The sequence below is a fragment of the Lichenostomus cassidix genome, chromosome 15 (assembly GCF_008360975.1).
Source record: "Lichenostomus cassidix isolate B80296 chromosome 15, HeHo_3.0, whole genome shotgun sequence".
Lineage (NCBI taxonomy): Eukaryota > Metazoa > Chordata > Aves > Passeriformes > Meliphagidae > Lichenostomus > Lichenostomus cassidix.
In genome coordinates, this window is record NC_139496.1 from 11,863,225 (window position 1) to 11,974,074 (window position 110,850).

General features: G+C 57.5%; 5 protein-coding genes across 11 annotated transcripts; 2 read left to right on the forward strand and 3 right to left on the reverse strand.

Annotated features, from left to right (window-relative positions):
* Positions 1–343: 343 nt before the first annotated feature.
* KSR2 (kinase suppressor of ras 2) lies at positions 344–77,248 on the reverse strand. Of its 4 annotated transcripts, XM_085076178.1 has the most exons (21): positions 77,044–77,247; positions 70,903–71,043; positions 70,219–70,369; positions 62,712–63,210; positions 48,523–48,704; positions 40,989–41,058; positions 40,308–40,391; positions 37,839–37,906; positions 37,561–37,659; positions 36,309–36,427; positions 34,077–34,245; positions 31,248–31,289; positions 30,896–30,962; positions 29,099–29,147; positions 27,955–28,322; positions 14,981–15,077; positions 11,342–11,475; positions 7,049–7,180; positions 4,497–4,626; positions 3,264–3,397; positions 344–2,015 (listed from the first exon to the last, which is right to left on the reverse strand). In XM_085076178.1, exons 1-21 carry the CDS (start codon positions 77,218–77,220, stop codon positions 2,009–2,011), a joined length of 2,919 nt encoding a protein of 972 aa, XP_084932304.1. In that variant the 5' UTR covers positions 77,221–77,247; the 3' UTR covers positions 344–2,008. The 4 variants fall into 4 exon arrangements, with proteins under 4 accessions (XP_084932304.1, XP_084932306.1, XP_084932305.1 ...); XM_085076180.1 differs by lacking the exon at positions 37,561–37,659; XM_085076179.1 differs by lacking the exon at positions 344–2,015 and having other exon boundaries at positions 3,260–3,397; positions 77,044–77,248.
* A 4,481-nt stretch (positions 77,249–81,729) lies between these two features.
* Positions 81,730–85,627, forward strand: RFC5 (replication factor C subunit 5). Of its 2 annotated transcripts, XM_085076189.1 has the most exons (11): positions 81,730–81,819; positions 83,017–83,081; positions 83,195–83,331; positions 83,720–83,799; positions 84,054–84,127; positions 84,264–84,423; positions 84,528–84,609; positions 84,692–84,821; positions 84,999–85,076; positions 85,161–85,215; positions 85,354–85,627. In XM_085076189.1, the coding sequence occupies exons 1-11, from the start codon at positions 81,788–81,790 to the stop codon at positions 85,448–85,450; spliced, it is 990 nt and encodes a 329-aa protein (XP_084932315.1). In that variant the 5' UTR covers positions 81,730–81,787; the 3' UTR covers positions 85,451–85,627. The 2 variants fall into 2 exon arrangements, with proteins under 2 accessions (XP_084932315.1, XP_084932314.1); XM_085076188.1 differs by having other exon boundaries at positions 84,999–85,215.
* A 399-nt stretch (positions 85,628–86,026) lies between these two features.
* On the reverse strand, positions 86,027–90,100 carry WSB2 (WD repeat and SOCS box containing 2). Its single transcript, XM_085076187.1, has 9 exons — positions 89,951–90,100; positions 89,685–89,856; positions 88,690–88,925; positions 88,385–88,516; positions 88,020–88,120; positions 87,669–87,841; positions 87,341–87,454; positions 86,867–86,974; positions 86,027–86,676 (listed from the first exon to the last, which is right to left on the reverse strand). Exons 1-9 carry the CDS (start codon positions 89,964–89,966, stop codon positions 86,514–86,516), a joined length of 1,215 nt encoding a protein of 404 aa, XP_084932313.1. The 5' UTR covers positions 89,967–90,100; the 3' UTR covers positions 86,027–86,513.
* A 1,427-nt stretch (positions 90,101–91,527) lies between these two features.
* On the forward strand, positions 91,528–99,952 carry RASAL1 (RAS protein activator like 1). Of its 3 annotated transcripts, none has more exons than XM_085076183.1 (21): positions 91,528–91,725; positions 92,771–92,827; positions 92,915–93,028; positions 93,116–93,177; positions 93,259–93,388; positions 94,111–94,192; positions 94,297–94,434; positions 94,649–94,737; positions 94,837–94,954; positions 95,036–95,189; positions 95,366–95,430; positions 95,510–95,622; positions 95,787–95,979; positions 96,116–96,253; positions 97,011–97,155; positions 97,291–97,472; positions 97,872–98,009; positions 98,535–98,670; positions 98,752–98,851; positions 99,222–99,286; positions 99,710–99,952. In XM_085076183.1, the coding sequence occupies exons 1-21, from the start codon at positions 91,661–91,663 to the stop codon at positions 99,931–99,933; spliced, it is 2,508 nt and encodes an 835-aa protein (XP_084932309.1). In that variant the 5' UTR covers positions 91,528–91,660; the 3' UTR covers positions 99,934–99,952. The 3 variants fall into 3 exon arrangements, with proteins under 3 accessions (XP_084932309.1, XP_084932310.1, XP_084932308.1); XM_085076184.1 differs by having other exon boundaries at positions 97,297–97,472; XM_085076182.1 differs by having other exon boundaries at positions 98,535–98,851.
* On the reverse strand, positions 99,909–110,469 carry DTX1 (deltex E3 ubiquitin ligase 1). The gene is made up of 10 exons (XM_085076185.1): positions 110,347–110,469; positions 108,296–109,058; positions 104,444–105,104; positions 102,399–102,460; positions 102,113–102,274; positions 101,836–101,897; positions 101,581–101,739; positions 101,086–101,247; positions 100,918–101,007; positions 99,909–100,467 (listed from the first exon to the last, which is right to left on the reverse strand). The coding sequence occupies exons 2-10, from the start codon at positions 108,552–108,554 to the stop codon at positions 100,243–100,245; spliced, it is 1,842 nt and encodes a 613-aa protein (XP_084932311.1). The 5' UTR covers positions 108,555–109,058; positions 110,347–110,469; the 3' UTR covers positions 99,909–100,242.
* Positions 110,470–110,850: the final 381 nt, after the last annotated feature.

Here is a 110,850-nt window from a genome sequence, read left to right on the forward strand (position 1 = left end):
GATCGGGGTTTGGGGATTGGCAAGACACCCCCGTGCCCCCAAAACCTCTGGAAAAGGGGTGCTCTGCCTCCCCCAGAGCCTGGGAGCAGCACGGGTGAAGGCATTGGTGAAAACCCAGAGAGACTCTGAGGTTTTAGTGCAACGTTTATGGCACGTGTGCGCAGCGGGGAGAGCTGGGGTGGGGAGCAGGGACAGCAGGGACAGCAGGGACAGCAGGGAGAGCAGGGAGAGCAGGGACAGCAGGGCTGCAGGGACAGCAGGGACAGCAGGGACAGCAGGGCTGCAGGGCTGCAGGGACAGCAGGGACAGCAGGGCTGGGCTGGGATTCAGGAGGGAAGAGGTGGGGTGAGAACAGCCATGGAGCATCCTCCCTCTGGAATGGGATGGGCAGATGAGCCCTGCCTCAGGGACCCCAAATTGTGCTGCTGGGGCAGGGGACAATTAACCCCAATTAACCCAAACGAGCCTGCTCATCCCACTCGGCCATCCTGCCTCACCCCAGCTCCACGCACAGCACCCCAGAGTGGGATGGGACTGCACACCCCAAAAACACCACCGGGAAACTCCTCCAGATCCTTTTGGGGCTGGATCCACCCCTCCCTGCTCCTGCCCGCCGTGGAATTCTCACACATGCACGCATGGGGATTTTAATTCCCCCACAATTAAAATACCATCTCGTCCCGGCTGCAATTAGGTTTCTAATCTTCATTTACTTCTGCTAAAGTGCTTCCAACAGCAGCAAGGAGGAGTTGGAGGAGCAGCCGAACGAGCCAGGGCTGGTTAAGTTTGCAAAGCCTCCTCACGGCTCCAAATCAAAGCCAACTGAGGCCACAATTGAATTATCCGGGATGGTTCCTGTCAGGCAATTATGCTCCCTAAGAGCCTGGGAATGCAATTTGCTCTCATCTGACAGCTCATCCGAGGGGCTGGAGGGCCCATCTGAGCTGGGTGGAGAGGGAAATGCCAGCACAAGGAATGGTAGGGTGGCAACAGCAGCTCCCAAAGAGAATTTTTTGGGAAGCTCTGGGATTTGGCTGATGGGAGATGAATATGTGGGAGGAAATGGTCCTGGGCATGGCTGAGGTGTCCCAGCGTGGGGCTGGGAGGTGCTCTGTACAACCAGAGCCTGCCTGCATTCCCAGCTCCGGGAAGGAGCCCGGGAAGGCCACGGGAGGGGGAAGGATCCCAATCCCTGTGCTCAGCGCCACAGCATCCCAGGGGCTCAGCATGTCAAATCCAGGGTTTTGGGAGCAAGGAGTGAAGGCAGGAGCAGGGCGGTGCGGGGAGGCTGAGAGGGCAGGGCTGGCTGATGAGCCACACGCCAGGAAAAGCGGATAAATTAACGGGAATGTGGAGATGAGCCCCGCTGGGAGGGACACCCGCGGGGGACACGTAAGTGGCCGCGGCTGGGAGGGAGAGAAGCCACTTGTGAAAGGTCAGCTGCCCACGAAGGGGCTGCGGGGGCTCGGGGGCAGCGGGACAGATGCATTTCCCCGCGGGGGGCAGCTAATGGCAGTGGCACTCCCTGGCCCCGCAGGATCCGGGGATAAACTCATGAATCAGCAACATTCCCCCTTTTTTCATGACAAAACCAGAAAGAAATAAATAAAGGGAATTAAATAAACCCGCGGAGAACCGAGAACGAGCCCTCCCCAGCCGAGCATCATCGTGAGCGCTGGATTGGGATCAGAGGAGCCCTGGGGGCAAATCGCAGTCATTGTCCTGTGGGTCACCCCTGCTCGGGGTGGGGGGACTGTCCCCAGAGCCACCCCCTGTGCACGGAGAGCCGCCCGCTGTCCCCATCCCACCGCAGCCGGGCGTTCCCGGGGCTGCTCCGGCCGCTCCCGCCGCCGCCGAGAGGATTCCCGGGATGAAGAAACGCTGCGGGGGAAGAGCCTCATTCCCGGCCCGCTGTCGGCCCCGCTGCTCCTCCGTAGCGCGGGGTGGGAAGCGGAGAGGAAGAGGAGACCCGCTGGGGGAGGAAGGCACCGTCCCTTAACTCCTCCCGTCACAGCCTGCAAGGGACAAGAGGAGCAGAGTCAGCACCGGGCGCTTCCTGCCGCGGGAACTTGGGGCTTTGCAGGGAAGATCTTCGGGAAAAGAACAAACTCCTGGAACAGCTTTGCCACGGAGCTGCTCCTGAAAGCAGCCGTGAATTCCTGCAGCTCCCTGCCTGGCTCCTGGAGCATCATCCCGAGGGGAAAGGGCTCCTTGGGTGTCACCCCATCCCACAGGGGTTTCGTGCCCCGGTCCCTTGGGATCCCTTGGGGCAGGGATGGCCCAGCCTGAGGTGCCACAACCGGCTCATCCCTGTGCACAGCCAGGATTCCCGGGCGAGCCGGGATCCCGCGGGGAAAGCAGGACCTAACGGGGAGCAACAGGCAGGACTGAATCCCTGTGGAAGGAGTCAGCTCCCGTGGAACTTCCTGATTAGCGAAGGATTGGGGAGGTAATTAACAGGGAGGTGCAGGGCAGCCCCAGCCCAGGGCGGGCAGAGCGTGGCTCAGTGATTGGAAAAACATTCCCGAGCCCAGCGGAGCAATTCCGCACTGCCTTGGGGTTCAGAATCCTTCAGCATTCCTTGCCGGCTGCCGGAGCCGCTCTGGAGCGTGGCTTGGGAATTCCCTTCCCTCCTGAGGAACGGCTCCCGTTCGGGGGATTTGGGGGCCACCTGACCGCGGGCTTTGCGCTGCTCCCGGCAGCCCCCCAGGGACAGGGATGGCACAGAGGACATTCCAGACATTCTTCCAGATAAGGAAGAGAGGGATTTTGTTAGCAGCTGCAGGAAGAATTGGCATCTCCAACCCTCAGTAAGGACCAAGAGGGGTTCCTGGAGCATCCAAAATGTCCTCACTTCTCTCCCTGAGCTCACATCTCCCTCCATTCCCATTTCCAGCCTCCAGGGACACACGCTGGGAGCAGGAAAACCCCCCCGTGAATGCCACCCCCGCACAGGCGAGGCTTTTGCTTCTGTTTGTCACAATATGACAAATTCCAGGGAGGAAAATGAGTTTCTAAGTGATTGCTCTGCGTTTTGCCTGCTGTTCCCAACAGGGCAGATCCCGAAATCCCAACTGGGGACCTGCTGACGCCGTTTCCTGGAGCAGAGGGATGTGACTAGCCATGGAACAGAGCAGGATTTGGCCACGGGAGAAGAAGGGATAAGGCTGGAAGCTGTGATGGCTGTTGGTCTGGGGAGGGACCTTGGGCAGGGCATTCCCACCTGGGTTAAATCCGGGAATAGGGCAGGGATTGGGACTTACTCTGCCGACTTCCAGAAGTGGCCCGGGTGGGAAAGGCGGCGGTTGCGCTTTGGCAGTTTCTCCAGCATGTCCATGAGCTTGGTGAAGGTTGGTCTCTCCTCCTGCTCGTAGGCCCAGCAGAACAGGAGGATGTCCTGGGGCCACAGGGAGAGAGTGTGAGGAAACCTGGATAGGCACTCTCCCACCAGGAATTCAGCCAGACTCTCTCCCACTGGGAATTCAGCCAGGCCTGCCTTTACTGGGAATTCAGCCAGGCCCTCTCCCACCATGGCCATGTCTACACCACAAGGACCCCATCTCCATCCCCACACCCTTGGGAAGGGCTGGGATGAAGGGATGTGTCCATCCCATGAGGACACCATTTCCATTCCAACATCCTTGGGAAGGGCTGGGATGAAGGGATCTATCCATCCCATGAGAACCCATTTCCATCATTGGATTCTTGGGAAGGTTGGGATGAAGGGATGTGTCCATCCCATGAGAACACCATTTCCATCCCTATATTATTGGAAAGGGCTGGGATGGAGTGGATGTGTCCATCCCATGAAGACCCATCTCCATCACTAAATTCTTGGGAAGGGCTGGGATGGGGGAGATGTATCCACTCCATGAGGATCTGTCTCCATCCCCACATCCTTGGGAAGAGCTGGGATGAAGGGATGTGTCCATCCCATGAGGACACCATTTGCATCACTTGATTTTTGGGAAGATTGGGATGAGGAGATGTGTCCATCCCATGAGGACCTGTCTCTGTTCCCTCATCTCTGGGAAGGGGTGGGATGAAGGGATGTGTCCATCCCATGAGGACACCATTTCCATTCCAACATCCTTGGGAAGGTTGGGATGAAGGGATGTGTCCATCCCATGAGGACACCATTTCCATTCCAACATCTCTGGGAAGGTTGGGATGAAGGGATGTGTCCATCCCACGAGGACACCATCTCCATCACTAAATTCTTGGGAAGGGTTGGGATGGGGAGATGTATCCACACCATGAGGATCCATCTCCATCACTGGATCCTCGTGAGGGGTTGGGATGGGATGATGCATCCATCCCACAGGGTCATCCCCATATCCTTGGGAAGGGCTGGAGCAGAGGGAATGTTCCAGCTGAGCACAGCAGCATCACCAAGCCTGGGGGGATGAGACAGGCAGCTCCAGAGGGTTTTCCCAAGGGTCCCACCAGCCATGTCCCAACCCATGCCCACCCCCACAGTGCCCCACAGCACCTACCGAGATCTCCTTGCCCATCCCGATCTGGCTGAGGTTGGGCTTCATCCCACTTCCCACCTGCCAGATGATCGCCTCGGCTGGCTGCGTCTTGAAGGGCCATTCCCGGGCGTGCAGCTCGTACCAGATGGTGCTGGTGGGAGACACTGGGAATTAGGGACGGAGCAGCCGGGAGGGATTTGGGATGGGGAGGTGTCTAACCACTGCACCCACATCTGACATCTCTCCCTGCTCCAGAACCACCTCGTCCAGGAGATGCTTCATCCCAGATGTCACCAGAGGTGCTCAGCACTTGTTCCAGAGGTGTCACCTCTCCCATTTTCCAGATGGAAACTTGACCCTGATTCCCACCAGAGGTAGTTCCTGTGGGAAGGAGGACTGAGGCTGTGCCATCCTGTGCCATCCACTGGGAATCTCCCACTGGGATGCTACAGTGCTCACCATGGAGCAGCTGAAGGGAGGATGGTGGGGATCCAGCTGCCTCAACTCCGGCAAAATTCCAGGAAAGGATGAGCCCAAGCATCCACTCTCACTCCGGCTTTTCCCTTTTTCTCCTCCAAAAAGCTCTCTAAGCTCCAAAAACCTGTCCAAGCCGTGCCATGCACCATCCCAGGTGTCCTCACCAGGTGATGGCCACGTGAGCCCCCAGCCATCTGCTCCTGCTCTCGTCATTGAGCCAAGCCCTCTTTTCCGTGAGGAATCCCAAATCCGAGGGAATGTCCCAAAACAAGGGCATCACCAACAGAGCTAGTGGGCACCCCTGTGGTTTTCCGCCCCCGCTACTGCCTGGAAGTTTTGCATCCTCATTTTCTGGCACTCGGAGCCTGGATGAGCCTGGATTCCCACAATTCCAGCCCCGTTGTCCAAGGCAAATTCCTTGGACTTGCTTTGCACTTCCAGGGATGCCGTCATGACCACTTTAAGTATCAAAAACCAGGGTTAAAAAAAAAAACAGGGATAGAAAAATCTGTCTGATAAATGAAATACTACCCTTAGACAGGGAGGCTCCCTGATTTAGGGAATTGGAATTCTTCTGATTTTGGAAAAATCTGCACAGTTTGGCTGGAAATCTCCAAAGGAATTGGATAATGGGACAATTGTGTGGGTGCAGAGGAATGGGGGTTTGGAGAGGAGCAGATCCTGTGGGAACAGGACAAAATCCTCAGGGAGGAGCACCCAAGCACCCTCAGATTGGATTCAAGGCATTAATTCCAGTTTCTAGTTGGGAGTTTTGGTTGTCTTTAGAAGATCTTTTCCACTTGCTGTCCCTGATCCCCAAATCCCTGGAGGGAAGTGACCCCTCCAGATCATCCCTGAGCCTTCCGGGCTGGATGGAGGGCAGCAGAAACAAGAAAGAGGGAAAACGTGGGGAAATCTTTTCATCTTTTCAGGAAACTCACGCTTTCCATGCAGGCAGAGCTCACACTTGAGGGGAAAAAAGGGAAAATTACGTCTCCCCACCCACTCACACTGAGCTGGATACGATCCTTTAATTACCTCTTTATTTTTGTGTTAAAGTTATACCTCAGAGAGGGCAGAAAAAAAGGATCCAGACCCTTCCAGCTGTAATTACTGTGGGTTTGATGGGAATATTGCCTTGGATAACTGGCCCACGCTCCCTAATCCCACAGCCTTCGAGGTATCCATGAGAAAATTAATCCTCTGGGTGAGATCTGCCTCTGCCTCGGGAAGGGTTTTATCGAGGTGCAATTGGGCTCCTGCCCTCGGGGAGGTTTGTGGGCAGATGAAGGGCAGGAATAACGAACTGGTTTGCTGAGGAAAACTCATGAATTCTCATTTTCTTGGCCTTTGGCATCTCCTCCTAGAGTAGGCACTGCTGTCAGTCCCTGCAGTGGCTGGAGTGGGGACTGGGGTGTCCAGGGGCTCCCAGACCTGAGTTCCCAACCTTTGCCATCCCCATCCATCATCCAAGCACCTTCTCATCTGTACCCGCCCCAGGAGGATGGGGGGAACAGATAATGCCAGGCTGGCTTTCCCAGGATACTCTGGATCCCATTGCCTGGATCCACAGCCAAAACTGGAGGATTTAGTGATTTAGGGACAAATGGGGTGTCGAGGGGCTCCCAGACCTGAGTTCCCAACCTTTGGCATTCCCATCCATCATCCAAGCACCTTCTCATCTGTACCCACCCCAGGAGGATGCAGGAGAGAGATGATGCCAGGCTGACTTTCCCAGGATATTCCAGATCCCATTGCCTGGACCCACCCTGGTCCAGGGCCAAAATAGGAGAATTTGGGGGAATCAGGGTGTCCAGGGGCTCCCAGACCTCTGTCCCCACCTCTGCATCCCCATCCAACATCCTCAGGATACTCTGGATCCCACTGCCTGCTCCAAAACAGGAGGATTTGGTGATTTAGGGAGGATTCCACTCAACATTCCTCAAAGCAGGAAGGCTCTCCCAGCCCAGCACTGGGAATTCCATCCATCAGCATCCCCTGGGATTTGGGGCCAACAGCGTCCTTGTCCCTCCCACCTGAGCCACCCACCCCAATTCCCTGCTGGCTGTCCCCATTCCCAGTGCCCCAGGACTCACCCCAGGGCAAAGACATCCGAGTGCTTGGAGAAGGGCAGCTTGTCCTCCTCGGTGTCGGGAGAGAGCTGCCGGATGATCTCGGGAGCCAAGTGGCACAGCCAGCCGTTCTGGATCCGCAGCTTGTTCTCCCTCCTGCAGGGACACGGAGCCACAGCCGTGGGGACAGCACCAGGACATCCCCAGGGAGCAGCCCCCAGCCTCCCACCCTCTTCCCAGGAATTTAATCCTGGTTTTCCTCACATCATCCTTGCTAAGTCAGGTTTTTACCCTGCTCTGAGGAATGTGCCAGTGGCAGCAGGAGAGAATTTGGGCACAGGATGGTGGTTCCTGCTGGGACATGGAGCTGGAGCTGTGGGTTCCATGGTGGGGACAGCAGCACCAGGACCCCAGAGAGCAGCCCCCAGCCTCCCACTCTCTTCCCAGGAATTTAATCCTGGTTTTCCTCACATCATCCGTGCTAAGTCAGGTTTTAACCCTGCTCTGAGAAATGGTGTCCCAGTGGCAGCAGAATTTGGGCAAAGAATGGTGGTTCCTGATGGAGCACAGATCTGGAGCTGTGGGCACAACACCAACACATCTCCAGAGAGCAGCCCCCAGCCTCCCAACCTTTTCCATGGATTCTAAACCTGGTTTTCCCCACATCATCCTTGCAAAATGAGGTTTTAACCCTGCTCTGAGGAATGTCCCAGTGGCAGCAGGACAGAATTTGGGCACAGGATGGTGGCTCCTGCTGGGACATGGAGCTGGAGCTGTGGGTTCCATGGTGGGGACAGCAGCACCAGGACCCCAGAGAGCAGCCCCCAGCCTCCCACTTTCTTCCCAGGGATTTAATCCTGGTTTTCCCCACATCATCCTTGCAAAATCAGGCTCTAACCCTGCTCTGAGTGATGTCACAGCTGTCCCTGCCAAAATTCGGGCACAGGATGGTGCTTAGGGGGAGCTTTGGCTCTGCCAGGCTGGGAATGGGGATTTAGGGTCCCCTGGGGCTCTTGCTGTGCCCATTGCACCAAACCCCTCAAAGGATCCAGCTGGATAAATTCCCCCACTGTGGCTGGAACAGGAGGTTGGACTGGGGATCACAAAGTGCCTCTTCCAAGCAAACCCATCCTAGAATAACAGCCTGGGAATTGGTGTTTTCCAGTGTTTGGCCCCAAAACAGCCCCTCCAAGTCCAAGCCTCCACTGCCATCTCCCATGGGAACAACCTGGTTTCATTAAAGTCCCTCATTTCTCTCCTCCAGCTCCCCAAGCTCCCCCTGCTCAGGATAAATATGTTGGAATCCTTTGGACAATGGCTGAGGATGGTGTTGGTGACTTCTCCATCCTTTCCATTCTCCAGCAGGCCCCTGGAATACACTGCTGGAAAATCCCTGGATCAGCAGCGGGGGTGACACCTGGAGCAGCTTCATGGATGTGTTGGAGCCCAAATTCAGCCACAGGAGAGAACAAAAACTGTCCCATATCATGGTGCCTTTTTCTGGAAAAGGAAGAGCCTGCTGGCTCCTGCCAGGAACTTCTCCCTGTTTGGGCTTGGAGCTTTCCCAAAGATGGGGATGAGCAGGGATAGGGGTGGCTGTGGGGTCATCTGTCCTCCTGAGTGCCAGCCTGGGGCCAAAATCCCGTGGGACAGCACCCAGGGATGGGCTGACCCAGGGATGGGCTCCACCTCAAAGCTTGGCCTGCCTTTCCCTCCACAACTCCGTGCCCACAATCCCAAAATGACACAATCCATATCCTCCTGCCTGCAAAGCCACCCTCATTCCCTGGCATTGACCAGAGGAGGAACTCCCTCCCTCGGGAAGGACACTGCCACTCCCAGGAGTCACTGCTGAAGCCTCCTTGTCCCCTCTAGGGTGTGGATGGCTCCTCTCAGCTCCGTGTGTTGGAATCTCCACCGCAATCAGCGGCTCCGGCGCGGTTCAGACCTTCTGGAGCGGCGGGAAGAGCACTTGGGCACAGAGGGGAGCCTTTCAGCTGCCCAGCCGCCTCCAGCTCTTAATTACAAACCCACATTAAGCACCTGGGCAATTAAAAACGCTTCGGCTCGCTCGTCCTTCCCTGTCTCTGCCTCTCCATCGCGGGAAGCAGCGGGAGGGATGCAGTGGGATCTGCACTTGGATCTGCTCCAGCGCCCTCGGCAAGGCTGGGTTTGCTCCTGGGGGGTTTGTTGCTGCTCCTTGCAGTGGCTCAGGGCTGGGACATTCCACAGGCAGCCTTGGGATGCTCCAGGGGCTGGACTGGGATGCACAGCTCATCCCCGGGCAATGAGCTCCCAGCTTTCATGGGATCCCAAAAGTGGCTCAATTGCAGCAGTTTTGGGGTTTTTGGCCAAAGTTTGCCTGACTTCACCACCACAACCAGCTGAGCATCTTCCACGCCACCCCCAGGGCAGCCACAGGAGCAGAAGAGCTCCTCAGGCTCCTCAAGACCCACCTCGTGCTCCTGCTAGTTCCAGAGCAGCCCCACCGAGCCCAAGAACTTCTAAATAAAGGAGGAATAAATCTGAATTTCCAGCCAAGTTCCCAAATCTCCGCAGGAAGTGTCTAAACCCCAGTGAAACCAGGCCAGCTTGGAGCTGTCCTTCACAACATCACCATCCTTCATTTGACCTCCAAACATTCCCACAGAGATGTCTTTCCAAGCCTCTAGGAACCCAAAATAGGGCTCTTTCTCCCTTCTTCATCTGGGAGACACCAAAATCAGCAAACCACCCACCCTGGAAAGGGGAGATCAGACCTGCAGAGATTTCCCATTCCAAAACTCATGGAGGCTGTGGATCCCTGGTCTTCCCTCAGCTCTCCTCCGGCAGAAAACATGTGCCACCAGCAGCCCAGGGCAGGAATTTCCCCATTTTCTCAATTTTTCCAGCAAAATGCTGCTCATTTCTGTCCAGCCTTGATTTCCTGGCCATCCTTCCTCTCCTGAGTCATCTCCTGGATTTTATCCCCAAAAGGGACATCCCAATCTTGGGCAGAGGTGGCCACTCATCAGCCACCCCATCAAAAACCCCATTCCCCCAGGATCTCATCTCCCATTCCATCTCTGGAGCATCCCTGACCTTCACAGCAAAGATTCCCAGCAAATCTTGGCTGTTTTTTCCCAAACCCTCATTCCCTGCTGGAATGAGCTGTCCTTTCCTCCTGGCAGGCCCTGAATCCCAAACCCCCTGCCCAGCTGCCGAACCAGAGGCAAATCCCACTTTGCCACAGCAGGAGATCCTGGATTTCCTGGACTTCCAAAGCTTTTGGCCAAGTTTGTGCTAAAACCCATTGATATTTATCCAGGCAGAGAGGAAAATCTGGGATTGCTCAGTGAGGGATGCAGAGAGGCAGCCGCTGCCTTTTCCTCTAATCCTTTGACCTCATCACGGGGAAATTGGGGAAAAATCCATCATTTCCAAGGGGTTTTTTATCTTCCAAGCATATTTGCCATGGAGCTGGAAGGACCAGGAGAAAAACTGCCCAAGCTTGGCCTGTGCTGCTTCCAACACAAAGGATTTGGTGGGAAAGGTGGGAAAAGCCAGCAAGGCTTATTTCCCACTTGAAAAAAGTGGAAAATACAATCTCTGTTCTTTCTTCCCCATTTCTGTTTCCTTTTCCCCCCTCCAGTTGTGCTTTTCCTCCTTTCCACAGCTGCTGGAACTCTTTGCCCTTCCATTCCTACAGCTGGAAAAACTCCCCCCCAAAAAAATTTTAATACGGAATTATTAACCAAAACAAAAAACCTTCCAATTTAAACCCTTTAAGACCCCAAAATGTCACAATGCTGCGAAAGTCCCAAGCTTGGCTCTCATTTTCCCTGTCTTGCTCCATGCCCAGCACAGACACCATGGCCAGATGTCTGTAATTCCCAAAATGTCACCAGAGTGGGGACAGTGCAGGGATGGCAGTGCAGGCAGGAGAGGAAGCAGATGCCAGGGAACTATAACAGTGGGAAGGGAAAAGCCAAGGAATGAACAAGCCCTGCTGCCTGAGGAGCATCTCCTGGGTGGCTGCAGCGTGGTTTGGCCATGGAAATGATCCATCCCATGGGAAGAGGTTGAGTCCAAGAGGCACAATCTGCCTCTCTGGACCAAAATTCCAGAGGCTCACACACAGCCTTGTGTTCCTTCCTGCAGATCAAAACTGACTCTCTTTAAACAGAGCAGCCCCAGGACGCTCCAAGGCCCCTTGAACTCCTGTTTGCCGAGGCTGGGGACACAAACAGGCACTTGGAGAGGGTTTTTTGGGATCTTTCCCCACATTCCCAGCTTTAGGCCTCAGGGAGGAACTCCAGTATATCCATGTCCTCCTACCTGCCAGCTTGGAGAACCCCCGAGATGCTGAAGAGCCCGAAGTCGGTGATCACCACCTTCCCGTTGTCATAGAAGACATTCTTGGACTTGAGGTCCTTGTGGAGGATGCCCTTGGCATGCAGGTATCCCATTCCCTAGGATGGAACAGGGAGAGGCAAACACCCCAAAATCACAAAAGCGGCACAAACAGATGGGATAACACCGGAGCAGCGCATTCCCATGGGATGCTGGGAGCATCCATGAGCCACCAAGGCACAGCCAAGCTGGATCACGTCCCCAAAGGTCCCTGCAGGAAGGGAAAGAGCATCCCTGGTTTGGGACGGGCTCATGGAGGGAGACGGGATTGCGGTTGTTTCAGCTGCCACGGCGCCCACTCATCTTCCTGATTAATTGAGTCTGCGGGAAAAATTAGCGGCAAACCCACCCGGCGGCCGCTTCCCGGGAATCCTCCGCTGGGAAATGGATGGTGATGATGTTTTCGCCTCCGTTTTTTCGGGGGCTGGGAGAGGAGGGTAATAAGTCACCGCTCCCCATCGCCCTGGTGGAGCCATCGGCGCTTCCGACGGCCCCATCCGCCTGGAAACGGGCGCCTCGCAGGAGTCCTGCCTTAATTCCTTTCCCCCAGGAAAAACTGCTCGGCAGTTAATTAAAATTAGTGCTAATGAGGCACAAAAAGGCCATGGGTGGGAAATCCAAACTCTCCTGTTTAGCGTCGGCAAATCAAGCAGACTGCCGGCAGCTCCGTGTGGCGGATGTTCAGCTCCGCGGGATAATTCTGGGAGTGGGGAGGGGGATAAAGCACATTTATCCCGACTTCAGCAGGGATTTTGATGCTGTCCCACTTTTCACTCTCCTAAGCAGACTCAGGGAAAACTTGATGGACAGGATGCTGCTGAAGGATCAGTGCCCAACAGGCTGGCAAACTGTTGCTTCCGAGGGAATATTGGTTGTCTGTCACTGGAAAAGGGGGATTTATTAACTGGAATTCCGTGGGGATCCATCCATCCTAAGCCTCATCTTTTCATCTATCATCATTAACCACGCAGGCTCTGCGAGAAGAATTTATTTTTAAGCTGGCGGCTGATGTGGAGCCAGAAGTCACAATCCAAATTCCGCCATCTGGAAAAAGTGGGGAAGCAAATGGAAAAACACCCAAACCCAGCAAGGTGTGGGGATTTCACTGCACCCCGTGGGGAGCAAATCCTAAAGAGCCTCTGCCAAGGGATGCAGGGGGAAGGAAAGGATTTGGGGCTGGATGCCAGGAGCATTCCAGGCTCCTGGATTAATTAGGGTTCTCCAATTTCCAGCACATGAAATAATGATGAGGTTTAAAAATCGCCTTTCAAATGTCACGGTCACCTCCAAAAAGTGCCAGGGCTGAGCAGGGAACAGCATTCCAATGTTTCTCAGGGCAGGTGGAATGCAGGGCCCTGATGGGATAGGATGAGTCCCAGTGCCATGGGAATGCTCTGGGGGTGATGGGATCCCAGAGCAGCAGGAGGACCTCGCAGCTCACCTCCATGGAATCACCAAACACATCCCTGCCTTTGCCGAAGGAATTTCTCCAGGCAAACCCAAATCCCTCATCTCGCTCCGCGCAGATCCCACTGCAAATTCCAGCCCTGCCACCTCGGCCCCCGGGATGATCCATGAGGAAACACTCCAGGCCCTGTAATGCCTTAATTTGCTCAGCTGTGTGAAAAGCCAGCTCCCTCTGCCGGCATCGCTCCCTGGATAAACCGACCCTCGCCTCCGGAGGATCTCAGGATAACCTTGCAGCTGCTAATCCAATAATCCCAGCAGCTCTCCCGTCACATTCCAGGACCCAAAGGATGGAATCAAACAACTGCTGGGAGCAGGCAGCAAATCCAAAGCCTCTGGACAATGCCGACCCAAGCCCACCCAAACTGAGGGTTTGGGACTTTCCTTTGCTTCTCCACATCTCCAAGTCCACCAAATCATCTGCTGGAGGTTGGTATGGAGAGGTGGAAGGCTGGGAAGCTGCTCCTCACAGGAATGTGGTTGGGTCATGGAATTGTGACAGGGCTGGACTTCGCTGGGAATTCCCTTCAGTGCACACAGACAGCCTTTGGAGCTCTGCTAATTCCTCCAGGGATCTGGGGTTGGTTCCAAAGTCTCTCTGCCTCTCAGCCCCACAGAGCTGGAGGTTTCCAACCTGTTCCTATGAGGCAGAAAACAAGGATCTCTCAGCCTGATCCTCAAAACCCACACGGAGCAATGAACCCACGCAGGGAAAGGGGCTGAACTGAGCTGCTCTTCCTGCTGGGAACATCTGGAAGGCAAAATCCCTGAGCACAAAAAGGGGGAAAAATACAAGACAGTTCACTGTGATGCTTCAAGTGTTTGCTCAGCGGGAAAAATCCATATTTGAGAAGTGGAAAATGTGGATCAAAAGCAGGAATTAAGAAGGGAGATGCTCTGGGCTGGCTCAGGCACCCCCAGTTCAAGGTACCCCTCACAAAGAGTTTGGCTGGGATCACCTGTCAGCTCCTGCCCAGAGACTCCAGGAGAACTGAAGGAATTTGAATCTAAAAGTTAAAACTGGGTCTAAATGAATGGAAAATGGGCAATTTTCTAAGAGACAGCCTAAGCACTGTGCAGGAAAAAGCACCACCCAGGAAATATTGCCAAACATATTCTGCTTTATAACCTGGATTTGAATATTTAAGGGGGGCTAAGATCTGCTGGAAAACCTGCCTTTCTGTTGTTTTTCCACAGGTTTGGGCTCTGGGGTGGCAGTGCTGGCTGAGCTCGAGCAGGGCACAGGGGCACTGTCACAGCTCCCATGGCAGGACACGTGCCAGATCCTCCTGGTGATAAACATGTTTGGAATCACAGCAAAATCCCACCCTGGCAGACAGCTCAACACCTCAGTGCCGCTGCTGACATCCCATGGGAAGCTGTGAGGGTTCAGGACCCAAATTCCCAGCCACTCCGCCCAGAGGGTGAGGATCCTCCCCAGAACTGTTTCTAGGGACACGTCAGAAGTGTGGAAGATGCACTTGGAGTCATCCCTGGGAGAGGAGAAGCTTTTTTAGCCCTGGAAAATGTATGTGAGCTTGGCCTCGTGGCACCAGGGCTCCTCTGGGAGCCTTGGCCTGGGAATGCTTTATGGGAATACTGGGAATGCTGGAAGTGTCCAAGGCCAGGTTGGATAAACTTGGAGCAACCTGGGCTAGTGGGAAGTGTCCCTGGCAATGGCATGGGGTGGGATGGGAGGAGTTTGGAGCTCCCTTCCCACCCAAACCATTCTTGGATTTTAGGATTATTACATCTTTTTTCCAAGAGGAGAGGAATATCCAACTAGGAACTGCCTCACAGCAGCAATGCTGGATTTAAACACCTGAAATTCCAGCAGGGAAGAGGTGCAGGATGAACCCCGAGAATGGGGAGGCTATGGAAGCCTTGGTGCCACCCCAATTCAGCCACATGAGAGCAGCCAGAGAGACCTGGATTTTAAAGCCAAGTAGTTCTATGCCGCTCAGAATCCTTGGATTTTAAAATGAAGGAGTTCTATCCTGCCCAGAATCCTTGGCTGCTCCTCTCCCACTCTCTGGAATGACAGGGTTGGGTTCTTGCCTGGGTTTTTTGCCAGATCCAGACCCCACCGAACAGTACCTTCACAATTTCTTGTGCTATCTGCCTCGTCTTGTTGACATCCAGGACGATTTTGGCGTCCCTCACCACGGAGTAGAGAGTCCGTCCTTTACACAGGCTGGAAAGAACAGGAAGAGGGAAAGAGAAGTTACAAACCCTCCAGGAGAAACACCCCCAAACAATAAAGCAGGGAGCTGTAAATAATCTCAGGATTTTGGTCAGATTTTGGGCTCTTGTCTCGAGGCAGATTGAAGATTCCACGGGGAAACTGGGGACTCTCCCAGTCTGGCACTGGGAAGGAGCTCTTGCTGCTCCTGGCATGTCCTGGTGGCACCACCGTGGTGCCACAGGGACAACCTGGGCTGGCTCCTGGCTTTTCCCTGTGTCCCAGCTTGGAGAAAACCACCTGGTGCTCCCCATTCTGAGTTTTTCACAGAGCTGGCCGTGGCTCCCTCCTCCTCCCTCGGGACACAAAGCTCCCAGATGTAAAATCAGTCAAAAGAGGAAAGACAGGGAGGGGAAAAAACATCCCCCAACCCAACCCAACCCCACACACTGTACAATGTCCTCCAATTTTCCTTCTCATACCAATTACAGTAAAATCTATTTACAGAGCCTTAATTACCAAAGGCAGCTGGATGGGGGGGGGGATGGATGGATGGATATAAGCCAATTAAAAATATATTGACATTTGAATATCATAATGGAGGACGTGGGCGGCTGCTGCCTCGACTCCCGCCCACAAAAAAAGGGCTTTTTTTTTTCTCTTTTTGCTTTTCTCTATCCGCCCACACTCATTCCAGGCAACTTTGGAGAGATGAGACTGGATACCTGTGCCTGGGAAATAAAACACCCAACACACAGCTCGTTAAAGAGGTTTGGTGACCGCAGATGTCGATTTGATTAACAAATTAAATGTTCCAGAGTTTCATTTCACTGCTCTGCCCCAACTCGGTCCCACTGCTTTCCCCTTGCCCAGTTCCTCCTGCCCTGGGAATTCCAGCAGGCACTGGTTTGGATTCATCCCCAGGGAGAGGTTTTGGGGGAAATAATCACAAAATCATAAAACAATCATAGAATGGGTTGGGTTTGAAGGGACTTTAAGGACCATATGATTCCAGCCCTCTGCCGTGGGCAGGGACACCTTGGATGGGGCTTGGAGCACCCTGGGATAACACAAGGTGTTCCTGCCCTTGGCAGGGGTGGAACTGGATTAGCCTGAAGGTCCCTTCCTGCTCAAACCATTCCATGAGTCCACAAAACTCAGAAGAACCCCAAACTCCAGAAGCTCATGCATGCAGAGAGCCCTCCTGCTTCTAAGCTTCACATCGCTCCATTGAGCAGAGAGCAGCATTTTCAGGATAAGCAGCGAAGCAGGAATGGGATCAATCCCATATCCCATGGGTTTTGGAAAGACAACAGCATCCTTTAGAGTATTTCCACTCTGGGATTGTTGGAAATCATCCTGTGGGACACAAGCAAGCTGCAGTGGGGATTTAGGGCAGCAAGTGCCTCCACAGGGGTGGTTTTCCTTGCTCAGATGTCCCAGCTCATCCCAGAGCATCCCAGCTGGATTCAGCCCGAGGCAGCTGCGATACAAACACCCTCTCCCTCTAAACCATCTTCCCATCTCCTGCAAGAGTTTGGTTGCAGTCAAATGGGAATTTGCTGGTGATTAGGATCCAAGCACCCGGAAATCAGTGATAAAATCCTTGGGTTTCTGTGAGTGGAATTAATTAAATTGTGCAGAATAACAACCGACACAAATCCTCTTTCCACCACCTTTATTTTTCTGCACTATTTTGCTACATAAACTCACCACGCTGTAAGCTCTGCCACACAACAGCCTTCTGCCACCTCCATGACCTGCCTGCACACACAGGAGTTCCCCCAGCCCTTCCCAATCCCCGGAAAACAAGTTTTCTCCCAGAGAAAACCATTTTACAGCTAGTTGCCTGTGATCTGAATTGGCCACAAATTGACACTGGAAATGCAATGAGTGGATTAGCACTGGAACAGGGCTGGATTTCAGCCCTAAAGCGAGTTAAGATCAGCTGTTTTCCTGGGAAAGGGTTGTTTAGAGGAAAATCCTCACATTTCTGCCTATCTGAACTGCTGAGATAACCCCGAGAGCAGAGCTTGCAGCTCTTTGCTGGTGAGATTCCCATCTTTCCACTTCATTTGCAGGAGTTCCAAATCCTTCCCAGTGGATGGAGCTGCTGCAGGAGAGCAGCCAGCCCCGGGGTGGTGGCACCAGCACATGGGACATGTCCCCTCTGCTCCTCAGACCCCAGCAGAGCCATCAAAGCAGCCCAGGTGTTTCTCCCCTCCCCTCGATGAATAACAGCTCGGAATGAATTCACCGAGCACCACATCCGACTTTTCTCGCTGGATAAGGAGCTGCCAGCACGGAGATAAAGCCTGGCTGATACCTTTTGTGCCGCACCTGAGCCCATTCAGCCACCACCTGCGGAACCTTTTCACGGCACAGCTCAACAATCCCGCTTCTCCTCGCTCCTCAATCGCTCCCCATTTGCTCAGGACAAAGAGCGGCGCCCGGGGCATGCTCGGAATCTTCTGCCTTTCCTCTTCGAGAGGTCCCCGCTGAGCGTGGCTTTGAGGGACACGGCTGGGGATGACAAGGCCACAAAGTGTTCAGCACCAAAAACAAGGCAGATCATTTGCATCTTCAGATGGATCTTGGTTTATTCAGCGCTGAAGTGAAAACTCATAAGGAATTCTTGTCTTCGCCTCCCAAACTTCTCCATCCCACCTGGTGGCGGAGCGGGTTGGTGACACGTGCCCTGGTGCCACAAGGTGACCAAATGCCATCCAGAGCTGAGGGACAGCAGGACAGAGATGCAGAGATCCTTCCCAGGGTCCTCAGGAGATCCCTTCATCCCATGGCACATCCACATCCCTGTGTCTTTCCCGGCACCAGGACAGGCCCAGCCCCATCCTGCTGCAGATGCCACTCTCAATTCAAAATGAGTTTTTGAAGTGTTCAGCCAAGCAAGCCAAATCCCAAATTGCTTTATAAACACTCTGCATTCCCAACGTGGGCTGGAGACATCAGCAGCGGGAGCGAAGCCAAGGCGGCTCGCAGAGGAACAATTTGGGATGAGGGAGGAAGAGCTGGAGCGCTGCCTCTTGGTGTTTTTGCTGTTCCATGGGAAAACAGACTCATCCGTCTCTCATCCTTTGGGGGTTTTTACCCCTCGCTGCAATATTGATGCTCATCACCTCTGCACTAATGGTCGTTGTCTCTACACTGATGGTCATCATCTCCATATTGATGGTCATCATCCCTATATTGATGGTCATTGTGTCTGTATTGATGGCCATCACCTCTACACTGATAGTCATCACCTCTACACTGATGGTCAGCACCTCTACACTGATGGTCATCACCTCTACACTGATAGTCATCACCTCTACACTGATGGTCATCATCTCTGCATTGGTGATCACCACCCCTATACTGGTGGCCATCACCTCTTCATTCATAGTCATCACTGCTACACTGGTGGCCACCACCTCTATACTGGTGGTCATCACCTCTACACTGGTGGCCACCACCTCTATACTGGTGGTCATCACCTCTACACTGATGGCCACCACCTCTACACTGATGGCCATCACCTCTATACTGGTGGCCATCACCTCTACACTGATGTTCACTGTCTCTTCATTGATGGTCATCATCTCTACACTGATGACCGTCACCACCATATTGATGGCCACCACCTCTACCTTGATGGCCACCACCTCTACACTGATGGCCATCACCTCTACATTAACAGTCCTTGTCTCTACACTGGTGGCCAACACCTCTACATTGGTCACCATCACCTCTATACCGGTGGCCACCACCTCTACATCGATGGCCAACATCTCCACAGAGCCCCATCCTGGCTGCAGCTCAGGAGCAGGGATCATCCCAAGCCGATGGCCCGGCAGTTGCAGGGCACATTCCATCACTCCTGGAGCTTTGTGCTTCCCTTCCCTCTTCCCAGCCATCCACATAAACACCCATTCAATTAGAGAGGTGATGAATGCCAGACCCTGGGAAGTTCATTCCTTGCCGGGATATGGATTTATGGGGAAGCAGCTCAGATACCATGGTGACAGTCAGCACTACAGACCCAGGGGAGACACTGGAGAAGAGAGCGAGGTGGGGAATTAATAAAAAATGCTTTAATATAAAAATACCTCTGCTCCCAGGTTACATCTGTGCTGGAGGAAAGACACGGCAAAGGATGCTTGGATGCTCCCACGTTCCCCAGCAGTTTACCCACTGTGAGGTTTTTCGTGGAAAAAGGACCCTTTGGGGAATGTTAAGAAAGAAGCAGCAACAGGAACCACTGAGCCGGGACTTATTTGATTTCATTTGAGCAGGACCAGAGAGGGAAAGAAGGAGCTCTGCACATTCTGGCACGTTCCTGACTTATTTGGGAAGTTTTCCAGCTGTTCCCATATATTGGCTTGTTTTTCTCTTTTCCTGGTGTTTAGCAGCAGTGCTTTAGAAACTCCACAGCTCCCGAGGTGTTTCACAAAATGGAAAATTGAACAAGAATGGAAGAGCAGCAAAGGGAGAAGTGCAGGTTCATTTTCATCCCCAGGCTTTGTTTTCCTCTAAATGGATAAGGAATTTCACCCCCTTCACTCCCTGCCAATGCCAGAGTGAGCAGAGCAGAGCAGTGGCAGCATCCAGCCTGAGATTCCCGAGCCCTCTGCATCCAAACACCATAACCATGACCAGGGAGGGAAAATTAGGATATTAGGGAGAATTTCTTCACTGCCAGAGTTGTCAAGCCCTGGCACATCCCTGGAGGATTTAAAAGATGTGTGGATGTGGCACTTGGGGATACTGGGCAGTGGTGGCCTTGGCAGTGCTGGGAGAATGGTTGGAATTGACAATCTTAAGGACCTTTTCCAATCTAAATGATTCTGTGGTTTTACAGAAGCAGCAGCAAAAAGCTTGGTGGCAACTCAGGGCCATGAAAGGCATGACCTGGGCACCAGCATCCAGCAGATTCTGGCCTCTCCATGTTGGAAATCCTCATTCCATCTAACTCCATTCCAATTGAACCCAAAGTAGGGGTTGGGAAATTGAATCCCCTGGTTTTCCAATGGGAAACCAGGGGATTCAATTCCTGCCACTTCCAGCAGAGCCCACGTCCCCAGCCCAGAGATGTGAGACACTCCTCTCCTCATGGAGGAGCCTCTGCAGAGCCAAACCAGCAGCAGGGAACAGAAAAGCCCTGGAGAGCCGACGCTCCCCTCATCCCCTATCTCCTGCCGATGGAAGCACCGGCTGCTGATGGATATTACTTAGGCAGCAGAATTTTCCTGCCGGCAGCTGGCACGCGAGATAACTACAGCCAAACCACAAGGGCTGCAGCAGGAGGAGGAGGAGGAGGAGGAAAAGGAGGAGGAGGGGGATCAGCCTCCCCGAAAAGTAGCTCCAACTCCATCGCCGCTTCGGAAAATAACAAGTTCTTTGGAAAAAGCCAACTCCATGCATTTTTATTTGGAGGAAATAGAGGAGACGAGCTCTTCTCCAGCTGCAGGGAGAAGAGCTCGGAGCCAGGTGAATGCAAAGCAGCCCCTGGGGCTTAGCTAAAGCCAGGCTTGCAAACAAGTCATCCGAAAAAACTCCATGCTCCAGGTGCCTTTGGAAAAGACGCGCTCGGAATGGGCTCTGAGAGGGAGGGTTGGGAGCACAGGGAAGAGTGGAGGCGCCTCGACCTCCTTGTCTTTGATATATTCCCTGCAACCTGCTCCTCCTGCTGTTTTCAACTTCAGGATGGAAAAGAATGTTGTTTTAAAATCCTTTTGGGGAAAAGGAAAGAAACTTTGGATTGAGCCGGCTGCTTCACTGGAACTCAGCTCCACTTTGGAACAGTGATAATAAGAATTATTATTAATGAAAAGTTAATGCTGGTGTCACAGGAAGGATCTGTTTCTTTGGCTAGGCAGGGTGCCAGCACATCGATCCCACACAGGCAGCCCTGCTTGATCCCAAAGAGGATCCCAGGCATTGAGGGTGCTCAGAAAAAATCAGGAATGATGCTGGGATGTCACTCAACAGGGACAGGAAGAGCTGGCACAAGCAGCAGGTCTTTTTGGGACCATCTCTCGGCAGGGCACTTAATCAAAGGCATTTCCTTAAATCCCTTCCTCTCCAGCAAAGTGAATCCCACTGTGTTTAGCACTTTCCTGGAGAAATCAGGGCCAAAATAGCAATATTTCCCTGGCATTTGGAAACACTCTTAAAACACAAAGGACAACTTTCCCCTGGAGCATCCTCCACTAAAGGAGCAGCCGCCGGTGGGGATTTGGTGCTCCAGCAGGCAAGGAAAGCTCAGCCAGCCCTGATGTTTCCACATCAAACACAGAGGATCAAGCTGCTGCTTTTCCCCATTCCCAACCATCTCTTGGCTCGGGATATTCCAGGCTCCTCCCCGAGCTGCTGTCTGCAGGCGGAAGATATATCCAGGTTTAATGTGTGTATTTATCCCCGTATTGACTTTGCTGTTGTCAGTGGTTATCAAGATTTATCCAGCCTGATGGCCTCGTATCGATCGGGAGGAGCGAATTCCCACGGGTCAATCCATTCTGATCCAGCGCCTGGCATGAAGTCGATCCCTATTTATTATATGATAGACGAGCTCCATTATTTACCTGCCAGGGAAGGGAATGCTGCAGAAAAGTAGGAAGAGGAAAAAAAAAACCAACAGAGGCAGAGCAGGATGTTCTGGATCCCAGAGTGGGTGTTTGAACATGGATGGGGTGTGAGGAGGTGGGAATCCATGGCTTCCCTTCCCAAAATACACCCAGGAATGGGGAGAGAAGGGCAGGACCTGCAAGGCACCTTGGAAATGCTCCAGGATCAGAGAATCATGGAATGGTTTGGGTGGGAAGGGATGCTAAAGATGATCTCATCCCACCCCTGCCATGGGCAGGGACACCTTCCACTATCCCAGGCTGCTCCAAGCCCTGTCCAACCTGGCCTTGGACACTTCCAGGGGTGAGACAGCTCGTGCCAAACCCTCACAGGGAAGAATCTCTTCCCAAAACCCTGTCTAATCCTGCCCTCTGTCCATGGGAAGCCATTCCCTGTGTCCTGCCAATGGATGGTGACAACTCTGTGCTTCTCACTGAGCAGGACTTAGAGCTTTTCCTTAAATTCCCAGCAAAGGAAGGAAGGCGGGGAGGATTCCTTTTAAGCCCACTGAGGAGCAAAATCCAGTTTCATAGAATCCTGGAATGGTTTGGGTTGGAAGGAACCATAAAGGCTCTCTCACTCCAACCCCTGCCAGGGGCAGTGATGCCACTCAGGTTGCTCAGCGCTCCATCCCACCTGGCCTTGTTGTTCCTTCCATTTATTGCTCCTTAAATCACCAAGGGACAATCTGGATCCCTGGAGGGAACAGGAAAAACACCAGGGAGCATCCACAGGGAAAATCCAGACCCCCCGATCTGTTCCATCTGAAGTGCCATGGTTTCCACCTTTCCCCTTTCCTCCCATCCTTCAGATCAGGTTAAATATCCCCAACTCCCTGAGCATTAAGATTTACAAGCCCCAAATCCTTCCCAGCTGGGCTGTGCCTGTAAATGTCAGGAGATCTGGCACTGGGAGAAGCTCAGAAGAGCTGAGAGTTTAAAGCTGAGCTTTGTCCAGAGCTTTTCCATGCCCAAAGGAACAGGGTGCAGGGATGGGAGAGCAGCCCTTGTGAGGGGCTTGTTCTGTCCAGCAGCAGAGCCAAACATTAAATATTGGCAAAATCTATTATAAAATCAAAATAAACCCCAATATTTAGTCCGTGCACAAAAGTTATCCATGAATAAACAGCTGAAGTGCCTTGGATATTCTTCTCATCCCTTGCTCTCACACCTTCCCTATTAATTAGTGCCAGGGAACATGTTCCTGCCATTAAAACCTGCTTTCCACAGAGAAAAAGGAGCAAACTCTCATTTCATCTTCAATATCTCACATAAAGACAAAGAATGGGTTGATCTCCATCCCCCCACCTCCAGCAGCTCCAGGGAAGGGTTGAGGAGCTGCTCCCTCTCCAGCAGAAACATTCCAAGTTCCTCTGCACCAAAGGCACCTTCGACAAATTAATTCTCTTTACACAGTTCTGCCAAGGTCAGGCTTAATTCCTAATGTTCCTCCATGTTCTCCTTGGTTTTCCCAGCAGGGACATAAATCAAGGCCACATGGCCCCAGTGGCATCACCAGTGGCACCCTGCAAAGCTGAAGTCACCCTGGAGTGACATGAGAGGGGTCAAGGCCCAGCCTGGAGCATCCCAGGGAGCAAATCCCAGGCTCTTTGATCCACGTTGGAGCTTTGCACTAAACCCCAAGGAATCTTGGAAAAACAGCACCAAATCCCCCTCACAAAGCAGTGGGAACTCTAAGCCCAGGCAAACTCCAGCTCAAACCTTTTCCCAAACTGGATAACCTCACTCCCTTCTCCCAGACAACATTCCCACACAACAGGAGCCATCCCAGCAGCTGCACCCAGCATGCTGATCCCTCTACCATCACAGACCTGAAGAGCACCTGGAGCCTTGGGAACGATCAATAAACATCCAAATCCCTCTTTTTTTCCCCAGGAGGAGCACCCAGAACCCCAAAATGTGGGAGTTTCTGCTTTCATGGGTGGCTGGAGCCATTTTAGCAGGATTAGGAAAGGACTTTGCCCTCAGAAGGACCCCCTGGGTGGCTGAGGCTTTAGGACCAGGAGCCCCAAGGAGCTGAGTTTCCCCAGGCCTGGCTTTGTCTCATTCCCCACCAGGAAAACCAATTCATTATTCCAGCAAACAGGGAGTTTTTCCAGCCCTTTCATTCCCATGCAGCTGAGGACTTCGCTGCCGTTTCCTGCCATCCATGAAGCAGCGCTCAAAGCACCAAGGCTCGCGCCCTCTCCTGCTCCACACTAATTAAGATGGATGTTAATTGTCCCCAGCGCTCATTACCCAAGAGAAAACCCATTAGCAGCTCTGATGGAAGCATTTCTTGGAGTCACCACCTCCCACTGCCGAAAAAGGTTGGATTCCTGCTTTTCCATCGCACTCAGAGACAAGTCAGGAATCATGGAATGGGTTGGGTGGAAAGGACCTTAAAGTCCATCCAGTTCCAGGGATATCTTCCACTATCCCAGGCTGCTCCAAGCCCCACCCAACTGGCCTGGGACACTGCCAGGGATCCAGGGGCAGCCACAGCTTCTCTGGGAATTCCATCCCAGCCCCTCCCCACCCTCCCAGGGAACAATTCCTTCCCAATATCCCATCCATCCCTGCCCTCTGGCAGTGGGAAGCCATTCCCTGTGTCCTGTCCCTCCAGCCCTTGTCCCTCTCCAGCTCTCCTGGAGCCCCTTTAGGCACTGGAAAGCACTCTGAGCTCTCCCCAGAGCCTTTTCCAGCCTCAATCCCACTGTTTTTATCATGGATGAAAGTATTAAACAGCACTGATCCCATTTGTCCATAAAAATGGTTAATGTAGGGAGAATCAGGTTATTAACCCACAGCACCACATCCTCATCAAGCCTTTGCCTCAGTTTCCCCTTCCATCTTTCCCCTGTGGGCCGTGCTGTTTGGATGGGGAGATTTCTTTCTGCTAATGAGACGATCCCTGAATATCACAGGCAATCAGGAAGGAAAACGTCGGGATGGGGAAAAGTAAAAATAAACCCTGCTATAAATAACCCCCTTCCGGCAGCGCCGGTGGCACGACGTGGTGAAGCCCCTTCCCAGGGACACACAGCTGCTTCCAGACGTGCAGGGAAACGGAGATTTCTGTCACAGCTCCAAGGAATTGCTGGGATTTTGTGGAAAAAACGGCCTCGAGTGGCCACTTGTGGGCTCCCAGAAGAATAGGGGCCTTTTCCACTCCCAGCCAGTCCTGCCCTGGGAATGGGCATGGGAAGGGGAGGAAATGCAGACATCCTGGGTTTGTAGCTGTTATCCCCTCGGGCAGCTGGGGTTGATTTTCCCCCACTCCAAGCAAAGCCTGGTTTAAAGTTATTCCCATAAACACATGGGGAGAACTTGAGTCCCTTTGGGAAAGTCCTGTTTGAAGAGCAATGCTCCCTCAGTGCCACCTCCCGCACCATTCCCAATATCCTACACCATTCCTGGTATCCTTACCCCTTCCCATCCAGGCCACATTGTCCTCTTCCCAGCCTCATTCCCTACAATACCAGAGCAGCAGCTCCCATGGCAGAGAAGCCCCCAGGGCTGATATATCCCTTAGGAAAATCCTGGAACATGGATGAGACAAAGATCTCCAGGTGGTAAAAAGACTTCTCCCCACAGGGGACTTTCAGAGATGTTGCAAAAATGTTCAGCCAAGGGACAGACCAGAGCAGGAGTCCAGGCAGGTGGGGAAGGAAGCCTCCTTGGATATAGGGATTGGATCAGATAGAAGGGAAGGTTTTCCACATGAGGGACATGAGGCCCTGGCACAGAGAATCTCTGGCTGCTCCTGGATCCCTGGAAGTGTCCAGGGCCAGGCTGGACAGGGCTTGGGGCAACCGGGGCTAGTGGAAAGTGTCCCTGCCCATGGCAGAGACTCAGACTGGATTAACTTCAAGGTCCCTTCCAAACCAAACCATCTCAAAATCCTACAGTTCCTGTGCTGTCACAGAGGAACAGCAGAACAGAACCTGACAGGAAGCTTCCAAGCAGGAAAATTGTGTCTGGAAGTTCCCTCCAGGCTATGGGATATGTAGTCACACAGTCCTGGCCTTCCCAAAAACCCTCTCAGAGTGAGCTGAGCCCCATTGGTTTTCCTGCACCCCAGAAATCCCAGCAGGAGAAACCAAACAGGTTTCCAGTTGCAATTGTAAAACTCCCATGGAATCATGGAATGGTTTGGGTGGGAAGGGACATTAAAGCTCATCCAGTGCCACCCCCTGCCATGGTCAGGGACACCTTCCACTGTCCCAGGCTGCTCCAAGCCTCATCCAACCTGGCCTTGGACACTTCCAGGGATCCAGGGGCAGCCACAGCTTCTCTGGGAATTCCATCCCAGGGCCTCCCCACTCTCACAGGGAACAATTCCTCCCCAGTATCCCATCTAACCCTACTCTCCTTTGGTTTAAAGCTGAATTTGGTTCAACTTTGGAAGGATGCAGATAAAAGTATCTTGTAGGAAAAACCAAACACTGCCTGGAGATGTTGCAGGCTTGGATTGTACTTTGGGCAATTAAATAAATTTATATTTTGACCTTAAAAAACAGGTCCAAGTGCAGCTGGGAGAGGAACAGGATGAGCAGAGCTCCACATTCCTCATATTAATTCACCAGGACGCCGCAGCACACGGATTGATTTTGTCCAGCTGTCAAAAATGGCACCTTTCTGCTTTTACAGAAAAACACATTAGAATGGAAAATAGAAGGGAAAACATGCCATGGCTCAAAAAAAAACAAAATTAAAAAATCAAGGGATACATTTCCCAGGTTTTGCTATTGAATTGCGCTGAAAAGCTGAGCAAACAGAGGCTGCAAAGGGATCAGGGAGCGGGATGGAGACGCCGCCTTTTCCTTTGGGAACACGGTGTAACACACGGATGGGGGCTCTGACTCATCCATCAATACATGTGTTTGCACACTTCTCCAAAAGCTTTTGGCCTGGAGCTACCCAATAGATGGAAATGCTGCGGAATTTTCCCCAGATGGCTCATTTTTGGGCCTGAACAAAAGGCATCGTTTTTCCAGTCGCCAGCTGGGGAGAGCTGGCTTTGGAGTCACCCTGACTCCAGAGGAAGCAACTCCCAAGGCAAACACCATCCATGAACCCACTGGAGCAGGGAGAGAGGGATGGGGTGTCACAAAGTTGGGTGGAAATCCTTTTGTTTTGGGCAAAGAGGGAGCAGAGCACCTGCAGAGTCACCCCATCTGGGATCAGGGACTGGGAGGTGCCACTTTCAAGGGAAAACTGGGAACATTAGGAAAAGATGATGCAATATTTCATCACTAATGGCTCTTGGAAGTGGTGCCATTCCATTGCTTTTTGAAACGCTGCCAGGAGGAAAATTCAACCTCACCTTGGGGAAACTTCTCCGGGAGAAAGGAACCTGGGATGGGATGAAAAGTGGGATTGTGTCAAGCCCTGTGGCTGAATGCGTGGTCTGGAGGTGAAGGAAACCACAGAATTCCCAGGAATAAATGCATTTCCCATGACAACAGCTGCTCTGAGAGCAGTTACAGCCTCTTTGCCTCCAGGCCAGCTGGGAATTTTTGCCCACCCTTGAATGGATTACACTGGGAAGCTCAGTGCTACATTTCCCACTGGGAATGTGGGTGAGAGCAGGTATTTGGGAATGCCTTGAGACCAAGGCAGCTGTGGAGGTGTTGGATGGTTTGGGAGGCCCCAAATCCCAATTTGGTCCCCAGAAAGCTGCAAAGAGTGCTTTCTAATGCCTAAAGAGGCTCCAGGAGAGCTGGAGAGGGACAAGGGCTGGAGGGACTGGACACAGGGAATGGCTTCCCACTGCCAGAGGGCAGGGATGGATGGGATATTGGGAAGGAATTGTTCCCTGGGAGGGTGGAGAGGGGCTGGGATGGAATTCCCAGAGAAGCTGTGGCTGCCCCTGGATCCCTGGAAGTGTCCAAGCCTGGGTTGGACAGCACTTGGAGCAGCCTGGGATAGTGGAAGTTGTCCCTGGCCATGGCAGGGGGTTGAACAGGATGGGCTTTCAGGTCTTTTCCACCCAAAGCATCCCATGATTCCGTGATGCTTCCTGCCCATGGATAAACCAAACCATTCCTGTCTGGAGCTCCATTCCTATGGAAGAATGACCTTCCTGGAAACACTTTTGGATTGACTCTTTCCTCAAACCACAGCACATGGAGAACATCCCTTCCTTAGGGCAGGAAACTCAACCCAACAACTCCGCTGGACCACAGGAAACAAAACAATGGGAAAACCAAATTTTTGGCCAGGAGAAACAAACAATCAGACAAGAGAAAAACCACTCCAACCTGGTGATGATGGCGAGGTGGGGAGGGCTCATGCAGGCCCCCATGAAGAGCACCACGTTCTCGTGCCGCGTCTGCCGGTAGGCCATGACCTCCCTCTTGAAGGCCTTGAGCTGGTCCTCGTTGTCGCGCTCGATGTCGATGAGGCGGATGGCCACCTCGCCGTGCCAGCGCCCGTGGAACACCTGCCCGAAGCGCCCCTTCCCGATCAGCTCCCCGATCTCCAGCTGCTCGAAGGGGATGTCCCACTCCTGCAGGAAGATGCTGGTCTGGCTGGCCTTGCGCGGGAAGTTGCGGGCGGAGAGGAGCGAGAGGTTCATCTCCTCGAAGTCGTCCTCGGACTCCTGCATCTCCTCGGCGCCTTCTTCGTTCTGCGGCGGGCAGAGGGTGTTGGGAGCAATGAAACAGGGAAAAAGGGGTGGGAAAAAACCCCACTGATCCAACTCAGACCCAGAGGAACCAGGCTGGCGCCTTCCAAAGCCAACAGGGCTGCCCCCTTCTACACAAAGTCAGTGGAATCCCAGATTTTCATAGAATCATGGAATCCTTCAGGTTGGAAAAGCCCTCTGAGATCAACTCCAGCCATTCCCCAGCACAACCAAGGCCACCACTAACCCATGTCCCCAAGTGCCACATCCACAGGGATCTCAAATCCCTGGAGGGATGGGACCTCCACCACTGTCCCATGGAGCCATTTATTTACCCTGGGGTTTAATTTAGGATTGTGACCCATCAGATAATTTAACTAATTAGTCTGAAAACAGTTTCATCCTCCCCTGGCCGAGCTGTGCTCTGTTAATTCCCATTATTCCCACCCTGGCACTCTCTGGTCAGCATTTCCAGACACCCTGATGGTCCTTTTATCCTTCCTGTAGGATTTACATCATCCTTTAAAAGCTCCATCCTCATCCTGCCTCTCCCCCTCCTTCCCTTCCACCACATTCTTAACTATCCTAAAAAAGCTCATTGAATTCCAAACTCAGAGCCCAGGAGGGTCTCTCTCCACGGGGTGGGGACACGGATGCCTGGCCTTTAATTCAATTATCAGCAACTCCACTGCACAGATGGGAAACTTCTCCATTTCCGAGGAAATGTGCCCCAAGGCATCCCTAAAACCAAGGCCCATTAAGCACAGGAGCTGTCTCACCTCCGAGGTGGGCTCCACTTCAATTTGAAGCAATGGGTTTCCTTCCAGGCTGTGAAAAGAATTAAGGAATCAACACCATGGAAAAACACCGGGATTTGGGGAGCAGTTCTGCTTCCTGCACCAGAAGTAAAGGGATCAGGGTGGAGAAGGTGTCACTAACCCGGGGTAGGGGACAGATTTACCCCACACAGATTCTGGGGCACATCCTTGAAGTATTTTCAGGGATTGCTAAGATTTCTTCCCAACCAGAAAAAGCGAAAGTGCAGAAGGAAAGAAAAGTAAAGGAGTTTTTCAATTATTTTGGAGAAGTGGAGGGTTCAAAGACCCCCTCCCTGCAGTAAAGCCCCCAAATCTGACTGGTTTTCCAGTTCTTTTCCTTCCCTGATTCCTCAGCTCCTCCCACCATCAGGTCCGTGACCAGGGTCTTGTTGCCCCTGAGAATTAGCAGGGAATTAGGGAAGTTCTGAATGAGAGATCAGCTGGAACAGCTCAGGTGCTTTCAAACACCATATAAATATATTACCAATTATTATTATCAACAACATAAATAACAACATCGCTTCCTGGGGGAATTCCACTCCCCAGGCCATTCCACAGGCAATCCCATGAGTCCTACCCCATTCCACAGCCACTAAAGAGCTGTAAATCCCAGGATCCCATGCAAAAGGAGTCAATCCTGATATTTGGAGCAGCCCAGGTGGCTGCAGAGCATCTCCATGGATGGGTGGTTTGCAGGAGCAGTTGGCTCCTCCTGCCTCATCACTATCCCAGGCATGAATTCCTGCCTCCCGAGGATCTGGACTGGAGGCTGCTGCTCAACCTCAGCAGCTCCCATGGGATGTTTTCACCCCGGGATGGGAGTGGGAAGATGGGAATCACAGATTTGGCATATTGGAAGCTATTCCCCCCAAAATCCTGCCAGTCCTATGGCTGACACCTTTGGGCAGGGGAGGAAAGAAATGAAAGGCTTTGACTTCACCATTTTTCCATAAATTCCCAGGCGACAGGAGCTCCATGTGTTGCTCTCCATTCTAAGGGAGTTTGGTCACAAACTGGGGCTGGTCTTGATCCCTTAAACCCCTGGCTTGTAAAATCCTTCAAAAATAGCCTTCATGAAAGGATCAGCAAGAGACCAGCAGTGCAATGTCGCTATTGGAGCAGCACAGGCACCAGGACATCAGGGAATGATGGATTCGGATTCCCTGCTGGGGAGGGATGGTTCCAACACTGATTGGACTCTGCTTTTCCCAACTTTCAGCCTCACGTTTATTGGACTTGAAAATATCAGAGGTGGTAAAGGTATCCTGGTTATCTGTTTATAATTTAATTATAATTTAATTGATCCCTTAGGCTTTGGTGGTTTGAAGTGAAATACATTTTTTTTTCCAGCAATGAAGAGCTGTGGGTTATAAATGAAGCTTCCAGAGGGCTGGGGTCTCACCAGGACCACCTGAGCCCCCACAGGCAGGGGAGCAGCCATGGGTGCCTGGAGAGGGATGAGGGAAGGGAAGGGAAGGGAAGGGAAGGGAAGGGAAGGGAAGGGAAGGGAAGGGAAGGGGGAAGGGAAGGGGGAAGGGAAGGGGGAAGGGAAGGGGGAAGGGAAGGGGGAAGGGAAGGGGGAAGGGAAGGGGAAGGGAAGGGAAGGGAAGGGAAGGAAGGGAAGGGAAGGGAAGGGAAGGGAAGGGAAGGGAAGGGAAGGGAAGGGAAGGGAAGGGAAGGGAAGGGAAGGGAAGGGAAGGGAAGGGAAGGGAAGGGAAGGGAAGGGAAGGGAAGGGAAGGGAAGGGGGAGCCACTCACATGGGGTTGGAGGTGACAGGGTGCAGGACGACCTGCGGCGCTCGGGTCGGCGTCTCTGGCACCACATCTGGGGACAAGAGAGGGAGTCAGAGAGGTCTGGGAAGCTCCCAAGGGAGTTAAATCCCACTGGAAACATCCCTTCACCCCCAGGTCAAATTTAGTGACACCCTGAGTAGGGCTGGGTGTCACTTAGGGCCACCCAGCTCTGCAGCATTGTCACAGCCCTGAGTTTGAGGAGAAATCCCACCCCAGCACAACCTTCCCGGCACAAATCCAGGAGTTAGGAGAGCCAGCCGTGCACCCAACCCCACCAGGAGAAATCCCAGCATCCCACGTTACAGGAGAGCCTTACCTGGGAAAATGAACTGCTGCTTGTACTTGTAGTAATGGGAAGCTGGGAGAGAGAAAAAAATAGGTTCAACATCGACTTGCAGAGCTGGAAAAGCTCCAACCTGTGCCCAGTCCTGCACCAGGAAACCTCAACCCCCAGCTGTGTGATGCTCCCCAGTGTGATCCAACCTCTCCCACTTCCATATCCCCCTGTGGAATAGTCCATATTCCAAAATGGTACATTGCTTTCCCAGGCCAAAAAATTAAGGCCTTTGCAGGATTATAACTTGATTTTCCCCCCATCATCTGCTCTTCTACACCATTTGGAGAATGTTAGTGTGACCCATGAAGTCACTGGTGGGATTTGGACTTCTTTTTCCAGAAAAAGCCTCATGGGGGGTGAAACACTGGTCCTCAACCAGAATTTGGGAATCTCTTGGCATGGAGACACCAAGGGATGGATTTACAACTGCTGCCCATTTTGGCCCAATTCTGCCCTTTTTTGCCTTGTTTTGGAGCTGTGTCCTTCCTGGAGGCAGTTCCAGAGGCTGCTGTCCAAAGGCAGAGCTCAAAGAGCCTCCAGGTGGTGGGATTGGCTCCCATCTCCTGCCCAGGGATTGATCCCACTCCACATGGATCACATCCATGACCTGATCATCACATCCACGACCTGGATGCGATGAGGACAGAGCTGCTGAGGCCACCAGAGCTTGGCCAGCTCAAAAGTCACCTTCTTATCTCCAAGACCCCCAAGGGTCATCCCTCAGCTTCCCCTCTCCAGCCTGGAGACCCCAAAGTCTGACCTCAGCCCTGCAGCAGGACCTGAGCCAACATCAAAGGAGCCCTGAAGGTAATTCCGGCAGGAGAAGGTCACAATGTCACCATTTCCAAGCTCAAATCCTAATCCCTGAGATGAGCATCTTGATGGGATGAACCACAGAAAACCTCCCGGCTGGGAAGTTGAAAGCAGGGTAAGTCCTGTGTGGATCCCATTCTGCTCCTGACGGGAATGAAGCAGGGAGCAAACATCCCCCAGAGCTGCTCCATCTCTGCCGGCCGGGAATGTGTTCCAAGTCCCCAAAGGGGGGTTAACTCCGTGGTTTCAGCTTTCAACCACATGAAATAATGTCCCAAAGAGCCCCACAGGGAAGTGTCTGCTCCAGAAGTGACAAATGATGGGTCTGGATCCCCCCAGAGCCAAGCCCAGGGCTGTCCCAGCAGATGGATTGGGATGCTGAGCCTGGCTATCCCACTGCCAAGATGTTGGGATGCTCCAACTCTGGAAGGACTCCTTGGGCTGGGTCACACCAGCACGGAACTCCTTCCATGTCCCCCCAGAACCTGGAGGCTCCAGGGCTGTGCCTGGTGGGATCCTGACCCACCAGATGGGTCACACCATTCCTGGGGTGCTCAGGGCTTCTTCCCAGCTCCTCTGCTGTCCTTCTCTCACCATTCTGGGATCCTGCCTGAATTCCCGGCACTCCAAAGGGCTGTCACCTCTCTGGGAACACGAGGACACGTTGGCTCATTGCTGGGGTTATTCCCAGCTTTTGGAAGTGTTTGGTGTTGTGGTGATGGATTCTGCCAGGCAACTTCCTCCTCATCTCCCTCCTCCTCCTCTTCCCCTCTTCCTGAAGGCTGCTCGGGATGGAAGCACCACCATGGAGCATGGAGATGCCATGTGGTTTCTCTGGAGAAGTCATCCTGATCCTCATTCCTGCCACCCCAGTTCCTTAATCCTGGGGTTTTGGGGGTACAGGAGGGACCCCAACCTTCCAGCTGCTTCAGCAAAGAGGTCACAGACCAAGCAGGTTCACCAGGACAGCCAGGAGTGCTTCAGCATCCTCTCCCGTCACCAGATGTTTTTTGGGAGCAGCTGGACACACTTCCAGGAGTGATGCTGAGCTGTTCCCCTCCTGGAAGGGACATTTCCTGGAGCAGCAGGACATCCCAAAGGAATGCAGACACACTGGGACAGCTTTTGGTACATCTTCAGCCCAGGAGGAGCTTTTTGGGTTATTTTCTGTAACTTCTGCATCCTGCAGCCACCAGGATGTCACTGCCTCTCCCACCATCCCTGAAGAGATGGAGCTCCAGGAGCAGATGGATCCCAGCCCAGATTCCATGGGACAAGCCATGTCAGAACCATGAATCCCCAGAATCATCTGGCACCCCACACCTGCTGCCAACAAGCCTATTGGGGATCCATCACCCCACAACCACAGTGGGGTCACCCCAATCTGCCCTCACAGAGGGGTAAGCCCTGGTTTCTGTTTGGAGTTGTTTCCATGCAAAATGCCATGGAAAATCCATGCCTGGACAGCTTTTGCAGCCTCAGGAGCAGTAGAAGTCATGCAGGCTCCAACCCTGGACTTTTCCAAGACTGGACCAAACCTTGGGACCTGCCTCTTCTTTAAGCAGGAGGTTTGGCCCAACCTGAATTATCCTAAACTCAGCTTTCCTCCCCGTTCCTACTTCCACCTTTTCCCCATTCCCAGCAAGGGAATTACGTGGAATTCCTCTGTGGCTAGCACAGGTCATTCCAATGAAAATCTTTTCCTGTGTTTTGTAAACAAAGATAAAGTTTGGATGTTCTTAAAAACAGTGTCTCGAGATTTGGACAGTTCAGGCCTGGCCAATCAGGCCTAGGGGGAGGTTTCTGACTGACCAATCTGAGTGACCTCTGAAAAATCTATATAAGTTGGAATCAAATAATAAAAGCTCTTTTTTTATGCCACACTGAGAATCCGGGTCTTTTTCTCTGCTAGCGGCTCAACAGCAACACTCCTCCTCATCCCAAGGGCACCCCAGGACACAAATCCACCTCCAGGAAGGTGTGGAGTGGTGGTACCTGGCAGGTTGAACTGCTTCTGCTGGCGCGGGCACTGCGGGGATGGGTGCAGTGGGGACGGAGGGGTGGCGCTGGGGGGCAGCGGCGGCGCTGGCGAGGACGGCGTGGAGGACGTGGTGGACGAGGGGTTGCTGCTGGAATCTGGCTGGTAGGGCACCGGGATGTGGTCCTGAGGGACACAGGGAAAGAGGGAAAAGAGAGGAGCTGGTGAGGGTAGCGCTGGGTGACGCCAACGTGAGGTGCAAGGGACAACAGGTGACAAGTGACAGTCCCCTGGGTCACCCCGAGCATTTTATTCCAGGAGTCTAGAAAACACCCAGAGCTTTTCCCAGAGCTGTTTGTATTCCCCAAGGCCATTTCCCACCATAAACTGGCTCCTTTGCCACCCTCACCCCCAGCCGAGGATCCCCAGATCTTCTGGCTCTGCAGAGCTGTGGCCACTGAGACCAGAATTGGGGCCACAGGCCTGGGGCTTTGCTTTGGGGACAACAAGGACCTGGCAGCTCCTGCTGAGCTCCTTGGAGCCAAACCCAGGGCGTTGCTCGGAGCAGAGGGATCTGGAAGGATCATCCAATGCATCCCAAAATATTCCTCACCATTCCCTCACTCTTCCCCAGCAAAGCCAGCAGTTTTGGGTGCACATTGGGATGGGTGGGAAGGAACCACCCAAGAGCCAATGGAGAACCTGCTTGGATATCTTGGATCCAAAAAGGAAAATCAAGGCTGGGATTTCCCCCTTTGCTGCAGCTTGGAGCCACTGAAGAGGGTCTGAGCAGTGCTGAGTATTCCCATCCCCATGGAATTCCCCTCCAAGGTTAAAACATCTGCACCAGCCTTCCCCAGCAAGTAATTTTGTCTTAATTCATTAATTTCTAAATGGGCTGGGCTTTCCAGGAAGCCCATGTTGGTCATCATTCCATGCTCAACAATCTTGGTCAGGTAAATTATTTTTGAAGCAACCAGTGAAGGTCACAACAGTGAGATTTAATGGGGGGTTGGAACTAGAGGATCCTCAAGGTCTCCTCCAACCCAGGCCATTCCATGATTTTATTTAGGACATTTCTAAAGAAATGCTTTTAGAAACACCAAAGGAAGAAGGGGTCCAGCTGAAAAAAGGACATTTATAGGGGAAATTTCAACCTGAATGGGAGTGCTCAGGTCAAAAAAAAAACCACCCAACAACAAAACCAGAGCAAATCCCTGCACCGGGGAATTCCTGAAGGGATTTAGGTTTAAAATCAGCATCTCCAGAACGTCTTGGTACCCAGACTTTTCCAAGAGCCAGAAGATGCTGAGGGCTGGAGGAGCTCAGCCAGGCTTTGGGAATTCAGGGTTTTGATGATCCATTCCCCATCACATCAATGATATCCTTTTTTCTGAGCACTTCCAGCCTGCCAACCCCTCACCCAGCCCTTCCTGCAGGGAATTTTCCACTGGAGGCCAGCAGGCTCTAAATTCCATCAGAAGCAGCCCTGTGATGGGTTTATTGTATCAATGCAGAGCAGGAGTGAGCCAGGTGCTCTGGCAGGTCTGGCTTGAGCAGCTTCGCCAGGGACAATCAAATTCCCAGCTTGTTTTATTTGCAGCACTAAATTTGGTATTTATTGAAGTCTCTGCTGGGAGCAGAGACCTCAAAACACCCTAAATTCAGCTTGGACCTGGAGATTGAGAGGTCACAATGGAGCAGGAGGAGGACAGTTTTGAAAGTGCTGATCCCATTTTATTTTTGAGAGAAATAACCTCACTGGATACATGTCCAGAGAAGGAAAGGGAGCTGGGAAGGGGCTGGAGCTCCAGGAGAGGCTGAGGGAACTGGGAAAGGAGCTCAGCCTGGAGCAAAGGAGGCTCAGGGGGACCTTGTGGCTCTGCACAACTGCTGACAGGAGGGGACAGCCAGGGGGGTCAGGCTGTGCTCCAGGGAACAGGGACAGGAGGAGAGGGAACAGCCTCAGGCTGGGCCAGGGAGGGGCAGGTTGGATATTAGGGAACATTCCTTCATGGGAAGGGCTGTCCAGCCCTGGCACAGCTGCCCAGGGCAGTGCTGGAGTCATTTAAAAGCCGAGTGGATGTGGCACTTGGGGACATGGGTCAGTGGTGGCCTTGGCAGTGCTGGGGGAACAACTGAACTCAACTCCCTTCCAAGACCTTTTCCAGCCTAAAGAATCCCACGATGCCACGAAAAGCTGTGGCTGTTTGGGTGCAGGGGGTGGGCAGGAGGGGCTCAGGGCTCACCTTGTTGAGTTTGTTGGTTTTGGGCAGCGTTTGGCTGACGTGCAGATCCGAGTAGCGGGGAGGCTTCCTCAGCGGGTTGTTGATGTCGCAGGGCACCGACTCTGTCCGGACTAACCTTGCTGGATCGGGAAGGGAGAGAGGGAAAAGGGGATGGAGAGGAAGGGAAGAGAGAGGGAAAGACATCAGAGCTCTGCAGGAGCGCTCGGGGTCACCCTGTGCTCGCAAACTGCTCTCCGAAGCGATTCCCGCGGCACTTCCAGCCTGGGATGGCAGCTGAATTTCGGGATCTTCCTGCACCCCCAGCCACAGCCAACCCCCCCACGGTGTGAGGCTGCGGTTTGGGGGTTCAGCAGCTGCCACGGCCCCTCTGTGAGCCACGGCTCGGCCAGCACAGTCCTGTTCCTCGATGGAGCTTTTTGGGGTGAAGGGAAGGAGCCAGCTCAGAACACTCTCAGCAGGGAAATTTTTGGGGCAAAGCCAGCCTGAAGGCTGTGGGGGCTCAGGAGTGGTTTAACTCCAAACCAATGGATTTAAGACTGGGTTTGGGGGGGTTTTTGGAGAGGTGGGGAGTCATTTCAGTGATGCTGAGGCCACCCCAAAGCCATGCTGCTCCTAAACCACACAGCGGGCAGCTCCGGCTCTTGCAACATCACAGCCCTAAATCCCGATTCCTGCCCAAATCCCGCCTGCCCCCGGGACTCTGCCTTCCTGCCGCCCGGGCAGGGTTTGCAGCAGCTCCGAGCCTGACGGGGAGGGGTTTTCAACCGCTTCCACCCAAATTTCCTGCAAGCGAGGGCGTGGGAGGGGTGCAGGCTGTAAAATTGTCCCCTCGAGGTGCCACCAGCACGATCCTTTGCCCCAGGATTAAACCGAGGAGCGGGGTTCGGGAGGGATATTAAACACAAAGAAACAGCTTTAAGAGCTCAAAATGCAAGGCAAGAGCAATCGGCAGCGTTTCCCTCAGGCAGTCGCGGTCCTCTGGCCAGCGAGGGAGCCAAAATCTGGAAGAAAAGAGGTGGGAAGCGCCGCCCCGTCGTCCTGCTGCAAAGTTCTGCCTGTCTCAGGGTGGATTTTAGGCCGGGCTCTCGCTCAGGAGAGCGGGGTAAGGCAGCTCCGAAAGCACCACGAGCATCCGCAGGGCCACGGCCGCGTCCCCGGCGAGGAGACCCCGCATGCACCGGGAGATCTCGGGGTCCCGCATCCGCCCTGAGCTCTCGACAGTAGCAAAAGGCTAAAACCTGGTTGGACTTACCCCGTGCGGTGGGGAATCTGAAAAGAAAAGGAGGCAGGGGGAGGGTGGGTGGAAGTGGTTTGCAATGCAAATCTGCCTCGCCCCGACCGGCTCGTCTCCCTACAAGCGGAAAAAACGGTGGGTAACATTTCCCCAGAGAGCCCAAGCGGTTCGGGAGCCTCCGTCCCGCCGGGGACCCCGCCAGGGGCCGGCTCCCGAATCGCCCGGGGGGCTTTTGAAAGTTTTACCCGCTGGCGACATCCCCGGAGGCACAGCGCGGGGAGGAGAAAGGGCCTTACCTCCGCGGTGGATGATCAGCAGGTGACACGGAGGGGCCTCTTTGGTGCATTTGTTGTGGCACTTGAGCCTGGCAGGGGACAGAGAGAAGGGGGTGAGGAGGGGACATGGAGCATCGCGGCATGGAGAGACTTTATGGAGTGCCAGGACACGGGGAATGGCTTCCCACTGCCAGAGGGCAGGGAGAGATGGGATTTTGGGAAGGAATTGTTTCCTGGGAGAGTGGCACAGGGTGAAGCTGTGGCTGCCCCTGGATCTCTGGCAGTGTCCAAGGCCAGGTTGGACAGGGCTTGGAGCAGCCTGGGATAGCAAAAGGTGTCCCTGCCATGGCAGGGGTGGAATGGGATGAGCTTTAAGCTCCCTTCCAGCCCAGGCTGCTCTGGGATCCTGTGATGGAGCTCAGGGCTTTTCCCCCTTTTTTTCTCCTGGGAAAATGACTGGATACAAGGCTTTGGCTGTTCACTCTGCCTGAGTGGACACTCCTGGATCCCTGCTTCCCGTAATTCCCAAGCAGCAGGCTCAGGGATAAGGAGCAGTACAGGATGCACACCCTGGGGCAGCACGGTGGGCTGGCTGGCAGGACACAGGGGCTGCACACCCTTGGAAAACACATCCATCCCGAAGGATCGGCACAGGAATTCCCAAACCTGGGGCTCTGCCCAGCTCCCCCTTTCTGTGCCAGCTGGGGGGGACCAGCCAGGCTTGAGGATGCCCCAAATTGTCACTTCTGCCAGTTTTGGCTGCAACAAAAGGAGCAGAATCCAATAAAAGGTTTACTGGAAGGTGGGACAAGATGGTCTTTAAGGTTCCTTCCAGCCCAACCCATTCCATGATTCCCTGAAATCCCCATTCCCACCATCCTGCTGCTGGATGCTCAATTAAATTCAGGGGCAGCAGAGGGGGAGGAAGTGGCTGCCCTGGCCTCTGATGTGTCATTTTCCCTCCCTCCTGGCTGTTTTAAGGACATTTAGCCAAAATAGAGAGGCTTTACGGCCACGTCGGATATTTTGCAGAGCTTTTCCCTGTTTGTGGAGCTGGGGAAGGAGTCTGGAGGGCTTCACCCCCGGGTCATGCATGTAGGCATCGGCAGACTCCCAAATCCTTCCCATTCCTCCTTAATTAAGGATGGAAACGCATCCCCAGCTCACGCTCTGCCAGGCCGGCAGAAAGCCATGGGGGGAAAGGGAAAAAGGAGGAAAGGATTTATCAAAACAAGGGGGAAAGGATGGGGGGAAAAGGAGAACGGCAGCTTCAAGTCAATGAGCTGGGTAATGAAAATGCAGGAGCTGCCCGTGTTAGCTTTTATTACAAAGCTGTTCCTAGAGGGAAAGGCAGGAATTAATTTGGTATTTGAGGCTTGGGGGGGTTGGGGTCCGGTTGTTTGTTTTACCTGCCTGTTCCCCTCTGGTTTCTGGGAAAAGCAGCGCAGGAGGCAAACTGGAAAAATCCTAAATGCCTTGTGTTCTCTCCCAACTTTTGAGTAGCAGGAAATGGATTTGTTCTTTTCGGTAGGATTACAGGGACAGCCAGAGCCACAGCCTCCCCGATCCCGGTCAGGACCAGGCACAAAATCCCTCTCCCTGCGCGGAGAGCTCGCAGGAAAAGCCTCCAGGATACAATGGGAATCACCCCTTGAAAATCCACGGATTTGATAACATCCCTTCCAGAAAAGCCCCACCAGCTGTGGAGTAACCGAGCGCTTCTCGTCGGGTTTAAATCCCAATTTACCAACTCATCAGCGCTTAATCAGCGGCAGCGATCGTTATCGCTCCGTTACCCGCAGACAATCCCACATTCCCAGCTCCCGGCCCTGGGAAAGGCAATCCTGGCTCCAGGAGCAGCTTTCCCGAGCGCAGCACGGTTCTGTGCAAGGCTGGGCTGCGGCAGATTTAGAGCAGCTCAAGCAGCCCCAGCCTCTACCTCCCTGTTTTTTCCCGGTCCTATCCCATTTTATCCCCTCTCCTTTGAGCCATGGATTTATGGTGGGTTGGCTCTTCAGGACTACAACCCTGCCAGGAAACACAGATCCAAAAAAACTTTGCAGAAATAGAATCTACAGGCCGACTCTGTGGGCAAAACCCACTCGATTCCCACTCTCTGCCTGGTCCAGCACATCCATCCCCATCAGCAGAAAATTCCACAGGGAATCTCCATCAGGTGGGGATGTAAAGCCAGGCTCAGGGAAGGGAGGCTGTCAGGATCTGACTCAGAGCTCTGGAGCGAGCAGAGCCGAGGTCTGGCTGGCACATCCTCCCCGAGGGCTCTGATCCCATCGCAGAGCCAACCCCAGCCCTGCTCTGGGCTGTCGTTCCCCCAGTCCCACGGCTGGCTCAAGCTTCCTGTGAGGATGAGCTGCGGAGAGGCTGGTTGGTCTCTCCGTGCCCCAACCCCGCTCGGCTCCCCGGCACAACCCCGACCATCCCCTCCCAGTTTCAGGGAGTGACACAAACAGCTCCGGCACGGCGCCGTACTTGCAGTTTTTGCATTTTAAGCCGAACAACATTCCCTTCCCGCAGACGGTGCAGGTCTGAGACATCCAGTACTTGGTGGAAAACCTGTGGAGAGAAACACGGGGAGAGTGGGCAGGGAGGGCTGAAACCTCACTTATCCCCAGAGCCCTGATTTATCCTCTCCCTGCTGCCCTCAAACTCCTCTGCAGGTGTTGAGGAATTTTCCCAGCGATGCCAAAACACAACCCTGAGCCCCACTTTGGCTCCGGAGAAGGGCACAGCCTGTTCCAAAGGGAATCCAATCCCAGCTCTCCGTGATTCCCCAGCTTTGCCCACCCCAGGCACCCCCAAAACCTGCCCTAGGGACGGACGTTTCCAGCCCCTTGGGAAGCAGCTTCCCATCAACCAGCAGCACTGAGACTCTTCCCAGCGCTTTTCCCTCTGCAGGGAGATATGGAAGGGCGATAATCCGGAATTTGCTGAGGGCTGGCAAGGTCACAGATAACACACAGCTTTTATCGATAGCGACTCGAGCCTTATCTGAACCAGATCTGAACTGAAATGGAATTGAAATGGGCTTGGAGGACAGCGCAGCCCAGGAAGAGTGGGAATGTCCCCAGTTTGCCTGTGCTGGAGCAGAGATGGAAAGGGAGATCCTCATCCCTCATCCCCCAGCCTGGCACAGCAGCAGGGTGGGCGTACCTGTGTTTTATGGAGTTTCCTAAATCCCGGCGAGGGATCTGCGGGGACCAGCGAGGCACTGACAGCGTATCTGCAGGGAGAGACACGGAAAACCAGCACTGGTAACGAAATCGAGAGCTGGGGTTCAAGTTTTTGGGAAGAGGAGCAAAGGATGTGCACAAAAAATGGGATTTTCCTGCTATTAGAATGCCTCACTGAGCTCCCTGTCTGGAAAACAAGACGCCTCTGGGCTTTGTGGGTCTATGAGAATCAGAGTCTCCTGTCCCAGATCCAATCAACCAGTTTGGACCAGGGAGAGAGGGATTGTGAAACTTTTGGAATCAGAGCACAATATTCAAACAAGAAAGGGAAGATAAAGCTGAAGTAACTTCATTGTCATTTTTTAATGAGACATCGCGGCTAGAGGTGGGGGCTGAGGAAAAGCTGAGTGTCAGCCACTCCAAAAGCAATTCCACTCATACTCCAGGGGAAGAACGGAGTAAAAAGCAGTCTTGGTGCCCTCCTTCCGAGGGAAAAGCAGGGAGAAGGATAAGGAAAAAGGGAAATTCCTTAGCACCACGGGAGCAGGAAGGAGCAGGACCATGCTTGGATTCCACATCCTCCTTCAACCTCAGCAAGGGTGGAAAAGCTGCTCCTCCTCTTCTTCCTGCTTCTCGTGGCTTCAGGAAAGGTCCTGCCCCGCAGGATGCCGGGCCTGGCAGCAGCTCCGTGCCGCTATCCAAGGCTGGATTTTCACTCGTGGATTTGAGAGGTTTCCCAGGCACCAGCGGCGGCTCCCGGCTGTTTGCTCAGAGTGCCGGCAAATCCCTGGCTAAACAGGCGCTGGATATTATCCCTGGGAGCGGGGAGAGCCGCTGTTTGCTTTAATATCCCATTTTAATATCGCGGCAGGCACGGAGCTCTAATTGCACTCGCCAGCTGAAGGTTACATTTACATCCTGCTCCCTGCGTTGGAAGTCCTGGGAGCATCCCAAGCTGCTCCAGCACCTCCGGCGGGTGGATCCGGATCCTTCTCCTTCCCTGGGCATTCCACAGGCAGAGGCAGCGATTGAGATGTCAGAATCACAGAATCACAGAATGGTTTGGGATGGAAGGGACATTAAAGATCATCTTGTTTCTGTGAGCAGGGACACCTTCCACTATCCCAGGGTGCACCAAGCCCTGTCCAGCCTCACCCTGGACAATTCCTGGGATCCAGGGGCAGCCACAGCTGCTCTGGGGATTCCATCCCAGCCCCTCCCCACCCTCCCAGGGAACAATTCCTTCCCAATATCCCATCTCTCCCTGCCCTCTGGAAAGTGGGAAGCCATTCCCTGTGTCCTGGCTTTAGCCACCCATATAAAAAGTAAATCTTCCTAATTTTTATAAACTCCCTTCAAAGTCAAGGAGGGGAATCCATGTCTCAGCACATTGCCGATATTTTTGATATTTTCTCACCAGCCTTTGAGACAAACCCACCCTGGGCTGCTGGACCAGCATCCCTCCCACTCCCCCGCTATCCACAACCTCCCGGGGTGGGAATTTGCTCCACAAATCCCAGAGATGACGCTCTACAGAGTGACCACTCCGTGCACAGCCTCACCCCTCCCTGAACGTCATTCCCCCATCCCTAAACCACATTACAGAGCTGAGTTGTCATCATCCCCCCCTCCAGCCCCGCTCCCTGAAGAACCAAACACCCGGGCGAGAACAGCTCCTCTCGCGGAATTAAATTACAACCTCCACGTTATCAGCCACAATTTATTCCCACTAACTTTCGGCTGGCCTCAATTAAATCCTGCCAGCGCGGCGAGGGGGGAGAGGGGATGGAGGCAAAGGCGGCTGCTGAGCCTTTTAATTACTTTCTAAATGCGCTCGCTGCAAAAAATGTATTGAAGTGTAGCGGGGATTTTGACCTCGTAACATAAATGAGCCCGACGTGACTCACAGCTAATTACCTTCATTAGCGGCAGCGAGCCACGCAGGATCGCGGCGTTTGACAATAGAGCCGCTGTTGGCAGGAGGGGAAAGCAGCGGAGCGGGGCAGGAGGGCAGGGAGAGACACCAGGGAGCAGCCCCGAGGGTTTGGGGGGCTCTGCAGTTAATTGGGGATTCTCCCCTTCACCCCACCCGGAGGAAAAGCTGTTCTTCGCAATATGAACTCGGGGAGATGCCCAGAGGAGATGCAGCAGCCTCCCCCCAGCACGGGAGGAATGTTCTCGTTGAAAACCCCTCGAATTGGCACAATTAGCGTTAATTACAAGGGGGAAAACCCCGCGAGCACGTCTTGCTTCAGGGTGGGGAGGCCGGGCTTTGTCGTGGGGACCTGGCGATGGAGAAGCGGCGGCGGCATCGGCTGATCCTCGCAAGCTGTGAAGCGTGACAGAGGCTGCCTCTCCCCCATCCTCCCTCTCTCCTTCCTTCCTTCCTTCCTTCCTTCCCTCTTCCCTCTTCCCTCCGTCCCCCGCCCGCCCCAGCGCCCCCGAGCTGCCCCCTCCTATTGATGTCTCCCGACCTGCGCTGCCCCCGTGCCAGTCATCACTTAAACCTTCATCACCAGCAACCTCCTGCCCTGCTCGAAAATCCACACTCTCCCGGCCATAATTCCCCTGGCATGATTCCCGCCCCGTCTCCCGCCCCGAGCTGACATTTCCTGGGCACAAGCGGAGTTTCACAGGGAAGAGCGCGGCTGGCGCTCACTGCAGGTTTCTCCGGGTCGCCCATCCCATTCCTGCCTCCCGAGGGGTCCCCAAAAGCCAAACCCCACCGGGCTCCCAGTGCCCGGTGACAGCACGGCCCGGTGACAGGGAATGCCACCCTCCATCCGACACCTCCGTGTTTTCCTCCGCCGCTCCAGCAAAGGTCAGGGCTGCTGCTCCGCGCGGCACAGCTTATCCCAAAATCAACAGCCGCGCTTGATGGGATCAGCTGTGCCGGGAGGAGAGCCGAGAAAGGGGAAACCAACCGGGCAGAGGGTGACAGCCACCTCCGGCACGTCCCTGACAGGCGACACGGCAGAGGAGCGCTGCCACCCCGCTCCCCGGCGGTGACAGGCAGCGGTGACAGCCAGCGCGGCTCCCTGAGTGGCACCCGCGCTCCTGGGAGGTGACGGGCACCGCGCTGCTGCCTGGGCCGTGACGCCCTCGCTGCCCCTCCTGCCATCCCGGCGGCTCCGCGCAGAATTCCAGCTCTTTCCCAGCTGGGATGTCTGGGCGTCTCCTGCATGGAGAACAGCACCTGGAGCTTCCCTATTTCGTTTTTTGGGGTTCCACCCTCCTTGGGGTGGGCGGTGATGCCCTCAGAGAGCCCCAAACCCTCACCGGGGACACCTGGAGCATCTTCCAGGGGTGGCAGCAGTGCCGAGCCACATGGATGGGGACCGTGTTTGGTCACAATTCCCCCTTCCTGATCTCCTGGCCCCTTTCTGGATCCCAGGGAATTGGTGTTATCCATCATGGAGACAGCCTGATAAACAAACCCTCCTTCCCCTACTACAGCAAACAGCACCGGGAGGTGTTCACATTATGAATGGATAAAATCGATGGAAGTGGACTTGGAAAACATCCTGGAATGAGTCACTGCAAAGCCAAGAAATGCCCAGGAGACTTTGCACTTATCCCAGACGTCCCAGGGTGGGTGAATCCCATGGAGAGATGAAGGGGAGACACCCTGGTGGAGTCTCTTCCCAGAAGAGTCCAACAGCAAAGGAGATCCTGGATTAGGAATATCTCTACCACCAGGGAAAAATCCCAGTGCTGAGCCAAAGAAACTCATAGAACCATGGAATGGCTTGGGTTGGAAGAACCTTAAAGATCATCCCAACCCACCCCTGCCATGGGCAGGGATACCTTCCACTGGGGCTTCTCTGGGCACCCTGTGGCAGTTCCAGTGACAGAGTTCCAGTGTCTCCCCACCATCCTGAGTTTACCTCCCATGTGGTCCCAGCTGGGGAGCCAAGGGAGATGTTCTGCAGCAAAGGTCCCTTCATGAGACACCTCAGGCCTTGCTTGTGCTGCTTCCAGGGCCAAAATAGGATGGGAGAGATCCCAGAGCAGCTGCTGCAGCAGTTTTCCCTCCCCAGGATGTAAATCCACACAGGACTCAAGCTACAAAGGCAGTCACAGATGCCTCCATTAGGGCATGTGGCAAATATTCCTCATGGAATTTGATCCAGTGGGAAGTGTCCCTGTCCATGCAGGGAGATGGAATGGGATGGTCTGTAAGGTCCCTTCCAACCTCATGGATCACAGCCAGGTCCAGGGGGTGGAAGGATGATCCAGGATGGATCAGCAGGATGAACCACAACCCAAGCTGGAGCGGAGGGGATCATCCAAAGTAGGAGGTGTTCCCAGGGCATCTCTCCAGCAAGGAAAGAGTCACTTGATAATTCGGGCACCTCCTCTTTCCAGCATGACAATCCCATTTATCCAGCTCAAATGTCACGTTCAGCTGGCTTAAAGCCTCACGTCAGGATTTCCCCCTCAATTCCCAGCCTTGCAGGTTCAATTAGGCTTATCCAGACAGAGCTGTGTCCTCCAACTCCACTGCTGGGGTGGGAAACCCCCTGGAGCCTCACTGCCAGCTGTGGCCAGATGTGGCTGCAGGGAGCTGCCAGCTGTGTGCCAACAGGGTCAGGGCAGGGTCAGGCTGGTGCAGAGCAGGGTCAGGGAGCAGAGAACCTCTGGTGGTCACCGAGGAATGAGGTTCCCTTTGGGAAATCCCCTCCTGGGGTGGCTCAGTGTTAGGGAGAAGTCTTTCCCCACAAAGCCACCCCCAGCACTGGGAATGGGATGGCCACGGGGAGGGGACACGGTGTGATGGCACTGGCTGCTTGCACACGTGTCCCATGTCCCCTTCAACACCAGTGTCATGTCCTTGCGTCCAGCCTGGTGCTTTCCAGCAGAAAAGCTGGATTCAGGGCTCCAGAATTCCCACCCTGATCCACTGGACATTATCCTGAATCCCTGTCCATCAAACCTGCCCGAGGTCAGCCCTTCAGCAGCTCTTTCATGGATGGCTCAGGAGCTGAGGGGACTCAAGGAGCTCTGGTGGCATCTCAGAACTTGTCACCAGCTTGGCCATCCCTGGTTGGGATCCCACTCACGCTCAACAACAAAAACCACAAATTCCTTGGTCACAAAGCCAGGAGGAAGAGGCAGGGCAGGGATTCAGGAGAATCCCCCCAGGGACATGGCAGGAGCAGCACCACAGTGGAGGGAATGGAGTTCTCATCCAGGACTGGGCTGATGTCCCCGGGGAGGGGACATCCCTGGAGAGCACACTAAACCAACTTCCTCCTGAGAGGCAGCTCTGATCTCTGCCCCCTGGGACAGGGAATGGCTGGAGCTGGGCCAGGGGAGGGTTAGGTTGGAGATCAGGAAAGGTTCTTCCCCCAGAGGGTGCTGGGCACTGCCCAGGCTCCCCAGGGAATGGGCACAGCCTGAGGCTGCCAGAGCTCCAGGAGTGTTTGGACAGCACTGCCAGGGATGCACAGGGTGGGATTGTTGGGCTGTCTGGGCAGGGCAGGAGCTGGGCTGGGTGATCCTGGTGGCTACCTCCAGCTCAGGATATTTCATGATCTTGATTCCCCAAGCCAGATTTGTGTTGCCAGAGAAAGAAGCTCCTTCTGCAGCTCCCAGTGAAAATCTATTCCCATCAGGATAAATGGCTGTTAAAAATCAGAGGGAAGCATCCAAACCCGCTCCTGACCCGGACCAGGGATGACTCAGATGGGATTGTGCTCCTGCCAGGAGCAGCAAAAGGAATCATGGAGAGACAGCCAGGGAGGGAGGGATGGAGCCTCACTGGGCACCCCTCACCCATCTCCAGCTGACAACAACAACACTTTTTGTGTTTCCTTGCTTAGGGAAATAATTCCACAGCAATCCAGAGCATCTGGGTGCTGCTGTGCTGCTCCCACGAGAGGAAAAAGAAAGAGAGATTTTTAGAAAACCCCATAAGGATGGAATACTGTGGAGAACTTGGTTGTGGAAGCACCACAAGGATGGGGACAGGGAATCCTTGGAATGCAGGGAGGGCTCGGAGCAACCTGCCCTAGTGGGATGTGTCCTTGCCCGTGGAAGTGGATGAGGTTTAAGCTCCCTTCCAGCCCAAATCATTCCACGATTCTCCTCCCTACAAACAAATGTCTGCCCTGCTTGGCACAACTCCCACACGGATGTTGATCCTGCAAGAACCAAACGGCTCTGCTGACGCCGAAACCTCCTGGCAGGGATCAACCAGCTGGGGAAACCCAGCTCCCATCCAGCCCGGAAAACATTCCCAGCAGCCAGGGATGTCAGAGGGAAATGAGAGGAGACATGTCTGCAGCAGCGTTAGTCACTCGCTGGCCCGTCACTTCCCATCGCGTCCCGCTGCGGCGGTGCCATGTGCCATCAGCATGTCACACCGCGGCGTGCAATCCAACACTGAGGCGTGAGCAAAACTAATCCAAGGAGACGTGGCTGGGGCTGGCTGGGAATGGGGTTTGGGCTGTGCTTTCTGCTCTGTGGGGCTGGGCTGGGAGCTGAGCTCAGATAATTCCACGGGGAAAATAGCAAGGCAAAAATCCCCCTTGCTCCGGGCAAATCCGGAGTTGGGTATTGGAGATCTCTGGGAATAGCACTGTCTGCCTGTGGAGCTCCTGCCAGGTGCCACTGTCCCCAAAGCCAGAGGGAGAGAGGGAAAAGGATGGCAGGAGTGGCTGGAGGAGTCCTCAGTGATCCCAAAGTGCAGGGGAAGGGAAGGGAAGGGAAGGGAAGGGAAGGGAAGGGAAGGGAAGGGAAGGGAAGGGAAGGGAAGGGAAGGGAAGGGAAGGGAAGGGAAGGGAAGGGGACCTCAGCTTGGCTGGGAATTGCTCCCAGCAGCTGCCACATGTTTCCAGGGAAGTTCTTCTTGGGTCAAGAGCCACGCCTGGCTTGGAAAAGCTTTAATCCCTGTGGGATTAATCCTGGCACTGGTCTGCGACCAGGAAATGAGGGTCACCAAGCTGGGTGAGCTCCTGGAGCCACACCCACCCAGCGAGTGCCACCTGCAGCATCTCCTGGGAGAGGACAAGGGTTCAGGGTTGGCTGCTGGGATCAGCTCCATGGGGTTTGCACCAGGAATGACTTCCCAAAACTTGGCATCAGCCCCAAACCCAGCCAACAGGAGAGGTTTAAACACAGAGGTAAAACCATGGCTGGGTTGACAAAGGAACCCTTGGGAAAGTCACTTTCAGGTGACATCCAGGCATTTCAGATCACCAACCCAGGCAGCACGGAAACCTCGTGGCTTTCCCAAACAACAGAAATATTTGAGGTTTTGGGGGCTTCTCTGCCCAGAAGCATCCAAATATCTCCAAACATCAACACAAGGCACCCCCACAAGGAATGTGCTCATCCTGAAACCCTCAGGGTTCTCTAAAACCATCGATTCTGAGATTCTCAGTCCCATCAAGGAATGTGCTCATCCTGAAACCCTCAGTGTTCTCTAAAACCATCGATTCTGAGATTCCCACTCCCATCCTCTGCTCGGCACCTCCCACCCCATGGCAGAGGGATCTGCAGGGACTTACTTGCTGAGAAGGTGGCTTCGGTGTGGACGGGTGGGGTGGAGGGCAGGAAGGGTGGATACCCCACGAAGAAGGAGCGCAGGGAGCGCTCGGAGAGGAGCGGCGAGCGCTGGGCTGGGATGTTCTCACAGCTCCCCACGCTGTTGTGGATCTTGAGGTTCAGGGGCTTGTTCTTTTTCTTGACTCTGGCAGGGAAAAGAGCAGGGAGAAGGGAGAGAAAGGTGAAGGGAGAGGAGTTGGGGATGGGCTGGTGGCACCTGTAGGATGGGGGATTTGCTGTGCTGCATCATCTCCCATGTGATAGTTAATCCCACTTCCCTGTGAGAATTCCCAATCCCTCTCCACCCTCAAACAAAGGCATTTTTTAATGAGGAACATCCCAGACCTTTTCCTCTGGAAAACCTGGGTGGAAAAAGTCAGTTGGTCCCAAAGCTCATCACCCCCAGCCTTGCTTGCCGTGCCACATCCCCTAAATCGCCACAGTTGATGTCACAACATCAAATTTAGGGCCCAAGCAGAGGGTGGGGTGCAGTGGAGAATGTGAGGAACCCCAAGGGATTCCCAGGAATCTGCTTGTCAAAGCACAGGATTGCGGCAAGGACAGCCCTAAACACCAGGAAAAGTGCCTCAGGAAGGAAATTCTGCGGAGCAGAGGGGATGAATCTCTTGCCTCTCCCTCCTCAGCCCATTTTTCCACACTGGGACAACAACCAGCCATTGTTCTGCTGGCTCAGATGATCCCAAAGCAGCACCAAATCGGAAGGGTTTGGAATGCAGAGGGACAGTGACAGCTCAGATGGGCTGGGCTGCAGGATCCTGGCACTGCAGAGCTGCTCTGGATCATCCCGAGTGAGGAGGAGAGGGAACAGCATCTGCCTGCTCCAAGGTAAACCTGGGGAAGGCAGCCCAGCCTGCTGGAGAGCTGGAGGATTTGGGACAGAGAACCTTTGAGAACATGCTGCCAGTGCAACAGCTCATGGTCATCAAAGGCTCCTGGAATGCTCCATCCACAATCCACATGTCCACACTGGAACACATCCAGCTCTGTTCCCAGCACAGGGAGGACATGGAATTGCTGGAGAGAGTCCAGAGGAGGCCATGGAGATGCTCCAAGGGCTGGAGCCCCTCTGCTCTGGAGCCAGGCTGGGAGAGCTGGGGGTGTTCACCTGGAGAAGAGAAGGCTCCAGGGAGACCTCAGAGCTCCTTCCAGTGCCTAAAGGGGATCCAGGAGAGCTGGAGAGGGACTTGGGACAAGGGCTGGAGGGACAGGACACAGGGAATGGCTTCCCACTGCCAGAGGGCAGGGATGGATGGGATATTGGGAAGGAATTGTTCCCTGGGAGGGTGAGGAGGCTCTGGAGCTGAGCATCTCCCACAGCTCCCAGCAGTGCCTGGGGGCATCTGGCCCTGCCAGGCGATAGGAAATGGCCTCTTTAATGACGCAAATTAAACCATTCTCTAATAAGTTAATTATTTCCTCACTCAGGAAAAGCTGCTGCTGTTTAGGGTGGCTGCAAGGACCTCTTTGGGTGTGCTGGGCTCGGGATGGGGCAAAGGGTTCCAGGCTGGTCCAGCTGGATGGCTGCCCTGGCTTGGGACTCCCTGGGGTCAGCGCCACAGAGGATGGTCATGGAATCATGGAATGGGTTGGGTGGGAAGTGACATTAAAGCTCAGTAAAGGGACATGGGCAGGGACATCTTCCACCATCCCAGGCTGCTCCAAGCCCCAATGTCCAGCCTGGACACTTCCAGGGATCCAGGAGCAGCCACAGCTTCTCTGGGAATGCCATCCCAGCCCCTCCCCACCCTCCCAGGGAACAATTCCTTCCCAATATCCCATCTAGCCCTGCCTGGTGGCCCCAAATCCTGCCCATTCCCTCAGCTGCTGCCACTCAATCCCAACCCAACCACGGGGTCTCCACCAACCATCCCAGAGCTGCTCCCCTGTCCTGGGCATGTCCCCAGCTCCCCATGGGCTCAAGCCCAGCCTCAGACCCAAAGCCCTTCCTGAAAGGCAGTGATTAAGCACTAATCTCATTTTTTTCCACCCATAAATCAGTTCCAGACCAAATATTTACTGCGAGCATCATTTCCTCGCCAAGCAGGGCTGCTGACAGCTCTCATTATTAGGAAGGATGAGTGATTTTGGACAGAGAGAGATTTTTTTTTTCCTCTCTCTGTTTCTTCAGGAGAAGGAAAAATAATAAAGAATAATAAACACCAGGATGCAACTGGGTGACTGGGCTGGCTGCCTGTCTCCCCATGGCCTTGATCCCTATCCTGAAGGAGGGGGAGCAAGGATTGAAGCTTGGAGAGGACCAGAGCATGGAAAACCCCCTGGCATGGGGGGCTCAGAGGGACAGGGGATCTCATCCCCCAGGGTTGGGGACAAGGATTGGGACATGGAGCAAATAGAGCCCTGTTTGGGGTTTCTTGGGTAAAAAAAGCATCAAATGCCATCCTCGGGGCAGGGATTTTGGGGCAGGAGTGCAGGGTGAGGTCAGTTTTGGGCACCACAGAGGATTTGCTGCCATGAGGGGTGATCCACTCATCCATCCCTCCATCCATCCATCCATCCATCCATCCATCCATCCATCCCTCTATCCACCCATTCTCCATCCATCCATCCACCCATCCACCCATCCATCCCTCCATCCATCCATCCATCCATCCATCCATCCATTCTCCTACTCAGGTTGGAATGACATATTTCAGGTCCTTCCCGTCCCAAACCCCTCCATGACTCCATAGTGACAGGACAAAGGGAAATTATTTTAAACTAAAGGAGGGATATCTAGATGGGATATTGGGAAGGAATTCCTCCCTGGGAGAGTGGCAGGCCCTGGCACAGGGTGCCCAGAGAAGCTGCAGCTGCCCCATCCATGAAACTGTCCAAAGCAAACATTTCCATCCTTATTTCCCTCATTAACCCAAAGTGGGGAAAACATGTTGGAAAAGCATCCTGATGCTCCCAGCCTAAATTTCCCACCCAAGCTGGGCAGGAGGAATCCCCTTCCCTGTGCCAGGCTCCCAACCCCACACGGGGATCCTCTCAGCCCACCCCACAAGGCCAGCAGAGGCAAAAAAAAAGGAATTTTTAAAACAACAAAGCAAGGCAGAACATCAGCTTAACTCAATTTTCCATAGGAATAAAGCCCAACACAGCCCTGCTTCTGAGAAGGGAGGCAGGATTCCCTCACTGCTGGGAATTTCGGCCGGAAAAATCGCAGCTGGGTGAGGAGGAACCGGCAAAGTGCAGCAGGAGATGAAGCCTGTCCTGCCTCACTGCTCAGGGCAGGGCTGGCCGCACTAATCCCCGCAGTACAGCATTCCAGCCCTTCCCAGGGGCTGGAAAAGGTGGGAACTCCCCCTGAACCGTGGCTGGGATTAACGAGCGGCGCTGATGGAGCAGCCAGGGAGGCTCAGGGAGAGCCGAGGGGGTTTTGGGTGGATTGGGATGGTGCTGATCCCTCCCGGCCCCGGGAAGGACCATTTCCCTGCAGTCACAGCTGGACAACTCCCAGAATTAGTCTCCAGGCGAGGGGGGAACTGGTTATGGAGCAGATATTTTTTATTTTGGAGCCAAACGGTTTTGAGGGAGCAAAGAGAGCCACACCGAGTCCATCTCTTGGCTTGGAGCCCCCAAAATCTGGGAGGTGCCCACAGCACCCTCCAGGGATGGCAGGAAAGCCACCACGGGGACAAGGACTCCTTTCCTGCCAGATTTGGAGCAGATCCCCAAATCTGGACATCCTGCTCTATTTTTTTTTGTCACTCAGGTCTCTCCACGGTTGTCCCACCCTCATCCCTGCTCCAGGAGGCTTCCCAGCCGGGTATTCCCGGGTATTCCCAGGATTCCACCCGCGCTGCGGCTCCCCATCAGCACCACCGATCAGCCCCTGCTCCACGCAGCCCTTGGCTTCCCAAACCTTTCCCAAAATCCCGGATCTCAGCCCTTCCCACATCGCCAGCCCGCACCAGCATCCCCCTCTCCTTCACCTCTCACCATCCCCTAACCCTCCGCAGACCCAGAATTCCTCATTTTTCTCCTTTATCCCGTGCACCCCTCGGCGATGGAGCACAACCCCCCCTTCAAAGCGGAGTTGGTGCAACATCGGGGCTAATTCCCGCCTCGGGATGCTCGGGAAAATCAGAAATCAGTGCCGATTCCATGCTCAGATAGGTGAATGCCAACGATTAGGGCCGTAATTTCATGCAGGAATTTGCTAAATATATAATGATGGATAAAAGAAAAAAAAGAAAAATGGGGTGGCGCGGGGGGGGAGAAGCGCAGCGCGTTTGAAGCGTTTAATGCAAATCCCTTTAGGTGTCAATCCCGCCTGAATGGCTCATCCCCGCCTGCTCGCTGCGATCACTCAAACGCTTATCACCGGCTTTAGGGGGGGGAAAAATAGAGGGTTTCAACAGGCGCTGAAAAACAGGAGCAGACACCGGGACAAAGGGCCCGTCACGCCGTTCCCGAGCCGCCGGGGAGGGCAGAGGCTGGCGGCGCGGGATGCAGGGAGGGTGGGGATGCTGTAGGGTTTCCACAGAAGGGTGCTGGTGAGGACACGGTTTGGTTGGGATGTCCCGGGGTGGTTTAGCGGTGGGGAGAGCAGGATGAGCTGGGAGAAGCCGGAATGTGAGGATGGGCACGGTGGGATCCATATGACCCAGGGAGGAAAATTCCAATCATGCTGGATTCGTGATGCTCCTGGAATATGGCTCATCCCAAAAAGCATCCCAAAGGGGACACCCCAACCATCGCCCAGCAGTGCTCATCCTCCAATCCCAGCTCTTAAAAACACCTGGAAATTGAGTAAGTAACAATAAAGTAACAATCAGCTCTGCAGGCGTTTGTTGTCACTTCCATTCTTATTGCCATAAAAAAAAAATTAAAACGGGTTTAATTTAAAATCTAGCCACAAGGCAGGAGCTGCCCCTGCAGGGCCAGGGCCAGGTGATGTTTTATTCACCACTTTGCTCCTCTCCAGCACACACCAATTTCCACACCAGCGTTGCTCTTAAAGGAAGGGAAATAGAGTGGGAGGAAAAAAAATTAAAAATCCCCTCATCAGTATTTCAGCTGCAAAGGATTAAAGGTCGCTGCTGCCTGGCCAGGAGCGTGTGGCCTCAGCCAGGATTCAGCCCCGAAGATTTATGGCTTTTGGAGTGGTTTAATTGCACAATATTCCCGGTTAAATCAGAGCCAGGAGCAGGTGAGGAAGTGCTGCCCCAGTGCCTTCTGCACCACGGGCAGGCAGCTCCAGCAGCATCTGCTGGAATGGCAAAAAAAGGAGGAAAACCTTCAGATCTACCCTGGCGTTTTTTAATGCAAGAATTGTGGAATGATTTGGGTTGGAAGGGAGGTTAAAGATCATCCCATCCAACCCCCTGCCATGGGCAGGAATGTTCTCCACTATCCCAGGTTGCTCCAAGCCCTGTCCAGCCCAGCCTTGGACACTTCCAGGGACCCAGGGACAGCCACAGCTTCTCTGGAATTCCATCCCAGCCTCTCTCCACCCTCCCAGGGAACAATTCCTTCCAATATCCCATCCATCCCTGCCCTCTGGCAGTGGGAAGCCATTCCCTTGTTCTGTCCCTCCATCCCTTGTCTCAAGTCCCTCTCTGGAAGAATTGCCACATCTTCTCCCTTCCTGTTCCCATATTGGCACATAAATGGCAAAATCCAACCTTTTTCTTCAAGAATTCCCAAATAAACCACAAAAAAACCCCAATTGGCTAAGGAGCCTGAGCATTCCCAAACAAGTTTGGGGAGTTGGGATCAAAAACAGCACAGTTGGAGCATCTCAGCCAGGAAAGGAGGCACCAGGTCACCTTTCAGCCCGGGATAAACACACAGCTCCATGCCTGGTGCATTCCCACACCCCAAATCCTTGTGCAGAGAGGATGGCACCAGTTCTTTAGGACTTTCAGGCTTCAAGCCAAACCAGTGGATTTTTTGAACCTGCCTGAACAGCTGGAATTCCTTCATTCTCCACCCAGCCCTGAACAATCTCCACACAATGATATAAAAAAAAAAATATAAAAAAATAAACACAGAATATCCTCCCAGATGTTCCATTTATCCTCCTCATTCCCATAAAGAGGCAACAAACCCTCCCTCTCCCGGCCAGAGGAAAAGCAGCTCCTTCATATCAAAGCCTCGGCAGTTAAATATTTATCCAAGTGCCTGTCCCCACTTCCCTGGATGCCTGAATTTCCAGGCTCAGGTCTGACTGATCTATTATTCTCTTTTCCGAGCACAAAGTGGAACTTTTTTATTATGGCTGCAAATTATAAAGCTGGGAAATTCTTTTGAAGGGAGCTCGAGCCAAAGAGGTTTTTTTCCCCCCCTCCCTCCTCCTCCTGGGATTCGAGCTGGGGCTGCAGGAACAATGCTGGGAGCAGACACAGGCGGGAAGGAGCTGGGAGAGGTAATTGCAGATCCTGGAGAAGGAGCTGTTTCTCATTAAAGCCTTTCTGTTTTCTTGGTTGCCACCGTGACGTTCCTTCGAGGGCCACCAAGGGCACTGAGGGTGAGCTGGGGGCAGCCTGGGCTGGTGGGGTTGAGTTTCCCTTGGATGGAGATGACTCCACAGGGATTCAGCTCCTGGAGCAACCTGAGGAGGTTTTGCCATCCCCAGACAGCACAGCCTCAGCCAGGTGGGGCAGATCCAGCAGCAAACTGCAGAATCAGGGAATGGTTTGGGTGGGAAGGGACCTTACAGCTCAGTAAAGGGACTTGGGCAGGGACACCTTCCACTATCCTAGGTGGCTCCAAGACAGCAGGACACTTCCAGGGATCCAGGAGCAGCCACAGCTTCTCTGGAAATTTCTTCCCAGCCCCTCACCACCCTCCCAGGGAACAATTCCTTCCCAATATCCTGTCCATCCCTGCCCTCTGGCAGTGTGAAGCCATTCCCTGTGTCCTGTCCCTCCATCCCTTGTCCCCAGTCCCTCTCCAGCTCTCCTGCAGCCCCTTTAGGCACTGGAAGGGCTCTGAGCTCTCCCTGCAGCTTCTCCTCTCCAGATGAACACCCCCAGCTCTCCCAGCCTGGCTCCAGAGCACAGGGGCTCCAGCCCTTGGAGCAGCTCCTCCTCTGGACTCTGCAGCCTGCACTTCCTGCTTTTGGTTCTCATCCCATTATTGCCAAGGAATCCCCTGGAGCACTTGGTCAAGCCAGCACCTGCCTGGGCCACCCCAGAGGGTCAGGAGGGATGGCAGGGAGAGGATGAGATGTTCCCAGCAACCTCTTGCACCACAAAAAAATGACCAGAGCAGCTGCTCCCTGCCTTTCCTGCACAGCTCATGCTGGAAGCCAGAGCTGGGACCAGCCCAGGCTGTGCCACAACCAGCAGTGGTCAATCCATCTCCTGGCCACCACCCTGGGCACAGCCCCTGCCCTCTCCATGCCCTCTGTCCCAGCTGGAGAGCCCAGAGGCAGCACACAGGGCACCGGCAATGCTGTGCCACCTCTCCCAGGATGTTAATCCTTATCTAAATTCATCCTCACGCCCGTCTGGCTTGGGAAGGAGCCTCAACTCCTCATTAAAGGACACGGTGAGAAGTTTCTCCTCAGAGCACAGCAAAGCTCCAGCGCCTCTGGATGGAATAGCAGGGCCATAATTAACATTAATGACAGTCCTAAGGAGCGCCACAGCCCGGAGCAGCGGGATAATTCCAGCACGGAGCCAGGTTGGTACGGGAGCCACTCATCACTGTCACCTCACGGTGTGCAAACCATCCTTTGAGAGAGCTGGACACATTCCAGGAGCTGTGCAAAATTCCACAGCCCTGGCTCACGGGCAGAGGCAGTGAGATTAATCAGGGAGATGATTTGGAAGCACAGGGAGGGATGCTGCTCGTTTTGCTCTCCAAATTCCTGCACTTCCACACTCTCCACCTTGCAGAAGTTTCAGGCTGGGGCTCTGTTTTCAGCATAGATAACACAGTGTGGAGATCATGGAATCACAGGATCCTCTAGGTTGGAAAAGACCTTTGGGATCATGGAGTCCAACCGTGCCACCCCTGTCCCCAAGTGCCACATCCACATGACTTTAAATCCCTGCCCTGGGCAGCTCTGCCAGGGGCTGGACAGCCCTTTCCAGGAGAAATTTTCCCCAAATTCCAACCTGAGCCTCCCTGGCCCAGCCTGAGGCTGTTCCCTCTCCTCCTGTCCCTGTTCCCTGGCAGCACAGCCTGACCCCCCTGGCTGTCCCCTCCTGCCAGCAGTTGTGCAGAGCCACAAGGTCCCCCTGAACCTCCTTTGCTCCAGGCTGAGCTCCTTTCCCAGCTCCCTCAGCTGCTCCTGGGGCTCCAGCCCCTTCCCAGCTCTGTTCCCTTCCCTGGACACTCCAGCCCCTCTCGTAATGAAGCACCCAAAACTGACCCCGAGATTTGAGGTCAGTCCCAGGGGATTGGCACTGTCCTGCTGCTGCTGCCACCCCAGCACTGGGACAAACCCATGCCCACCCCGGGAAGGTGCTCCATATGGATTATTCCCACATCTTGGCAACGTCCTGCCGCCTCCACCTGCTCTGCAAACATCAATCTCCTGCTCATCCCCAGCCCCAGCAGCCCACCTGCCTTTCCAAAGGCAGGGAATGCCAGAGGAGCTGCCTAGATGTCGCTGTCCCAAATCCCACCCGTGCGGAACATGCAGGGATCGATCCGCCAGGTGGGTGGGAATTGCTACAAGGAGAAACATCGTTATTGTCAAGGTTGCAGAGCAGCAGAATAAATGACCCATCAGAGCCTATTTAGGACCAGCTCAAATGATTAAATCTGAGGGACAGGCTAGGCACAGGCTGCTTGGTGGGGTGGGGATGGTGGAGAACACCTCTGCTCCCAGGTTTTTGGGGGTCTGGGATTCAGTTTTCCCCCTGCTCCCAGGTTTTTGGGGGTCTGGAATTCAGTTTTTCACCTCTCTGACCTCTGCTCCCAGGTTTTTGGGGGTCTGGGATTCAGTTTTTCACCTCTCTGCCTCAACAGCCCCAGTTGGGTGCTAGGCTTGGCCAAGTGCCACAGGAAATATTCCATTCCTGGGAGTTTGTTATGTGGGATGGAGAAAAACAACCTCAGGACAGAAAGTGTCCAGAGTTGGAAATGATACAAGGAAAAAGGAAAAGAAGAAAATGGGGATGTGCTCTATCACCAGTTCACATCTGAACTTCACGTCTGACTTCACCCAGCCAGGAAATCCTCATCCCAGTCTGGAAAATCCCCACCAAAATACCACCTCAGCACCAACAGGGCAGAAGGGAAGGAAATCAACCCTCACAAGGCTTTGAACCAACAGGTTTTTCCACCAGAAAAACATCCATGTCACTGCAGGGATACAGGAGAAGAGGAATTAGTGGAATATTTAGGCAAAATCCAGCTGCCTTGAGCTGGAGGAGCTTCCTCCCAGCCCAGAGCTGACCTAGGTGCACCACAAAAATGTCCTGTCCTGTCCAGCAGCTGCTTCCTGCTGGAGCTCAGCACGTCCTTGCGGCTCAGCCCGGCCAGGTCACGCTGCACTCTGCCCTCTCCAGCTGCTTCCCAGAGGATGCTCCTCGAGGGCCACAGAGTTCATGGATCTGGTCAGACACCAGCGGGGCAAAAGGAGCCACAGCTGGGGAGCTGATGGGGGTTTGGGCTCAGCTGCCTTTGGAAAGGGGCAAGGGATGGGTCTAGTGAGGGGTGCAGGGATGAAGGATGGGGCAAAGGATGGGTCTAAGGATGGGGCAGAGGAAGAAGGATGGGCTGAAAGATGAAGGATGGGGCTAAGGATGAGTCAAAGAAGGAAGGATGGAAGGGTGGAAGGATGGATGGATGGATGGATGGATGGATGGAGGGATGGATGGATGAAAGGATGGATGGATGGACGATGGATGGGCCAAAAGATAAAGAATGGATTGAAAGGTGGGTCTAATAAGGGGTCCAGGGATGAAGGACAGGTCCAAGGACAGGTCTAAAGATGAAGGATGGGTCCAAGTATGGGTGAAAGGATGAAAGATGGGCCGAAAGGCAAAGCACACATCTAACGAGGGGTGCAAGGATGAAGGATGGGTCTGAGGATGGGCCAAAGGGTGAAGGATGGATCAAAAGGTGGGTCTAACAAGGGGTCCAAGGATGAAGGACGGGTCCAAGGGCAGGTCTAAAGATGAAGGATGGGTCTAAAGATGGGTCTAAGGATGAAGGCTGGGTTTAAGTACAAAGAAAAGGTCTCAGTACAGGTCAAAGGGTGGGCCAAAGGTGGGTCTGAAGAGGGCTCCAAGGAGGAAGGGTGGGTCCAAGGACAGGTCTGAAGATAAAGGATGGGTCTGAAGATGGGTCAAAACACGAAGGTTGGGTCCAAGGACTGGTCAAAGGATGGGCCTAAGGGAAAAGAGCACCCACCCACCCTTTGGGCAGGACAGCCCAGGGCAGATCCTGCCTGCAGACATCCATGGGACTCTCCTTCCAAGGGTTAACACATGCCCTGAACGAGCCGGACTTTTGTCCCCCAGCGAATGGATTTTTAAGACCTCCCATCCCAGTTTTGTTTCCTCCCCATCTCCTGGCTGATGGCTAATCATTAACCATCCATGAAAGATCCCAATGGCCTGTGAAATTCATGAGGTATTAAATGGGCATTATATTATCAGCCACTCTCAATGTTTTGTTTCCGTTTCAGGAGCGTTCCTGAGCCGTTTATGGACGGTGGATTTATGGAAGTCAGGGGATCTTTTCAGGAGTAATGTTCCGTACCTCGGAGTTACGGCCAACAGCTGGAGACTCCATGCAGGAAAATTGGAGGCTGGGAGATCAAAAAAAACCCAAAAAACTTAACCCCTGCCTCAGAAGGTCTTGGCACACAGAAATGATGGATTAAAGGCTGGGAATAAGACCCGAAACGCAACATTCAAAGGAGTTTATGAGCTGTCAGCGGGAATCAAGCGGTACATGGTGGCCTTGCTCCGGAGGGGACGCGGTCGCTGCTGTCGCTGTCACAAATAAATGGTGCTGGTTTATTTTCTGTCTGTGCCGACGTGGAAAAATCCGGGGGGAGCAGCCCTGCAGCACCCTGAGGGCTTCACTCCATCAATCCCGACCCACAGCTCATGGAGAGGGAGCTTTTTCCTTCTGCCAAAGTCACCCCTGGATCCCAGAGACTGTTTCACCCCATCCTGAGGGATGGGAGGGACTTGGGACAAGGCATGGAGGGACAGGACACAAGGAATGGCTTCCCACTGCCAGAGGGCAGGGATGGATGGGATATTGGGAAGGAATTGTTCCCTGGGAGGGTGGGGAGGCCCTGGCACAGGGTGCCCAGAGAAGCTGTGGCTGCCCCTGGATCCCTGGCAGTGTCCAAGGCCAGGCTGGACAGGACTTGGAACAGCCTGGGACAGTGGAAGGTGTCCCTGCCATGGCAGGGGGTGGCACTGGATGGGCTTTAAGGTCCTTTCCCACTCAACTCATTCCATAAATCAGCCTGAGGGACACCAACCTCCCTCCTGGGAGGGTTTCAGATAGATCCTTGCAGAGAACAGGCAGGATGGGGGTGAATCTCAACCCCAAATCACTCCAGGAGATCCCACCCAGCATTTGGGATCCCCAGGAGTGTCCTCAGACACTGTCCCAGTCCAGCCCTTCCTTCCATGCTGGAACAGGACACAGGGAACAGAAAGCCCCAATCCAAAGCACCCCAAGAGCCCAGGGGCACAACTAAAACCAGACAGGATCGATCAGAGAAGGCTCCAAATCCTCTTTCAGGGATGAGCTCCCTCCTGCAAGAAGCACAGAGGACCAGGACACCGCAGAATTGTGACATTAAAAAAAACCCCATCGCAAAATTCCACATGGCCACAGCCATAAAATAACAATTAGCTAAGAAGAGCCCAATTTTTTTTTTAATTTTAATCCACTTTTTATCTGTGCCAGGCATTTTCCGCCTCATCCAGGCTAATAAACAGCTCCCACTCCAGCAGGGCTGTGTTGGAAAAAAAGAGGGAAAAAGAAGAAGCTGCGTCTTTAACGCACTAATTACAATCCCGAACCGCTAATGGGATTAGCAGGCAGGATTTAGTGCTTGTCTCCTGCAAAATCATTAAGTGCCATTACAGAAAATGAACTTCCCTGCTTCTCCAAGAGGTTTTTGGGAATCTGGGTCCTTCCTGGTGTGGTGGTCCCTGGTTGGGTGTGAGCACAACGGGGTCCTGTCAATATTGGCTCTTTCCTCAATTAATTCCCTAATCAGGAGTTGAAGTTGCTCAGCACCACTGGGAAGGGAGCACTGGAGATGCTGGGAAAACTGGATAGAGTCAGGCAAGGAGCAAAGGAATCCTGGAGTGGTTTGGGTCAGGAGGGACCTTAAAGCTCGTCCTGTTCTTCCCCTGCCAGGGACAACTTCTGCTATCCCAGGCTGCTCCAAGCCCCAATGTCCAACCTGGCCTTGGACACTTCCAGGGATCCAGGGGCAGCCACAGTTCCTCTGTGCCAGGAAGGTGGAGAGTGATGGAGGCAGAGGGGACATCCCTGTGTTTGTGTCACCCTGTGTGACATTCTCATCTCCAAGCCCTTCCCTGCTCCTTCTCCCAGCAGGAAAGTTGAGGCATCCCATTCCCACCTGGAATCAGTGCCCAGAGGATTTGCTGCAGTGTCCAAACTTCACCCCAGCTCCATGGGTGCCCATGGGTGCTGGCAGGTGTCCCTGCCCTTGGAATGACATGAGCTTTAATGTCCCTTCCAACCCAAACCATGCTGGGATTCCTTTGCTCTTTGCCTGACTGTTCTCCCAGTATCTCCAGTGTTCCCTTCCCAGCGGTGCCAGGAGAGTTTAATTCAGGAATATGCAATGACCACCCTGGGGATCAAGCAGAGGAAGCTTTTCCCTCAGTGGGACCTTCTCCAGCTGAGGGCAGAGCACAGACTGGGGGCTGGAATGCTGATAAAAACAGGAGAAGGGTGAGGCTGATCCCTGGGATGCTCCTGGGGACCAAAGCAAACACCTTTTCCCAGTGCCTAAGCACGAGGGGAAGGTGGCCTTCCAGGAGGCATTTTCCAGCTGAAATGGTTTCATTTCCAAAAGCTAAAAGCCTTTGGACACCAAAAATTCCCAGCTCGGGGGAGAAGGAGGATGGATGATCAACCTCATTCCGTACAGAGAGCACAGCCACCACCGGGGGACAAGGGACACCGTGATGCTGAGGCCACCAGAGACAGCTGTCACCCCCAAACCCACCCTGGTCCCCTCTGCCCAAACAAGGGCAGCTCCAGGTCTGGCACTGGGAGCATCTCAGGGGCTCTTAACTCTTCCCATGTCCCAGCTGGATGCCCAAACACCAGGGATGTGCCGGAGGGTCTGTGCCGTGCCAAGGTACCCAGGCTCCCTCCACACCCCTCAGGGGACTCTTCCCGGGATTCTGGCACGGCCTTTTCACCCTCAAGACCCCCAGAGTTCGGGACAAAAAGGGCACTTTGTCCTGTGATCCTGTTTTAGGAGGCCGGCACGGACCAGCTCCATCCCAACACATCCTCAGGGACAGGAGGTGACATCCCAAAGTGGCACCGGTCCCCTCCGCCACCCCGCGCCGAGGCGCTGTCTGAGCGCAGCCACCAAAAGGGGTGGGAATGGCTGGCAAAGGAGCGCGGCGGTGCCAGGGAATTCTTTCCCTGCACAGCAGCATCCTCTGCCGGCCCCGGGACAGCAGAGCAGGAGAAGCGGGAGTGTGGCAGAGCCTGCAGAGCTGCTCCGAGCACCGCCGGCCGTGGAGAGACCGAGGGCTCCCAGAATATAAACTGTGCTCCCCATGGGATTTATGAATCCATAGATCCACTTCCCAGCTGGAAGATGATTATTCCCATCTCGCTCCAGCGCGCACTCGCTCCCCGCCTCGCAGTTCTCACGGCTATTCTCAGAAGTAGCTGGAAAATCCTACCGTCCAGCCTTCCCATCCCACATTCCAGCACGTCAGGGCTTTGCCAGCCAACGCTCCTGGAGCCCCTGGGTGCTCCCAATCCACCCTGCAGCCCCAAAATGAGGTCCTGGGGGAGCAGCGCTGCCACCATCCCACAACATCCCCTCTGAAAGGAGCCGCAAAAAGGATTTTCCACATGAAACCTCCAAACGAAACACCGACATTTAGGGATAAGAGCCCTTTGTCCAAGGCGCCGGGATGAGGTTTATCCCCCCAACACGCACCAGCAGCCCGGGGGAGCCACTTACTTGGGGGTGTGCGCCTCATCCACGCGGTGGCCCAGCTGGAACTCGTGGGATTTGCTGCGGTGCAGCGCCGTGAATCCCGGGATGAGGTGGATCAGCTTCCGCGACGAGGGCGGGGGCGTCCCGGGGGGCTTCAGTTTGTTCCTGCGGCGCACGGGCGGCGTCCCCGGCGGCGTCATGGTGGTGACGATGTTGGGGGTGCGCGGGGGGGTGTGCGCGGCGTGGCGCTGCCGGGGGGACGGCGGCAGGGAGCGGTGGCCGGACTCGAGGGGTGGGCACAGCCCCGGGTGGCCCTCCACGGTCAGGCGGTCCACGTGCGTGTACATGGGGCCGTGGGACGAGGCGGCGTGGCAGTGGTGCTGCCCACACTTGGGCTGGACCTTGGGGCTGAGGTGCGTCCTGCCCCAGGGGCTCTGCTCGGCGGGGCAGCCAGGGCTGTTCTCCTTGCCCGGCTCCGTGCTCGGCCACTGGATGGTCCAGTCCTGCTTGGAGAGGCTCCCGCCTGGACAGGGCACAGAGACAGGGACATGCGGTGGGGCAGTAGGAATTCCCTACCCAGCCCTGGAGGGGTTAAAGGTCCCTGGATCCCTGGAAGGGTTCGAGGGTTGGATGGGGATTGGAGCAGCCTGGGATAGTGGAAGGTGTCCTTGAACACGGAATGAGATGATCCTTACAGTCCCTTCCCACCCAAACTGTTCCAGGATTCCATGACAGAGACACTTCTTGCTGGGATGCAGTGCCACCAGAGAATCACAGAATCGTGGAATGGTTTGGGTGGGAAGGGAACTTAAGGATCATCTTGTTTCCATGGGCAGGGACACCTTCCACTGTCCCAGGCTGCTCCAAGCCTTGTCCAACCCAGCCTTGGACACTGCCAGGGATCCAGGAGCAGCCACAGCTTCTCTGGAGAGCTCACTCCAGCCTCAGCACTCCAAGCGAGGGATTTGCAGAGGTGGAGGTGTCCCCACATGTCCCCCAACATCAGCAGCTGCCCCTGCCACCCCAAACGGTGGCACTGGGATGGTGACACCCGTCAGGGATGGTGACACCCGTCAGGCATGGTGACACTCCTCAGGGATGGTGACACCCATCAGGGATGGTGACACTCCTCAGGGATGGTGACACCCATCAGGGATGGTGACACTCCTCAGGGATGGTGACACTCCTCAGGGATGGTGACACCCATCAGGGATGGTGACACTCCTCAGGGATGGTGACACTCCTCAGGGAAGGGACACCCCTCAGCTGGCCCAGGCTGATGCCCCATCTCACCCCCTCCTTGTGCCACTTGCATAACGAGGGGGCTGCAATTAACAGAGGCTCCTCTCCACCCCTAATTATCCAAAGAGCTGCCGGCAGCACCTTCAGAGCATCCCGAGGATGATCCAAGTGGAATCTGGTCCTTGATGCCAGTTCAAGGTCCCCTGACTGAGGCCTTTTGATCACCCCCATCAAGGAAATCCAACAAACCCCCCAAATCTCAGTTTCCAGCTCCTTCCCACTCCCTGTTGGGGTTGCTAATTGGATCCTCTCCCCTCGCTCCAGCCTTTTCATGGGAATGTTTTGGTTCAAGCTCCAGAGGAAAAGGAAAGGAGGAAAAGGCTTGGGAAATGAAAGGTTTGGGTTGAAAGAAAGCATCGAGTGAGGGGGTGGAGGATGGGGGATGAGGAGTTTGATGGAATCATTTTCTCGGAGAGGAGCATCGAAATAAAGGAGAAAAAATTCCAAAATAATGTAAATTTTTTTAAAATGTTAAAACCCAAAATAACTGCAAAATGTTTTTAAAAATAACAATAAATATTGCGGGAAAATTGTAAAATATTTAAAAATTTACAGTAAAAATAAAATTTATCGATGAAAGAATAAAAGTAGAAAATAATCATTAAAAGTATTACAAATTAAAAGCAATTCATTAGAATTAATGAGAAATAAAGGTAGAATAAAAGTAGAATAAATACAGTAGAATAAATAAGTAAAAATAAAATAAGAATTGAAATGTTTTAAATTAAAAATAATTAAAGGAAATGAATAAGAAATTAAAATAAAAGTAAAACTAAGAATATTAATAACGCTAAAAAATAAAAGAAATTAATTAGAATAAAGAAGGAGCAAAAATAAATAGAAGCAGTAAAAATGTTATCAATTAAAATTACTAACTCGGCGTATGCAAATCACCACGCTCCTATGCAAATCTCGCGCTTCCCATTGGCCGCTTCCCTCGGGTTGATTTGCATAACCCCGAGCCGGCCCGGCGCTAATTAGCGGCGTTAATGAAGATGGGATGAAGATGTCCCCGATGCCACCCCTGTCCCCGCGTCCCAGGGAACAAAACCAACCCCCGGTCCGGGCTAAAAACACACAGGAAAAGCCGGGAAAACATAATTCCGAGCGGGAAGGAGGCACTGCGCTCGATGGGATCAGCTTAAACCGGGAATGCGCTGAACAGGGAAAAACCAACAGGAATATCCCAAAGCTCCTCTTGCTGCGAAGCCTGTGAAAGGCTGGCAGGTTCCCGGCGCTCCCCTGGGTGTTGCTGCTCCGATTCCCAGCTGGAAAACCACGGGAAGAGCTGGTGCAGAGGGAAAAAGTCCCCTTTGCCAAGTTTTCCCTCAAATTGGCTGCCTGATTTGATTGTTCGTCCAAACGTTGTTGTTTTGTTTACATCCCAAATGTTAATCATTTTTTGGGGTGTCAGTCACGGCCACCCCCCAATCCCACGGGTCATCTCTCCTCTCCTCTCCCTGTGGATGTTCCCTCTGGATGAATTTGAATTTATGAATCCCCTCGGATCCCTCCCTCCACCCCACTTCGTCAGGGAAGCTTTTCCCAAACTGCTCCATTAAAAACCAACAGGAAAACAAGCTCCTGGGAAGAGCTGGGAGGCAGCTCAGAGATCCAGAGGTGGGGAAATTCCACCTCTTTTCCACCTGTCCCAAACAGCAAAGAGCAAGGTTTGCTCTGTTTGCCTTCAAATAAAAGGCTGGGAATCACTGGATGTTCCCACGGGAGCAGCCCTGCATCCCAGCTGCTCCTTGGGGATGCTCCGAGTGCTCCTTCCCTTCCCAAAAGCTGCTCCCAGGTGGCCAAACTGGAGATTTTGGAATGCTCACAGGTTTTTGGGAATCCCCACGGTCCCAGCACAGCACCCTCTGGAACAGACTCTGGAATTGCCCAGCTCGGCGACATGGGGATACCAGGAAGGTCAACTCTTCCCTCCTCTCCACCACACCAGCACAGCTCCCAAATTCTCCCCAAAACTGGGATTGTTCCTGATTTTCTCTCTCTGCTCCCGGCCCTGCCTGACCCCACGCTGTCCCCAAGGCACCCTCAGCATTCCCAGGGCTCATAAATATTCCATTCCTGCTCGTTTTTCCCCGCAGGATACTTAATAACCTCTGCACATCCCTCAGCAGTCACACCCCATCAACTCCCGGAGCCACAGCAGCCCCGCTCCGCTCGGATTTAATATTAAATTAATCCCACTCCGAGATCAAACCCGATAATAAAACCCCACTCCCGAGGATCCACATCCAAGGAAAATCCAACCCAGCCTTGTTAACACAACAAAGCAGGGGGGTTCATATGGATTCCCCACTCTGTTTGATTTATGGGATGCTCTGGGGTTTTCCCTGCTGCCCCAAGGCTTGGGAAGAGTCTCCTTTTCCAAGCCCATCCTGGCAAAATCCATCTCCATGAAACAGCCTCCAGCTCCCCGCCCAGGCAGGAGCGGCCTGGGAAATTAGAGGCTTCTAATTAACGACTCAATAAATAAAGATGGATGGGAAAGGTTAATCCTGAGCCTCGTTCCTGCTTTATGAATACAAATCCTGGCGTCTCGGAATCGGCCACTGCGGCTCCTGCCAAGGAATTTCAGCTTTTAAGGAGGATGCAACTTGGTCATTAATTAGGTTTTTAGGATGAGGACAATCTCTTGCTTTACGAGGAGATAAAATGCAGATAAAATGCTGATTAAAAGGCACTTCTGAGGCGGTTGGTGCATCTGGGGCTGCTTTGGGGGGTTTGTCATATTCCAGTGGATCTAAAATCCCAGCACTGCATCCCAAGAGAGCATTGCTGCCATCCCGGGATGCTTTTCAACCCCAATCCCAGGAACTCCCAGGCGGCTCCTCGGGGCTGTGCCAACCTCACTGCCATGGAGCCACAGAGCCAGAATCCCTGGAGTCTGTCTGAGGGATGGATGGATGGAAGGATGGATGGATGGAGGGATGGATGGATGGATGGATGGATGGATGGATGGATGGATGGAGGGATGGAGGCAGCACACCATTCCCTCAGTGCATCCCAAAGCCACAACCCCATCACTGCTCAGTCCCCACCAGCCCAGGGGACATTCCCAAGGTCGCAGCAGTGCTGTTCTGCCCATCCCAATCCCACATCCCTCCAAAATACACTGCCAGGATCATAGGGAATCTCGGAGCTGGCCTGGCTGGGTGGGACGATCTGCTCCCACCCCACGTGCTCAGTCCAAGGCATCCAGGGAATATCCCGCCCCTCCCTGGCCAGAAATCCCAGTATTCCCAGCTCCCTGCCAGAAGGAGATGGGCAGGGACTGTGCTCCTGCTCCCCAGGGGACAAAAACGGGGAATTCCTGCGATGCAGCCATTTGACTTGGCAGAGAGGGAACAGGGAGCCCATCTGCCACCCCAGGTGGAGCTTCCCACACCCAAATCCTCGAGAAATTTGGCGAGATTTGGTCTCCTCCACCACCTGGGAGCTCCTGCATCCCTCAGGGCTCTGCCTGTCACCTCCCTGTCCCCAAGGTTTGTGTCGTCCATGGGACAACACATCTCCAGCACGGCACAGAGCCACGCCAGCTGGCAATTCCAAGGATCCCGATCCTCCAGCCCCGGCAGGGCAGGATTGGCACGGCAGCATCCGAAGGGATGGAGCAGCAGCTCCCGCCGGGAGCAGCAGCGGGATGATGGATGGAGTTAAACGGAGCGCTGGGAAAGACAAACACTCCCTGCCTGGCTAGCGGGAAGCTCTCTCCCGCTGGGATCCAATGGACCACCGGGAATGCTGGCAGCCCCATCAGCTGCCCCATTAAGGAGCAAATGGAGCAGCAGCATCCCACAGACCTCCGGTACTTCCATCTCCACCAGCTGGAAAACTCCGGAGGAACCAAAGCAACTTCGCTGCAGCTGCCGAGCCAAAGGCCAAGGTGGATTTTCCAAAGCAGGGAATTCCCTGGGCCGAGGGGCAGAGGGGGAGAGCGGGATTTGTTTGGAGCAGCCTTTAAAAGTCAGAGGTGTTTAAACAAAGAGCAGCTGAGAGCCTTCCCGGGGCTCCCAGGGAAGCACCGCCGCCCTTCCTCAAATAGCAGGGAGACTGCATGGAAATGCCAACGGGAAGCAGGGCAGGAGCTGGATTTAGGGAGTTGGAGTGGGAGGGATGCTCCCTAGGGAGTGGCAGGCTGGGCTCAGCCAGCCCCGCCTCGCTGCACTGGGAGGGGTCCCACGCCACTGTCCCCAGCGTGAGGTGGCACTGCCACTCTGAGTGAGCCATGTGGGAAGCCTGGAAAGGCTCCGATATCCAGAACTCCTAGAAGTGGCCAAGATCTCTTCAGGCAGGAGCTGGGATCCCTCTGGGACATGCCAGGCTATGGGGACACTGCTGGTCCCCCAGGGCTGCCCCTCATGGATGCCATGTCACATCACCAGCATTGTCCCCACTGTCCCCAAAAGCTGCTCTGAATCTGCAAAGCCCAGACAAAAATCCAGCAGGGTTCATTCCCAGCCCCCCAGCCCCAGGGATGCAGCTCTGCTGGAGGAAACTCTCTGGAGTGGACAGGAGCCAGGCAGAGAGGTCTGGAATCCCCAAATCCCAGGGGTTTGCTGCTCCCCAGTGTCCTCCCCTGACCTGGCACCATTTCTGCGATGCCATCCACGGGGATGGGCTGTGCCAGGGGGTGCTGGAGGTGTCCAGGGAAGGGAATGGAGCTGGGAAGGGGCTGGAGCCCCAGGAGAGGCTGAGGGAGCTGGGAAAGGAGCTCAGCCTGGAGAAAAGGAGGCTCAGGGGGACCTTGTGGCTCTGCACAACTGCTGACAGGAGGGGACAGCTGGGGGGGTCAGGCTGTGCTGCCAGGGAACAGGGACAGGAGGAGAGGGAACAGCCTCAGGCTGGGCCAGGGAGGGGCAGGTTGGAATTTGGGGAAAACTCCTTCACTGAAAGGGCTGTCCAGCCCTGGCACAGCTGCCCAGGGCAGTGCTGCAGTCCCCATCCCTGCAGGGATTTAACAGCCATGTGAATGTGGCACTTGGGGACATGGTCAGTGGTCGCCTTGGCAGCGCTGGGCAATGGCTGGACTCGCTTTAAAAGACCTTTTCCAACCTGAACGACTCTGCTGTGCCCCATCAAGGCTCAGCTGGGACAGCCCTGCCCAGCCCCCGCCGCTCCCCGGGCACTGGCTGCCCCTGCCCCGCTCTGCCGCCGCGGCTACAGCCGGAGCAGCTCCGTGCGGCGATGGAACAGCGGAGCTCTGCTGCCACCGCCCGGGGATCCGCACAGCCCGCACCGCACAGCCCCGGGAAAGGCAGGCAGGGCTGCGGCATCCCCTGGAAGGGCTCTGGGAATGGGGAGTTCTGCTCTGAGCCAGCCGGGAAGCGATGCTGGAGCTGCCGAGTCTCAGGGCTTCCCCCTGAGCCTCCTGGCTGAGCTCTTGCAGGTCAGAGGACGCTGTGAGAATCATGGAATGGTTTGGATTTGGAGGAGCCTTCTTCTCATCCCACCCCTGCCATGGGCAGGGACACCTTCCACTGTCCCAGGCTGCTCCAAGCCCCAGTATCCAGCCTGGCCTTGGACACTGCCAGGGATCCAGGGGCAGCCACAGCTTCTCTGGGCACCCTGTGCCAGGGCCTGCCCACCCTCCCAGGGAACAATTCCTTCCCAATATCCCATCTAAATCTACTGTCTTGCAGCTTAAAGCCATTCCCTGTGTCCTGTCCCTCCAGCCCTTGTCCCCAGTCCCTCTCCAGCTCTCCTGGAGCCCCTTTAGGCACTGGAAGGGCTCTGAGGTCTCCCTGGAGCTTCTCTTCTCCAGGTGAACACCCCCAGCTCTCCCAGCCTGGCTCCAGAGCAGAGGGGCTCCAGCCTTTGGAGCATCTCTGTGGCCTCCTCTGGACTCTCTCCAGCAGCTCCATGTCCTTCCTGTGCTGTTGGCCCCAGGGCTGGAGCAGCTCTGCAGGTGATGTCTCACCTGAGCAGGGCAGAGGGGCAGAATCTCCCCTCCCCTGCTGCCCACACTGTGGAATCAGCCCAGGGAATGGGGGCTTTGGGGTCCCAGCACACCCACCAGCCCCAAATCCTTCTCCCAGTGCAGCTCCAAGATGTTCTGTTCAAGGAATGGTTCCCAGGCAGCCCCAGGGATGCAGGAGCTCTGCAACCCAGGCAAAATACTCGCCAAAGTCTCCATTAAAGCCACACTCTGGTGTCACCGCAACACGACAGTGCCACCCACCCCAGCCAGCCTGAGGGGACAGAGGAGACTCACCGGACTTGTGGACGCTGCGGAGGCAGGACAGGGAGGCGTTCAGCCGGGCACACTCCTCACTGTTGGCCCCAAACTTCTCCACCGTGGCACAGACCTGGTCATCCGTCATGTCCAACAGATCCTCCAGGCTCAGCTGCCCGGGGGCGATTTCCTGGGGGAGGGATTGGTCAGGAATGAGGGAGGAATGGGCCAGGAATGAGGGAGGAAGAATCAACTACCCTGCAGCATCCTCCAAACCTCAGGGCACACCAGTGAGAATCCATACTCTTGGGGTCACAGACCCAAAACTATCCCGTTTCCACCTGAATCTCCAAGAAAACCTGGAGGAACTTGAGTTTTATCTCCAGTTTTTTCTACAGTTTCAGGTATTTCCAGACCCAGGAAGATCCAGACTCAGGATATGTCGATATAACACCAGAAAAACCCATCCCTGCCTTGGGAACACGCAGAACTGGCAGCTTCATTACAGAATTCCCTTTTCCCTGGAGGTGGGATCACCTTTGGGTGCCACCCGCTCACCACACCCAGCAGCCCAAGACGTGGCAGAAGGACACAGGGATGGGGACAAGAGGGATGTCCCCTTCCCTGGGAACACCAGCGGGGTGGGATCAAAAATCCACAAACTCCTGGGCAAACCCCACAGCAGAGCCCTCCCTTTTCCGGGTGGGAATGCCCAGCCCGTACCTCCATCACCTCCTTGCGGATGTCGACGATGCGGAACCAGTGCAGGAGTTGGGGGAATCCCTCCAGCTTGGCGTTGCGCTCCTGCAGGGCCACCTTCCTCTTGCAGGACAGCTGCCGGCTGAAATACTTCACCAGTTTGCTCTGGAAAACAGGGAAAAACCCTCATGGGATCCCCGCTGGAAGCTGGGGTGCAGTTCTCCCTCTGCCCCGTCCCAAAATTCTGCCCCAAAACACTCCCTGCTGAGCTCCTGCAGCTGAGAGCATCCAATTTTGGTGAACAAAGAGGGAAATTCCCTCCCCAAAAAAGCCTTTTCTTGGCTCCTTCATCCCCAGCCCAGCTCTGGGGTCTCTCTCAGGGTGTGGGCAGCCCTTTGCACCCTGCTGGGGGGTTTGAGGAGGACAGGGGGACAGGCACCACTTTTCCCACGAACACTGCCCCATCCCAGCGCTGTCCACAGGACACTTTCCCCACTTTTATTCCCCAAAGGACACTTCTCCCTCTTTTATTGCCAGCCTCAGGGCCAAGGCACCCCCAGCAGACACAGCCCCCTCTCTGAACCCCACAAAAACCCTACAAGGGGACCACAGCATCACATTCCAAGGCTGGAATGTGGCATTTTCCCCTCATTCCCCCCTCACCAACCCAAATCTTGCTCCCTCCTTCCTTCTCCCAGAGCCATCCCTTCTCCCTGCTCCTTTGTACCTCCAGCCCTCCTCTCGATCATCCCAAGATCCCAAATCCTCCCACCCCGAGGCCAAAGCCGTTCCCAGCCGCAGCCCGGCGGCTCCCAAAATAAAGCTGCGGAGCGCCTGCCCTCCTTTCCCGGGAATATAGAGCAGGGCTGGGAAGCTGCTGGGATTTCCTGCTCCTGCTTTTCCAGCTGGGTGATTCCCCGGCGCCGGCAGCACTAGATGGTGCTGTGCCTCTGCTCCTGCGCGCCCCAAAAATAGATGGAGAAAATATGGGATGCTTTGGGGTGGAGAGATGAGATGAGGGGAGAACCTCATCAACCTCCCCTCGCGTGGGATTTGGGAGTTTTCCCATCTTTCCCGGTCCTTTTCCTCGTGGTGATGGCCACAGGGGTTGGCATCACCCCCAAAATCACCCCCCAGGGGGGTGGCAGCCCTGCCAGGAGCTGGGGACTGGGTTGTCACCCCCCCTGGGAGCTTCTCCTCATCCCGACCTGGCTGCCAGGGATTGATTGCTGAAAACTGAGCCCCGAAAGTGAGGCAGAAACAGCAAAGTCACTGACGCGGGGGGCTGCAGGGACCCCTCAGCTCTGCAGAGCCCTGCCTCACCTGCAGGGTTGATTTTTAAGGAAAAACACTCCCAAAACAGACAATCAAAGGTTTAAGGATCAGCCTGGATCTCACATCCCAAACCTGCTGCAGGCGCTTGGAGCTGAACCAGCCCCAGGCACCTTGAACACAGCCGGAGGCAGCTCCTGCCTCCCGAAAAATGCCGTGACACGGACACAGCTGCAGCAAAACACCGGGAAAAAATTCCTAAAAAATCCACACCCTGCCCCCCAGCCTGTTCTCTATTCTGCCTCTCCAGGTGGGATCCCAAAAGGGGAATAAAGGTGATGTCTGAGCCACCATGGCATCACCAGTGCCAAAATCAGGGGCCTGGGGTGGGGACAGAGCTGGGGACAGGGCAGCTCCCATCGCCACCAGGCAGAGGTGAGATGAGACTGGGGAAAGGGTGGGAGAAATGGAGGAATTTTAATTTCCGGGTGTGGGAAATTCACCCCCACAGCCCTTGAGCGACAGGAGGAGGCATTTTTAGCCCGAAAGAGGATCCCGCTGGGACCCCTAGGTGCTCTGGACCATGGATCTGCTCCAGCCAGGGAAAAACCAGCCCAAAAACCCTCTGTAGGATCCAAAAGAAGGGATGGGGCTGGGGCTGGAAAGGGATGGAGATGACCCCATCCCGCAGGGAAAGCTCCATCCCGCGGCTGCGGAGCTGCTCTGCCCCCTGCTCATCCCGGCATGGAGCAAATGTGGGAAATGCTGCGTTCCTGCTGTGGCACAACCTCGCTCTGCCCCTCCGTGCCTCAGTTTCCCCACCTGGGATAAGGCAGGGGGCACAAGGAGAGGGGTCAGAATGCCGCGGATCCCTCCCTTCCTGCGGCTGGAATTTGTGCTGGTCCAGCTGGGGATGCTGCTGGGGGATCCAGTAACTTCCCTTCAGCAGCAGAGGGGGAAATGCTCTGATATAAAGGGGTGAAACCACGAGGATCCCCTTCCCGCCGGGAATCCCCAGCCCCTTGGAAAACCACGTCCCTCCTGCCCCGGGAGTGGGTGCTGGCACTGGAGCGATGTCCCCTCTCCACGTCACCCCACGGGACCTTGGGTGACCCCAGCACGGCGAGGGGTTGGGATCACCCAGGGCAGGCGCTGGATTTCCATCCCCTTCCCATCCCCCCGAGCGGGAATTTCCCTGCGGCTCATCCCAAGCCCAGCAGGCTCCCAGCCGGTCTCCAAGGAGCGGCAGGGCGGCTGTTCCCCCCTGGAATGGGTTCCCTGACGTCAGCCGGGATGGCGACAGCGGCGGCCCTGCCTGGAGACCGGGACAGGCGGCGGAAAATCCGGGAGGGGGAAGTTCATCCACCTGGCAGCCGGTGAGCCGCAGGGAATGCACATCCCATCCATCCCATCCCATCCCATCCCATCCCATCCCATCCCATCCCATCCATCCCATCCCATTCCATCCCATCCCATCCCATCCCATCCCATCCCATCCCATCCCATCCCATCCCATCATGCCTTCATGCCATGAAGTGGGGAGGTTGCTCTGCACCCCTAAATATCCTTTTCCATGACCAGAGCAACTCTTCCCAGCTCCCACCAAGGGGCTCGTTATTCCAGAGGCACCTGGAGCAGCCTGGGGCTGGGGAATTCCTTGCCATGGCTCTGGTTTCCCTCTCAGGGCTCTCCCACGGCCCTGCTGGGCTCGTGTGCTGTCTCTGGCTCTGTACACCCTTTATATCAGGCAATCCTAAATGATCCCTGGGGTTTTTGCTGGGAATACAGGAGCCCAAATGTCTCCATCCAGCATCCCGGGAGGATCCAGCCCCAGTTAAGTGTGCTGTGCTCACCCCTGGTGTGAGACACAAGAGAATCCACACACCAGGCAGTGAAAATCATAAAATCATGGAATGGTTTGGATCAGAAGGATCTTAAAGTTCATCCAGCTCATCCATGGGCAGGGACACCTTCCACTATCCCAGGATTCTCCAAGCCCTGTTCCAACCTGGCCTGGAACACTTCCAGGGATTCAGGGGCAGCCACAGCTTCTCTGGGCAAATCCCAGTGCTGGGACAGCATCTCCACAGCCTGTGGAAGTTTGGGAATGGCCACAGCTCTTCCCACAGAGCCTCTTCTCACCCCTGTTGTGCTCACACCTCAAGGTACCTTGGGAGGGTTCCCCATTCCTGGCAGGAGCACGGCAGCCCAGGGAGGGGGAAGTGTTGATCCTGGGGTTATCCTTGGAGCCATCCACTGGGTTTTGGGGACCCACACTTTGGCATTGGGTGGGAGTTTAACCATGGGACAGCCAGGAATGTCACCCAGCACCAAGCAGTTTTTCTTTCTGTTGTTCCCAAACTCCACCAAACACAGCACCCTGCATCCATATTTACACCCCCAAACCCAAATTTAGAGCCTAAACCCCAACTTGGATTGGGGGATAAAACCCCACAGCCCAGACAGGGGTGGGGGGTGAACTCTCAGATCCCTCTGGATGTTGTCCCATAGGAAGCAAACCAGTCTCAATTCCCACTCCAGGTGTTTTATCCCAGCCACTGCCTTGTCTCCCACTGGAGTCTGTCCCAAAACACAAACAAGCCCCAAAAGCCTCTCAGCACCAAGGATTGCCACTGGAGCCAGGCTGTACCCATCCCAAAAAATACTGCATGGCGGGATGCAGCAGGATGGGAGCTCATATCTGCCTCAAGGTTGTCTAAAACCAAAACAAAGAAGGGAAAAACTTCTATTAATCCAGCAATATCAGGCTTTAGCCTATGAAGATTAACAAAAAAACCATGCATTCACCCATTTTATTCCAGGCTCACGCTGACACAGGGGCTGGGCACTGTCCCCAGTGCCACATCCCAGGTCACCATTCCCTTTAGAGCCACCTTGGCCAGGTCCTACTGCCACCAGATGGGAAGGGAAGAGGTGCTGAGCGAGGCCTCAGAGTCTGTGTCATGTCCTTGGGACGTGCTGGTGGCAGCAGGGCCTCAGGGCCACAGAGCCTCGGGGACTTGGGGACTCAGGGCCAAGCTCAGCTCCTGCTGACGCTGGTGGCAACCCAGGACAACAACAGGAGCCAGGGCTGGCATCAGGAATCTGGCCCTGGATTCACTCCCCTTGTGGGAATCACCCTGGTTTCGAGGTGAAAAACAACAGGAGAGTGTCAGCAGGGATTTCCAAGGCTGGAACATCCCAAGCTTTGGGAGTGTTTTAGGGATGGCAATGCCAAGGCTCCCTGCCTGGCTGGCACAGTGTGATCCACAGGGGCTGGAGAGTTGCTTCCCTGTGAGCATTTGTAGGATGGCATCCCCCCAAAACCTCCAAACCCTTCATCCAGCCCCCTCTGAGCTGCCCTGGTGACACCAGGATGCTGGGAAGGAGAATCCCACCAGGAATGGTTTCCCCACGCTCCCCTGCTCCCCTCCGTGTCCGTGGGAGGGAGAAAAGGCCATCACTCCACGTGGGATGAGCTCCTGCAGTCCTGCACCTCCTGGTAGGTTCTCCTGGGGATTTCCAGCCTGCCTGCCTCCCAGAAAGTCTCTCACCCACCCCAAAACCACTTGTTATCCCTCTCCTGAGGTCGCTCCAGGACCAACAGCACCAGGCTAAGCCCACAGCACAGAGAGCTGGAATGGGACAGGGCTTGGATCAAGGGGAGGTGACAGCAGGATGGGAGCAGGAACGAGCCCAAGTTGGGATGCAGAGCAGGGAGCTGCACCCCAAACCCAGAGACACCCCAGGAGTGGCACAGCAGTGCTGTGGTGATGCCCCACTTGCTCCCATGGCACTTGGGAACTTGGGGAGCAAAAGCATCAGGACAAGGTGTTCCAATCATGGTCCAGAGCCAAAAGCTGCCCCACAGAGGAGCTCCAGAACCAGCCAAAAGGCCTGAGTGGGATCAGGCTCCGCAATCCTCCCACCCACAGCCCCAGCTCCGCGTCAGCCACCCCCACAGCACCAGCATGGCCCCGCCGGCGTCTCCCCAGGGTCATGGCCTCGCTTCTCCTCACTCTGTGCCAGCTGCAGGGATCCCACTCAGCCCTGGGAATCCCTGGCCATTCTCTGCCCATCCCAGCCCCCCGACCTCCCACTGAACCATAAATTCACTCCAGCTGGGGCTCAGCACACTCCGAGGGGAACCTCATCCCCTTGGAGTGGGGAGGGGAGAAGGCAGCCAGGCCGGGTGGATGCTGCCTGGTGGGAGGGATGCAGGTGGATTGGCAGGGATGCAGGTGGGCCAGAGGGATGCAGGTGGGCCAGAGGGATGCAGGTGGGCTGAGGGGATGCAGCCCCGTGGAAGGGATGCAGGTGGGCTGAGGGGACGCTGCCCGGTGGAAGGGATGCAGCCAGGCCCGTGAGTTGCAGCCTCCCAGCAGGCATGCAGGTGGGCCAAGGGGATCCAGCGCAGTGGATGGGATGCAGGTGGGCCGAGGGGATGCAGTCCAGGGAAAGGGATGGAGCCAGGCAGCAGGGATGCAGGTGGGCGGAGGGGATGCAGCCCAGCAGAAGGGATGCAGCCCGGCTGGAGCAGGAGCGTGGAGGAAGGGATTCGGCCGGGCCGGGGGATGCAGCGCGGCGGGAGGGATGCAGGTGGGCCGGGAGTGCCGCCTGCAGGGGCGGTGGGAGCCGGGGGAGGGACGCGGCCGGGCCGGGGGATGCCGGGGGGACACCGGGGGGATACCGGCGGGCTGCGGCCGGGGCCGGCGCCCCCGGTGACTCCCGGCAGGAGCGTTCGGTGGTCCCGGACCCACCTCGGGGCCACCTGCAGAGCGCGCAGCCTCACTCGGGCGCACCGCAGCGCCGCGGGGGAACCCGCCGCGGCCCGGGGGGGGTGGGGGGAGTGATGGGGGGTGTTGATGTCGGGGGGGGTCGGCGGGCCCGTACCTCCAGGGTGCGGATCTCCTTCTGCGTGAGGTCGTTGGAGGCGGCGCACTTGGTGCGGAGCCCCTCCAGGTTGGAGATGCTGATGTCGATCATGTTCTGGACCAGCTCGCACTGCTGCAGCGCCTTCTGCAGACTCAGCTCCTGCTCCTCGCTCCTCGTCATGTTGTCCTCATCCATCGCTCGCCGCCCCCCCCCCTCCCCGCCCGCCCGCCCTCCCCTCCGCCCGCCGCCGCCGCGGCCCCCCCTTCCCTCGGCTCCGCTCGCCGGCCCCCGCCGCCGCTCAGCCCCGCTCGGCCGCGGCCCGCAGCATCGCGGTGCCCACCGAGCCGTCAGCGCGGCGCCGCCGCCGCTACCCCCCCCCCCGGGCGCGGCGGGGCGGGGGCGGGGGCGGCGCGCTCCGGCTCCGCGGGGCCGCGCTCGCTGCGCGCCGCTCCGCGCGGGAACCCCCGCACACCCCCGGCCCGGCACCCCCGGCCCCGGCAGCTTCGCGGCATCCGCATCGCCCCCGCAGCAACACATCACCGTCCTCAGCATCACCAACACCCCCCAACCTTATCAACATCCCCCCATCCTCATCATCACCCCCACATCATAACCAACATCCCCCATCCTCATCATCACGCCCCAACCTTATCAACATCCCGCTATCCTCAGCATCACCCCCACATCATCACCAACACCCCCACAACCTTATCAACATCCCATCGCTATAATCAACCCCAACCTTATCAACAACCTCCATCCTTATCACCCCCAGCCCCATCACCCCGAGCCGCCCCCACACACACACATCACTGTCCTCATCATCAACACCTTCCCATCCTTATCATCCCCAACCCCATCACCTCCATCCCCCCGAGCCCCCCATATCCACACCTCCCCATCCTCATCATCACCTCCCCATCCTCATCAGCTCCCCCATCCTCATCACCCCCAGCCCACTCCCAGCCCCATCATCCCCAGCACTTTCTCCCTGTCCCCATCCACCCCCCATCCCCACTTCCTCAACACCCCCATTGTCATCACCACTCACCCCTTTCTCCCCATTCTTCCCACCCCTACATCTCTCTACCCTCCTCAACATGGCCACATCCTCATCCTCCTCCCAACCCCATCACCTCCATCCCCCCTATCCCCACGGCTCCCCATCCTCATAAGAATGCCCCATCACCTTCCCAATCCCCAACCCCATCCATCCCCCATTCCCTTCCCCACACTCCCATCCCCATCCCCTCCCATCTTTCCCCTCTCTCCCACTATCCCTCCATCCCCATCCCCTTAGACCTTCCCATGCTCATCCTCATCCCTCTCTTCCCCGGGAATGGGAACGTGGGGAGTACCAGGGGTGAAGGGGGGGATGCTGCACTGGGAGGCAGGGAGAATGAGGGGGAGTTGAAATGGGGGGTCTGGGGAAATGGGGGGCAATGGGGAAAGGGGGGGCTGGGGCATGGCGGGGGCTGGTGCAATAGGGAGACCTGGGGAAATGAGGAGGGGCTGGAAATGGGGAGAGGTGTGGGGCATCGGGGGGATAGTGGAGGAGCTGGGGGGATGTAGGGGACCTGAGGAAATGGGGGGCAAATGGGGCACCAGGAGGCTTGGTGCAAAGATGGGGAATGGAAATGGGGGGCTCTGGGGCAAAGCCTGGCCAACACTCGGGAATTATTCCAGAGAGACAAAGCCAGGATGATGCTCCCAGACCCTCTGCCTGCCCCAGGTGCAGCCGTGACCTCCCTGCCTCCGGATATGTGACTTTATTCCCAGCTGGCATCCCCATCCCAGTCCCTCTCAGCTCTGGGAGAGCACAAATCAAATTTCCGAAGGCTTTATCCAAATGAAACCATCCGTGCTCACAGTGGTCGACTCCCTCCGAGTTGGGATATAGCTAAAAAAGCTGGAAATCTGGGGTTTTTTCCTTTTTTTTTTTTTAAATCAGGACTTTTCATTTCCAGGCTCATCCCCAAGGCTGGCTGTGAAGGGAACTCAGAGGGACCCTCGGGATGGGAAATGATGGCAGGAGCTGACCAGCACCGGGAAGGGAAGGGAAGGGAAGGGAAGGGAAGGGAAGGGAAGGGAAGGGAAGGATACCAGCAGGGAAACTCCACTGGGATAAAAGCACCCATCCCAAAAGCCCCAGAACAGCAGAACTGCAAGGATTTTGGGTGTTGACCAAACTTTGTGCTTCCCAAAAATCCCTACAGCAGCCAGTGGGACAGCTCCTGTGCTTACAGCTGGGCTGGCTACAGTCCAAAGTGTGGATGAGCATTCCAGACAGTGGGGATGGCACAATCAGTCCATATAAAATGATCTGGTTATGTTTTAATTGACTTCTGTTGGTTTTCTCCATGAGAAAAGAGTTTGGAGCTACTCAGAGTCTCTAAATTGGGTTAATGTTCCCTCAATGCCAAAGGTGCTCTTCCAGGCATGACATCCTGCCAGGAAGGGAGACAGAATCCCCTGGCACAGCCACTCTGCCGTGGAAAACCAACACCACGGCACCACACCAAGGGTTTCCCATCAAGTACCCCCAAACCACCCCATGAGGGTTCATTGATCCAGCCCAGGGTTAGCTGCACCACAGGAGCCTTTGGACATCGACATTGGGATTCCTTGGTTATTAATATGGCAAAGAATTTCTTCAGCTCTGCATGGGGTGTGAGGTTCCCTTGGATTTCAGCTCTCAAGGAGTACCTATTTTAATCCTCTGTGGAAGAGCATCTCTGTCACCATCATCTGTGTCTCATCTCCATCACCATCATCCCTGTCCCATCATCCCTGTGACCATCACATCCATCCCCATCACATCTGTCCTATTATCTTTGTCCCCATCACCTCTGTCCCCATCATCCCTGTCACCACCTCTGTCACCATCATACCTGTCCCATCACCTCTGTTCCATCATCTCCATCATCATCATCATCCCTCTCCCCACCACCTCTGTCACCATCACAGCTGTCCCACCACCTCCATCTCCATCATCCTTGTCCCATCACCTCTGTCCCATCATCTCTGTCCAATCCTCCCTACCACCACCTACCCGCAATTCCTCTTCTCAAGGGATGCTCCCGATGCCTCGGGGCTGTTAACAAATCCCATAAATTTCCACGATTTCCCAAGTGGGCTCTGACCTGCCTGTTCCCATCCAAGATGGAAATCAGAGCCATCCCAGGAGGATGCTCCCATCAGTTTAACCCTATTAAACAACACCCCAAAGATTTCCCCTGCTCTGGAGCTTGGGATCTATTAATGATGGAGAAAACGCCTGGAAAAATCCACTTGGAAGGACAAGAGTCTGCCCCAGGCAAAGGCAGATCCAGGGGGAGAGCAGCAGCTCTGGATCCAGGATGCACAGGAAAATCCCAGCTCCCGGCTGTTCCCAGGTGCCCGGGAAGGACCTGGAGGCTCCGAAGGGAAGGGCCATCTGTCACGGCTGTCACGCGCCCAGAGGGACGGCTGAGGCTGCTGACCTCAGCTTCCAGCTCCCGCTTTCCTTTATGGGACTGCAGGGGGAAAAAATAGGGGGGAAAGGAAAAAAAAGAATACAGGAAAGCAGCTGCCTTCCAGCAGATTTTTGGGTTTCTGTAGGATCCAGCCTGGAGCTCTTGATGTTTTCACTTCCCTTGCCAGCAATGGGATTTTTCCAGGGATTTTTTTGCCTGCCCTGCACTTCCCAATGGATTGCTTCCCACCCTCACTCCACCTGCATTTTCCAAGCCAGCACCTCCCACTCCCGCCTGCTTTCCTTTCCCCATCCATGGCATGGGATTGGAACTGCAAGGGAGCATCGCTCCAGCAGCCTGGGCTAATTCTCCCCTCTAAACCCCTTCTCTGAGGAGGCTCTGAGGGTTTTCCAGAGGCACTGGGAAGCAGCAGGGATAGGGATAAAGGTGTTCCCTTCTGGCAGCTGCCTCTGGAGTTTGCTGCACTGGGAGGATCCCAGATCTCCTCTCCTCAAGTGTCCCTGCACCCAAAGGTGGAGGGTCTCATCCCGAGGGCTTTCCAATGGCAAGGGTATTGTGTTTTCCCAAAACCTTGCTCACAACCGTGATCCTACAATTCCTGCTGCTGTGATTTCCCCAGGATTGCAGGCACCACCCTGCTCTGGAGAACACCAGAACAGATTCTCTTCCCACAGTCACAGAATCATGGAATAATGGGCTGGGTCGGAAGGGACCATAAAGGTCACCTCGTTCCACCCCCTGCCACGGGCAGGGACAGCAGGATGAGGGAGGATTGTCCCTCTTCACTCAGGTCAGATCCCAGCGGGAATGCTGTGTCCAGCTCCAAGGTCCCAGCACAGGAGGGATGTGGAGCTGCTGGAGAGAGTCCAGAGGAGGCCATGGAGATGCTCCAAGGAGCCCCTCTGCTCTGGAGCCAGGCTGAGAGAGCTGGGGTTGTTCACCTGGAGCAGAGAAGCTCCAGGGAGAATTCAGAGCCCTTCTAGGGCCTAAAGGGGATCCAGGAGAGCTGGAGAGGGACTTGGGACAAGGGATGGAGGGACAGGACACAGGGAATGGCTTCCCACTGCCAGAGGGCAGGGACAGATGGGATATTGGGAAGGAATTGTTCCCTGTGAGGGTGGGAGGCCCTGGCACAGGGTGCCCAGCGCAGCTGCGGCTCCCCAGGATCCCGGGAAGCGCTGGAAGGCAGCGGCACTCTCCCGCCCCTCACACCGCCCGCAGCCCTCACACCGCCCCGCTCCCGCCGCTCTCGCGCGCTCGGCGCCGCTCTCGCGAGACTTCCCAACATGGCGCCGGCGGGTAACGTGAATCTGCCGTGGTACGGCCGGACCGGGGGGATACCGGGATACAGGGGTACCGGGATACAGGGACACCGGGATACAGGGATACCGGGATACAGGGATAGCGGGATACAGGGACACCGGGATACAGGGACACCGGGATACAGGGGTACCGGGATACAGGGATAGCGGGATACAGGGACACCGGGATACAGGGACACCGGGATACAGGGGTACCGGGATACAGGGGTACCGGGATACAGGGGTACCGGGATACAGGGATACAGGGGTACCGGGATACAGGGGTACCGGGATACAGGGATACCGGGATACAGGGGTACCGGGATACAGGGATACCGGGATACCGGGATACAGGGGTACAGGGACACCGGGATACAGGGATACAGGGATACCGGGATACAGGGATAGCGGGATACAGGGGTACAGGGATACCGGGATACAGGGATACCGGGATACAGGGATACCGGGATACCGGGATACCGGGATACAGGGATACCGGGATACAGGGATACCGGGATACAGGGATACAGGGATACAGGGGTACCGGGATACAGGGATACCGGGATACAGGGATACTGGGATACCGGGATACAGGGGTACCGGGATACAGGGATACAGGGATACAGGGGTACCGGGATACAGGGGTACCGGGATACAGGGATACAGGGGTACCGGGATACAGGGGTACCGGGATACGGGGATACCGGGGTACCGGGATACAGGGGTACCGGGATACTGGGGTACCGGGATACAGGGACACCGGGATACAGAGATACCGGGATACAGGGGTACCGGGACACCGGGATACAGAGATACCGGGATACAGGGATACCGGGATACAGGGATACCGGGATACAGGGGTACCGGGATACAGGGATACCGGGATACAGGGATACCGGGACACCGGGATACAGGGATACTGGGATACAGGGGTACCGGGATACAGGGATACCGGGGTACAGGGACACCGGGATACAGGGACACCGGGATACAGGGACACCGGGACACCGGGATACAGGGACACCGGGATACGGGGATACAGGGATACGGGGATACCGGGGTACAGGGACACCGGGATACAGGGACACCGGGATACAGGGATACCGGGATACAGGGACACCAGGATACAGGGACACCGGGATACAGGGACACCGGGATAAAGCGGCGGAGCTGCCCCGGGGCTCACCGCCCGCTCCTCTCCTTCCCCGCTGCAGGGTGGAGAAGTACCGTCCGCAGGCGCTGTCGGAGCTGGTGTCTCACCGGGACATCCTCAGCACTGGTAATTACTTTTCCCCCGCGGTAACTCCTCCCCCGCCGGTCCCGGCTGTCCCCCAGCCCCGGTATCCCGGTGTTATCCCAGTGTTATCCCGTTGTTATCCCGTCATCCCGCAGTGCAGCGCTTCATCAGCGAGGACCGGCTCCCGCATCTGCTCCTCTATGGGCCGCCCGGCACCGGGAAGACATCCACCATCCTGGCCTGTGCCAGGCAGCTCTACCGGGAGCGGGAATTCGGCTCCATGGTGCTGGAGGTGAGCGGGCATGGGATGGGATGGGATGGGATGGGAAGGGATGGGATGGGATGGGATGGGATGGGATGGGATGGGATGGGAAGGGATGGGATGGGATGGGATGGGATGGGATGGGATGGGATGGGATGGGATAGGAATGGAAGAATGGGATGGGATGGGATGGGATGGGATGGGATGGGATGGGATGGGAGGGGATGGGATGGGATGGGATGGGATGGGATGGGATGGGATGGGATGGGATGGGATGGGATGGGATGGGATGGGATGGGATGGGATGGGATGGGATGGGAAGGGATGGGATGGGATGGGATGGGATGGGATGGGATGGGATGGGATGGGAAGGGATGGGATGTATCCTCCGGCAGGGATCCACACCATTCCCTTCCAGCTCAACGCCTCCGACGATCGGGGCATCGACATCGTCCGAGGGCCCATCCTGAGCTTCGCCAGCACCAGGACCATCTTTAAGTACGTGGTGGGTCTGTGCTTCCCAAAGCTCCCCATCCCTTTGGCACTCTCCTGCCCTGGCACTTGGCTTGGGAAAGGGATTTGGGAGCTCTTGGGGTGGGCAGCATGCTGGAGCAGGTGGGAAAGTGCCCATCAAGCAGGGAGGATGAGGATGGTAAGGATGGAAAAAAGACTTTCTAGGAGTCAGGCTGAGAACAAACATCCCAGCTCCCCCTTCCCAGCACCAAACCCACCCCCTTTTTCCCTGTTTTTAGGAAAGGCTTCAAGCTTGTCATTCTGGATGAAGCTGATGCCATGACCCAGGATGCTCAGAACGCCCTGAGGAGAGGTGAGGGACACTGGGAATTCCACACCACGGGAATCCCACACAGTGGGCACCCATCGGCCTCATCCAGCCCGGCACAGGGCAGGAATTGGGATGAGGCAGCAGCCAAGGGCCCTCCTCCCCTCCCTCCTTTTTGCAGTGATCGAGAAGTTCACAGAAAACACCCGGTTTTGCCTCATCTGCAACTACCTGTCCAAGATCATTCCCGCCCTGCAATCCCGCTGCACCCGCTTCCGCTTCGGCCCCCTGACCCCGGAGCTGATGGTGCCGCGGCTCCAGCACGTCATCCAGGAGGAGGGGTGAGTGGGGGATCCCTGCGCACCCCCTGTGTCCCCATTCCCTGCCAGGGAGGAGCAGCAGATGGGATTCCTGCCATTCTACCTCCCTGGATGTCGTTTTCCAGGGTGGATGTGACCGAGGACGGGATGAAGGCTCTGGTGACCCTCTCGAGTGGGGACATGCGCAGGGCCCTCAATATCTTGCAGGTGGGACTGTGGCCATCAGCCCCTGGCTGCCAGCTGAGCTGGAGGGGCCTCTTCATCCTCCCTGCTCCCTCCTCTTCCTCAGAGCACCTTCATGGCCTTCGGGAAGGTGACGGAGGAGAACGTTTACACCTGCACGGGACACCCCCTCAAGTCTGACATCGCCAACATCCTCGACTGGATGCTGAACCAGGATTTTTCCACTGCCTACCGCAGTATCCTTTGCCCTGGGGGTTATTCCCAGCTGGGATAAACCCTGCTCTTTCCCAGGGATCTCTGTGTGGGGTGGGTGCTGCTCGCTAGGGAGGCCCTTTGGGGTTGTCACAGAGATGAGGAGTAGGCTCTGGCAGGGAAAAGCCTGGAAGCAAGGCCTTGACTCGCTGTCATCCCAGAAATCATGGAGCTGAAGACGCTGAAGGGCCTGGCCCTGCAGGACATCCTCACAGAGATCCATCTCTTCGTGCACAGAGGTGGGCACAGCATCCAGCCCTGGATGATCCTGGAGAGGCCAAACTTCTCCCTGGCCCTCCCTGAGTGTTTCCTTCTCTCCACAGTTGACTTCCCACCCTCTATCCGCATCCAGCTGCTGATCAAGCTGGCAGACATCGAGTAAGTGACACTCCCCTGCTGTGGTGACCCTGGGGTGGCTCCTGGTGACCGCTGGGCACTGCTGGCACACAGCCCACAGCTTGGAGGGACACCCACAGTGGTGGAAACACCCACACCTGCCCTTGGCCCCCTCTCCAGGTACCGCCTGGCTGCTGGCACCAGCGAGAAGATCCAGCTGAGCTCCCTCATCGCAGCTTTCCAGGTCACCAGGGACCTGGTGGTGGCTGAAGCCTGAGTCCTGCCAGGTGGATCTGCTGCTGGGTTTGGGAAGGACCATCAGCCCCATGCCTGGAGCTGCTCCCTGCAGCTTCCCAGTCCCTTTTTGGAAGCCTTGAGTGCACAGTCAGGGTAGAAAAGTCAGGTAGCATTATTCCCAAGCTCCTTGGGGAAATACAGGTGCCTCTGAAGCCCAGCAGGTCGCACTGGTCTTTGCTTTTCCCACCTGAAGGGAGGTGGGGAGTTAGGGAAGCACCAGCTTTCTGTGTTCAGCTGTTCCCGAGAGAAAAACAACATCCTGGGGATGTTTGGAGGAGAATTCCCTCCACAGAGCCTTCCAGCACACAGGGAATGTGCTGTTGCTCCAGCTAAGCTGGAGGAGGGGCACAAACAAAACACTGCTCCGTGCTCAGCATGTCTGGGAATTTGGCTGATAAGTGCCACACTCCAGCATGGAATAAAAACAGCAGAGGAATGGGAGCAGGGGGTGGAATGAAGCAACCTTTTCCTACAGATGGGTACCTCTGCCACCCCTCCCTGGCAGCCAGGGCGGTGCCAGGCACTCCCAGGTCACCTGAGCGAGCCTGGAGGGAAATCATGAGGAATCAATTTTTATTTATTGAGACCTGCTCGGGCTTGTCCCTCTCCTGTCCATGCCAGGAGAGCGGCAGAGCCCACGCTCCACCGGGATGAAGGGCCATTCCCAGGTGGCTGTTTTGGGGGTGATTTAGCCCCGTATTTGTGCAGATGACAACAGCTCTGCTCCCACAGCAGCTGCTCCACCATCACCCCACACCATTGCACTCGGAAGCAGAAGCACCTGACCCAACCCCTGCAGGCAGCAGGGGACAGGGGGACCTGTGTCCCACCTGTGTCCCCTGCGGGGCCACCGCAGCTCTGCCCCTCGCCCTCTGCACAGGATTTTGCTGGGTTTTTGTATTATGACACCGAAAAAAGCCCTCCACAGCCCCAAACCCGCAGGAGCAGCAGCGCTCCTGGCTCACAGCTCAGCGTTCCTGCGGCGCCGCCGGCCCGGGCTGAGCCCCAGGGCTCCCCTCTGTGCCTCTGCTCTCCCTGCTGCCTTAAAAAGTCCGGTAAGTGAGGAATTCCTTCAGCTTCCTGGGAATGGGCAGCGCCAGCACCTGGTAGGTGGTGAGGAAGGTGCGCAGGGCTTTGCGGCACAAGTGCTTGAGCGACGACAGGACCCTCGGCGCTGTCCAGAACTGCACGTGGCCATCCCTGGTCCTGCAATGGGATCCAGACACCCCTGAGCACAGGGCAGAGGGACACAAGGAATTCCAATTGCTCCCAAACATCCCCAAGCTTGCTGCAGCGCAGCCCAGGAAAACCATCCCCAGGGAAGGCCAGAATTAGCTGAGCTGCAGGAGGAGGGAGCAGCCCTGTGTTTCCCCACCCTCCTCTCCTGTTTACTCACCCTGTGGCAATGAATCCTCCGTGTGGGAAGTACATGCAGCACAGACCGTTGGTCATGGGGGCAAAGGCCACTGGAGACCGAAGCTCCAAGGCCCAGATCCTCAGGAGCCTGTGGAGAAAGGGAGAGGACACAATGTGGTGCCTGCTGCCAAAATGAAGCCTCTGGGATCAGCTCGAGGCATGCAAACTGGAGAAGGATTTGCTTCCTATGGGAGTGTCCCGAGGAGGACTGTCCCCTGCAGAGTGAGTGACATGCTGAGGGTGGCACAGCACCCAGGAGGACATGGACCTCAGCTCAGGGTGATAGGGCCCTGACCTTGTCACAGCCAAGCCACGGTGTTCCCACCTGTTTGTCCTTTCCATTTATTCCAGGAATTAGCAGGGACTTGGCAGATTTATTCCCCACTTCCCAAGTTCCTGGTTTGTTTTGCCTCCTCCTGGGCCCCTCCCTGGGTCCCCACGGGGGTTCACTCACCTGTCATCTGCCACCGTGGCCAGGTAGAGCCCCTCGGGGGAGAAGCAGACGGAGCGCAGGGAGCTGGTGTGGATTTCACTGCTGGAATCCAGTGTGGAGTGCAGCGGGACATGCCTGTGGTGGGGACAACATCCCAGTGTCACCCCTGGGCTGCCACCAGCCCCTTCCCCAGCTGGGGCTGGCAGAGCAGCCAAATTTGGCCAAGCCAGACCCCCACTCTGCCTCTGGAAGCAGGGGACAGGTGGTGGCTGTGCCCAGTGAGCCGGAAAACCCACATCCAGCCCTAAAAACCTCCCTGGCATTGCTCTGTCCCCTCCCCGGAGCATACCGCAGTGTCCTGAGCTGCTCCCCAGTGTAAGGGTCCCACATGATGACACAGGCGTCATAGGAAGCGGTGACAAGGAGCGCAGAGTCCGGGGAGAAGTCACAGGACACCACACTGCTCTGGTGGCCCTCCAGCCTCCGGATGAGGGTGTAGGATCTCATGCTCCACAGCAGTGCCTGCAGGATATGGGATCAGGCTGGGAGCATGCCAAGGTGTAAGCCACACAGGCTCTGCTCCCACCTGCCAGCTCTTGAGCAAGGGCAGGATGGCCTGGCCCCTTCTCCCAGGGAGGATTTGGGGACACAGGGCTGCATTCAGCAGGCACAGGGATGGCTCCCATCCTGCAGGACTCACCGATTTCTCCCCGGCGGCAGAGCAGAGCATGCTGCAGTCTGGGGAGATGGAGCAGCAATAGACCCACTGCACGTGGCCTGACAGCACCTGGACCTGCCGCCCTGGAGACAGCAGGAATGTGTCACCAGAGGGGAGCAGGACACCTTGGCCCTGCTCTCCCTGGCTTTCCCCAGTGGGAATTCATACTGGGCTGGGGATTCCCTGGGTAATACCCAAGGCAATGCCCTCCTGCACCTCCCAGGTTACAGGGCTGTCCCCTTCTGCTTCAAATGCTGTCCCCAAAGGTCCTCTCCCACCATCTTCCCTCCCGAGGTGGGTTTCTCCCCCTTCCCTGATCCAGCACAGTCATCCCTGCACATTCCTACCATCCCTGCTCAGGTCCCACACACGCAAGGTCTTGTCCCGCGAGGCTGACACGAGGATGGGGCTTCCATTGGGAGCAAAGCTCAGGTCCCTGACAACGTCCTGGTGTCCCAAGAGGCTGAAGAGGAGGTGCCCTGTGGAGAGGAGCCATGCTCAGTGTCATCCATCCATGGGGAATGAGGCAGAGCCGCTCGAGCAGCCCTGCTTGGGACAGGGCAGGGACTGGGGAAGGAGGGAGATGGAATCTCCTTCCACAGAGGAACAAGGGAGACAGGAGCCTGAAGCAACACCAGCAAGGGCTGCTCACCTGTCTGCACCTCCCAGACCTTGATCTGCCCATCGTTGAGGCCAGTGGCCAGGACCAGGCAGGGAAGCCCCATGGCACAGGCAGGATCTGTGTCCCCATCCTCAGCCGCCGGCCAGGCGCTGAAGGCCAGGCCCCACACGATCTGCCCACACTCCAGAGTCTTCTCCTTGGCTGCCCCACGGCTCCTGGGCTCTGCTTTGCCAGCCCGGCTCTTGCGCTCCGAGGTTTTGCAGCCGCTGGAGGGAGGCAGGGATGGGTGGAGTGTTCACCCCAAGACCCTCTCGCCCCAGCTCTGTGCACCCATCTTCACCCCGTACTGGACAACACCTGGGATCAATCCAAGCTAGGGAAAGAACGGATGGAGGGCAGCCTTTGGGAAGACTTTGGTGAGGGCTGGACATGCCCCAGCCCAGAAACACCTGTATATTGGGCTGATCCTTCAGTGTGGGCAGCAGGAGAGGAGATTCTGCCCCTCTGCCCTGCTCAGGTGAGACACCACCTGCAGAGCTGTTCCAGCCCTGGGGTCTCCAACATCAGAAGGACGTGGAGCTGGGGGACTGAGACCAGAGGAGGAGATGCTCCAAGGGCTGGAGTCCCTCTGCTCCAGAGCCAGGCTGGGAGAGCTGGGGGTGTTCACCTGGAGAAGAGAAGCTCCAGGGAGACCTCAGAGCCCTTCCAATGCCTAAAGGGGCTTCAGGAGAGCTGGAGAGGGACTGGGGACAAGGGATGGAGGGACAGGACACAGGGAATGGCTTCCCACTGCCAGAGGGCAGGGATGGATGGGATATTGGGAAGGAATTGTTCCCTGGGAGGGTGGGCAGGCCCTGGCACAGGGTGCCCAGAGAAGCTGTGGCTGCCCCTGGATCCCTGGAAGTGTCCAAGGCCAGGCTGGACAGGGCTTGGAGCAGCCTGGGATAGTGGAAGGTGTCCCTGTCCCTTCGAGATGATCCTTAAGGTCCGTTCCCACCCAACCCACTCCATGGCTCCGCACTCACAGCTCGGCCTCCCCCAGGGGCCACGGGATCAGCTTGACCACGCAGTGTCCCTGGGACCAGGCGAACCAGGCCCCGTCGGGGGAGAAGGCGACGCTCCAGGTCTCGCAGCTGGATTTCCAGTCGTAGCGCTGGGGCCGGCCCGGCTTCAGCTCGGCCAGCAGCACCGGCTCCTCTGCGGCGGGACGGCCCCGTTACCCGATACCCCCAAACCCCGTTACCCCCCGCAGCCCGAGCCCCCCGTGTGCCGCCGCCCGGCTCCCGCTCACCTCCGCTCGGCTTCATGGCGGCCCCGCCGCCCGCTCGGCCCCGCCGGGCCCGCCCGGCCCAGGGCGGCGGCGGCGGCGGAAGCGGCGGCGCGGGGAGGAGACCCGGAGCCTCCTCCTCCGGCCCCGCCGCCACCGGCACCGCCCCGCCACCGGGCAGCGCCGGGCAGCGCCGGGATGGGCGGGACAGGGCCTGGGGAGCGCCGGGATGGGGCGGGACAGGGCCGGGGAACGGCTGCCCTGAGGGACAAACGGCGGGCACGGGGCGGGCAGTGACCGGCACGGGGATCCAGCACCGGCACGGGGATCCAGCACCGGCACGGGGACAGCCCCACGGAGCCGGTACCACACGGGGATATCCCGCTCTTTACCCCGGTGCTGACAGCTCTCCCCCATTATCCGCACGGGGACACCTGCCGACAAGGACAGCCCTAGGACGCTGCACCTTCATGGGGACACCCCCGGCAGTGACACACCCCCCAGAACCCACAGGGTGACACTTCCCGGCAGTGACACACCCCCCAGGACCCACAGGGTGACACCCCCGGCAGTGACACACCCCCCAGGACCCACAGAGTGACACCCTCGGCAGTGACACACCCCCCACAGGGTGACACCCCTCCCCTGAGCAGCCCCCAAAGGACAAGCACCCTCCCAGTGACCCCCCAACGGCCCCCCAAGGACCACATTGGCCCCACAATCAGCAGCTCCCCAAGGACTCTGTGCCCCCACATCAAAACCCCCATTCATTCTCAATTCTCCAAGAACCAGCAGCCCCGCTCTGGGACCCTCAGCAGCCCCCCAAGGACCACATTCGAGCCCCCATGTGCAACCCGTCCAAGAACAGCACCCGCTGGGCGATGCCCACCCCGGCAGTGCCTCCCGTGAGTCACGGCAGGAGCCATCTGGCCAGCCCACCCCCGCACCCCCAATTCCGCACCCTCCAGCACCCCCACATTCCCGCTGTGCCTCACCAGCCCAGGGTGGTCCCCCCTCGCCCCCAGTGCCCCCCATCTCTGGCTCGGGGTCCCTGGTGCAGCAAAGCTGGAGTGAGGGGAGCGGCGGGATGGAGGTGCTGCACCCACAGGCACCCCAAGATCTGCTGAAGTCTCCCCAGTTCGGCTCAACGTGTCCCCTGTGAGGGCTGGGGTCACCCGGGGGTGGCGAGGTCCCATCGGGGTCCTGGGTGTCCCACGCACCTCCTTCCTCCCCTTATCCCCAAGCGCAGCGCTCACCCATTCCCGCCCATTTTGGCACTTTGGGGTCCAGACCGAGCCCCCCACCCTGGGGGGCACCCACCCCTTGTGCCCCTCAGCTGTGACACGACAGGAGCCTCCCCACCCCCGGGTGCCACCGCTCTGCCATGCCCGCGTGCCTCAGTTTCCCCACCTCCAGCACGGGGGGTGGCTTTGCTCGGTGGCCGCTGCCCCGCGATGAGACCCCCACGGTGGGCACGGTGCCACCTCACCCGCGCTCGCCATCCGCCCTGTGCTCGCCTGGGCGCTCGCCCGCGGCTCGGGCGCAGGTGGGAGCGAAGCGGCGACAAAAAAAACCGAGGAGAGGAAAGAGGAAGAAGCGACGGCGAGAATCGGCGGCGGAGGAGGAGGAGGTCGCTGCTGGCAGCTCCGCCGGAGCTCTGGGGGGGCTCAGGGCACCCCCGGGCACCCATCGCAGACCCCCAGGCGCCCACCCCGAAGTTTGAAGTTCGCCGGCATGGCTAAAACCACCTCGCTGCGCTGCCGGGTGCTGGAGGCGAAGGACCTGCCCGCCAAGGACGTGTGAGTGGCTCGGGGGGCTCAGGGCACCCCTATTTCCCCTGACCCACCCCGGGAGATGTGGCGGGGAGGCGGTGCGGGGTGCTCTGCTCTCCCGGGTGCTCTCCTCACCGCACAGTTTTGGGGTCTCTGCTTGCACCCATTGCCCCCAAAGTGGGGGTCTGGGGGTGCAGGGGCTGCCAGCCCCCCCACAGGGGTGTATGAGCTCCCCAACCCCTTTAGCAGCCCTTTCCTGGCCCCCAGCAGGGTGGGCACAGAGGATCCCCCCAAGGCTGTGGGTGACACTGGGGGTGCACAGCCCCTGTACCCCCAACCCTGCTGGGCATCTGCACCCTTTGGGGGGCTGGGGTGGTGAGAGGTGGGGTGCAGGGAGACCCCCGCCCGCTCCTGCCCCGGGGACACGGCTCGGCGCAGCTGGCAGTCCCGGCTACCTCCGGATGTGCCAGCTTGGCACCGCCGGCCGCTCCCAGGGCCGGGCAGCCGGGAACCGCGCCGTGTCCGTGCCTCAGTTTCCCCTCCCGGCGCGGGTCACGGCGCCGTGCTGGCTGTCCAGCACAATGATGGGGTGCCCAGTGCCGCTCCCAGCGCCCCCAAACCCAGCTTGGGGCTACCGTGGGGCTGCGGCGGGGGTGGGGGTGAGCCACTCCCAGTCCCCGTCCTGGGGCAGGGACAAAGCTTGTGGTCACCTCCCTCATCCATCTCGGGGTCCCAATCCTTGCGGAAGCACCTCCTGGGGATTTGGGGCTCCAGCAGCACCCCAGGGCTGGCACCCCTCGGTGCTAGTCCAGCTGCCATAAACCAGCAGGAAGAGGCTTTGGGTGGGTGGAGGACACGGGGACGAGTGGGGATGGCTTGGAGTGACCCACAGCGGCTCCCTCAGCTCAAGGAACACCCGGAAAAGTGGATGTCCCCATCCCGGTGTCCCGGCTGAGACCAGGAGCTAATTTCACCCCCGGGGCTGGTGCTTCACTGTCGGGGTTTGAGGCCCCCCAGGACGGGTGGGACCCCCGAGCGGGGCTGACCCTGGGCTCCTCCACCCCCTGTCCAGGTCTGGCTCCAGCGATCCCTACTGCGTGGTCAAGGTGGACAACGAGGTGGTGGCCAGGTATGGGGACACCGTCCCACCCTGGGAGGGGACACGCAGGGATGGGGGATCTCCCCGGGGGTGCAGCCACCTCTCCCATCCCGGCAGGACGGCCACGGTGTGGAAGAGCCTGAACCCTTTTTGGGGTGAGGAAGTCACCCTGTGCCTGCCCCGGGGATTCCGCAGCCTCGCCATCTACGTGCTGGATGAAGACACCATCGGGTAGGGGGACAACAGGGGCACGGGTGAGCCCTGGCGGGGTGGCATGTCCCCACCAGTGGCCTCAGCACCGAGTCTGCTCCCTCACAGGCAGGACGATGTCATTGGCAAGGTGTCGCTCAGCCGCCAGCAGATCTCAGCCGAGCCGCGGGGTCAGTGGGGGGCACAGCAGGGTGGGGGACAGCGGGACCTGTCCCAGCACCTCGGGGTGCCCACGCTGTCCCCCTCGGCAGGCGTTGACAGCTGGCTCAGCCTGGCACCTGTGAACCCCGACCAGGAGGTGCAGGGCGAGGTCCACCTGGAGCTGCAAGTCCCCGAGCAGGGCCACCCGCGGGTGCTGCGCTGCCACCTCATCGAGGCCAGGTGGGGGGCTGGCGGCACCGGGAGGCTGCGACCACCACGAGGTCTTATTTTTGGCCGGTGGGAGGACAAGAGGAGACCTTCCACACTGAGAAGGGTCCTCACTGCACCAGGTTGGGGACATCAGTGATGGCAACCCACGTGTGACAGTGCCATGGGGGCTCAGTGGGAAATGTGCTGCCACCCCTGCTCGGGGACAGGGGGACAAGAGCGCCGTGGAGTGCCCGGGGTTGATCCCCAGCAGAGTGGTTGGCTTTCTCACTGGGTTTTCTCCCGTCTGGCTTCAAAATTTGGGGAAACTGAGGCACGGCTTCCCGTCTGGTTTTGGGGTGTACATGTGTGTGCACGTGTGTGTGCACGCGTGTGAGTGTGCACAGGGACACGCACACAGTGACACAGACACACACAGACACAGCTGACAGATGGAGCAGGCAGCAGAGGCAGCATCCCGCTGCCATGGCAACTGAAGCGGCTACCAAGGCAACAGGATGGCCATGGGGACAGGGTGGCCATGGTGACAGCCAGGAGGGACAGCAGCACCCCCACTAGGGACTGGAGAAGGAAGGGCACCCCTGGAAATGGGGTCACGATCTCACCACGTCCCCTGGCACCTGCTGGCTGCCCCACATGCCAAGGCGACAAAGGGACATGGGGCTGCAGGAGCCGTGATGGTGGGGACAAACCCCCTTCCCGCTGCACCCCCGCTGATCCCCATGTCCCCACAGGGACCTGGCCTCCCGGGACCCCTCGGGCACCTCGGACCCCTTTGCCCGGGTGTCGTGCTGCGGGCACACGCTGGAGACAGCCGTGAGTCGGTGCTGGGTGTGGGACCCAGAGCTGTGACACCCCAGGGGTGCTCAGGCACCCTCAGGCACCTCGTCCCCTCGGCCAGCAGCCCCTGTGCCCAGCAGGTGATCAAGAAAACCCGCTTCCCACGCTGGGATGAGGTGCTGGAGTTCCAGCTGCCGGAAGAGGAGCTGGGAGAGGCTGTGCTGAGCGTGGAGGTTTGGGACTGGGACATCGTGGGCAAGAACGACTTCCTGGGATGGGTGAGGACCTTGGGGCACACCGGAACAGGGCAGGGTCCCCGGGGCACCTCTGCACCCCCATGTGTGGGGTCTGCATGACCACAGGTCAGGACCCACCGGGATGGGGGCAGTGCCATGTCCAGACCTTGGTGTCCTGGGCTGTCCCCAAGTGAGATGCAGCACAGAAGGCTGGCCAGTGTGCCCTCCACCCAGACCCTGCCTCTGTCCCCTCCAGGTCGAGATCCCCTTGGACACCATCTCCGTGAATCCCACCAAGGGCTGGTTCCAGCTCCTGCCCTTCTCCAGCACCACCGAGGAGCACGGGTGAGTGCAGGTAGAGGGGACAGCTGGTTGTGACCAGGACAGCACGAGGTGGCCCCACGGCGGGCACAGGACCCATCTGAGTCCCCTGTGTCGTTGCAGGGGACAGCTGGGTGCCCTGAGGCTGGCAGTGAGGCTGGTGGAGGACACGGTCCTGCCCCCCCACCACTACCAGCCCCTCATCCAGCTCCTCACCGAGCCCATCCTCTGCCCGGGCCAGGTGCGTGCTGGGCCTGGGGGACCTTTGGGGTGACAACCCCAGTGCGGGGGCCTCTCTGTGCCCACCCTGCCCTCCCCACAGCCCCCCGAGGGCACGGCCCTGGCTGTCCTGGAGGAGGTGACCTCGGGGGAGAGCCGGCAGGACATAGCCACCAAGCTGGTGCAGATCTTCTTGGGGCAGGGGCTGGCTGTGCCCCTCCTGGACTATCTCACCACCCGCGAGCTGGCCAGGACCAGTAAGTGCCCAGGGCCACCTGCACCCCAAGAAACCCCGAGCCAGGGCCACGTGGAAAGAGTTGGGCCACCAAGGGGGAGGCAGGAAAGGTGCCACGTGTCCCCGGGGTTGGGCACACCAGGGACAGCTGGGATGTCACCCTGTGCCCGCCTTGCCACAGCCTCTGTGCCCTTCCAGCCGATCCCAACACCCTCTTCCGCTCCAACTCGCTGGCCTCCAAGTCCATGGAGCAGTTCCTGAAGGTGAGCATGGGAAGGGACACCTCTGTGGTGTCCCAGCAGGACATCAGGGACAAGGACAGTGCCTTGCCACCCCTTGCAGGTGGTGGGGCTGCCCTACCTGCACGAGGTCCTGAAGCCGGTGGTGAACCGCATCTTTGAGGAGAAGAAATATGTGGAGCTGGATCCCGGGAAGATGGAGCTGAGCCGGGGCAGGTGGGCACAGGTGGATGTCAGGGGGGCACATGGCAGCTGACATGTCCCTGTGTCCCCTGGGGGAAGGGTCACCCATTGCTGCTGAGCCCACAGGTCACCTCGATGGCTTTTTTGGTGCCTGTCCCTGGCTGTCGGGTTTCCCTGACCCGGCGCTGTCCCCGCAGGAGGATCTCCTTCAAGGGGTCCCTGTCGGAGGGGCAGGTGCGGGACAGCAGCCTGGAGGTGCTGAAGGGCTACCTGGGGGACATCGTCGATGCCATCGTGGGCTCGGTGGACAAGTGTCCCCTGCCCATGAGGGTGGCCTTCAAGCAGCTCCGCAGGCGGGCGGAGGAGCGATTCCCCTTGGCACAGCACGAGGTGGGGCACAAGGCGGGGCTGGGGGTCTGCACAGCTCCGGGACCACCACCCCGAACTCTGAGCTGTCCCTGTCCCTGTCCCTGTCCCTGTCCCTGTCCCTGTCCCTGTCCCTGTCCCTGTCCCTGTCCCCACCCAGGAGGTGCGGTACTTCTCCATCAGTGGATTTCTCTTCCTGCGCTTCTTCGCTCCCGCTGTCCTCACCCCGAAGCTCTTCCGGCTCCGGGAGCAGCACGCAGAGCCTCGCACCGGCCGCACGCTCCTGCTGCTCGCCAAGGTCTGGGGCGGGACGGGGACATCGGCGGGGCATGGGGACACTGGGGACGGATGGGGACACTGGGGAGGGATAGAGTTCCTTGGTGATGGGTGGGAATCCTTAGGGAGCATGCAGGACCTGGGGAGCAGTGGAGACACCAAGGAGGAATGGGAACACTGAGGAGAGATAGGGACTCCAGGGAGTGATGGGGATCCTTGGGGATGGATGGGGACCCTTGGGGTGGTGGGGGACCTGGGGACCTGGGGAGGGATGGAGACACCAGGGAGGGCTGGAGACCACTGGGAGAGACAAGGATTGTGGGGAGGGATGGGGAGCCCAGGGAGGGTTTGGGACTTCAGAGAGAGAGACCCCAGAAAGAACAGATTTTCAGAAGGGATGGAGACCCTGGTGGGACCTGCAAGGAATGGGGAGGCCAGAAAGGGATGGAGACCCCAGAAAGACAGGGAGGGCTGAAGACCCCAGGGTATGATGAGGACCCCAAAGAAGGCAGAGCCATTCCTGCTCCTATGCCACTCAGCAGGGGCTGACTCCTTCCTGTGTCACTTGAGGCCAGCCCTGCCTGTCCCCAGGCCATGCCACCACAAGCTGGGCACAGCACAGGGGCAGAATTTGGGTCCCATCACCCCCCTAGTCACTGCACTTTTCCTTCTCCCATCTCAATCCCTGAGCCCTCAGGGTCGAGGGGAGCAGCCAGGGGGGTCCAGGGGTTCCCACTGAGGGGGACACAGCAGCGTGACACCTTCCCTGCACGGGACAGGCACTGCAGAGCATCGGGAACCTGGGGCTGCAGCTGGGGCAGGGCAAGGAGCCGTGGATGGCCCCTCTGCACGCTGTCCTGTTGCCCGCTGTCACCCGGGTCAGAGCCTTTCTGGATGCCCTGGTCACCGTGGAAAGCCCTGAGGGTGAGCGGGGACAGCGAGCACGGAGGGGACATCACTGGTGCGGGGTCAGTGGCACCACCCTGCTGCTGCCAGGACCATCCTCGGGCTGTGGGAGGTGGTGGCACTTGAGGTGACACCGCTGCCTCTCTGCCACAGCTGCAGCGGGTGACGTGCCAGTGCCTCAGGGACAGTGCCAGCCCTCGGCCACCATCAAGGAGGGACTGCTGCACACCTGCCCGGAGGGGGGGATGGTGCTGCTGCCCCGCTTCAGCTTCAAGAAGAGGCACTTCAGGCTCAGCACGCAGGCCCTGGACTGTGCCAAGGCCCGCGGGGGGCAGGTGGGTGCTGCCCAGGACCCTCACCCTGTGCCAGGTGCCCAGGAGTGGGGGGAAGGACGTGGGCACAAGATTTGGGGTGTTTTGGGAGCTTCAGGTGTGCTGCTTCATCCCTGTGCCAAATGTGAGTGGTGGAGCAGGTGGGGGATACAGGCGTGGGCACATATTTTGGGGAGTTTGGGGTTCCCCAGATATTCCATGGATATGGACATGGGCACATATTTTGGGGTGTTTTGGGGTATCCAGGTGCACTGTTCCACCCCAGTGGAGACAGTGGGGAATATGGACATGGGCACAAATTTTGGAGTGTTTGGGTGTCCCTACATGCTCAGCTCCACCCCAGCCGAGCAGGTGTTGGATATGGACCTAGCCTCACGTTTTGGGGTGTTTGGGGGTCCCCAGGTGCTCAGCTCCATCCCGCTGGAGCAGATCCGGGCCGTGGAGCGGGTGGATGAGGGCACCTTCCAGCACCCCCACATCCTGCAGGTGGTGGCCCAGGGTGGCACCGGGCAGCTCCACACCACCTACCTCCAGTGCAAGGTGGGTGCTCCACCCCACCCCAGCACCCCAAAAACCCCAGGAACCCCCAACCACAGCGCCCCGGGTGTCCCCTCCCCAGCACCCCATGGGACAATGGGAATGGTCCCAAATCCAGCTGTACCCAGGCACTGTACTGGGAGCACTGGGAGTGCTGAGGTCAAGAGGGTGACTGGGTTGTACTGGGGAAATTGGGGTGTCCTGCTCTGGCTGTACTGAGGTCACTGGGGTGCCAGCTCTGGGATACTGGGATCACTGGGATATCCAGCCATCTCTGGAGTACCAGCCCTGCCTGTACTGGGATTACTGGGATCCCGGCCCTATTTATATTGGGATCGCTGGTGTACCTCTTTCCCCGTTACTTCCTGCTGGGCAGTTTTGTCACCAAACTGTCGCTCCTGTCCCCGGCCCCGGTGCCCAGCCCTCCCTCCTCCTTCCTCCTCCTCCTCCTCCTCCGCACCTGCAGTGCCCAGCCCAGGGTGCCCGCGGGTGCCCTCGGGGGTTCCCCCGTCCCTGCTGTCCCCGCAGAGCGCCTCGGAGCTGTGGCAGTGGCTGTGGGCGCTGCGCCAGGCCACCAGCGCCAACCGGGACATGCTGCCCACGTGTCACCCCGGCACCTTCCGAGCCAGCCGCTGGACCTGCTGCCTGCAGCCCACCCGTGCCGGTAGGAGCGGGGCTCCCTTGGGGCTGGGGTGCCCGGGAGGGGGTGTCGGTGTCCCCGTGTCCCCACTGCTGTCGTTGGCAGCGCCCGGCTGCAGCCGCACCCGCGGCACGGTGGTGCTGGCAGACTGGAGCGACCCTGGGGACCCCGCGGTGGCTGCACAGAGCCTCTACGGGCACCTGCGGTGAGCCCGGGGGACAGGAGGGTCCCGGGGGGCCTTTGGGTGCTGGCGGGCAGGGTTGGAGCCTGCTGAGGGTCCCTGTCCCCAAGGACAGCGTGAGTCGGGGGTGCTGTGGGACCTTTGGGTGCTGGAGGGTAGGGTGAGAGCCTGCTGAGGGTCCCTGTCCCTCAAGGCAGTGGGGACTAGGGGTCCAGAGGGTGGCACAGGGGTTCCAGAGCACCTTTAGGTGCTGGTGGGCAGGGTGGGAATGTCCTGAGGGTCTCTGTCCTGCAGGGTGGTGGGGACCAAGGATCCAGAGGATGGCACAGGGTCGTGGGGACCTTTAGGTGCTGGAGGGCAGGGTGGGAGTGTCCTGAGGGTCCCTGTCGTGCAGGGCAGCGCTGGCCGAGGGTCCCGCGGGCACCGCGGTGGCCGGACACCCCTGCCCGGGCCAGGCAGGTACGGCGAGACCTTGGGGGCACTGGGGGGCCATGGGGACCCTGCAGCCAGGGGTGGGGGCTGGCACAGGCAGGCAGCACCCCCAGACCCCCACGGACCCGCGGGAGGATGGCACTGGGTCCCTCCACGAGGGGACAGCAGATACACGCGGATAGGGGACACGGGGACACGGGGAACACACGCAGTCCGGGGGTTGGCGGGTGGTGGGGACACGCGGTGGGATGTGATGGGTCAGGGGGACAGGGTGGGGCGGAGGCGTGTCAGGGGCACGGGACGGGTGTGGGGCTGGGGGACACCGCGGGTGGGTGCCGGGGGTGGATCCGGGGCTGGGGGGGAAATGGCCGCGGGTGGGTTCCAGGGGGATGGAGGGTGCGGATGGGTGACACAGGTGGGTAGCTGGCACTGACCCCACCCTGGGTGCAGGGGGACCCGTTGGGGACAGGCTGCAGGAGGTGCTGCGAGACCTGGACATCGCCCACGCCGCCTTCGCCCACCGTGACGAGACCCCAGCGCCACCCCCAAGTCCCCTCCCTGCCCCGGCAGCCCCGAGCTTCCCCCTCTCAGCCCACGCCGGGAGGGGCAGGGCGGCCAGTGGGGCCACAGAGGGGACGCGGGGACAGCGGCCCGGCACGGGGTGTATTCTGTAACACAGAGATGTACATGGCACCGGCTGTGCGCGGCTCCGTGGGGCAGCGGCGGGTGACACGGGTGACACGGGTGGCACAGACGCGCAAAGAGGCCACGGGTAGAAAAAGACCACGACGCTATCGCCACGAGAGCGGGGCGAGCCGGGACGGGACGGGGCGACAGACAGACGCACACGGGGACACGTGGTGGGTGGCACCGGGTGGCCCGGGACGGGGGAAGAGCCCGCCGGGCGGGGCTGCGGTGAAGCGGCGCAGGCGGCGGTGGCACGGCAGGGGACGCGGGGGCGACGGGAGCCCCCGAGCCCGGCCTCAGTCCTTCAGGGTGGCCTCGGACACGCCCTGGGCCAGCAGCTCGGCCAGGACGTTGTCCAGGTAGTTGGGGTCGGGGTAGCCGTGGCCCGTCAGGTTGGAGCCGAACTCTGTCTTGTGGTGGATCTCGTTCCACACCACCGTGTCCGACTCGCCCGTGGTGTTGGAGGTGCCGATGGTGAAGATGAGCCGCCGGTCCCAGGCCACGATCAGCAGCTTCAGCACCTGCGGGAGCACGGCCATGGCTCGCCCAGCTGGCACTCCGGCACAGCCTGGCACAGACTGGCCTGGCCACTTGGCAACCCTAGTCTCCTCCTGCCAGCACAGCACAGCCCCAGCTCCCAGGGTGGGATTCAGCCCTGGCACGGTGCCCACAGGGTGCCACCCTTCCTTGTGGTACCCCCAGCTCCTTCCCACTGCTGCTGCAACCTCCCTGTCCCTTCCCATCCCATCCCATCCCATCCCATCCCATCCCATCCCATCCCATCCCACCCCATCCCTTCCCATTCTATCCTCCCCATTCTTTCTCTTCCTATCTCATCCCATGGGATGATTTTTTTTTTTTTTTTTTTTTTATCCCATCCCATCCCTTCCCATTCTATCCCACCCTGTCTCATTCCATCCCTCCTTTCTTTTCCCATCTTATCCCATCTTCCCATCCCATCCTGGCCTCACCTTCCTGCCCTTCTCGTTGTCGGGCAGGTAGCAGTGCCGTGGGAAGCCTCGCGCCGTGAACTTCTTCCCGGGATTGGGATGCTCCGGGCCCTGGGTGGGTGAGGGGACAGGGGGTGAGTGGGGGGCACAGGGTGGGGGTGCCCAGCCCGGCCAGGGGTCCCCCCTCACCTGGATGCCGGTGGGGATGTCGTAGACGATCCGGATGGTTTTGGAGTCGGTGTATCCCGGGAGGGAGTGGGGGATGAGGTGGAATTCCATCTTCCCGGGGGGCTGCGTGCCTGTCTTCTCCCCGTAAATGGCCTTACAGGTGGGGCACTGCAGGCTCCCGTCCTGGGGGCACCGCGTGGGCATCAGGGTGGTACTCAGCCAGAACACCCCAGTACCCACCCACCCCCACCCAGCACCCCCCAGTACCTACCCAACATACACCTCAGCATCCAGAACTCACCCAGTACCCACCCAGCACCTCCCAGCACCCACCCAAAACCCATCCAGCACCTCCCAGCACGCACCCAACATCCACCTCAGCATCCCAAAGCACCCACATGGCACCCACCCAACACCCCCAGCACCCTCCAGTGCCCACCCAGTACCCACCGAACACCCTGCACACCCACCCAGCACCCGCACGGAACCCCCCGAGCCCCCGGGGGTGCTGCTGACCTTGTTGCCGTTGTTGTACATGGCGAGCAGGCACAGCAGGTGGTACATGTGCCCACACTTGCCCAGCTTGCCCACCAGCTCCGGCTTGATGCCCCTGGGGCTCAGCACGCCCTCGTAGCCGGAGGAGGTGACCAGCCGCTCCATGCAGATGGTGCAATCCTGCCGGGAACGGGAGCGCCATCCATGCAGGATGAAGGAGTCACCCCCGGCTGAGCCGCCCGGAGCCCCCCAAGCCCCCCAGCTTCCCCCACTCACCTCATCCGGGGGGTTCTTCACCTTCTGGATGTAGCGGCGCACCACGTCCTCGGGAGTTTTACCTGAGGGGAATGTCATCAGAGCCTGCCCGCGGGGCCACCGCCCCCTGCCACCAGGATGGGGACAGCCCTGCCACCCCCTGCCACCAGCATGGGGACACCACGCGCCACAAAGCAGCGCTGGGCAGCACCCCAGGCAGAACCCTCGGGGGTCCCTCAGTGGCCCCTGCTTATGCCCCCCTGCCCCCGATCCCGCTGGGACTTTGGGGACTCCTTACTCTTCTTGAGCTGCTTCTTTTTGGTTTTCCTGCAGATGCCGTTGACGCCGGGGACAGGTTTGATGTCACTCTTGCTGACGGGCGGCGGGTGCAGGATGGGTTTGGGGGCGCGGGTCAGGCACACGGGCAGCCCGGCGGCGCACATGAGGATTCCCGTCATCCCTGCGCCGGGAGAGCGCCTGGCTGTCCGTCTGTCCGTCCTTCCCACTCCCTGGCGGTGCCCCCCGCTCCCCGCCCACGCTGTCACCTCGCGGTGACACCCAGCCGCTGGCCGGACCCCCCTTACCTGCGAGGGCGGGATGGACGGGGCCGGTGCCGTTCAGGTTCTTGACCGGCAGCGCTGGCACCCTGCACGGAGATGGGAGGGGAAGGGACTCACTCGGGGTGACAGGGCTGGCATTGTCCCCTCCTCGCATGGTATGTCCCCAGAGCAGCAGCATTCCCATGGGACACAGGGCAGGGTGTCCCCTTGCCAACTTGGGGTGCTGCTGTCCCATCCCATGAGGCTGGCACTGTCCCCAGGCAGTGTCCTCCCCAGGGGACACAAGGCAGGCTGTCCCCTCACCAGCTTGGGGGCTGCTGTCCCATCCCACGGGGCTGTCATCCAGTGCCACCTGTCCATCCCTGGGCACCCAGTGACACCGGGGACATCTGATTCTCCTCGACCCAGGGTGGGGGCTTTGTCAGGGTATCCCGACAGTGACACTTCACGTGCCACGTCCCTGCAGGGATGTGCCACCGCTCGATGCTCCCCAGGGACCCCCACCCTCCTGGGGCTGCCAGCAGCGAGTGGCACAGATGTCACCGTGCCCGGGGCAGAGTGTGCAAGGAGAGTGTGGGGTGGGAGAGAGGGGGGCGTGGGGGAAGATGGGGACAGGGCTGGATGAGGCTGGATGGTGTCCAAAGGGATGGGATGGATGCAGGGAGGGATGGAGGGATGGACAAATGGATGGACATATGGATGGGTGGAGAGGGGAAGGAGGGGAAGGAGGGGGGAAGGAGGGGAAGGAGGGGAAGGAGGGGAAGGAGGGAAGGAGGGGAAGGAGGGAAGGAGGGAAGGAGGGAGGGAAGGAGGGAAGGGAGGAAGGGAGGAAGGGAGGAAGGGAAGAAGGAAGGAAGGAAGGAAGGAAGGAAGGAAGGAAGGAAGGAAGGAAGGAAGGAAGGAAGGAAGGAAGGAAGGAAGGAAGGAAGGAAGGAAGGAAGGAAGGAAGGAAGGAAGGAAGGAAGGAAGGAAGGAAGGAAGGAAGGAAGGAAGGAAGGAAGGAAGGAAGGAAGCCCAGCAGAGCCCAGCCCTGAGTGCTCCTGCCCTGTTCTCAGCTCAGCAGCTGGGAACAGTCCCCACCAGAGCATCATCCCATTTCCAGATCCCAAAATTCCCCCCAACAGCAGCCATCACAGTGATGAGTTCAGCAGTGCTCAGCTCCACACAATCCAGGGCTGAGGACGTTTTCCCTCATTCCCAAAGCTCGCTTACCCACACCAAGACCGGGGCAGTGATGGGGGCCTAACCCTGTCCCAGGGTCTTCCTGGCCCCCTGAACCTGTCCACAGGAAAGTGCCAGGACAGGGACAGCCATGGGGACAGGGACAAGGACTGCTCAGCCAAGCAGCCGGCAGGTGGAAGCGAAAGCAGGGTGTTAGCAGGGGAGGGAAATGAGCCAGGAGCTATTTGGGGCTCAGTGAACTCACCTGTCCCCCCAGCCCAAAGGGACACCAGGCCAACCCCCCATGGGGTACAGCTGTGGGGACGTGGGTACCAGGACAAGAACCCCCACCAGGACCCCTTTCCAGGGATCACCTGGAATCCCTGGGTGAATGATTCCCACCACAGACATTGGGACTGTGCTCCCTCCCCCACAGCTGTGCCTTCCCCAGAGACAGCTGTGCCATGCCCTGCTGGCATCAGGCCCTGAGCTGGGTCACACAGCCCATGCTAGCACTGGGGACACCGTTCCCTGGGACCAGGCACTCCATGTCCTCCAGCTGCCATGGATAGTGTGGCATGGCATGGCACGACATGGCACAGCATGGCACAGCATGGCACAGCATGGCATGGCACAGCATGGCACAGCACACTGCACAGATCCACATTCCCTCTGCAGGGACCCAAGGACCACCGGGACGAGCCAGGTGTCCCTCCCACCACCACGTCCCCAGGATGGGGACCCCCGGGCTGGAGGTGCCACAGTGCCACAAGGGCTGAGGCTGCTTGCAAGGTGACAGCAGGGGACGAGCCACCCCCATCGTTCCTTCTCCCCTCTGCGTGCCCATCCCTGCATCTCCCCGCCTCGGTGACACCCCGGCTGTGCCCTCCGCACGCCGCCCAGCTTACCCGGGGGGGACAGTGGCCCTGGCGCCCAGCCCAGCCCCGCGCTGCGTCCCGGGCCGGTTGAGGTTGTTGAGGCCGGGCAGCGCCGCGCTGGGCACCACCTGCCCGGGGGCAAACCCTGCCCCGGCCACCCGCAGCCCTTCACCCTTGGCCGCGCCCCCCGCCACCACCGCCGGCGTCCCGCTCCCCGCCGGCCACAGGGTTCCCCCGGCGAAGGTGCTGCTCTGGCGGACGGCGCCGGGGTAGAGTTTGCGGCGCTGGGAGGCCAGGATGGCGTTGGAGGCGGCGCGGGTGCTGTTGACCAGCAGGCACTGGGGGCACGAGCAGGGGGTGCCCGTGCTGGAGCCCACCGGCCACGACTGCGATTTGGGGATGGAGCCCATGGTGAGCGGATAGGCCAGGTCCATGCGGCGCCGCAGCCGCCGCTTGCGCTGCGTCTGCCGGTTCATTTGGGACATGCTGCTGAAGTAGATGAGGTAGCAGAAGCCCAGGGAGGAGAGGTCCAGCCAGGGGTGCTGCTTCTCGTAGGCGTTCTGGATGGTGATGCAGATGTCCATGTCGTAGGGAGTCCAGGAATTGTTGTCGTTCTCCCATTCCCAGACGATTCCCTTCCCCGGCGCTGAGGAGGGATCGTAGAAGTTCCTCCGGACGGGGCGCATGGTCCCTGGGGAGACAGCGGGGGTGACAACCAGCAGAGGGACCCACAGCGACACGGACACCTGTGTGTCCTGCTCCCAGCCTGGCATCCCGCAGGGATTGGGGTACAGATTGGGATACAGAACTGCTTGCTTCGGGGTGCAAGCAGCTGCTCTGCCCCTTCACAAAAGTCCCCACCGCACCCCAAAAGTGCTTGCCTATGGATGCATCCGACCCTCAACCCGCCATTGGTGACCGTGTCTTGGCCACCGGCTGTGCTGCCTTCCCTCGGGATCATCATCCCGGATGCCCTGGGAAGGGCGATGCTGCTCAGCCCTCGTGCTTTTCCAAGCCTTTTTCCATCCCTCCGGTCCAAGCCCACTCCCACCCTCCCTTCCCCGTGGCCATCCCGGGGCAGGGGAAGCATTTCCCGGTCAGGAGAGGTTTCCTGACAGCTGCTGGCTGTGGCAGTGACACAGCCAGGGATTGTCCCACACGGCCAAATCCCGGCCCCTCGCCGCTTGTTTGGGATGGAGCTGGATCCTGCAGCCCCCTCCGGAGCTCCTCAGAGGGGGGAGGCATCCCAGCCCCCTCCTCAGCTGCCCCCCCGGCACGGGGCCTGTCTATCCCCTCGCCGGCACCGTTTGCCCAGCTCGATTAGCGGCACTAATTAACGGTCATTAATCATCGGCCGCTCAGGCAGCAGAGCCAGGCCCCAGCTGCCGCCTTGTGCTGAGGCAGCTCTGCCGGGGCCGCGGGAGGGGAGCGGGGGGGCCCTGCTCCTGCCCACATCCCAAATCCCACTGCCGCCTCCTGGCCCACTGCCCACTCGAGTCCAACCCTGCTGTCCACTCCCAGCCACATTCCACTCTCATCCCTGCCCTGTATCCCCTCTCAGTTCCCAGCCCTGCCTCCTTGCATCCATGTTCCCCATCCCACTGCTCACTCCCAAATCCCACATCCTGCCCATATACACACCCCGGACCCAATGGACCTTGCAACTGCATCCCCGATGTCCCTGCCTCTCATATCCCCATCCCAAATCCCACATGCCCCTCACATCTCCCTGCCCCTCACAACCCCATCCCAAATCCCACATCCCCCTGCCCCTCACACCCCACATTCCCCAGAGGACATGGGAGGACCAGCCCATTCCCCTTGGCACATACAGCTCTGAGTCCCCAAGGGCCACTAGTTGTCCCCAGTCCCCAGCCAGTGTCCCCAGGGCCACCAGGAAGGGACACACTCTCAGAACGGGGTCACCTCATTTCGCTCCATCTCTGGGTTTCTCCATCCCGAGGCATCACGTGGGCCAAGCCCCCTGAGACTCCAACCCCCTGACCACCTTCCCTCTGTCCCCATGTCACAGCAGGCTCCAGGAGCACCCTCAGCTCAGGGGACCTTCTTGTCGCCGAGCACCACAAGCCATGTGACAGCCTGCAAACCCTGGGCCTCATTCAAGGAAGAGATGATGGATAAAGATGGATACAGGGAGGGGGCATGCAGACCATGATGCTGAGGACAACAGCCATGTCCCCTCCTATGACATCCCTGGGGACAGCAAGGTCCCTCTCTCAGCATTCCTGTCCCCAAGCCCTGCTGGCACAGGGACTGTGATATCCAGGGACATCCTGGGAATAGTTGTTTTGTCACCCCAAACCCATTCATGGTCGCACTACAGGCACGTGTCCCCAGGGAACACTCAGCACTGTGACCGTGGGCTGTGATGCCAGGTGCTGTCAGAGGATGGGTCCTGGCCAAAGCTGGCAGGAGGTGGCATGGGGACAGCCAGGGTGTCCCGGTGGCTCCCGCAGCTCTGAGTCAGCTCGGACCCTCCAGGTCATGCCGGCGTCCTCGCTGACTCAGGGCTGCAGGTGCCAAGCTGCCCTTTGCCAAGTCCGTGACCAGCTGGAGATGGATGCAGAGCCAGGCTGGATGACAGAGGCAGGTGGCAGGTCCCTGCTTTGGTCCCCACCTCAGTCCCCAGCCCATGGCAGGAGCCACATCCACACTCGGGGTCATGTGGCATCACTGAGGACTGGGAATGGTGGCATTGGTGGTCGGGCTGAGGTGGCACAGCCATGGGGGTTCTGCTGTAAGGCATCCCCAGGCAAGTCTAGGGGATGTCACCTGATGTGTGGCAGGTCCCCTGCCTGCTCTGCCTGGCCTGGACTGGATCCTGCCCTGGGTAGGGATGCAGGGAAGGGCAAGAATGCTCCCAGAATGGTGCATCCCCCATGGCACAGCCAGCACGTGCTGGTTTAATGGGTCACACCGTGACGGGGACACGTTTAATGGGGTCTGGGCTTGGTCCCAGTGTGGGACCAGCTCTGATTTCCCACAGGACATGTGGCCTGGATGTGCTGCTGCAGCACCAACCGGCACAGCTGCAACCACCCCAGTGCTCACCACAGCTCCCAGTGTCCAAACTGGGGCCTCCCACTTCCCTGGGGATGGAGAAGCTTGGGGGGGAAGATGAGTGGACAGTGGGACAATGGGACACAGCACAGCACCCCACGGAGGGGAGAGGGCATGGAGGGATGTGGGATGTGTGGATGGGAAAGGAAAGGGCTGGAGGAGCCTGGAGGGACCCATGGGGGGACCAGAGCTCCAGAGAGCAAGGGGAGGAGAGAGGAAACAGATGGATGTGCAGATGGAGGGATGGAGGGAGGGATGGAGGGATACAGGAATGAAGTGACAGACAGGCAAGTAGAGATAGGGAGGAAGGAAGGAAGGAAGGAAGGAAGGAAGGAAGGAAGGAAGGAAGGAAGGAAGGAAGGAAGGAAGGAAGGAAGGAAGGAAGGAAGGAAGGAAGGAAGGAAGGAAGGAAGGAATTAAATGGTGGAAGGAGTGAGGGAAAGATGGATGGATGGATGGATGGATGGATAGATGGATGGATGGATGGAATGACAGACAGATATGTAGTGACAGATTCACGGATGAATGGAACAACAGACAGACAGATACACACGGGAATGGAGGGGGGAGAGATGGAAGGACAGATGAAAGTACAGAGGGATGGAAGGGCAGAGGGAGGAATGGAAACAGGGAGGGAGGGGAGGATGAATGAGTGCGTGGAAGGATGGAGAGATGGAAGGAGAGAGAGCGGGAATGATGGCTGTGAGGATGGATGGATGGAGGGATGCATGGACGGACGGACGGACAGATGGAAGGACGGGCGGGTGGCTGGATGTTCCTGGCTCGATGCCAGCCCCTTACCCGTGTCCTGCCGGAACTGATGCATGGACTGGAGGTCGATGACGTAGGGCGCCAGCTGGACATCGACCTGTCCCAGCACCACGCTGCCACGGGCGTCCTCCTTCAGCACGTTCTCGATGTGGTGGCACACGGCGGCCGAGTAGGGCCGCCAGCGCCCGTGCTCGTTCAGCCATTCCCACACCACCACACGGGCCAGGTTTTGGGGAGGGAACCCCAGGCCCCCCGAGGGCAGCATGGCCCCCGAGCCCTGCCGTGCCATGCCCGGCGGACGGCGGCTCAGCCCCGCACCATCCCCCGGCGCGGGGACGCGGAGGTCACCCGGGGCCCCTCCAAATCCTCCTCGCGGCTCTCGCCGGCTTCGGGCTCCGAAGCTCAGAGGAGCAGGCGCTGCGGGGCTCTGCAGAGGCGGGTGCTGCCAGCCAGGTCCCCGAGGTCCCCGAGCCGCCCGGTCCCGCTCCCCCGAGGCCGCCGCGCGGGGCTGGGGCCATCCATCACCCGGCACGTCTTCCCCGGCTCTTCCTCCTCCCCGCGCTGCTGGCAGGGCTCAGGCTCCAAAAAGCCACCGGGACCTCGCAGACTGCGTCGGCTCGGGGATGGTGGTGTTTGTGAACGGCGATGGGGACACACGGCCACCGTGCTGTCCCCGAGACACCCACTCCTCCTCTTCCTCCTCGTGTCCTGCTGCTCAGCCTACGTCCTCGGTGGCTCCACGGCTGTCCCCGCCGCCCAGCACGTCACTGGTGGCAAGTGAGGGGGGTGTCACCTGCAAAACAGGGCCACAGCGCGGGTCACCCCGGGTACCGCCAGGCGGGTGGCAGCTGGGGGACCGTCCCCATGGCCCCGCGGAGCCGGCGGGCAGAGAGGCCGCCGTGCCCGCAGCCCTGGCAGCGTGGGCTGCTTGCCAGCCCCGGCCGGCTGCTGGCCTCCAGCACGACAGCGGGGACAACGGGGACAGGGGGGACAGGCCACCCTGCTGACGGCCCCAGGGGGCTGCTGGGGGTCCCATGAGCCCGGGAAGCCTCATCGCTCCCCGCGCCGGTGGTTTGGGCGCCGGGGAGCCCGCGGGCCCTGGATCCCGCTCCAGCCGCCGCTGATTTATGATCTGCACTGCAGGCATCGGGCTGGGGGTGATCCCGGCCCCCCGCTCCCGGTCCCAATCCCACCCTCGGCAGCCCCCAGCCCCACGGCGGCGGGTAGGGGGCCCGGGGAAGGGGAGTTTGCCGCACAAACAGGCGGCAGACGGAGGGACGGCCACGGCCGGGCACACACAGACACACTGACACGGAGAGACACGGGCACACGCGCTGGCACACGCACCGCCGGTGACACGGACAGGCAGCGGGACCGACGCGGGAGGGAGGACACACACGGGGAGCCACGGCAGCGCAACAACCCCAACCCCCCTGCGGACACACAGAGCCACACGCTCCGGCACGGCTGTGCTCACACGCACCGCGCACCCCACACGCGTGTGCGCCCAGCCCAGCGCCCGCCGTGACCCCGAGCACCGCCGAGGGGGGACCCGAGCCCCAACCCCGAGCCCCCCGGGACCGCGCCGTGGGGACGAGCCCCGGGGCTAGCAGCCACCCAAACTGGGGCCCGGCTGCTCTCCGTGGAGGGGGGGCTGAAAAAGCAGGCCTGGCCCCCGTGCGTGGTGTCCCCCCCGCCGCACGGCAGCCCCCCGCCGCACGGTCCCCCGCCGGTCGCCGGTCCCCACAACGCACGACAGCCCCCAGGCCGCCGGCGCACGGCCCCCCCGGCGCACGGTATCCCCGAGCACGGCAGACTCCCCCCGCTCGGTGCCTGTTGTGTCCCCCCCGGCGCACGGTCCCCCCCGATGCACGCCAGCCCCCATCCCTCCGGCGCGCGGTCCCCCCGAGGCACGGCAGCCCCCAGACCCCCCGGTGCCCGGTCCCCCCACCCCGGTGCCCGCTCTCCCGCGATGCACGGCATCCCCCAGCCCGCCGGTGCCCGGTCCCGCCGCCCCCCGAGCCGCCCCCCGGCCCCGCCATGGCCGCCGCCGCCCCGAGCCGCGGCCCCCGCGCCGTTACCTCCGGCGGCCGCAGCCGCACCGGGACCCGCAGCCGCACCGGGAGCAGCGGCGGCGGCGGCGGCGGGCGCGGGGCCGGGCGGCGGCAGCGCTCAGCCAGCGCCAGGCAGCCACCGACACCGGCACCGGCGGCGCGCACGGCCGCGGGCACCCGCGTCGGGAACGCGCGCCGGGAACGCGCGCCAGGGAGCGGGGGCACGCACGGGGGAACCGGGCGTCTGCACCGGGATCGGGAATAGGCACGGGGAGCCGGGCATTCCTGGGGAGCAGGGGAACGAACGGGGGAGCAGGGCAACTGCCCCGGGATGGGGAATATTCACGGGGAACCGGGCATCTGCACCGGAGGTGCGCATCGGGACCGGGGGCACGGCTGGGGGACACGGGACACGCACCGGAGACACACACTGCGACCTGGTGTCTGCACTGGGGACACACACCGGGACTGGGCATCTGCAACGGCCACCCGGACTGGGACCTGGCATCTGCACTGGGAACCCATACTGGG

What these genes read in the sequence shown, in the direction of transcription:
- KSR2 (XM_085076178.1), bottom strand. Translation starts at nt 77,220, where the DNA reads ATGGATGAGGACAACATGACGAGGAGCGAGGAGCAGGAGCTGAGTCTG. An exon ending in GCAGCAGTTCATTTTCCCAG is followed by an intron (nt 30,963 to 31,247) that starts GTAAGGCTCTCC and finishes TCTTGTCCCCAG; the next exon opens with ATGTGGTGCCAGAGACGCCG. An exon ending in AAGTGGAGCCCACCTCGGAG is followed by an intron (nt 28,323 to 29,098) that starts GTGAGACAGCTC and finishes TGCCCGCCGCAG; the next exon opens with AACGAAGAAGGCGCCGAGGA.
- RFC5 (XM_085076188.1), top strand. Translation starts at nt 81,788, where the DNA reads ATGGCGCCGGCGGGTAACGTGAATCTGCCGTG. An exon ending in TCAGAACGCCCTGAGGAGAG is followed by an intron (nt 84,128 to 84,263) that starts GTGAGGGACACT and finishes TCCTTTTTGCAG; the next exon opens with TGATCGAGAAGTTCACAGAA. An exon ending in CACGTCATCCAGGAGGAGGG is followed by an intron (nt 84,424 to 84,527) that starts GTGAGTGGGGGA and finishes GTCGTTTTCCAG; the next exon opens with GGTGGATGTGACCGAGGACG.
- WSB2 (XM_085076187.1), bottom strand. An exon ending in GAGCAGCTCAGGACACTGCG is followed by an intron (nt 87,455 to 87,668) that starts GTATGCTCCGGG and finishes TCCCCACCACAG; the next exon opens with GCATGTCCCGCTGCACTCCA. An exon ending in GGAGGATTCATTGCCACAGG is followed by an intron (nt 86,677 to 86,866) that starts GTGAGTAAACAG and finishes ATCCCATTGCAG; the next exon opens with GACCAGGGATGGCCACGTGC.
- RASAL1 (XM_085076182.1), top strand. Translation starts at nt 91,661, where the DNA reads ATGGCTAAAACCACCTCGCTGCGCTGCCGGGTGCTGGAGGCGAAGGAC. An exon ending in GACCTGCCCGCCAAGGACGT is followed by an intron (nt 91,726 to 92,770) that starts GTGAGTGGCTCG and finishes CCCCCTGTCCAG; the next exon opens with GTCTGGCTCCAGCGATCCCT. An exon ending in GACAACGAGGTGGTGGCCAG is followed by an intron (nt 92,828 to 92,914) that starts GTATGGGGACAC and finishes CCATCCCGGCAG; the next exon opens with GACGGCCACGGTGTGGAAGA.
- DTX1 (XM_085076185.1), bottom strand. Translation starts at nt 108,554, where the DNA reads ATGGCACGGCAGGGCTCGGGGGCCATGCTGCCCTCGGGGGGCCTGGGG. An exon ending in CGTCCATCCCGCCCTCGCAG is followed by an intron (nt 102,275 to 102,398) that starts GTAAGGGGGGTC and finishes CTCCCGGCGCAG; the next exon opens with GGATGACGGGAATCCTCATG. An exon ending in ACAACGAGAAGGGCAGGAAG is followed by an intron (nt 100,468 to 100,917) that starts GTGAGGCCAGGA and finishes GTGCTCCCGCAG; the next exon opens with GTGCTGAAGCTGCTGATCGT.